General features: G+C 51.8%; 10 protein-coding genes across 25 annotated transcripts; 9 read left to right on the forward strand and 1 right to left on the reverse strand.

Annotated features, from left to right (window-relative positions):
- The first annotated feature begins 493 nt into the window (after positions 1 to 493).
- On the forward strand, positions 494 to 19855 carry TACC1 (transforming acidic coiled-coil containing protein 1). Of its 9 annotated transcripts, none has more exons than XM_015883140.3 (14): positions 496 to 805; positions 7076 to 7176; positions 10234 to 11173; positions 12318 to 12353; positions 14036 to 14096; positions 14208 to 14406; positions 15231 to 15286; positions 16383 to 16517; positions 16615 to 16691; positions 17023 to 17066; positions 17143 to 17303; positions 17442 to 17548; positions 17749 to 17869; positions 18031 to 19855. In XM_015883140.3, the coding sequence occupies exons 3-14, from the start codon at positions 10320 to 10322 to the stop codon at positions 18097 to 18099; spliced, it is 1920 nt and encodes a 639-aa protein (XP_015738626.2). In that variant the 5' UTR covers positions 496 to 805; positions 7076 to 7176; positions 10234 to 10319; the 3' UTR covers positions 18100 to 19855. The 9 variants fall into 9 exon arrangements, with proteins under 9 accessions (XP_085366659.1, XP_015738626.2, XP_085366660.1 ...); XM_015883137.2 differs by lacking the exon at positions 496 to 805 and adding an exon at positions 2008 to 2234; XM_015883139.2 differs by lacking the exon at positions 496 to 805 and adding an exon at positions 6097 to 6486.
- A 144-nt stretch (positions 19856 to 19999) lies between these two features.
- Positions 20000 to 21650, forward strand: LOC146759139 (uncharacterized). Its single transcript, XM_085510539.1, has 3 exons — positions 20000 to 20214; positions 21076 to 21189; positions 21313 to 21650. Exons 1-3 carry the CDS (start codon positions 20130 to 20132, stop codon positions 21513 to 21515), a joined length of 402 nt encoding a protein of 133 aa, XP_085366665.1. The 5' UTR covers positions 20000 to 20129; the 3' UTR covers positions 21516 to 21650.
- A 2918-nt stretch (positions 21651 to 24568) lies between these two features.
- On the forward strand, positions 24569 to 35313 carry PLEKHA2 (pleckstrin homology domain containing A2). The gene is made up of 12 exons (XM_015883169.3): positions 24569 to 24701; positions 27332 to 27495; positions 28085 to 28141; positions 28827 to 28875; positions 28961 to 29058; positions 30229 to 30375; positions 31665 to 31811; positions 31913 to 31981; positions 32090 to 32160; positions 32865 to 32928; positions 33038 to 33115; positions 33276 to 35313. Exons 2-12 carry the CDS (start codon positions 27355 to 27357, stop codon positions 33585 to 33587), a joined length of 1233 nt encoding a protein of 410 aa, XP_015738655.2. The 5' UTR covers positions 24569 to 24701; positions 27332 to 27354; the 3' UTR covers positions 33588 to 35313.
- A 2205-nt stretch (positions 35314 to 37518) lies between these two features.
- On the reverse strand, positions 37519 to 38780 carry TM2D2 (TM2 domain containing 2). Its single transcript, XM_015883171.3, has 4 exons — positions 38541 to 38780; positions 38376 to 38463; positions 38169 to 38284; positions 37519 to 38040 (listed from the first exon to the last, which is right to left on the reverse strand). The coding sequence occupies exons 1-4, from the start codon at positions 38744 to 38746 to the stop codon at positions 37827 to 37829; spliced, it is 624 nt and encodes a 207-aa protein (XP_015738657.1). The 5' UTR covers positions 38747 to 38780; the 3' UTR covers positions 37519 to 37826.
- A 221-nt stretch (positions 38781 to 39001) lies between these two features.
- On the forward strand, positions 39002 to 61772 carry ADAM9 (ADAM metallopeptidase domain 9). 2 transcript variants are annotated; one of them, XM_085510530.1, is made up of 23 exons: positions 39002 to 39472; positions 39980 to 40069; positions 47576 to 47673; positions 48655 to 48719; positions 49460 to 49538; positions 50799 to 50875; positions 51139 to 51331; positions 52037 to 52102; positions 52588 to 52659; positions 52875 to 53044; positions 53547 to 53628; positions 53912 to 54045; positions 54176 to 54347; positions 54467 to 54559; positions 54802 to 54997; positions 55458 to 55563; positions 56037 to 56220; positions 56433 to 56513; positions 56681 to 56786; positions 58098 to 58236; positions 58714 to 58816; positions 59149 to 59276; positions 59697 to 61772. In XM_085510530.1, exons 7-23 carry the CDS (start codon positions 51182 to 51184, stop codon positions 59809 to 59811), a joined length of 2097 nt encoding a protein of 698 aa, XP_085366656.1. In that variant the 5' UTR covers positions 39002 to 39472; positions 39980 to 40069; positions 47576 to 47673; positions 48655 to 48719; positions 49460 to 49538; positions 50799 to 50875; positions 51139 to 51181; the 3' UTR covers positions 59812 to 61772. The 2 variants fall into 2 exon arrangements, with proteins under 2 accessions (XP_085366656.1, XP_015738633.2); XM_015883147.3 differs by lacking the exons at positions 39002 to 39472; positions 39980 to 40069 and adding an exon at positions 42366 to 42545.
- Positions 61773 to 61845: 73 nt separating this feature from the next.
- LOC107323763 (disintegrin and metalloproteinase domain-containing protein 32-like) lies at positions 61846 to 66862 on the forward strand. 2 transcript variants are annotated; one of them, XM_085510536.1, is made up of 20 exons: positions 61846 to 61946; positions 62032 to 62096; positions 62266 to 62327; positions 62515 to 62593; positions 62674 to 62750; positions 62817 to 62973; positions 63240 to 63305; positions 63528 to 63599; positions 63693 to 63859; positions 63959 to 64040; positions 64137 to 64273; positions 64491 to 64677; positions 64903 to 64992; positions 65159 to 65357; positions 65500 to 65608; positions 65798 to 65981; positions 66124 to 66204; positions 66327 to 66444; positions 66523 to 66670; positions 66750 to 66862. In XM_085510536.1, exons 1-20 carry the CDS (start codon positions 61901 to 61903, stop codon positions 66841 to 66843), a joined length of 2220 nt encoding a protein of 739 aa, XP_085366662.1. In that variant the 5' UTR covers positions 61846 to 61900; the 3' UTR covers positions 66844 to 66862. The 2 variants fall into 2 exon arrangements, 1 of the variants encoding a protein (XP_085366662.1); XR_014932372.1 differs by lacking the exon at positions 66750 to 66862 and having other exon boundaries at positions 65159 to 65395.
- Positions 66863 to 66892: 30 nt separating this feature from the next.
- LOC146759140 (disintegrin and metalloproteinase domain-containing protein 32-like) lies at positions 66893 to 73520 on the forward strand. 3 transcript variants are annotated; one of them, XM_015883148.3, is made up of 20 exons: positions 66893 to 66992; positions 67623 to 67687; positions 67912 to 67973; positions 68203 to 68278; positions 68515 to 68591; positions 68664 to 68856; positions 68979 to 69035; positions 69177 to 69248; positions 69501 to 69667; positions 69752 to 69833; positions 69916 to 70052; positions 70731 to 70911; positions 71037 to 71126; positions 71287 to 71485; positions 71615 to 71723; positions 71853 to 72036; positions 72207 to 72287; positions 72545 to 72665; positions 72756 to 72900; positions 73373 to 73520. In XM_015883148.3, exons 1-20 carry the CDS (start codon positions 66947 to 66949, stop codon positions 73503 to 73505), a joined length of 2277 nt encoding a protein of 758 aa, XP_015738634.2. In that variant the 5' UTR covers positions 66893 to 66946; the 3' UTR covers positions 73506 to 73520. The 3 variants fall into 3 exon arrangements, 2 of the variants coding, with proteins under 2 accessions (XP_015738634.2, XP_085366657.1); XR_014932371.1 differs by lacking the exon at positions 66893 to 66992 and having other exon boundaries at positions 67263 to 67687; positions 71615 to 71746; XM_085510531.1 differs by lacking the exon at positions 66893 to 66992 and having other exon boundaries at positions 67321 to 67687.
- Positions 73373 to 78382, forward strand: LOC107323764 (disintegrin and metalloproteinase domain-containing protein 32-like). 3 transcript variants are annotated; one of them, XM_015883150.3, is made up of 18 exons: positions 73373 to 73668; positions 73760 to 73838; positions 74173 to 74249; positions 74346 to 74520; positions 74673 to 74738; positions 74962 to 75033; positions 75146 to 75312; positions 75408 to 75489; positions 75658 to 75794; positions 75880 to 76060; positions 76196 to 76285; positions 76421 to 76619; positions 76731 to 76836; positions 77097 to 77280; positions 77482 to 77562; positions 77689 to 77773; positions 77854 to 77998; positions 78128 to 78382. In XM_015883150.3, the coding sequence occupies exons 1-18, from the start codon at positions 73538 to 73540 to the stop codon at positions 78225 to 78227; spliced, it is 2157 nt and encodes a 718-aa protein (XP_015738636.2). In that variant the 5' UTR covers positions 73373 to 73537; the 3' UTR covers positions 78228 to 78382. The 3 variants fall into 3 exon arrangements, with proteins under 3 accessions (XP_015738636.2, XP_015738638.2, XP_015738637.2); XM_015883152.3 differs by having other exon boundaries at positions 73377 to 73668; positions 74138 to 74249; XM_015883151.2 differs by lacking the exon at positions 73373 to 73668 and having other exon boundaries at positions 74135 to 74249.
- Positions 78383 to 78774: 392 nt separating this feature from the next.
- IDO2 (indoleamine 2,3-dioxygenase 2) lies at positions 78775 to 84801 on the forward strand. Of its 2 annotated transcripts, XM_015883069.3 has the most exons (10): positions 78775 to 79141; positions 79881 to 79976; positions 80386 to 80505; positions 80589 to 80707; positions 80995 to 81009; positions 81515 to 81614; positions 81708 to 81825; positions 82025 to 82076; positions 83018 to 83166; positions 84167 to 84801. In XM_015883069.3, exons 1-10 carry the CDS (start codon positions 79046 to 79048, stop codon positions 84514 to 84516), a joined length of 1215 nt encoding a protein of 404 aa, XP_015738555.2. In that variant the 5' UTR covers positions 78775 to 79045; the 3' UTR covers positions 84517 to 84801. The 2 variants fall into 2 exon arrangements, with proteins under 2 accessions (XP_015738555.2, XP_085366664.1); XM_085510538.1 differs by lacking the exon at positions 79881 to 79976 and having other exon boundaries at positions 78979 to 79141.
- Positions 84802 to 98232: 13431 nt separating this feature from the next.
- Positions 98233 to 99336, forward strand: TCIM (transcriptional and immune response regulator). Its single transcript, XM_015883178.3, has one exon. It carries the CDS (start codon positions 98281 to 98283, stop codon positions 98599 to 98601), a length of 321 nt encoding a protein of 106 aa, XP_015738664.2. The 5' UTR covers positions 98233 to 98280; the 3' UTR covers positions 98602 to 99336.
- The last annotated feature ends 21768 nt before the right edge of the window (positions 99337 to 121104 follow it).

The raw sequence follows: 121104 nt of genomic DNA on the forward strand, positions 1-121104 counted from the left end.
CTGAGCAGAACTCTCCCCTCCCTTCGCTTCGCTTTTCGAGCTGAAATGGCCGCTGCAGCCCTCATTGCTGCTCCTGGCGCTCCCTCTGCAGGGAGCACGGCGACAGCGGGGCTGAATCTCGCTCCTCTCGGCAGCAGCCACGCACCGGCGTTCGGAGTGCGGTGGAAGTGGTTTCTGTGCGTGTGTGCGGAGCTCTGAGAACCGGCTTTAGGGGCTTTTTGGGACCAGACCGTAACTTGGGTCAGCTGGGGGTTGCAACGCTCTCTCCGGGGTCCATAGAACGGGGGCTGGTGGGGTTTGCCCGAGGGAGGGCAGGAGCTGACCGGGATGGGGTGCGGGATGCAGGGATCCTCTTCTACCGGAGCTCAGCAAGGACAACGCTCCCTCCCAGCCCAGCCCTGGAGCTGCAGCTCCCGTTGTCTGTAAGCAGGGAGGTTCCCTCCCCGCCAGGGGCCAGGCTGCCAAATTCCAGCCAAGAGCACATTTTTACAGCATGACAGCAGTGAGGCCCGGCGCGGGATGCGGGAGGGCTGCGGTGCCGGCAGTGCCATGGATGGTTCACCCAGCACTGCCTGTCCTGCTGCTTTCCTCTCCCTGCTCCGGGAAGACACGCCAGATATTACAAAACATCCTTTTTCCTTTTGCTCAGGGTGCGCCGAGATCCCCTGACGACGACTCCAGGCCCTCCCCGCCCCGTCCATCCCCTTCCTTCCTCTGTGCTCCTTTTCCAGGCAGCAGCTTTCCGAGGAACTCCGGGGACAGGTGGCAGAGAGTGACGGTGCTGGGACGGATCTGTGCTGGAAAGGTAGGAAAAAGAAGGGAGCTGAGGGCTGAGTGCTTGGCAGAAGGATGGAGGGAGGAGGAAGCAGGGAACGAGGTGTCCCCGGGAAGCCTTGGTGCGGAGATGGTCACAGAATGATGGTCCCCAGCAGCCCCTTGTGGCAGCACGCCCTGCTGCCCGCTCTCGTGGTGCTCCCACGTTCTCTGCATGCGCTCAGTGTTGTGGCTCTGTTTACGTTGCTAAGGAGGAGCTGTGTGAGCACCCTGGGATGCTGCGTGCCGGCGTGGGCACATCGGGCTTCGTGTTGCACGTCAAACTGGGTGATGAGTTGCTGCTGTGGGAGCCTCACTGATGCTCTCTGTGCTCTCAGACCTGAGAAAACGGCAGCAGGAGGAGGGTTTGGGCACAGAGTCCCTGCATCAGGGCTGCTGAAGTGGTGACCCACCAGTCAGGCAACTTACAGCCCAGTGCTGCAGCTCTGGGTGGGTTTGGGGCAGTGCTGTTTGGATGGAAGGCTCCATTGAAGTATTTAAACACAGCCATGTGACAGCCACAGCTTTGAGTCACCGTCCTCGGAAACCCCAATGGAATTCTGCCCTGGGGTGGCAGCGAGGGCTTGCAGTGCCTCCTTCCCAGGAACATGGAAATTTCCATGGGATTGGCCTAAAGCTGATTATTCCCATCTGCTGCCCCTCAGTCAGCAGCCAACCAACAGAGCCGAGCACACAGTGTGGGGCACATCACCCGCTACGGGGACAAGATGTGCTGTGCATCACGATGGGCCCACGGGGCCCTGGTGCCTTCCTGCAACCCAAGCACGCCAGCATCAGGCTGGTCAGGAGACTTTGTTTTCATCCAAGGAAGGTTTTCTTTATAGCTTTCTTTTTTTAGGAAGGTGAAATCTTGCAACGGTGTCAACACTTTTCTAGCTGAAAAATAGCACAACCCAAACCAGAGCACTAAGGGAAAAAAAGGAAAGGTTGAATATGTGAGTTTTTCTCAGGGCTCCGTGGGCGTTGGATGCTCAGGTTGTGGGTGCGACCTGACGGTGCTGTGCTGAGGCTGCGGGTCCAGCAGTGCTGCCCTGGGTTGTCAGCTTGGAGCGCGGCTTTGAGTGCCGAGGGTAGATCGGAAAAGCAGCTCGTGGCTGCACGGAAAGAAAAAGGAGTCAGACAGACAGGCAGGAGCCGTTCCCTCTCGGTACAAACTCGTGGGGCAGATTCCCATCGGCGCCAGGTCGGATGCCGCCGCTCCGGGTCCGCCTGCGGTGCGGTGCCGAGCAGAGCCGTGCCGTCCACTCCCCCGCGGAGGCGGGGACGCCGTCGGGGCCGGCACAGCGCAGCGGTAGCTCGGTCCGGCCCGGCCCGGTGCTGCCCCACACGACCCGGAGCTGCGGTCCCGCTATGGGGGCGGCTCAAAGCCAGAAACAGCGGGACGGCTCCGCCGAGCGCCGGTGAGTGCGGGACCGGGGGAGAGAGAGAACCAGACCGGGGCTGATCCCGGGGCTGGGGATCCCACTGCAGTGCTAAGGGGTAGAGTTTGGTTTGGAAACTGCAGAGCAGGAGGAAAGTGAGAATGGAGTGAGTGAGTGAAAAGCTTTCCTTTCCCTTCCCTCTTGTCTCCCTGCTTTCAGTGTTCCTGACAAAACAGGCTGTTTCCCGTTTGTTGTCAGCACACTGAGTTTCTCGGGCTGCAGCTCACCCCTGCATTGCATGGCATAAATCACAACGCGAGGAGCCAGGAGTGCAGTTAAGAAAACAAGGTGTGGGGTTTGGAGCTGGAAGCTGGGCTGTAACCGGGAGTGCTGTGAATTACCGACGGAGTTTGGGAGCTGGGAACAAAAGAAAAGCAGGCTGAATTGTGATCAAAAGGCAAACCGGGGAGGCTTATCTTAAAATCAGCCCGAACACTTAATGGAACACAGGAATGTTTGCTCCCACTGAGCCGCCCCGTGGTGCAGAAATAACTGCTCTCGGGAGGTTTGCTGCTGTTCTGCTCAGCTGGAAGGCTCTGGGGGACCCCTGGAGGGCCCGCAGTGCTGCAGGTGAGCGGGGAGCACCTGCCCTGCTTTGCTTTGCTCCGGAGCTGTGCTGGGCTGTATGGAGCAGGTGCCCTCTGCTGCTCCTCTGAATGTTTGCAAACATTCCTCTGTGAACAGAGGGAAAACAACTGCAACAGGGAAAAACAGGAATGTTCTGTCCTCTGCTGCTCCACAGCCCTGCCTGTTATTTCCTTGTATAGTTCTACTAAGTTAGAGGTGTTCCCAGGCAGAAAAACCCAAGGCGTTGTTCCAGGGCTGCACTGGAGCAGCGCTGGGATGCTGCAGGGCAGCTGTGCTCTGTGCATGGACAGCAATGTGGAGATGCTGCCCGGGTTTCACAATATCTCCAAGTCTGAACTAAAATCCAGCAGCCTGACAACCCCTGATAAGAGCATTCTTGCCACATAGCAGGGATATTTTTAGCAAAGGAGTGGATAGGGTGGATAGGACAAAGCCAGGAGGTGAAGGAAGGTGCTCGTGTTCATACAGCATCGGTCTGAAATCACAAGTGAAACTCGCACATTTCAGGGCTGTTTCTATTGAATTGTTTTGCATGAGCTCACGTCCACACGACTGGGATCAGTGAGATGAAGCCCTGCATATTGTTTGCAAAACGCAGGACAAGCAGCGTGCTCCTTTTCGCATCGCTCCTTTTGAAAGCAGCCATAAATGCTTGCACTCATTGGCCTGACAGCTGCGTGGTGGGGAAGGACAGCTGGAGCTGGGGGGCTGCTGGTGCTGTCAGGCTCATATGTGACAGTTGTGTCCTTCACTGCTATTTTTACACAGCTATTTTGGTGGAATGTGGAGCGATGGGAACTGTCACAGGGATGGAAACCTGGGGCTGCTGCACCCTGGTTGCTCTTCTTCCCTCCCACTGTGTTTTCCCAGGGCCCTTTCTGACTTAGGCAGATGGAGATGAAGTTCTCCTTGGCTGGTCTCCCAGCCCAGGTAGGTGAGCTGCAGATGAGAGTCATCAGCATTGATCTCTTCAGCATCACTGCACAGGTCAGAGAACATATTATGAAACAACATCCTCCCTAGCATTTGCAGGACAGTCCTTGCTGGGCTATAAAAGCTTTGGGTAGTTTTCCTCATTCCCAAAGTTGGCATTTGCACAAGGTAATGGCCTGTGCTGAGCCCAGGTGGGGTGACAGCAGTGACACGGGCTCTGTGTGCTCAGTCTGCCCTTCATTCTGCTTGGAGCTGCTGGCAGCTCTGTTTGGAGCAGGTCAGCATCCCCTGCAGAGATGCATCTGCAGGCTGCGCCCGAGCCATGGTGTGACTGATGCAGTCAGGTTATCTCCTCAGCAGATGATTTGCAGCCAGTGCTGCTGCCAGGCTGGGTTGTGCGCCAAGCTGGAAAATGCCACTGGAGGCGATTTCAGTATTGCTCATTGCAGGCAGCAGGTGGAAGCAGGCTCTGCTCGTTAGCTGCTCCCAATGAGCATTCATCTCACTGACCCCACTCCTGCTCCTTCCTCTGAGGCTGCTGGGAGTGGGGCCCGCTCTGTGTGTTGGTGCACAATGGAAGGATGCTGCTGATTTCCTCCATTGGATGTTGCTGATTTCCTCCCACATCCCCCATACAACAAGTGGGTGCAGCAGCAGCAGCATCTGTGCCATGGCTGATGCAGATCCCTGTGGCAGAGGCATCGTGCTCCCACTGCTGCTCCTCTGCCCTTTGCATTTCTGTTTGCTCCGTGGCATCCCTGCAGCTGTGAGCCGCTCTATGGCGCAGCAGTGCTGTCACTCCAGTGGAGTCTTTTGGGTCAGCAGCGATCTGTGAAGTGACTGATGGGAAGGGGAGAGGGAGGAGGAGGAGCTGAGGCTGCAGCCAGCTCTGCTGCAATGTGCTGCGTGCTGCCGTTCACAGGCTGAAGAGGCTCGTTATGTAAAATTCATCTGCAGAAATCAGCCCTGCTGCTTCAGATGGGGGGGGAAGTGGCTGCTTGTTTCTGCTCGGCACAAAAGCAGGCAGGAGGATGTTGAGGTTCTGCTGCTTCAGCCTCTTGTTTTTCTGCTGATAAGCTCTGATAAGTGCTGCAGGCCACTCTGCACAGGGCAGAGGTTTGCAGGGCTCAGTGCCCCCAGGTTGCTGTATATGGAGGACAGTGGCTGGGGATGCGGCTGCTCTGTCTCAGAGCTGCTGTGGGGTTGGCAGCACCTTTGCTTTAGCAGTTCTGCATCTCTTTGGGGAACCTTGGAAAGGTTTTGTAAAGGGGTAAGAGCTGTTCTTTGAAGCCTTGAAGAAAGGTTCCCCATGGGGTGGTTATTTGAAATGCTGCATGGTGAGGAATGAGGCCCTTGGACAGAGGCTGGTGGCATAGAGGCAGCCAGACCAGTCCATCCTGTTGCAGAGCCCACCTGGGGCACTTCTGGCACTCAGAGCTGATGATTCACAGAGGATAGAATGGAGGTCTTGGCCTGGCCCGTGAGCACTTTGGGTGGTTACAGTGGGTTGGCTGTGCATCTCTGCAATGTGCCGGGCTGGTTGTGCAGCCAGACAGTTCTGCTCTTCACCAGCTCAGCCCAGGGAGGTGCAGGGTGTGCAGCCCGGGTCACACAGCCCCGCTGTGCAGTGTCAGCACCTGTAACAGACCTGCTGCCATACCACGGCCATTCCCCGAGGCACTTTGGGTGCCGCAGCAGTAACTCTGTGCTCCTCTTTCTACCAAGGGAGTGGGAGGGAACGGGTTTGGAAGTAAGAGCCCTGCTTAGGGTGCAGCTTCCCAAGGGAGGCCCACAAGGCAGAGCTGCTTTCAGCAGGGACTGTTTGCTGTTATTCTTAAACAAGAGTTAAATAAATATATAAACAAACTCTCCGCCATAGAAGGATATACCTCCAGACAGGGCTGGCCAGCTCCGTGTTTCCTTTGGAATACAGGAGGGCAGGTGTTTCCCTCCCTTTGCCGTCCATCCCCGTGTTCCCAGCACCCTGGGTAGCGGTTCCCCCCCGCCCGACCCCCTTTGCCGATGGGAGCAGCGCTCTGGGGCCGGGGGAAATTTGGTCCCTCGGCCGGAGCCGCAGCGCTAAGGGCAGGTGCAGCTCCGGTAAAGCGGGGAACGGAGCGGTTACACGGAGCGGTTTCACGGCTCCCTGCCCTCCGCGGGGTGGGATGGGGCGGAACACCCCGAATCCCCGCATCCCGGATGCTCGCACCCCTCAGGGTGCCGGGGAAGCAGGATGGGGACACCGAGCGATGCCCACCTCCCCCCATCGCCGCAGCCACGGGCGGGTCGGGGTTGGGGTGGGAGCACGGCAGGGAACCAGCCGCTTCCTCCTTCCCCCAGTGGGGCGGGCGGCGGCGGAGCTCCGGTTCTTCCCCCCTCCAGGGCCGCTCCCTCGGTCGGCTTTGCCGGGGGGAGGGTGCGAGCCGGCGGGGCGGAGGCGGCCGCTCTCCCCGCGGCAGTAGTACGGTCCGGGGAGGGCCCCGAGCCGGGCGGCGGCGGAGATGCGGGAGGCGGCGGCGGGGGCCGGGCCGGCGCGGCCGCACTGAGCCCGGCGGGGAGCGGCGATGGCGTTCAGCGCCTGGCAGCTGCTCTCGCCGGTGCAGTGGGCCAGGTGGACGTGGTCGGCGGTGCGCGGAGGGGGCGGCCCCGACGGGGAGGATGGAGGGGTCGGGGGAGAAGCGGAGGAGGAGATCAAATCGCCGGGTTTCAGGCAAGTACACCGCGCCCCGGGGACGGGCGGCCGCGGGTGTGTGTGTGTGCATGCGGGGCTCCCGATCCCCCGCTCCCCTGCGGTCCCCAAGCTCCGCTCGCTGCCTCGCATCATCTCTGTCCGCAGCCGGCACCGCTGCTTCGGGAGCGGGTTGTGGGAGGAGGGGACGGGGCGCATGGCTGAGCCGGAGCTTCTCGAGAATGGTGTGTGCCGTGCTCCCAGCCAAGTGCCGGTGCGTGTGTCGAGGTATTGCTGTGTGTATCGAGGTGCTGGTGTGTGCATCAAGCCTTCCCAAATACACTCCAGAGCAGCCCCGAAGCCATAGGGAAGATGCCTCTGTGTTGCTGTATTCTCAGAGGTCAGTGGTGGCTGCTTGGGGTGACCCGATCAAGGCAATACTGGGGCACATGGGTGCACAGGGGATGCTCTCAATGTTGTTTTACTTGCTCTCCCTTTTCCGTTTGCTAGCGTGGCCCTGCTGGACAGGAGAGTGGCAGCCGCAGGAGCCGGTCTGGCTGGATGTGTAGGCAGCGATTCCCAGCTAGCCTTGAAAGTGGTAATTCCTCACTCTTTTCCCCCCCCTCGGCAGCTCGGACTCCGAAGGTAATTATGAGACCCCCGAAGCAGAAACACCGACCTGCTCAGCACTAAAGGAGCCCAGCGAGCTGCAGCCTGAGGCCGGGACCCGAGGTAAGGACAGAGCACACCTCTGGCTCATGGGCTTTCTGCTCCGGGTGCAGAAAAGCAGGGTGGGGTCAAGGAGAAGTCTCTTGGTTTGAATAATGCCTGCCACATTTTTTGTGGTTAATGGCCTGGATGGTTCAAATGCCAGCACTTGGGGCTGTGTGCTTTCTGCTGTTCCCTAATGTGGGTTAAACACTGAATTTACTGCATCCTGCTGGTAGGGAAGGGGTGACACTGCAGGCTTGGAGGAGTTGGCTCAGCCTCCCTTGGCTCATGTCTGTGCAGTGCAAAATTATCATTGAGCCGTGTTGTAACCGCCGATCACACCCTGCTGTGTCCCCATGCTGAGATAGGCAGCAGGGTTCTATGGCTCTGCATTTGGGAACACCGAGGATGTGCCTCGGGGTGATGGATTGATGTCCCAAGCACTCTCTGCTCTCCCAGCTGCCCCTGCTGCTGCTCTGTGGCTTGCACTGCTGGGCTTGCAGCAGCAGGCTGGAGTTGGCTGCTCAGCCGGGCTGCAGAGATGTGCCCACTCCTCCCTTGGTCCTGGGTGCATCCCCAAGGAGAGAGTCCTTTGCCTTGATGGAGAGAGCGTCTGGTTTGTGCTCCTGGTAATCTCAGCTCTCAGAGTAATCCTTCCCTTTAAGAAGGGATCGAGGCATCTTTAGTTTGGAGGATAATGTCTAAGGAGGAAAGATGAAGGCTTCCTTAGGAAATTCCCCTTGCAGGTGTCTGGGTTATTCCTGTGGAAGCTGCTGTGCGTTGCTGTGGACCTCAGGGTGCTGCTGTGCTGACTGTGTTTGTGCTGGTCCCTGTTCCATGCACAATGGCTGCAGTGCTGTGGGGCTGAGGGTGATGCTCTGCTGCAAACCCAGAGGAGACCTGCTCTGCCTTGCAGAGAAAGTCAAGTATTCAATATTCAGCTGGCCCCATCACCCTGGGGAGGGGTAGATTTGGCTTTACCCCCATTCAGGATCACTGAACAGCCCTTCTCCTGTTGCCTCATATGATGGAGGCCGCGATTCTGTCCTGAAGTTCTCTTCAGTTATCTGCCAGGAGGGGATTTTCAGCGCAAGGAAACGAGCAGAAGCAGCAAATATGGAGCAGTGTCAGTGCAAAGCAACGCTGTCAGCCTGAGCGGCTGCTCCCCTGGTGCAGGGCACGTGTTATCCGGTGTGCTGCTGCTCGTTTGCCGGTATGCTAATTCTTAACAGAAAGGATTTAAAAATAGCCCAATGTCTGCAAAAGAAAAAGCGGAAAGCCGAAAGAGGAAAGAGGCCGTTAAGCGACGTAACGCACAGCCCAGATATCCTGTGCTCAAGCGGAGGGAGGGATGCGTGACTCATCCGTGCACAAAGCGAGGGGCGATCCCAGGGCTGTGCCGGATCGCAGCGTGGGATGGAGGGGGCCGTTGGGTTTTCGCTGTTTTGCTCAGCGCTGCGGATAGAAGCGGCCAAATGTCACCGTGCACAAAGCAGCTGTAACTGCCCTCCCCGTGCATTTTTCATCCGAGAGCGTTAGATCTCCATGGTCACTGCATAGCGCTGCATAGCCAGCAGTGCCCGGTGCTGCACGCAGAGCCCTCGGTGCGAGCGCACAGAGGTTGGGAGGGCAGCGCAGTGCTCCGTGGAGCTGCTTTGCTTTGGGCTCACGGCCACAGCTCTGAGCGATGGCTGCGTCCCTCCTCTCCCCGCCCTGAGGACACCCGCAGGAATGGGGAGAGGTGGTTTTCTCCGCCGCTTGTTATTCAAGACGTGATTACTGTTAGGGCTGGAAAGCAGGATGAGCTCCGGCTGTGAGAACCTGATGGGAACGTGCAGTGCCTTTAAAAGGCGCCTTCTGCCCCCGCTTTGAAGTCTGAGCTTCTGCCCAGGGGTGTCTCGGTGAGGTTAAAACATCGGGGAGCAGCGCAGCGAGCGTGGTGCAATGTTCCTACAGGTCTGTGGGGGAGGTTTTAGGGTGGGAGGGCCTGGCAGGGCTCTCAGAGCGCTTTCTGGCTGCACTCCAAGTACATTTGTGCTGGGTTTGTGTTCACCGATGCGTTCTGTGGGGCAGCGTCCATCCGGACGGAGCTGTCTGTAGTCTCAGGGAGCGCACAGCCCCTCGTGATTCATTCCCATGGCTTTTAGCATCCCCGGAGATCAATGGTGCAAACCACCAGCCGTCAGCTGAGTCAGGGCTGCTGGCTGCATGTTCTGGACTCGCCCACATTCGCTCTCCCTTTGCTGCCAGCCCATGCCTTGCTCGGATGCCCCTGAGCTGTAGGGGTGATGCTGACTGTTCTCCTGTGCCGGCTCTGGGTGTAGCTTTCAGGATGCCCCGGTGGATAAGGAGCTTCTCCATCCCCTGACAGCAACGAAAAGATTAAACAGTAAAAGGATTTAGAGGAAGGGATTGGAGTAAATAGTGATTAAGTCATGGAGCGGGATTTGTGATTAAGGAACTCTGGCAGCAGAGCGGTGCAGGGTGGGATCTCTATGGGGATACAGGCAGCTCCCTCCCTCCCATCCCACCCCGTGCTCCCAGGCTCTGCTCTGCTCCCTCCTGCATGCACAGCTTGTGCTCTCCATCACACTGATGCACTGCAGCGACATTTTGTGAGCAGGAGCACCAACCTTGTGCAGCTGCTGTGCACAGTCAGTGTTTCACCCCCATGACAGCCGTGTGTCTCTGGTGGTGGTGGAGATGCTCTGGTTTGTGCTCTGCAGTTGGTCCTGACCATTCAATGGCATTGGCATTACAAAGCTCCCCTGGAGCTGGTGGCACTCTGGGTGGGAGCAGGCGGTGGCGAGGGGGAGGACATAAATGGAGATGTTGGTGGTATGATGTCTGCTGGCACAGTGCAGCACAGCACAGTGCCTCCCATGGGGCTCCCCTGCTTTACACCCTCTGCTTTACACACAATTCCCTGCACTGCATTCACGAGCTTTGAGTTTTAAAGTTCTTGAAGCCAGAGTTCAGCAGGGATCCTGGCAGCATGGGAGGGCACCCCCATAGAACACAGTCATGGGGCAGGGGGGAACAGGGGGCAGGCTCTGATGCGCTGCTTTCTCTTTGCAGGGCTCAGTGGCCATGGGGAGCTGCAGGAAGGGGAGCAGCGCTCCGAAGAGGAGGCTCAGCCCGAGGTCGGGGCCCCTCTATCCAACATGGGGACCCAAAGTGGCCCTGAAGACCCGGCTGTGACACAGACTTCGGCTGAAGCCCGGCCACCGGCACCCCATGTGGGCACAGCCGGGTGTGAGAGGGTCATGTCGGGAGGGGACAAGGCTGACACCGGTGTGGGGCTGACGGAGCCAGAAGGGGATGCTCCGGCACAGGAGAGCTCACCTTGTCAGCTCCAGAATGGAAAGCTGCCTTCCCAAGAGAGCAAAGGAGGGGAAAGCACAGAGCCTGCCCCCTGCGAGGAGCCCTCAGTGCCCCTGGCATCAGACCCTGAGCAGTGTAAGGCAGACAGTTCTGTCGTGGCAGAGCACTGCGTGCTGCAGAGCTGCCCACCAGCCCCCCATTGCCTCCCACTGAATGAGCACGGGGAGGACCCAGGCCCCCAGCCCCCAGGGCAGCTCCCAAAAGCTGAAGTCGATGCCCCAGAAGGTGGGGATGGAGTGGATACACGGAGAGCCTCACCAAGGAAGGCCAGCAGGATCCCAGCCAGCAAGCTGACTCCAAAGAGGCACAGGAGGCCCATAGAGAACACAGAGAAAGGACCCCAGGGCTCCCCCAGGGCCTCCCCTGCACCGTGGGACAACCCTGAGCTTGGCCCCTTTGGCAGTAACTCAGCACTGCAGCACTCGCCTGCCCTCCCCAAAGGCTCTTACCAGTTCGACCCCAATAACTTTGACTCTGTGGATCCCTTTAAACCCACCAAGACCCTCAGCAGTACCACTGACTGCTGCCCTGCAGCCGACAACAGCCTGAATGAGATCCTGGAGTCCCAGACGCTGGAGGATGAGCTGGGGAAGAGCAGAGGCTCCCCACAGAAGGCCAAATCGCGTCTGATAACGTGAGTGTGGAGCACAGCCAGCCCCTTCCTCCCATGTGTGGGGGCTTCCATGTTCCTCTGTGCCCATTGCAATGTGCCACCCCAATCCTGCTGCCCACCCAGGAGTGGATGGGATGAGCAGGGTGGGTGCACAGAGCAGTGCTCAGACACTGCTGGGACATTTGTGCACTGCTGTTGAGCTTCCCTTTGTGCAGCAGGGGAGAGGATGGAGGTTTACAGGTGGATGGCTGTTACTTCTATGGCACTGCACAGGTGGTGGGACCTTGTCCCTTCCCAAACTTATTCCAGGGCATGCGGGCATTTGTGCAGTTGTAGTTCCTGAAGTGGGCTATTTAAAACCCTCCTGTAAATGGGGATGTTTTGTAATGCCTGCTGGGGCTGCAGGCAGCATTGCCCTCCTCAGGGAGCAGGTTTAATCACAAACCTCACTATTTCCTATTACAAACCATGTCTGGGCAGTGCTGTCTCAGCCTGGATCTCAGCTCTTGAGGCTGTCAGATATGAAGCAGCTGCTGGGACAGGGCTGGCTCTGTGTGCCCTCTGTGGGTCTCTGGGCATGCAGTGGGGCAGTGGGATGACTGTGAGATGCAGGAATTGCCCAGCCACTATTGGGTCCTTCCAGCACCATTGCACTCAGTGCTGGTGGTTGGAACCAGTTGAAAGCAGAAAGAGGAAATCAGCTTAAAAGGGGCAATTTTAGAAGCACTGAGGCTGTGGCTGGTTTGACAGTAAGAAGAAACCGAGCTGTCACTCTGCAGATGGGAACAGTGGGAGAGCTGTGGTGGCTTTACAGATGGCAGACAGCACCTGGAGCGTAGAACCAAGGGCAGAGGGGGGGATCTTCCTCTTAGCAAAGAATGATGCAGACTCCTGCAGGGTCGGCTTTGCTGTGTGACCCTGGGTGGAAGCAGCTGGAAGGTCTCAGCCCTTCTGTGTTATCCCAGAAGCTGGGGCAGTGCTCGGTCTCATCCCACCTCTGCTAATAGCAAACGCAGGATCCCTTATCTGTGTGCTGCTCCCCCAGAGCCTGAGCTGTGTGACTCAGTGTGTTTCTCCAGATGAGAGCAATACTCAGGTCTTTTCACACGCTTTTCTTCTCTCCATCTGTCTGCCTTTCTTTCCTGTCTATTCTTGGGTGCCTCAGGACTACTGAACAAGTGAAATTTCTCTGTTTTCTGTTGTAAGTACTCTCTTCTTGCCTTTCTTTCCTCTTTCCCTTTGCTTCTGTTCTCTGGGTGTGTGTTGGCCCACCTGTCTCCATGGCATGGACCCCATCCCGTGCAGCTTTGCCCTGCGGGTGCTGCAGCCATGAGCTGCACTGCAGGCTGTGCCCCTGCTTGCTGCAGCAGCATGTTGACCTGCCGTGCATTCTGATGGTGTATAAGTAATGGCAGCGCTGGGAGAGCCAGGCTTCCAGCTCCTTACAGGGAGATTGCAGCCCCAAAAGGGAAGGGTGTCCTTTACTCTTCCCCATGGCAAACCCCATAGAAGCAGCTGCTGCAGAGGGGCAGGTTGGGAAGCAGCAGCTGGAGACGGTCCCTGGGCTGTCACTGTCTTGTGTGAGGGCACCCACAGCGCGCTGGGCTTATCCCTTATCTTATGTCATCTGCCCGAATGCCCTTCTTGTTCTGCTTAGTGCTGGCTGCCATATGCACGAGAGCTTGGCTCAAGCACGGACATCTGTGTCTCAGCTGCAGACTGATGGGCCTTTTTGCAGCGTGGTTTTAAGCTGTGGCTGCTTGGCTCCATCCTTTTGAGTTAGAGTTGCTGTCTTGGCACTGGGGGAGGTCAAAGGTACCGAGTAGTGTGGTAACAGCACCCCAGGAGGTCGTGCAGGGCGGAGAGCTGCAGGTTAACTGGTTGCATTTAGGTGTGCTATTAAAAAATAGAGCCAAGGGTGGACTTTATCTGAATCAGACGTGCATGGCAGCCTGCAGATGTTCCATACCACATTGCTCTGCTGGAGCATGGGTGGGTTGAAGCAGGCAGGGATGGAATTTCTCAACCCAAGGGCTGTCCTGCTGCAAATCTGCTCTGACCTCTGCATGGCTACAGCTCTGGTGTGGGGCTGGAAACGTGTCCCCATGCATCATGTCTGTGCTGGTTTTGGTGGCACAGACCTGGTGCTGCGTGCACCCTCCTCTTGGGGCTCTGTGAGCATCCCTGCTCTGCCTGCAGCTGATTCAGGACAGCAGCACCACACATTGGGTTGGGGCTGAGTCTGCAGCCCTGCCACTGGAATGAGGCATTTGGGAACGTGGGGTGAAGCCTGTGGAAGAAGCCCCAGCCATGTATCACTGCAGGAGCGACCTGAACTCAGCCTTCAGCCCTCCTCAAGGCTTTCTACTGCAACACACAGCAGTGCTGTCCTGTGAGCACAGCAGGGCTCTGCCCAGCTGCTCAGACCCACAGGGATGTGGGTGCTGCTATGTGGGTAGGGATGGGGCAGCACAGGTCTCTGTTGGGCACAGGACCACCTGCAAGGAAATCAGTGTGCACTCAGATGTGATACCATTGCACTGGACATGGAGGCCAGATGCAGCAGGGGAACCTTTCGTCACGTCCTCTCTCGCCGTCAGCACCTCGTGTGCTTTCTGTGCTCCTTCCCTCCAATAGCAATAAACATCTCAAAGACAAACCCGATCTCTCTGTAGCTGTGTGTTTTGTTTGCTTGTTCCTTCTGCTCCTTCCAGAACTCACTCTGGCCCTCCAGTACCTCACTGGTGAGTGGTTTTGCTGTGGGTGCAATGCTGGTGCTGGGGCTGCCTCCCCTCGCTTGGGCTGTCCCGCACGCACCTCTGCTGTCCCCTCCTTGGCCCTCATGAGCACCAGCTTAATGTGTCCATTTCCTTCTGTCTGCAGGAGCGGCTGCAAGGTGAAGCAGTACGAGACGCCGGCGCTGGTGCTGGATGGTTGTGCTCAGGTGGGTGGGAGCAGCAGGGGATGCTGAGCCTCCACTACCCATCCACACAGCCCAGCTCTGATCCCTGCAGCTCAGCTCTGCCCTGTTAACCTGCACACCTTGATCCCACAGGATGAGGGAACGTTGATCTCAGAAATCCCAGACGCTGCCACTCGGGATGGACGCGCCACTGATGAGGAGAAGTTGGCATCCACCTCCTGCACACAGAAAGCAGCTGGGCTGGAGAAGAAGGGAGAACCTGAGGATGACCTGGAGTACTTTGAGTGCTCCAATGTCCCCGTACCAGCGGTGAAGCCTGGCATGGAGGCAGGTAGGGAGCATCCCCACTGCCCCTGGCTGTGCTTGTGCCATGTATTGCTTGTCTACATTGCTTTCATTATGGAAAAATCAGTGTGCTCTTTATCTGGAGCATCCTGGCTTTAGAATGCCCCACAGCCCATTCCCTGCCTTGCTGAGCCCAGCATCCCAGCTCCTCTCAAAATGCATTGAGCTCAGTAATGAAAACACAAATGCAAAGTCAGGGCTGTTACTGAAAGCTTCAATCCTGCTCTGCTTTTGCTCCTGGTGCACCCTGTGCCAGCACAGCTGCCGGCACACACTGCCTGCTAATAGAGAGCTCCAGGTCACTGCTGAAGGCCACACTGCTGCTCCTGCTGTCTGTCTCCTATGTGATTATCTGCTGTGACCAATCTATTAAGAAATAATTAAAAGCCAGGCAATGTGGCACTTAATCGATAGCGAGTTATAGGTGCAAGCAGCAGAAATGGCCGCATGGAGGGCTTGCAGCTGGTCATTAATCAGCTCCCCTGAATGCTGCTCAGAGCTGCAGAGCTCTGAGAGAGCACTTTGTCTTATAGGGGAGGGATTCCATAACTGCACATCTCTGCTCCCTCAGCATCACTGATATGACAGCTGTGGGAACAAGCAGAGGCTGGGCTGCCACCAGAGGGGAGTGTTGGCTGCAGCTGCAGCTGGAATGTGGGATGTATCCTCCCCTCAAGGGCAGGAGAAGGGTAGAAAGCCTACCTAGGTTTACTCAGGCCATGCACTATACACCTACATCCCAGTGAAGCTGCATGTGCTGCCAGGGTCTCATTTTCTAGCAGCTAAAACATTTTATTTCTCTGTCTCCAGGCTTTGAGAAGGAGCTCTCCAAGCAAACGGACAAGGATGGATCTGTTGCCTTCCCTGTGAGTGATGCTTCCTTCCCCCTTTTTGCCCACAGTCACCTTGGGGTGGCTCTGCTGGGGCTGCTGCATGGTTGTGGGGCTGATGGTGATGAGTGTGTGGGTGGGGGGGGGGTCTGTGCCAGCAGAGCTGCCTCTACGCAGAGCTGACAAGCAGGTGACAACGAGATTAGCAACATCAGCAACATCAGCACCTCTGAGACAGATTTAACTGCACTAAGCCCCACAAGGACACTGGGCAAAGTGAACCTTGTGTTTGGTGCTGCTGAGGCTGCCCAAGCTGTGGGGAAGGCAGAGCTGCACCGCTGCTGTGCATGGTGCTGCAGGAGGTTGCTGAGGCTGCCTGGACCTGGGGCTGTGTCCAAAGTGGTTGCCCACAGCTCCATCATGGGTGGATCCAGGCAGGAGGAGAGGAGAGGAGAGGAGAGGAGAGGAGAGGAGAGGAGAGGAGAGGAGAGGAGAGGAGAGGAGAGGAGAGGAGAGGAGAGGAGAGGAGAGGAGAGGAGAGGAGAGGAGAGGAGAGGAGAGGAGAGGAGAGGAGAGGAGAGGAGAGGAGAGGAGAGGAGAGGAGAGGAGAGGAGAGGAGAGGAGAGGAGAGGAGAGGAGAGGAGAGGAGAGGAGAGGAGAGGAGAGGAGAGGAGAGGAGAGGAGAGGAGAGGAGAGGAGGTGCTTTTGTTTCCAAAACACTGCAGAACCAGGCTGCCTTCTCCCAGCACTTTGCTATTTATGGCCTCACAGCCCGTTTCCAAGGAGATAACTGCGAGGGGCTGCACTGCTGCAGAGACAGTGGAGGGAGGAAGAAGCTGCCTGAGCTGTGTGGTGCAGGAGTGCTTTGCTGGGGACATTCACCCACAGGACCCCCCCACCCATACCCAGCACCCACCCCCACGGTGCAGCCCTAGCTATTCTAGAGCCAAACACAGAGCAAAGCAAAGTGACGTTGGATGGGAGCACAGCTCAGCTTACAGCTGGGTCTGCCCCTGCTCTGCCTCTTCTTTGGGGTGCAGGCCCAGGGGCAGTGAGGGGGTGACCCCAAACATGGGAACCAAGGAGAAAAGATGAGCAAAAGACAACACCCAGCTGGGTGATTCCCATGCAGGGCCATCCCACGCTGTGCCTGGCAGACAAACCCCCCACAACCATCACCAGTGGCAGCAGAAGTGACAGCCCCTTGGACAGCATCTGCCTGAACGCCTCCGAGAAGGCGGCCGTGCTCACACTCATCCGGGAGGAGGTAACAGTGTGGGCTGCCCTGTCCTGCTCTGCAATGGAGGGATGGGGGTGGGCGTGATGGTGGAGCACAGCCAAGGTCTCGTTTTGCTGCTCCCCAGATAATCACAAAGGAGATCGAAGCCAATGAGTGGAAGAAGAAGTACGAGGAGAGTCGTCAGGAGGTCCTGGAGATGAGGTGGGACCCCTGCCCAGTGGGATGCTGTGCTCATGTTCCCCCTGCTTGTCTGTGGGGCCGTAATGGGATGACACAGTTCTGCTTCACTGGGGTGGGACACATCGCGAGGCATGTCTGCTTTGTGCCTGCGCTGTGTTGAGCCTGCAGTTTGTTTGTTGTGGGGATGAAATCCCATTAGCTGCGGATGGAGGGGATCTGGGAGCAGCAGCAGGGGGTGCCCAGGCTGTTGCAGCACTGGGGCCCAGGGCAGCGTGCTGGAGCAGAGCTGTGGGTGTGTGCCTGCGGGAACTGCTGCTTCCTACTCACTTTTGTTCTCTTATTTCTTTTGCAGGAAAATTGTGGCTGAGTATGAAAAGACCATTGCCCAGATGATAGGTGAGGTCCCAGTGCTGCGGGGCAGGGCAATGCTGTCTGTGCTCAGTCACCACATCCCTGTTTGTTCCCCTCACAGAGGATGAGCAGAGGACAAATATGACCTCCCAAAAGAATCTGCAGCAGCTCACCATGGAGAAGGACCAGGCGCTGGCAGACCTCAACTCTGTGGAGAGGTCCCTATCAGATCTCTTCAGGAGATATGAAAACCTGAAGGGTGTCCTGGAAGGTTTTAAGAAGGTCCTGATCCCGGTGTCCTCCCCCATCCCTGCGGCTATGGGGGCTGTTCATTGCTCCCACCCTGTCCCATGCAGATCTGTCATCAGAGAAGCACGCTGTGCTTGGTCCCAGTGCAGATGGATGTACTTTGTTTTCCAGAATGAAGAAGCCCTGAAGAAGTGTGCTCAGGACTATTTAAACCGTGTCAAGCAAGAGGAGCAGCGATACCAGGCCCTGAAGGTCCACGCGGAGGAGAAGTTGGACAAGTAAGAGCTGTGAGGTGCAGGAGGATGGGCAGCAGGTGCCTGGCCCTGAGAAATGAGCATTCACCTCCATGCAGCAGTAGCAAAACCACCTCTGATGCATTGCAGCATGCAGGAGCTGGGTTCTGCTGGAACATCATGACCCAACATCCTTACCACAGAGCTCCCACCCCATAACCATGGCCCCATCTCTCCCCATGCAGAGCCAATGAGGAGATCGCCCAGGTGCGCACCAAGGCCAAAGCAGAGAGCGCAGCTCTGCATGCAGGGCTGAGAAAGGAGCAGATGAAGGTGGAGTCCCTGGAGAGAGCCCTGCAGCAGAAGGTAACGTCCACTGCCAGCACACTGGGGATGCTCTGTGCTTCCACTTTGGTGCTGGAGCTGTTCTCTCTGTTTTGGGGTCAGAAAGTGCTTTTGAGGATCAAGGGAATGGGGTCATCAGGGGATGAGGAGGGATGTACCACAGGGTCCTTCTTCCTTTCCAGAACCAGGAGATCGAGGAGCTGACCAAGATCTGCGACGAGCTGATCGCGAAGCTGGGCAGGGCAGACTGAGCTCACCACCCCCAGCTCCACACCCGGCTGCTTTTCTCCTACCTTCGAGCACTTTGCCTTATTATTACCCCAGAGCGACCCTGCAGAAAGCACACGTGTGGCTGCTGCACCCCAGGTGTGAAGGTGGCCATCCCCATGTGCTGTCACTGTCCTCACGTGCTGCATGGCACAGCACCAAGGGCTGTTGTTTGGAGCACCAGGGAAGGAGCTCTGCTTGGAGCTCCTTTCCCCACTCAGCACGGCGAGGCACAGAGCAGCAGTCACTCTCTGGATCTTGCACTGCTCTCTCCAATCCCCCTGCAGCACTGCGTAATGAGGGAAGCAAACAAAGCTGCCCTTTACAGGGAAAGGCAGATCCAGGCAGCATTTCCATGCAGGCTGCCTGCTGCTTTTGGAGGTGGTTACTCCTTAGTGAGCCCAGCAGAAGGGCTGAGGCTCCTTCCCTCACACAGGCAGCCCTGAGGTGTCAGATAAGGGAAATAAATGCTGTTGGACTGTTTCCTACCTAGCCCAGCTAAAACCTTAGCAAACCTTTTTGCTGCTACCTTTTTTTGTAAAAGAAATTGAGCTGTTTTTCCTTCTATTTTCTAACCCCTGCGTTCCGCATGCAGTGCAGACATCTGTTAAAGCAGAGCCATACACCGGAGATATATTTTATTAGTTATCTATTAGAAAGGATTTATTATATAGACACAAAGCTTGGGCACACGCAGGGTCCCCACCCGGCTCCCACTGACCCAGCAAAGGGGCTGATGGCTGATGCTGTGCACCTGCAGTGTTGTGTTGAACGTTCACCTCTTTGCACAGCTGACAGAATAGAAAACCCCCTTTTTTCCCCCTCTTTCCTTTGCTGGGTTGTCACACTGCCAACCACAGCCTGCTGCAGCACAGCTCCCCTCACCAGCACCGTGGTGGCTGCAGCCTGGCACCACTCTCTTCCCTTCTTCTCCTATGTATTGAGCTCCACAGCAGCCCTCCCAGCCCCAGCGTGGCTGCAGGGCACTGGTGGCAGCCAGGAGCGATGCCAGCACAGCGAGATCAAATCCTTGTGATGCTTCCTGCAGCACGGAGCTGTGTGGAAGGCAGAGCTGTACCCGCAGCAGTGATGCGATGTGGCAGCATCCTCACACTGCTCTGCTCCTGCTGTCCACATGCTGCTGCCTCCACCACCCGCGTGCTGTTGCATTTCTGTGCCTCTCAGCGTGCACGTCCAGTCTGGGCAAAGATTCCTAAGGAATGATTTATTAACTATAATATGGTTATAGTTGCATATATATAAATATATACATACCAGCCATAGTTACCTATAACAGAAGGCGTATTTTAAGTTCACGTGGGCAACACTGCTGCATCCCCTGTTGCAGTTGTGGCCACCTTTCCTGCAGCAGAAATGATGTGTCCCTTTCAGCAGCAGTGTCCATGAACGCAGTGTTGCTGTGTGTGAGTTTGCCCCTAGATCTTATGTCTGCAGTGAAGTGCCAATGAGTGCCCACCCTGACTGCTCCCTGCTTCCATCCCTCCATCCTCACCCCCTCCCCCTCTTTGTGCTGACTACTACCAGGCTCACTTTGTACACCATCCATCGCTGCCATCAGCCTTGATTTTGTATGTAATTTCCCTTTTATATGTCAGGTAAATATTTGTAAGAGTTATACTCACACAAAGGAGATTATTATGATGATTACTAATATATATATATTTTTCCCCCCCCCATGTTTCATTGCCTGAGTAAAAATGGTGTTTATCACTCTTGAAAGGTTTCATGCTGTTTTTAATGGTGGTGAGGGGATAAAATGGGCCTGATTCTGCCTCATGTGTGTGGATGGGGTTGGGGCTGTGTTAGGGACCCTGGGGATGGCTCGGGGCTGTGCTGTGCCCATTGCCGTGCCCCTGGGCAGCTCCTGCCCTTGGAGCTGCGTCCCCTCCCAGCTCAGGTGGCATTAGGACGGGCTGCTAAGTGCGTTATCCTCAGCCCATAGATCCAATCGCCCAAGCAGATTACCATAAAACCTCGGGACAAAAGAGAGGCTATGTGCCACGGGCGAGCACTGCTGACAATGTCGCCCCTGAAGACCCTCCTGGCTCTGACCATCGTCACCTCCCTGGCGTTGGATGGTAAGTGACTGAGGCTGCCATGGAAGGGAACAGTCCCTGCTCCGGTGTAGGACTGAGGACAGGCAATGGGTGCGCGGTGCAGGGGCGCTGAGCTGCGGGGGGAGGCCGGGGCTGCACTCATCTCACGCTGATGTTGGGATCTTCGCACCGAGGGGATGATGAAATGCAGCCGCGTTTGTAGCGGGCAGAGCAGAGAAGTGAGAGGTACCGCTACGCACCCCGTGCTCGGTGTGAGTCCGTTCCCATCACGCGTGGGGATTTTTTCCTTTCCAAGAGAGGAGAAAGTGCCGCGAGAGGGCTCTGCTCGTCCAGCAAAGAGGGTGGACGTTTTCCTCCCGACGTTAAGCATTAATTCAACCACCTCTGTAACAACCAAGCGTTCCTCCTGATGGGGTGAGAGCGGGGCTTTTCGGAGGTGCTCCGTCTGCACGTATTCAAAGCAGCGCTGTTATTTCAGGGCTCTCATTATCACGGTGCTTTCAGATTTGCTCAGGCAGCTCCTGAGCTGAGTGGGATCTCCGCAGCTGCGCAGGGTCGGGGCTCCTCCACCTGCATAGAGCCCTTATAGGGGGGCTCTATATGTGAGCTCCTATAAGGGGGACGGGGCACTGCTGTGACACACGCATCCATCACCCCTCTGCAGTGCAGTGCCAATGGGTGCAGTTCTGTGCAGTGCAACGCACGGGGGAAGCTGCCTGCATGGCACACGCGTGCACTAAACCCCACCTGCACAGGCGCTCATTGCTCTGGCACAAAAAAGGACGGAGGCTGAAGGTTTTTCGCTGCTGTACCTGGGAGAGGGCTGCACCCACGCGGTGCACACAGCACACAGAGGGCTCAGCACTGCCTCCCCTTGTGCAGGTGCAGCACTGAAATGCCACAAATGCGTCGCATCCAACGAGAACGACTGCAACAAGCAGGGCTCGCACAGCTGCCCTCAGTACGCAGACGCCTGCTCCACCATCACTGCACCCAGTAAGTCCGTGCCAGGGCTGCAAAGCTGCCACCACATCCTACTGCAGCTCAGCTGTGTGCTGGAGGGATGTGCTCCTGCTGCACGGCAGCACCTAACCCTGTGTGTTGTGCCTTCCCTTGCAGACAGCATCATCAAGTCCTGCTCCTACAAGTCCTTCTGTGACCAGGCACGGCGCGGCTCCGGGGGGGCCACCCTGCACTGCTGCTTCAGTGATGACTGCAATGGGCCACGGGGCTCACGCAGCTCCGGGGTAGCCACGATGCCACATCTGTCCTGTCTGCTGGCTGTGGGGCTGGTGGGGACGCTGCTGCTGGGTGTGCCATGATGGGCACAGCATGGCCAGGGGGTGGCACGGCCATGGGGGTGGCTCGGCATAGCATCTCAGTGCAGTAGTGTAGGCATCGCTCAGCAGGAGCATGGCACGTAATGTTGCCCAAATAAAGGCTTCAGCTGAAAGCCACATTCCTGGCCACTGCTTTTTATTTACAGGAAAGCCATCAATCAGAGAGAGAATGGATCCGGCCAAAGCAATGGTGCTTCCTAGGGCTCTGATTTGAATGTGTGCTCATTGAAGCGTGGCTGCTGTGGGAAGGCTGCATCAGTGCAGTGCATGGCAGCCCTGGCCTCACTCCCAGCACTTTGCCATGACCCCACACCTTAGGGCTGGGCTGGGGCTGCTTACAATTCTGTCCCATAGACAGACCATAGATGTGCTGGATATCAGCTGAAATATGGTCTCCAACTTGGGGTACCCCTGGCAGCACCTGTCCCCATCCCTGTCCCCATCCTGACCCTGGGATGCAGGTTGGTGAGCCACTCTCAGGGAGATTAAACATCCCTCTGCTGACTAACCCACACTCTGGCTGTCACCACCACCTCCAAGAGATCTCGCTTTTCCTCTTTCCACCACGCTTTCACTTTGAACCCCTAATGAGTAGGTGTGTCCCACAGGTGCTGCTGTAAGGACCTGCCAGGTTGTGGCTATCAGGAGTGCTCCTTCTGCAGCCTGACCCCCCTCCAGGCTGCTGTGATGTAGGGACAGTTGCAGGTGAGACAGCTGGGAGCACAGAGAGGGCAATGAGAACCCAACTACAAGAAGTGTGTGCAGGGTGAGACAGCAAAGTGCTGACTGGGAGCACTGCTGTGTGCTGGGAGTTCCTCTCAGTGAGAGCACAAGAAAAAAAAGGGAACGGGTACTGAAACAAAAAAAAAGGGCAAGTTCAAACAGAAGAAATAATTTGCTGTATGCAGATTCAGCTGTGGAACTTAATGTTGCCAGGGTGACTGGGTGAGTTTTGCAGGGTTGGATGTTATGGAGAGCAGGAATGTTGGGTCCCATGTGGGTCAGTGCTTGCAGAAGGATGCACTCTGGCTGTGGGGTGATTGCTGGGCTGTGGCTCGCCAGGTGCTCAGTGCCTGTGGGTTCCCCTCCTTCCTACATACAAAGGGATGGGGGATGATGGGACCTCCAGGCCCTGATGCTATTGGGGGTCTCATGCAAGGTCAGGGCATTGCTTGTACCCCCAGGCAGGCTGCAGCAGTGAAAATTGTCAAGAGCTCTAAATAAAGGAAGAGCCTTGGTGTGACCAACTGCCATGTGACTGTGCCCATAGAAAACTGAGCTGCCTCAGATCCAGGCCCTGCCATGAGTCACAAGGTCGACAAGAGGTGCCCCTGTACAAAAATACCCTATGGAACAGTTTAGTCCTTGTGGAGCAGGCAGGGATGGGGGAGATGCAGTTGTTGGCAGGCAAGGATGGGGAGAAATGCCATCCCCATCCCGTGAGTAGGAATGGCAAAAGGCCATCTGGGTGTTCCAGGCTGTAACCACGGCCATGCCGACAGCAGATGTGCAGGGAGGTCACAGTTCTTTGCTCCTGATGTAATGAGTGATGCATTCGGGGCTGCAGCTCCCAGCAGGGCGGGTGGATGGACCCTCCCCATCGGGGAGCACAAGAGAAGCCCCATGTAGCAACAGGGAGGGGAGCTGTGTGGTGCACGTGATCGCTGGATGCTGGGCTTTGGAGATGGGGTGGGAAAACAGCCCTGGCAGAGCTCAGTGTGAGGATATTTGAAGAAACAGCTCCTTAAAGCACCAGGGGAGCACCACTGCCTGTGTGAGCAATGCACCCCATGCACTGCACCATGGTCGGTTTCGACATGTGGGGAGAAAGTGCTTTGGGGCCAAACATAGCTCTGGTCAGAGAAAGCAGGACTTCCTGCATGCAACCTGCCTGCAACTGGAGCCCTGATGCCCTGACCTGCAGCTCTTATGATCTGTGCATTGCAGGAGCTGGAATTCGAGCTGAGCAGCTCATCTCTGCCCAAGGCTGTGCTTAAAGTCCAGCACCTCTGGGCTCTGTGCTGCAGCCACAGGTTTCAGGCAGCACTGTGCTTTGATGCTGTTGTTTCAACCCTCTCCTGAGGCAGCCACACAGAACTGAACACGCATGGTTTAAGTAACAGCATTTGGGCAATCTTCTGTAACGTGGAGGGGGAAGGGGGGGGAACCCTTTGTTCTAAAAGTGACCCTGGCCATAGGAAATGCTTGGGGTGAGGCAATGAGTTTACTTACCAACACTTCAGAAAATAAACCCTAAAGTGTATAAGTACATGGGGAGGTGGGAATCTAATGCCTCGTACTGCATCCTCAGACTAATCTTGCCTTAGAATATGAGAATGCAACCCCTTCCCCCCACCCGACGCCCAGAACAGGGCTGGCTGTACCCTATGGACCTCCACAGACCCTCCCTTTGGTGCTGAGTTTGTGCTAATTCCTGACTCTGATGCACCCCACATCTATAGGGGAGCAGTGCTGAGCCTCTCCCCTCCGTGTATACAAAGCAGAATCTGGGTGTGCCCCCAGACTGCTGAGAAAACGTGTGAGCACTCCCAAAGTTGCCTCTCTGGGCTGACAGGACCTGGATCTAATGAGAAATAACGAGCAGCCCGGACCTGATGCAGGAGTTTGGGAAATTCACCACCTGAGATGCACGCTTTCCTCCATTCTTGTATTTACTCATAGCAGCAGCATCTTCCCATGAGAATGGGTCGGTAAAGCAGTGACGGTGTGCCGGATGATTTGGGGCTGATTGTCAAACAAGACCACGCCGTGCACCTGCCGGCTTCTCTCGCACCGAACCCCCTCGCTCCTCTGTACAGCGGCCGGGGCAGCTTCGGGAGAGCCCGGGGAGGTGGAGGCGGCTGAGTTACATCCAGCCTTTCCGTGCGCTCGGAGCCCCAGGTCCGACCCCGGGCACCGCCGCAGGTGCGGAGGAGCTGCCGTCCCCCATCTCACCCGCACCCCCGGGCGCCCGAGTCCCCGCACTCACATCCGGGGCCGGCTTTGCTAATGGGAGACGTAATTAACCCGGAAAAAAAGAGACGACGGAGCCGCGGTCACACCCCCTCCTCGCCCGGCCCTCCTCCGCGGCTCTGCACGGCTCCGCTCGGTGTGTGCGCAGCCCCAGCCCGGCCATGCGTGGGGCCGACAGCACAGCGGCGGTGCGGGGTGAGTGCGGGGCGGAGGGTCACGCTTTGTCCGCAGGGCTCCTACCCCACGAGCGGAGCGGGGGGGTCCCCGTCCTTCCTCCGCTCCCTCAGCGCTGCGTTGCGGGCTCTGCGCGGCGTGCAATCCCCTCGCAGCAGTTGGGAGCAGCGGTACCCATCGAACGGTGCCCATCGCGCTGGGCTTTGAGGCGGTGGTGCACGTCAGTGTTTGTAGCGAGGGGTGGGATGGAGGCAGCGCGGAGTTTGGGGCGCTACGGGTCGGGCTGCGCTGGGCGGAACTGGGAGCAAAAGCGCAGCGAGGATTTGCGCTCTGCTGCTGTTGGGAGTGAGTTCTCCCGACAGAGTTTTTCGGTATGGGGATGAAGTATATCCTCGTTGCTTTGTATCTGCGTATCCTCGTACCCCAGCCTGCTTGCAGCTGGTTAATTGCTTCGTTAAGGCACATGCCTGCACCTAGCAGGAGTTGCTGGGCTCTTCCTGTACTGTCTGCGCCGTGTCAGCTGCCAAAGAGGTGTTGGTAGGGCGAGAGCTCTGCTCCAGGTAGGAGGAAGTAACGCTGTCACCGCTGCGGGCGCCGCGTGGGGCCCTCGTGACATACAGCGTCCCGTGTCCCGGGTGGCACCGGGACAGCAAAGACGCGTCTGGAGCGAGGGGGGGATGCTGTGATTCAGACGCGATGGGCTGCGCTGCAGGGAGTGGTGCTGAGGGTCTGCATGCAGCCAACGCTGCAGAGTGCAGGGCTGCTGGGGGTCCCCGCAGCACAGTGACTGTGGCTGCTCATTAACACTGGCAGCAGAACAGGAGGGGGCCCAGCACAGTGCCAGTGTCTCAGGGATGCTTCCTGCAAAGGCATGAGGTCCTGGAGCCATCGGATACCATGCAGGGGGGGTTACACGTCCTCATGGATGCTGATTTTCTGCGTGGTCCTTCGTGTGTTCAGTCCCTTTTATTCTTCACCCTCCAGATTTAGTCTTGTGGCCTTCCTATAGCAAACGTGGAAAGATATTTAAGACTCTGGATTTACAAAGTGCTGTGTAAATAGTAAACGTTTAAGTGTAAAGTGAGCCTCTTCCTGAGCAGCAGAACCAGATGCCCGCAGGCTGACAGAGCCGGAGTTGCTGCTTTCATCATTTTCCTATGTAAAAGTGAAATTGGGGTGGCTGTGAGCAGGGGGTGGTGGAGGGCTGAGGGCTGGGAGCGGTGGGCTCCTAGTGAGGGCGGGGACGGCTCCTGCTTTCAAAGCCGGAATCCAGCGCTGTCCCGAAGGCACTTCGGAGCGATCGTTATCTCCTCTGCTCGATGGGTTTTGCATATCCAGGTGCAACTCGAGGTCAGCTCATGGAAGAGCTGAGCTGTTTGTATGCTCTGTTAAAGCGGGATGGCAAAGGGGTGAGGTGAGGAGCTGCAGTGTGTGGAGCTGGGTAATCATCCCCAAACCAACCCCAAAAGCCATAGGAGAGCCCAGTCCCTTCCATTCTGTAGGAGGAAATCTCTGTTTTTTTGCTTGCTGCAGAAGGTGATTAAGGAAGCTCTGTCTGATCGTTTGGGTGCTGCAGAAGTCACTTGGGAATCTGTTTCATGTGTACTCCCCGACCCCACAAAAATAAAGCCACAAAAAAGCAGTGAAGTGTGAAGCGCCCACATGCCCTTTGTGTCAGGACAGATGTGCTGGTTTGAAGCAGCCCTTCCTACTGAAGCAGCACCGTTTCCCCCAGCAGAGCTGTGATACCCATCTGTGGTGCACTGACGTGGGGCTCTGAGGCCTGAGGACAGGTTGTCACCTTTACTCCCACCTCTGCTACGCAGCTGCACCGCAGCTCTTGCACAACTCTTGCCACTCCACTGCAGCTATTGGGCTCAAAAATAGCATTTCCTCCTTTTCTGCATGAGATATTTTGTTTGTGTGGCCTCCTTCTGGCACCTGCACGAGTCACCTTCCCTCCTGCTGTCCAAACCACACCAACCCCAACCTGCGTCGTTCATCACCGTGGCCTCCACCTTCTGTCCCTCAACCATGGGGCTCTGCTGGGCTGAGCGGTGCCCACAGCTCCTGCCTGGCAGTGGGGCTTTGCTCTGCTCCATGGGGATGCTGGTGCTTATAGCACCATAGGGCACTGCCCATAGCTGTCCCTGCTGACTCTGCATTGCACAGCTCACACTTCCTGCTGGAGCTGCACATTGTTGGACATTTCCTGGGAGTGTACTCAGGCTCTCTGTAGCCCCTAGTGCTGCTTTTGGTCAGCGGGTCCCCAGGGTCCTCACGCTTCCCATTCCAGCCCCTTGCAGCTGTTCTGTTGTCCTATGGGGCAGCACTGGGCTGTGGGGCTGTCACTCAGCACAGTCCATCCCTGCTGGCTGCAGTGCCGGAGTTCTTGGAGCGGTGCAGATGGGCTGGGAAGCTTTACTTTGGTGATGCACTCACCCTGCTCTCCCTTCTCATCACAGAAGCACGCTGGATGACTTCTGTGTTTGCCTGGCAGCTTCCCCAAAGCACGAATGTGCAGAGGGAGCAGTTTCATTCTGCTCTTGCTGCGTTCAGCCGTGTGCTGTGGAGACCCAGGAGAGGCAGCAGAAGTTGGGGGCTGCATTTAGCAGCACAGCACTCACTGTTCCTGCCCATCCCTCCTGCAGGGTGATGCCAGAAGGAGCCCGGCATGCCGTACTTGGACCGACAGAACCGTATCTGCGGGTTCCTGGACATTGAGGAAAATGAGACCTGTGGCAAATTCCTGCGGCGCTACTTCATCCTGGACACTCAGGCCAACTGCCTGCTGTGGTATATGGACAACCCGCAGGTAGGGCTAAGGGCTGCTCCCCCCCCCAGATCCCCTTGAGGCTGAGCTATCCATGGGATGTGGGATGTATGGCATAACCAGGACAGCACGGTGTCACGCTTGTGCCCATTCCACTGTGGTTTAATGGGTGGGAATACTTCTGCATGAAGCACGTGGGTAGGGCTTTTCACCCCATCTATAGCTTGGGCTCATTTTGTTTTCCAAGCTTGGGGTTGAATTTTCCACTGCTGCAGCCCCTTCCAAAGCCTGGTGAGGTCTGTGGGGACGTGTTGGGCTTTGCTTGCTTGGGGTAAAGCCACATAGTGGTGCTGAGCATGGCCACATCTGGAAGCAATTCATCCCCTCCAAGTAGCCCTGGTTACTCCGCTGGGCTTTCCAAGGAAGCAGCAGAGCAGTGGGATTGTATCTGTTAGCAGCCCGGTCACCAGCAGTCCTGAACTCTGCATCTCTTTACAGTTGCATCCAAAGCAAATAAAGCAGAGTTATCATTTGCATGTGTTTGGCTGCACCCTGAGCCCACAGCAGCAATGTTGACCCTGGGTCTCCTCTGCTTTCTGCCCTCACCTCCCTTCCATTGTGTGCTTTGCAGAACCTGGCGATGGGAGCGGGTGCCGTTGGCTCTCTGCAGCTCACCTACATCTCCAAGGTAAGGCCTGGAGGGAGCACAGCTGCTCTGTGCTGCCCTGCTCTGTCCCATTGCCCTGCCTGGGCATCATTCTCTTTGTGCAGAAATGGTGCACGAAGTGACAGCCACTGTGCAGCTGGGACTGCATGATGTGAGCATGCTGTGGGCTGGGGCAGAGAGCTGGGAGGGAAGGGAGCAGATCCCTCTGTTCTGCTGAGTCATTATATATAAATTAAGCCCAGATGAAGCAATGCTGTGGGGATGAGCCTTCCAATGGAGGAAGGAGCCGCATGTCTAAATTATAGACACGGTAGTCGGAGTGGAAATTGCTGTAGGACAAAGTTTGGGCACAAAGTGTTGGGCTGAGTTTGTGCCGGGGGCTCTGAGTCCCATTTCTGTGTGTGCCAAAAAATAGGGCTTTGCTGGAGAACACATACGTGAAGCATTACGGACTGGCTGGGAAGGAGGAAGTCTGTCAGTATAATACCCCATGAGTACTGTGCTTGGAGCCCTGGGGGATGTGATTCTTATATAAATGATTCCTCCACTTCAGGGAGAAACCGCTGCTATTTTCCTTCAATTTCCTTAATTGCTGACAAGAGTGACTGCATTAGTCTGGCAGAAACCTGAACGTCCAGGACCTTGAAAGCTTCTCAGTATATCCACAGCATTGGTGCTGATCCTTTCCCTTTAATTTGCTCTGCAGGTCAGCATTGCCACCCCGAAACAGAAACCCAAAACTCCGTTCTGCTTTGGTGAGTGGGGAGATGCGGGAGTTGTGGTCGGAGCGTCCCAATACACATGGAGGGGGTTCCTGACTCTCAGCCCTTTCCCTGGCAGTGATCAATGCTCTGTCCCAGCGCTATTTCCTGCAAGCCAGCGACCAGAAGGACCTGCAGGACTGGGTGGAGGCTCTCAACCGTGCCAGCAAGATCACGGTGGGTCACAGGGCTCCTTTCTCGTGCTTCTGTGCTGTGCTGAGTTGCCATCCTTCCTGGAATGCTGTGCATTGTGCTGTTGCAGGGCCATGCAGGGCAGGCTGTGCCTGGATTCCAGGGCTTTGCCCACAGTCTCCTCTCATTTTCTGTGCTGTTCATGCAGCCGTGAAGTGATGAGCGCTGACCCAGCAGCCGGTGGTGTCTGCAGCCTGGAGCTGTGGGCGATGAGGGATGGATGTGCAGCACAAAGCACCATCTGTGCTCTGTGTGCAGCACTCCATCAGCAGCAGCCATGTGCAAGGAGCATTTGGGTGCTGTGTACCCAGGGCACCCCCGTGTCCTTCCAGCCCAGTGCAGGCTGTGCTGGGACAGGAGCAGGGGCAGCGGTTTGGGTGCTGCTCCCGGTGCCAGGCTCAGCTTCCTCTTCTGTCAGAGACTTCTGCTCTGTGTGCACCACTCGGTTCCTGTGTTTCTGCACTGTGCATGCATGTGGTGCAGAGCGCACGGCTCACGATGGTTGCTGTGATGGTGACAGAGGCAGCTGAGTTCTGTTCTGCTCTGTTCAGCACGGGGAGCTCATTCCTGCCACACCGTTGCACTGTGCCATGCAATGGAGGCTGACAGGAGCTGCAGCTGCTGCCTGATGCCTACATGCAATATCCCCATGTGTGCATTGTGAAACTGCTTCCTGCAGCTCCCCGGCACAGCTGTGCAGAGATGAGCTAGGGCAGGTGGGTGCTGGGCAAGGGGCTGCTTGCAGTGCAGGTGCAGTGTGCCCAGTGTGCTGGTGCTCAGTGCATGGCATCATGGCAGCAGAAGTGCCCATCCATGTGCTGCATCCCCACGGACTTGCTGAAGCCCGGCCTCATTAGGCAGATGAGCGCTCATCATTAAGCCTTGGCTGGAAGTAGAGCGGGGACAATTAAAGGAGCGATTGTCCCACAAATGCACTGGGCTGATCGCAGACTCCTGTGGGGTGATGCTGAATTATTCACCACCTCTCATCTGGGTGCCTCCTGTGAACCACCAGGGTTGGGGCCACACCTTCCCTAATTGGGCTGTCGGCCCCATTGATGTTTTTTAAAGGGCCGTGGCCCCATTTTGGCTGGGAGCACCAACGTGGAGGTGCCCGTGGGTCTGTGGCTATCACTCCCTTCCCTCCTCTCACAGGTCCCTAAGGGTGGTGCTGCACCCCCCACCACTGAGGTCGCAAAGCCCCCTGCGGTGCTGCAGGCACAGGACAGGAAGCCCCCGGTGGCCTACAAGACTGAAATCATAGGTGGGGTGGTGGTGCACACCCCCATCTCCATCAGCCAGGTGAGCTGTGGGTGCTGCTGCACTGCTGGGGTATCCCATGACGGTGTCCCCAAGGATGGGGTACTGGTGTGCTTCAGCTGGTGTCCAGCTGGGAAGGTGTGGGAGGAAGAGGAGCAGCCCAGGAGTGCTTGGTGTGTGCCTGCCTGGGACAGCACAAAGCTCTGGGGGAGGCTGTTCCTGGCCGTGCTGCTGGAGGCTGCTTTGCACTTTTGGTTCTGGAAAGCAGCGCTGTGCCTGCAATGCCTTCCCACTCAGGGTATATAAATAGCTGCTCTCAGCACCTCGAGCATCTCTGCTGTGTCTCACACTGAGGAGTGATGAGATGTGGCGGTGTGAGGAGGAGGGTGCCCTCTTCTCCCTGCCCACCCTGTGGCACTGCCTCCTTCCAGACCTCCACCGCTTGTGCTGGGGGGTGACAGCCACTCTTCCCACCAAGATCCCTGTATCCTCAGCCCTTTCCTGGCTTTTTTTGTCCCCTTTTTTTTTTTTTTTGCAGAGATGTTTTTAGAGGCAGTACATCAGCTGCTGGGCTATTTTCAGTGCATGCTGTCTACCCTGGGGGGAGATGGCTGCTACTCCCATTGCCACTTCCTGGGTACGCTCATGCTTTCCTGGAGCCATCCCTGCACAGTTCAGTGGCTGCATTGGGGAGCCCTGCACCCGCCTCCCCCAGCACACAGCAGCATCACCCACTCAGCTCCTGGGGTGGTGCTGCAGATGTGCCTAACGTGCACAAGGAGGTGGTTTGGTGCGCAGGGAAGTGGTTTGGGGCACGGGGAGCTGCTCAATGGGGGTTTGCACTGATCCACCAAGCACCTCATGCTGCCCGCTGCAGCCTGAGGTGGCTGAACTGCTGCTGGTCCTTGACCTGGGAAAACCAAAGCACTGTCTTGAAGGTGCTGGAAGGATCAGTGTGAACGCAGGGCGGTCGCTGGTTTAACCACATGGTGCCATATAAGGGTGGTGCGGGTGTGAGCCAGCAGTGGCTGCTATGGCAATGTGCAAACCTCAGACTGAGAGCAGGAGGAAGGGGCTGGAAGGAGTTGAGCACCAATGTTTGAGCTCAGCTATAATCTGTGCTGGGTGGGGACATCATGGTGTTCCTACCTGGGCTACAAGCATCCGGTTTCCCACAGGGGAGTAGCAGCTTGGCCATAAGAGCATGGAGTGGGACTGGAAGGTTAAGGTGTTTGTGCCTGGGAGCAGCAATGAGACCTTTGCATTCAGTGCTGTGCCCAGGGCATGCTTTGGCTTGCTCTCCCCTGTAACCATCATGCTTCTATTTGCAGAACGGTGGGGATGGAGCAGAGAGCAGCGACCTGACTGCACACCCGCTGCTGCGCCGCTCACAGAGTTACATCCCCACATCAGCCACCAAGCCGCATGCTGGACCGCCTGCCATCAAGAGTGGCTTCTGTGTGAAGCAAGGCAACGTGGTGAGTGCTGGATGGTTGGGGATGCTCTGGGTGCCTCCAGGGCACCCCTGGTGTGGAGATAGTGTGGAGCCCAACACTGAGTGTTCCCTTCTGTTTTCCAGAGGAAGAGCTGGAAGCGCCGCTACTTTGTACTAGATGAGTTCTCCATCAGTTACTACAAATGTGAGCAGGTGAGAAGCCCCTGTCCTGCCTGCAGCCAGCCATGCTGGAGCTGAGCACTTGGGACTGCTGTGTCCCGATGGGATGGTGGTCCCAATGCAGCCCATCTCATCCCGCAGGACAAAGAGCCGCTTCGTTCCATCCTACTGAAGGACATATGCAAGACCCACGAGTGCCTGGTCAAGTCTGGGTAAGGCTTCCATGGGGCCACAGTGGGGAGTGGGGGTCTGGCTGCCAGCCCCATCCCAAATCCCCTTCAAATCTTGACTTTCCCCTTTGGAAACACTCCAGCTGATGCATGGAGGCTGCATGGATCCCATCTGCAGCTCTCTGGTGTTATCCTCATATGCCAGGCATCACTCCTTGCTTTCCCTGACGCCCTGCAGACACCTTGGTTGTGTTTTGCTTTGAAGAAACCCATGTTCCATCAGTCCCCAGGTGAAGGCGGGGGTGCTGGGACGCAGGATATTGCAGCTGCTCTCCACCCCACTGATAGCCATCTGTGTGCAGGGTGTGCTCACACGGTGCTTATCTCCCAATGAGCACAGAGCTGCTCAGTGCATAGCACAGTGTGGCAGCAGAGCAGAGGTGTTCCTGAGGCATCTGGGAGCCACGCACAGGCGTATTCCCTGCACCATCACAGGTGGCTGCATAGAATCTTAGGAATCATTTGTTCAGCGGATGATGATTAAATCAAACTGGAAGAGTTACAGTGAGAAAACAAACCTTGTTAGCTGAAGTACAAGTAGAATATATTAACGTAGATTCATCCATCTCTCCTGATGAGACCAGACCATGAATGTGCCCCCATAATCTCCAGTTATAAGAGCATACATGGCCTTTTGCTACCCACCATGGCATCAGGGTACCAGTGGCCCTTTCTCACTGTTTCAGTGACCTCCTGATGCGGGATAACCTCTTTGAGATCATCACAAGCTCCAGGACCTTCTACATCCAGGTATGGGGTAGGGTGGCAGTGGGCACAGGGCTCTGCTGGAGTCATTCCTGGTGGAGCCTCCTGCATTGGAGCAGGGTGAGCTCTGGGCATCGCTCCTCCCATCCCACAGGCAGACAGCCCGGAGGACATGCACAGCTGGATCCGTGCTATCACAGGGGCAGTGCAGGCCCTGAAGACGCGCCCGAGGGTAGGTCATATCCATCTGTGTCCTGTTTGGCATATTATTGGCATGTTATCTGCCAACTTATGAGCTGCAAAGCATGCAGCCGTGGCCCTGGCTGTGGTCCCAAGGCTATTCAGGTGGCTCTTGAAGCAAAAATAAATCAACCAACATTCGCTCCCTGCAGGAGATCTCCTTCATGCGCTCCTGCTCCATGACCAAGCCTGGGTGCAGCTCGGTGCCATCACAGCCACAGGAGAGGAGAGCACCTTGCAAGGCTCCTGCCACCTCCTGGCAGCCCTGGACACCGGTGCCACACAGCAGGAGGCAGCCCGAGGTGCCCAGCAGGGATGCAGTGTTTGTGACGGCGCTGACGGAGCGCGATGGAGCTCCTGTGCCAGGTCAGCGCCTACGGCACCGCTCAGAGCCACAGCACCCCAAGGAGAAAGTGTTCCCTTTCGACCTGGATGACGACAGCATCCGGACCTCTGACGTCTGATGGTGCCTCTGCCCCACAGTCTGCCCCCCGTGTGGGTGTGTGGCATTATTTCTCCCCAAGTACCAAACATGGAAGACAGTGCAGGAAGGCTTGGAAGCACGAGAGGGGTGAGGTGGCCTTTTCCCTCTCATCTCCTTTCTGTGCCACTCAGTCTTCCCCAGCACGGAGCAGGAGCTGCGCTGCAGCCTGCAGTGTGGATGATGTTTCTTGGAGATCAGATCCATGCGTTGCCCGACTGATGGGGTACCAGCACACCCAGTGGTATCTACCTGCCTCCTTTCATACCTATAGCCATTGTTACACCCCAGCCAGGTGTGCTGCTCCTGGGGGGACAGTGGTGACCGGAGCTGAGGTGTTCTCAGGTTGTTCTGGGGTTTGTTATGCACCAAAATACCTGTCTGAGTGAAACGCTGTGAGCACAAAGCAACAAAAGCTGAGCATGTAGATGAACCCTGGGAGACTCGTCCAACCACCCCGTACTGACTCAGAATGAAAATGAGAAGAACCTTTCTTAGCAGTGTGAGCCGGTCATTTCCATAAGCAAATATCCTCCTGTGGGAGGTGTGACACACAGCACATGGAAAATGCAAGTCTTCCCCAGGGAGCGATTGTTTGATGCCTTCACCCCAACAGCACATGTGGGATGCCATGGGTGCTGCAAGCAGAGCTGGGTGCACTCAGGGGCTCTGCTTTCCTTCCCAGTGCACCATAGCAGTGCTGGAGCTGAGCTGCCCAAATGTGCATTGCATTGAAGGATCAGGGCAGCAGGAGTGGGGCTGCACTGCAATCCCAGCGGTGCTGGAGCGCTCTGCAGTTAGCAAAGTGTCCCTTTGCTTTGTGTAGTTATCTTTTTTGTTGTTGTTCTCCTTTTTCCTTCTGGTAATTATGTCTTCTTTGCTTTGCAAAGTCAGCCTAACACAGCAGTGCGTTGTCAGATGGCATTACTTTGCTTTCCCATGTTGTGATCTATGGAGAAGCAGCTGCAGGTATACTTTGTACAGTGAGAGATGGTGCATAGGCCCCCCCCAGAGACCAGGGGGCAAGAGCAGCTTTGTGCAGTGGAGAACACAATGAAAACGAGTGGAAAGCAATGCAAATAGTACTGGGAGGATGTTAATATTTGTTATTCAATCGTAGAAGCCTCGATTACGCTGTTACTTTTGGCCTTTTTCCTTTGTTTTTGCCTTCAGCCTGACCTCTGCTTGCTGGTTTGGTGTTCTGTTCCCTGGAGGTTTTGGGCTGTCACTCACAGCACTGGGGTGATGTTGGCGCTCTGACCTCATTTTGGGAACCCATTAAATGATGGCTCCTTTGTGCAAGGCTTCAAACGCAGCACCAAGCCGTGTTGCTTGGCAAAGTTTCCTCAGGCCTGGGATGGTGGAGAAGAAGCTCGTTGCACAATTAATGTTAATTATCCAGGAAGGTAACTAACTACCTGTGGCTGCAGTGCTTGTTGCAACACTCTCTCTTCTCCCATTCCCACCCTCCTCATCTCTGGGACAGCAATGATGCATTGGTGGGAGATGTGTGCAGGCTCTGGGGGGGGGGTGGGGTGTTTTTATATGGGGAGTGATGTGAGAGTGGGTTTGTTCCTTTATATGACAATGGTTCCCAGCTGTGCTCCAAGTGCTCTTAGGGCCAGGGGGTCCCTCAGCCTGCGGGTGGGTTTTGGCTGCAGATGGAACTCTCTTTTTTGCCCCTTTGTAAATAAAGAAGGAAACCCCAAGTGCTTTTCCAGGCTCTCTGTGCTGTGCTTGATAAGAGGAACGGTGGAAGGAAGTGAAGGCATTTGGGGGCAGTTTGTTGGCACACAGCAGGCACATGCACCTGATGTGTTCTCCCGATGCCTTCTCCTGATGCCTTTGCTTTCTGAACGCTGCAAAGGGAGCCCTGCAGGCAGCCCCTCCTTCAACCACCAATTCCCCCGCACTTCGGAGGCGTGGAGGGTTTCATTTTGGAGGTGCAAAGAGCTTGGTGGGACGTGGGCTGCGCTCAGACAGATGCTATCGGCAGCGTTAGACCGAGTGCCAGACAGTGCCCTGGAGGCTGTGAGACCGCAGAGCGCTGAGCTCAGGGTCAGTGGGATCCACGGGGTGAGCGTTGCCCCATAACAACCCGGTCGGGCTGTGAGAGCAGCGCTGTAAGAAGCAGCTGCTGCTTCGTGGGCGCCTCCGCTCTTTGCATGCGGCCGTGCGGCACTCAGCCACAGCAGCGCACCGGGCAGACACAGCCAGGAAGTAAATTTACTCCTTCGTTTATGGTGCCAGACAAGGAGAGAACTCCTCCACCCAAATTTGCTTTGAAATGTTTTCTATTAGCCCCGCTCACAATGGGAGTTAAAAGCAGGGAAGCTCACTTGATGTGAGAATAAAGTCAGACCTAAAGCTCGTGTAATCTAACTCCTCATGCGATGTAACTCTCTGTAGCAGCTAACAAATGTAAATCTCTGTATCTGTTTGTTATTAAGTGAAGATAATAAGTGAGCCTTTTTTTCCAAATGCTCAGAAGCCCTTTTAATTTCAGAGCAATTAAAAAAAATTAAGAGTAACTATCACATAATATTATTCAAATCCTAGAGAGGCAATTTTATGTGGGAACTGCAGAGCAAAGAAGTTCAGATCCTGGCCTGGATGTGCTGAATCCCTGCAGCCAGGGAAGCTCCATTGAATTCTGCTTTGCTGAGTACAAGGGCACAATGAAGGGTATCAGCAGTGCCCCGGGTACCCCTCACTGTACTTAATGACAGCCTCACACATAGAAGGAATGCGAGTCCCTGCTGTGAGCTGGCAGCTGCTGGGCTGAGAACACGGGGAGATGTTAATGATGATGGGCTTTTACACACAGGATTATTATATTTTTCTTTCTGGCTCACAAATTAATTTCTTTTTCCCACCACGGGCTCTCCAAGCCCTGTTGTTCCACTAGGCTGAAGAAAGTGGTAGTTTTATAATGAAGGCTCCCCCCACTTCACCCCACTGCCCTGAGACCCATTCAAAGCTGCCAAACTCAGATTACTTGTGACCTAAATGGGATATAAATCCCATTCCCCAGAGAGGAGGAGTTGTTGCAATAAACCACAAAGCAAAACTAGAACAGGCACAATTAATTCCCTGCCAGACTGAAACCTTTTGCAGTTCCACAGGAGGACAGAAGTAGAAGAAACAGACACTGCAAGCAAGTGGAAGGAGCTCAATTTGCAGAACTCCGAGAGAATGGAAAGCATACATCTGCTATATTTTATGTCAGATCTTACTGGACTTTTACACATACGGATTTTGTGTCTGGTTCTGGCTGCCTGTATTTTGCTGTAGCTTCCTTTTCCCGTTTTTATTCAACCTGGTAAGTTCTCAAACTGCATCTGGCAGAGCTTCCTCTTTTGTGTGCATGCAGTCGCTTGTGGCCTCTGCTCACTTCAGTACTGCACGCACTCTGTGCCATGGCTGAAGTCCTCAGGTTCTTTTACTTCCAAAGCAAAACAGTTGATCTATAGTTTTTCTTCATCTTCTTTCAAATGTGTTTTTAAAGTAGCTATTGGGAAAGAGTAACAGTACCTGCTGGTATAAGTTTTGCCTGTGCAGTAGCTGCTACGATCACACAAACCTCAGCTAAAAGATTCCCAAACCTATTTCTTTCATATATTGACAATATTACTTCTACATCCTGATTCTTTTTTGCTGCACTGTGGCTTTTCCAGCCTGAAAGAAACTGACATTCTTCAGAAGGAATACAGTCACTCTCTGCTAGATCTCACTCAGCTTCATGTGTAGCAAACGCATATGGGCATAAGCAAATAATTAGAACTTGTGCTTGTCACTTCCCCTCTATAACAGCTAGGTTTCAGCTGTAGATGTTCGCTAAACCACCACACAAAACCACAGGCTGAAGGCCTGCAACTCTGTCTGTAGTGTACTAATATCAAGAATAAGTGGAGTCAGCTCTTTCCAAACTTTATTCATTTGACCACGTGTGTTTGCAAAGCCTGAGTTGTCAAACTTATCAGATTGTTTAAAACAAGCAAAATATATACCCAATTTTGTGTCCAACGTATGTACAGGAGAATTAACAAGAACAATTGTTTTGCAGATTAAATTATAGCTTCGTAAATCCGTATTTGTGCAAGGCAGAAGCCCTTAAGTGGAGTTTGTTCTAATGTTTTGAAGCAAGAGGAGGAGTCCATCTCCAGTCCTGAAGCCACAGTGAACTCTGGGGATCCACTCTGGGGATCCACTCTGTTTCTGCTCAGTACACAGTGCACCAGTTGCTGCCATCGCTGGGCATCAGTCCCCCAGTGATGAGGAGGATCAGATCCACAAACCACCAGATCCCGAGCCCCCCCAGAGTCAGCAGCTTCCCCACAGCAGTGCCCGTGTGGCCGAGGCAGAAGCGATCCACTCCAAAGCAGCCCAGGAAAAACGAGTAGAGCAAAGTAGTGATGAAGTAATGACCAGTGTACCTGCAGCAGGCGGCCACGGGGTGGGTTAGAAGGGCAGCCAACCTCTGCCCCGCTGCCCCGGGGCCCTTTGAGCCCAGTCCCGGCTGTGGCTCACCCCGGATGGCCCCGACGTGCCGCAGTGCCCCTACCTGACGCAGGGCCGGCTGCCCCGCAGGAAGCTCCGCGGCTCGGCGCACTCGATGCCGTCCAATGCCCGGCACTGCACCCGCGTGTGGTCCACATCGCCGTGTGCCTGTCCGCCGAACTGGGGAGCGGGAGGGGAGCCCCGAGCTCAGCCTCAGCTCACAACCAGCCCCCGCCGCCCCCTGCCCTGCCCGGCCCGGCCCGGCCCTCACCTTCACGCAGCCGTGGCCCAGCTCCTGCTGCGCCGTCGCGTTCCCTCCGTGATCCACGGGCTCATCGCACTCCACGAACTCCTCGGGGCTGCGGGGGAGGAGGAAGCGGTGAAGGCCGCGCCGTGGGACCCTCTCTCTCCCCTCAAGGCCCGGCCCGGCGCTCACAGGTACGTGCAGAGGACGAGAGGCGCCTGCGGGTCGCTGTAGGCCCAAGTGGCAGCGGGAGGCTCGGGGCCCGGCGCTTCGGGCTCGCTGCCGTTGTGCGGGAGGCCGCGGGAGGCGCCGTGCAGCAGCAGCAGGTTACCGAGCAGCAGCACCGCCTGCCCGCACAGCAGCGCGTAGCCCAGCGGCCCGCCGCGCCGCGGCGCCATGGCGGCGCCCGCTGCTAGGAAACGCCGCTTCCGCCTACACAGCACTTCCGCATCCGGTACCGCCGTCGCGCTGCCGGCAACCAATAGGAGCTCGCGTTCTTAGCTCGGGAGGAGGGAGAACGTCGCCGGTAACCAATCGGAAGGAGGTATAGCAATGCGGAAGTGTATAAAAGGCCCGGATGTGATTGATCGCTTCCGGCGGAGCGGCAGCCAATCGGAAAAGAACAGGGGCGGGACGAGGGAGGAGCCCGCTCCTTTTAAAGCGGCCGCGGCGGCGTGAGGGTTGGGGAGGCTTCGTGTGGGGCCTGTGGGGCCTGTGGGGCCTGTGGGGCCTGTGGGGCCTGTGGGGCCTGTGGGGCCTGTGGGGCCTGTGGGGCCTGTGGGGCCTGTGGGGCCTGTGGGGCCTGTGGGGCCTGTGGGGCCTGTGGGGCCTGTGGGGCCTGTGGGGCCTGTGGGGCCTGTGGGGCCTGTGGGGCCTGTGGGGCCTGTGGGGCCTGTGGGGCCTGTGGGGCCTGTGGGGCCTGTGGGGCCTGTGGGGCCTGTGGGGCCTGTCCTTCTTGGCTTGTGGGTGTGTGCTGTGGTAGGAGTGTTCCCCAAGGTGCGTGCTGTAGCTGTTTATGAGGAGAAGCAAGGCCTGTTCCAGTTCTGCCCCCTCCCAACTCCTTGCATACCCCCACCCTCTCATTGGCAGGGCAGTGCAGGGAGCTGAAATGCCCTTTAATGAGCGTAAGCTCTGCTCTGCAACATCTAAAATATCAATGTGTTATCAATGTTATTCTCCCTATCTAATACATGGTGCTGTTGCAGCTACTGGAGGAAAAATAACTGTCTTAGCCACAGCCAAGACAGAGGCTTCCAAGTGGCTCTATCAATATGTTAAGGGTTGTGTAAGACACCTGTGAACTCATTGGGGTGTGGCTTTGGAAATGTCTCAAAGATAAATGGGGACCCATTGCTTTCAGTGTGCTTCCTGTTAATAGGAAAGCATCTGAGGCAGTCAGCTGGTGGAATCTGTATCCCAGCTCCCGGTGCTCCTTGTACAGAGAGGCTGCCATTGGGAGACCCCTTAGGCCCTTGTCTGTTATACTCAGAGCTGTAGAAATCACTCCTTAAGGGTTATCTGAATGAAATGTGGGGATAAACTGAAGAGTGCTCAGCAGTATAAAGGTAGAGAGTTGGAGATGGAGATCCTGCTATTCACCCTCTAAATGTTCTGCTCTCTTTTTCCCTCAGTTTCCTTCTGCAGAGGAATATGAAACTTGACCTCGCTCCTCAGTGCTTTGAGGTCTTTAGATTGGAAATGCCAAGCACGCTTTGAGGCAGGTATGTGCTGTTCATTAACTCCAGTTGGCAGCTGGGCAAAGCATGTAATTGGATAAGAATGTATTTGGGAAACAGAGCCATTACCAATGTTTGTAGGTGCCAGTCAGCCAGCGATCACTCAAGCAGTGTTAAGGAGTGTGCTTCCTAAGCCAGCTGGATTGTTGCTGGTGATGTCAAGGAAGTCCTGACTGCATCCAGAGTCCTTAATCTGTTTTCTATGCGGTGTTTATAAACAAATGCCACGTACATGGCATGTGGAGAGGATGTGGAAGCAGCAGGGCTGAGGTTATAGAGAGAACATGACACGTCTGACTTTGCTATTTAAAAGCACTGTTATATATTTAGCCTGTTTGGAGTCCTTGTAGCCTTCAGTCAGGCAAAGATAAATGTTTGTCCTTCAGTGAGAGAGAGAGACTGCAATGCCCAGCCCTAGCAGGAGGGTTTCTGGGAAGCTTCTGTTCTTGCAAAGAATTATGGAAATAACTGACAAATGGCACAGCTCATTTGGGGAGTTTGATCTGTGTCCTCTCCCATTCCCTTGCTCTCTGAGCACAGGACTGCAGCATCTGTTATCCAGCCCCCAAAGGCTTGGTGGGCCCACAGGTATCCATATAGACAAGACTGATTCCAGAGCTGGCAGGTTCACATTTGGCCCAAAGCGTGTGGTTAAAATCCTTTCCATCTCCTTTCTGGTTTGTTTATGCAGTTTGGGGCTTTGAGGTGTGTTTCTGTATTGCAGGGCTGGGGCAGTGGTGGTGAACAAGTCAAAGGAGATGTGTGCAGCTCTTGCTAAATGCAAGGCTGGGAATCTCATGCCCCTCAGGCAGGAACCACTTTTTCACGGTGTGATTCACGTTTGTGTGTTATTTGTACAATGCACAGTGATAGCTGTGTGATCTGTGATAAGATCATAATCCCTGGGAAGCCTTCTGTACCTCAGGTAATATATAAGCCTGGCTTATGAGCAGCATCAGGTATTACCTGACTCAGAAGTCATGCACAACTTCTGTGAGGGTTGAAGATGTACATCCTGTATCTCACATGGTGTTTTTCCTAACATCAGGCTGGAATAAAATGACCTTACCTTACAGAATTATGTTACTTATTGTGCTGGCTTTCTCTCTAGCTTTGTGCTGTGGTCCATTAGAGTAAGTAAAACTGGCTTCAGGAAACGGAGTTGTTTCCTCTGTCCTACAGGAACAGGAGGTTATCTGCTTGATAGAGGCTCCAAGGAAAGAACCCCGAGTCAGAAGTTGTTTTCCTTACAGTTGTTTTCCTTACTCTGGAAAAAAAAATGGCTTTAGATTTCTAGAATGTGAAGGGCCAAGTGGCCCCACTCCTTAACTCCTTAACAGTTGAGGCCTTAACTGTTCACTGCAGCAATAGCAGTTTAAGCCTCCTCCTGTTTCTTCATCATTAGGCCAAAGGAGGCTTGCACCAGCTGCATTCAAAAGCCACTTTTAAAGCACCATAGATAGCAGCCAGACCCGTGAGAGTGTGGGTGTGTGCGGGCATACGCTGTTTATACTACACCACACACTGTCTACTACACTGCAGCTTCTCCACAACCTGCTCAGTGACGTGACTAATTTATCACATGTTGTTTATGCTGCCTCCGCTCAGAGGAAGGCACCGTGCTCTGTGTTTTGGAGACGTGTTTAACGCATGGCTGTGCATTAAGAGGCAGGTCACAGATGTGATGCTAAGAGCGGATGGCAGTAAACTCTGACGTTGTTTTATTCTGGAGTTTATTTCCCTTACTCACCTGTATCATGTGAGATCAGTGTGTGCTCATGTGAAGCTTTATCTCCATGTGCTTCACGCTGCAATGCAGGTGATTGTTTTTTCTCTTATGAAATGGGTCAAGCTGTGCTGCTGTGGGGCAGCCCTTAGACACATTGGTGCCATCACACAGCCAGCTGAAGGCTTCGTGCTGCTGAGCTAAGCATAGAACATTTACATCTCCTGCAGATTTACTACCCAGTCATGTCACACATAAGCTGGTTTGGGGCCTAGCTGTGTCATCACCATTCCCGTTCCTAGCGGGACCCCATGCCAAAGGCCCGGAGCTCTCCATCGTGTTGTGCTTTTGTAAAGCTCCCCCACCTCTCACATCCCCCTGCCCCGATGTCCTGCAGCCTTTGGGCCGCTCCTTCCATGCACACATTGCTCCGGCCGCCTCTAAACCCTCACCCGGGGGTTTCATTGGGATCCAACCGCATCCCGAGCAGCGGGCGGTGCCCCCGGCGGCCGCCCCTTGTCCGTGGTGCTGCCGGCGGGCGGAGCGGCCCCGCCCGGGGGCGGTGCGGCGCAGGCCCCGGCCCGGCTGCATAAGCCCGGCGCTCTGCCCGCTCCGAGAGCCGAACGGGCAGCGCGGGGCCGACGTGGGGCACGATGGCGTTGGCAGCGCGGAGCTGCCTCTGCCTCCTCCTCCTGCTGCTGTTTTTAGCCGTGCCCGCGCTGCCGGGCCCCGCGGGTGAGTGCGGGACGCGGCCCTGGGGTGGAGCGGAGCGGAGCGGGCCGGGGGCGGCCTCTGCGGGCCGGGGCGATGCGCGGACCCCGCTTTTCTCCGTGCCCGGCCCCGGTGTGGCCGGGGGGTGACAGCGCTGCGGGTCCTGTCGTTATTGGGCCGTGCGGTGCGGCCCGAGGGACGGCGGGGCCTTTGTGGTGGGAAGCCTGGAGTGGGGGGCTGAGCTGGTGGGGTGTGCACGGCTGCCTGCCGTCACTTTGTGCCGCTTGGGAGGGATGCACGTTTATGCTCCAACTGTGCAGGTGAATGCTGGACCGTGAGGAATCCTGGACCCGGATGGGCAGCGTGGTCACAGCCCTCCCAGTAACACTGGGTGAGCAGGGGATACAACAGCACTGGTGCCCAGAAGGATGCTTGTGCTGTCCTGCATGGTACAGCTGTGGTGTCTGCACTGCATTTAGAGTGATGGGGAGCTGGGCTGCCCCTGCTCTTCATGCACAGGTGCAGTTGAGGGCATCAGGTCCCTCCAGGCAGCTGCTCCCTGTGCAGGATCTCAAGTGCAACATGGTGCAATGTGTTGACACCGTGCTCTGTTTATAGGCTTTTAGTGAGTTGACACTGTGCTCTCTTTATGGACTTGTAGTGAATTCAGATGGTGCTCTGCTGTGGGCTTCAAGGATGCTGATCCTGATGGTCCATGTAGATGATAGGCTGAAATATCTGTTGTGCTCTTTCTATGGAAAGAGTACCTGCAGTGTGTTAAACTCGTGCTGGTCATGAATGCATAGTTTTATTGTCAGGACTTCATAACGGAGGAAGCTTGTCTGAAGCTAATAGTGATGCTTCATGCTGAGAAATAATGCTCTGAGTGGCTCAGCTGTGCTCACTTGGCACCCTGCACGCTGTTTTAACTGGCTTGGAAGGTGGCTGTTGGCTGGCCCTGCGGCCCCAGGTGCTGCACCCATGGGTGCCTGCGTGTACCATGGGCTGCTGTTGGGTTGGTGCTTCCATCCCTGCTGGGACAGGAGGAGCTGTGGGTCAGCAGTGTTACTGGTGGTGTGTAGGCAGTGCTGCTCTGACAGCTCTATACCAGCCAGTCATCTTCAGTCTGTGACAAAGGATAATAGACCTTTGTCTCACGTCTGACCTCAGATGGGAGGGGAGAAACAAGTCACCTGCTTCAGCGCATCCGGACACCTCCAGCTTCTTGGGTTGGGATGTGAGTGCTGTGGGTGCTCCCCAATGAGGTGAGATATGAGGCACTAATGGGGTGTTGCCGGAAACTGCTAATTGAAAATTCCTGAATTAATGTAATTGGTAGAGTGACAGGTAGCTGTAAGGGGTTGCGTGTCATGCAGCTTTTCCCCTCCTCTTTGTGTCTGTGGAAGACCTCAGCCTTCGGCTCTGTAAATTCATAGAGAACCAAAGCAGCATTGCCATAGACAGCGGCTTTGCTTCTTGTTTTTGGCAGAAGGAAGCCTGAAGCATAGCTTTGTAGTTATTGCCTGTCTTGAACGTTCTCATTGCTTAAGATAAAGTAAAAAGAAGGAAGTTTATTAGCTCAACTCTACTGAGTTCTGTGATTGAATGTGTGCTGTGTGGTTTCCTTTGGAGACCAAACATTTCTGAGCAGATGCATTCCCATGAACTTCTGTGAAGGGAGCTGACATCCAGAGAGAGAGATGGAGATCTGGAGGAAGTGAGTGGGCCCTGGGAGCAGCATGGGTGGGAGGGCAGGGATCTGCTGGGCCCCCAGCCTGAGAAAAAGGGTGTCTGGGTGGGTTCTGACATTTGGCACCGTGGTGTGGCTTTGCTCTGTTCCTCTGCAAAGTGAAGTGCTGTGACAGAGGGTGTTAGTGGTGATACCAGGAAACAAGAGCAGTGGTTCTTCTGGCAGACCAAGAGTAGCTGCTGTCCTGCAGACTGATCAGTTTGGCTGTGGAGAGGGCAGAAGAAGTAGTAGGAGTCTAGACAGGAAGCACTTACAGCATCAGTATGAGGGACATGAGAGCATTCCAGCAAATATTACCACAGAAGTGCTCGATATCCTCTTTAACTTCCAGCACCCCCAGTAAAATGTGAGGAGAAGTTACGTTAATTATTCTTGTCTGGTTTAATGCTAAGCAAATATTTCATCAAGTGGGTGAATGTGCTTCTCTTGCCGTGACAGCTGGTCATCTTTTCCTACCTTCTGAACACAAGGAGACCTGCCTTCCCCAGCACATAATGGGCTGGAGTGCACCACACAAGTGATCGATGACTGAATGTCATTCTGCAAGGACATCTGTGTTCCTGATCACTCGGGTCTCTCCTGAAACTGCCTGGCAAAGTCCTTTGTGGTTCCTGATAATGGAATACAGAGAATGCTTATTGAATTTGCAGTCACATAGGATTGATGGTCCAGGTAATGTCCAGCAGTAAGGTGCAGCTTTGGAAGGACAGCTGCAAAATGCCTTTCTGAGGTGGAAGTAATTGTCTGCACATTATGAATGGGGTGCAGGAGTGTATGGGCAGGAGAGGAAATGAGCCTTAGAGTAGTAGTTTAAGCTGCCAGTGAATCAGCCTTGCTCCTCGGTGTGGGAAAAAAATAAACATGTGGAGGTAAATAAATACACAAAGTCGTCTTTCATGAAGCATAGGAAGTCTGACCAAACCTTTAAAACAGCTTCAGCCTTCCTCCTGCTCTTCCTCAGAGCAGCAGGTGGGTGTGAGCTGGGTGCATGCAGGCTCCCTGGAGTGCTGGAGTTTGGGTTTGTGCAGTGGGACTGTTCCGTGGTACCAAAGCTGGCAGATGAAACTTCTGTTTGTTTATTTTTCCTACTGATGAGGGGTGTCTATCTGATCTCCCTGTAACAGGCCTGGGAAGGAGTTACACTAATAGAAAGGTGATGAATGGGGTGAAGTGTTGGTGTAGGCGACTGTAGCTGTATTGCTGTAAGTGAGCCAGCAGGCATGTCATGGTCTGTGAAGGTGGGGATGCTGCCTAACCTCTGAATACAGATCTTACCTGTCAGGGTAAGGGCCTGATGTCTGACCTCAGTGTCTGAAGAACCCTAACATGGCTTGTTCGGAGGGTTTTCCTGCTCCCACTCACAAAGTTCTCACTGCAGGTCTGGGGCGGGGAGGGAAGGTGATTCATTTCTTCCCAGTTGCCTGGTAATTAAGGCAGTCTTTAATGAGACAAGATAAATACAGTGGTATAGTTGCTTCTTCCTTCTTGGAAATAGGATGAGATGATAAGCAATGGGCTCCCAGGTATATGGCACAAAGAGCAGTGCATGAAGGTTATTGCAAACTACCGTGCACAGGAGCCGTGCTCATTACACTACAGTAAGATTTTTCAACAGTCAAAGGGGTAAAAGCTTAAAAAGAAAAGCTTATATTGGGAGAACACAATGTGAAATCTTCAAACATACGAACCAGCTGAATATCTGGGTTTGTTTTTTGCTGTTACTTCTGCATGGAGAACAAATTGCTATGAAGTGAGTTGTCTTTGTACACAAAGGTGTGGATGGATTCTCATGGGCAGCATCCGTCCATCCATCCTGGAGGGTGGCATCTTCCTGCGGGTATTGCTGGTGAGTTTATTGCACAAGGAAGGCATTGTACCCATGTTAAGGTCTACAGCGTGGTGGTGGTGAAGTGGGGGAGGACAGAAAGCTGGAGGAGAGGTGTCAGGATGCTCTGAGAGCTGGAAGTGATTTGCCCATCCTGCTGTGCCTCTGAGAGCTGCTGTTCCCAGAAATCCCTCCCACTGCTTTGCTGGATGATTCACTCTCCCAGCTGCTGGGGGGGGGGGTGGTGAGGGTGAGGGGGGACTGGGGCCAGTGGTTCTGTCCCTGTGATAAATGCAGTGGGGCTGGAGCACTGCAGAGCAGCGCTGTGCAATGGTCTGGGGCAGGACGTGAGCTGAGATGTGTGCCTGGAAATGGAGAGCAGTGCCATACTAGAACACATGGTGTGATGGGTCATCTGGGAAGGAAGTGGCCCTTCCCTGTGTTGTGCTTAGGCCAAGGAGGTTCTGACACTGTACTTTCTGTGGCCTCTGAACGTAAGGGCTATTTTCAGGAAGTTTCTCTGATTATTTTGTATACTTCTTTCCCCTCCAGCAACCACAATAATTAATGAGAATTTTACTGCAGTATGTGTCCCGTGGTTTTCATTTCTTGAGAAGAAATCCAGCCTACACCCGTGTGACAGGATTGCTGTGTTACAGATGGTTGTACTGCAATACCTCTGCATTCTCTGAGCGATCTGCCTGCTTCTGCTTCCACAAAAATAAAACCACGACAGGCACATGACGGTGCCAAGGAGCACAGCTATTCCCTGCCCCTGGGCCCAGCAGCTCGAGCTCTCCTGATGAGCTCACTGATTCCATTGCTATGAGCTAGGAGAAGCGCTGCTGCTAATCCTGTGCCGGGCGGCCCAGGGAGCAGCTCCAGGCAGCAGCATGTTGATGGGGAAAGTGATTAGTGTGTGCAATTTGTTATTGTTTACATGCCTGTGCAGAACTTGCAGAAAGTGGTGTCTCTTTTGTTGTTGTTGTTGTTGAGTCAAGTGATCTGTCTGTTGCACATGCAAATAATTTATGAAGGAATCTGCAAAAGGCTGCTTGCTTGCATTTGTTCTGCCTCGGTGCTTTTTATGAGGTCTGTAAGTGCTCTCTAAGAACACAAGGAGCGCTGGCTCTGTCAGCAGCTTGGCGAGATGTGCAGAGCTGAGGGTGCAGCACAGAGCTCTGTGGGGCTGGCTGGGAGCTGAGCACTGCTGGAGCCCCGGGGGAGACAGGGGAGGCTGCAGGCAGGGCTGGTGTTCTGCAGCTCAGAGTCCTGGATTTGGACCCGTCCTTCTGTGTGCCCTTGAGCAAGTTATCTGTGCTGACCTGCTTTAGGTGCTCTGATTTCTGCTAATGAAAGGAGATGGAATATGAGATGGGACTTGCCCGTGGCATTTTCTCCCCTCTGCCTCATTCTTCTGGTTGTTTGTTTCTTTGGCCAGACTAAAATTGGTGGTCACAATTCTCTTTTGCCTTCTAGGTTTCCAGGAGATTTCTCAATTGTCTTCCTATGAAGTTATAATCCCACAGAAGTTAGGAAGAGAGCGGCGAGAGACCTCCAATGTCTCCTCAACACAGGTACTGGGTTACAAATGCCTTCAGTTCAGTGTCTTCTTCCTAACTAAGTCTATTAAAAATCAACCTTAAGTTCTCACAACCAAACAAATCACCCAAGTCATCTTGCAGCAAATAAGTATCCCTCCTTACAAAAGACACCCCATCTAGCATCCTCTTCCAGCTAAGTTCTGGGAGACACTTCCTTGCTGCAGAGGTTACAAGCTGCAACAAAGGATCTTTCATCTGAGTATAAAAGGCAGGTATTAGAGCTGTTAAGCACTTAATTTAGTGTTAAGCACAAGTGAAATTATTAACTTGGGAGATGCTGAGGAAGTGACTGGAAGAAGCCCTGAGCTGCCTGGTCCTGCTTTGAGCAGTGGTTGGATGCCTCAGAGGTACTTTCCAGCCTGTGTTGTTTTGCTGTAATGACAAACCAAGGGCTGCACACCTCAAGGTATTTGGATTAGGCCAACTGTTTTAGTCACAAATCTTGGCAGAATTTAATATTAAAAAAAAAATCTGAAGGTGTATTGCAGTCGTTAGTAGCATTAGTAGTGCTCTTGCCATGATATTTAATGTGGAGCTCAGGTAATTCAGCTTACCCACTTAGCAACTGGTATCCTTCCATGTTATGTGGAGCCAGCTCACTGTATTTAGTAATAAAACAATATTGTCCTTTCCAGCTGTAACTCACAGTTTATCTGTGGAAGTCTTATAAACAAGGAATGTGAAAACCACAAAACTATTTTGAAATAGCTTCATTTATGGGACTGTTCCCCAGCTACTCAAGAAATGCCAGATTCTGGAGGTAGGAACAGTTATAAAATAGGCTTCAGGCTCACCCACACATGCTTAATTCTGCTGAAGTGAAACCACCAAGATCTAACAGGGAAAGTCAGTCTACACAAGTCAGGAAGCTTCCATGTGTGGAAGTGATGTGCAGAATCCTAGCTTGCTTTGTGCTGGAAGGGACCTTTAACAGTCTTTTATCTTCACATTCAGGACGAGGTGTCATATTCTATTAAGATAGAAGGAAAAGAACACACGATCCATCTGGAAAAGAACAAGTAAGTGATGAATTTCTTGATTTTTAAACTCCATCTGTCGTGTCTAAGTAAGAAGCTGGCAGGTAGCATGCTAGTTTTGGGGCTGAGGTTCTTTATGAGAAGGGCAGTCACAACCTAAGTGTGAGAAATCTGCAGAGAAACTCAGTGAAAGTGAATCCAGTCACACAGTCTTGGCTATTGACCAGAAATGTTGAACTGAACCCTGTGATCCTTCTCAGAGAAGGAAGCAGTAGTTTGCTCAAAGGGGACCTGGAGAATCGTTGAAACGATTCTTCCTTTTCACATCTAAAAATAAACAAACTGAGCTATATTTCAAGTAAATATTTTTGCTTTCCTCTGGGTTTTGTTTGTTTCATTTTTATCTCAGTCTCAGTAGCACAAGACCAATGAGGAAGCTGATTTTATCTCCCAGGTCGTAATATCTATAATTTACAGAGAATACGTTGTCCATCTTGCTTTTAATTTTTAATGGGATACTTGCAGTAACAGCAAGTAAACATCTATCAGGCTATTTCCCTTGTAATACTGTTCCACCATCCTCATATCTGGGATTTTGCTGCAGGAATCCACAATTTCTCTGTTAGTTTTTGAGTATTTTCATTTGAAGGTTTCATCATTTAATTTTGATTTATACATTAAGGAGAGTCTTGGTTAGGATTGTCCTACTGTCCTGCTATAGCATCATGGTCAGTTCCTGGGATTCCTCTGGTATTTATTCTTCTCTGTCCTTTACCTTGCAGAGATTTGCTACCCAAAGATTTTACAGTTTATACCTATAATAAGGAGGGGAAGTTGCAATCTGAATACCCAGATGTCCAGGTAGGATTTCTTTCCTACTTGCATAGCATTGCAGTTAATCCACTGAATATGTTTGCAGCTCTCTTTTTCTGTGCAAGCAGACTGCTTGCTGCCTTTGAAAATGTGATTGCTTCTGTAGGGTAAGAATTAATAGCAGCTTGTGAGCTGCAAAAAGCATGAGAATATTTCTAATGGCTTCACTGCTCTTACAAATCAACATTGTGCCTTTGAAAGGGGAGCATTAGTCACGTGATTTGTAAGGTCTTGTGTTTGAAAACAGAGCACCTGAGCCAACTATTTCCTCCCTGTTGAAAAAATAAAATAAATAAGAGAGAAAAAGCCTTTTCTGCACAAGATCACAGAAGTCTCAGTGACCTTGAAGAGTTATTATGTGCCCTAGCATTAACTGCCAAAAGCACAGGCAATGTAATTTACCTGACCCCTATGGTAACACTTAAAAACACAGCTGCAAGAGAATATTGAATGCCTTTTCAGTGTATTATGATCTCGTTTAGTTCTCAGAGTGTCTAATGCAGAGGACAGAATTGAAGTATTGTGCCTTTCAGGGCTGATGAGGGACCTATTGTGCGACTGAGATGTTCAGGCAGCGCAGTGCTGTGGTGAGGACAGCAGATGTTGGCCTTCTCCTTGTTAGCAGGAGGCTGCAGACAAGCCAGATGCTCTCCCAATGGTTTTTATTGAAGTCTGAATGATAATTTGGCTCAAGTCTGCAGGGAGGGGCTGGCCTGAGAATATTTGAGGTGGGGTGAAGGGCAGCAGTTCAGAGCAGGATAGCTTAATGTCAGGCTAAGAAATCCAGTTGCTAGATAATGCTTCTGAGCCCTGCTTGTCAGTGTTACAGCAGGGTCAGCTCTGAGTCCAGCTTCAGGTAGAATGAGTCAGTGAGGGGGATTTCTAGTTCAAATCTAATCGGTCCTATCAAGTTGTGAGGAGTAGATGTTATACAGAGCAGGATTCAGACTGAATCCCTGTCTCCCTGTATGCCTGACCTCTTGGTTAACTTCTCGTGTAGAAGTTCTGTTAGTGAAGTAGCTTAGATGCGTGCTAGAGGAGGAAATGCTGTTACATTTTGCTAGAGCCATGGGAAGGTTAAAAGCTGCAGACAGATACAGGATGTCTGGTGTCTTTAACTACAAACATATGCACTTGAGTTGCAACTACTGCTGGTCAGTGGCAGACAGCAGTTATGTGATCAGAGATCACTGGATGTACAGATATGTATGGAACATGTGTGTAATGTGCCTTTGTTTTCCTGTGTAGGATCACTGCCATTACCAGGGATATGTGGAGGGGATCCCGGACTCTGTTGTTGCTGTCAGCACTTGCTCGGGGCTCAGGTAGCAAACTTACCCTTTGTTGTAGCTGTCACGTGGGTCTCACAGCTCACTGAACATGAAACAAAATTCTTGCTGTTTTTAACTACTGTTCAACCAGATGGGAATTACTGACAGGGACCAACTGTGATAGCTTATGCTTTTGTGTGGTTTTACTGCAGTGTCTTTAGTTATCAAAGAATAACTGTTGTTTTGTTTTACTGTAAAAACCTGCATAACTATCCTGTGTCTAATGCAAGAATTCTCTGCACACTAACGTGTCTTAGGGGTTTGGTGACAATAGGGAATGTCACCTATGGGATTGAGCCCATGGATTCATCCTCTGGCTCTGAACACATCCTGTATTCATTGGATAATGTGAAGAAGGAGCCCTCAATGTGTGGAGTAACCACCGAAGGCCATGAAGAGGGGGAACATACAGGAGAAAATCACCATCCTAGTATGACTCAGCTGCTACGAGTAAGTGCACCACTGTGTTCTCCAGTCCCCTATAATGGATTTCATGAATGTTCAGCTAAGAATATGGCAGCAGCTTATCAGATTTCTTAGGGGCTTAACACATACCTAAAGGTTTCTGATCCACTGGGTTTTCAGTGCTGCTGGAAAGCTCTATTGCCTCAACAACGTGGTTGCAATTTCTGCTTCTGCACACAGCAGTGAGAGGTCAGTGGCCAATGAGATTTCTCATTGGCAGAGCATTTGAGGGCTTTTAAGGGCAGGAACATTGGAGCTTCATTGGAGAAGCTCGTTACCAAAGTATGACATCAGAAGCCAGCAGCATATTGTGTTGTTTATTCCATTCTCCTAATAATCAGAAGAACAGATTGATGTGAAGATCTCCATTGTTGTTTAAAGGCTGGCCTTTAATGTCACAGGAAAAGCAGGACTATAGAAACATTCAAAAACAAACCGAAAGGCGGCTGGCGTTTGGTTGACGCTGGAAGTCCTTGTATAGCTCAGTTTTAGAATAAAATGCTCATAGGGAAATTGTCATTGCTTTGCACTACTCTTCTTGGTTTTGGCTTGTTTAGATCTTGGCAGTATGCTTTGGGTGTGTCCCTTAAGCCACTTGTTGTATCAAGTGAAATATGACAGTATATTTTTTTTGTTGCTGTTTACACCTGAATTAGTAAACATGAAATTGCCTAAAACTTCTTTCCACAGAATAAAAGAGCCATCCTACATCAAACAAGATATGTGGAGCTATTCATAGTTGTGGATAAAGAAAAGGTATGGCTCGGATTGTGGGTTGCTTTCTCTTCCTTCTCCCCAGGAGATGAGTTGAAAAGCTGCCAGTCTCCGTTACTTCCAAATGGATTGTTGAAAGACAGCCACGCTTTAGCCAAGATTATGCAAATGTATTACACTAGCCTGTAACTGAACAAACATGTCCTATATGGTACGCCTCTGGAAAACAAAAAGCTGTCAGACGTGGAGAGGTTCTATCAGCAAAGAGTTTAGTAATGGATGGAAAACATATGGCAAAAGCTTCCTCTCGTGTTTTCTTTTGGATTATTGAGCAGCTGAGTAATAGCAATGAAGATGCTGTTTTCCTGATGAGTGTCTTCCAGGCAGGGATTCAACCTCATGTATTCTAAGCAGAACATTCAGAGCCTGGCAAGAATGACTTCAGTTACAAGTCTGCAAATTCTTGATTCATTTTGCTAAGCCTTGTCTTTATCTGCTTTTCATGACTGAGTTTCTTTGTCTTGCAGTTTGAAGACTTTGGGAAAAGTGAAACAGAAGTAAGGGAACATATGGTGCAATTAGCAAACTATCTTGACAGTGTAAGTTATAAATACACTATCACTCCCATTTAATTCTCAGTGTGACTTTTCAATCATTGATCCTTTTGCTAATCAAAATCACTGGGAAAATGCATCCTGATTATTTGAATTGTTTAATAAATTAGTAAGTTTTCACAGTAAGATGCATAACACAAAACCACTTGTCCTTCTTTGAAGCTCTTCAGAAATATTTCTCCTTATTTTTAATTCCCCAGATGTACATAATGTTGAACATCCACGTCGTGCTGGTTGGCCTCGAGATTTGGAAGTATGAGAACATCATTAGCACAGATGGAGGTGCTGGTGATGTGCTGGCAAACTTTGTGCAGTGGCGAGAGAAGAACCTTGTTTTGCGCCGGAGGCACGACAGTGCCCAGTTTGTTCTGTGAGTTGAGGTTCCTTCCCTTTGATTTTAAGAAGCTTATTCTATTCCTGTCTGCTTAGCCTTGCCTCAGTGTCAGGAATGGCTGCTCACTTTCAGCACAGAATCCAGTGCAATCTGCCGTGTTTTACATAAAAACCTTCCATGCCAATTTAAGCATTATAAGAAGGTATCTCTGGTCTATGAATTCAGCACTTTTTCAGGCAGATGCATTCCTAAATAATTAGTTTTCTTGGCCCACACTTCCTACAATGTTATGTTTTGTATTGTGGACAGCTTGTAATCAGATAATCCTTTGTAAGGATTGTACACTGCTCAGACTTGTAATGTTGGGCTTTTTCACATGAAAAGAGTTTAAGCCTCGTGCTGAGCATTGCATCTGAGTGGAGCAAAAGCTGTTTCTGCATTTGCTATCTAGAAACAAACAACAGGGTGTGAGCTCTGATACATGACATTGTGTGTCTGTGTGGTTGGAATGATTCTGTTTTTCTCTTAATGACCGTAGGAAGAAGGGGTTTGGTGGAACAGCTGGAATGGCCTATGTTGGAACAGTGTGCTCCAAGAGCCACGCAGGAGGCATTAATGTGGTGAGATATCTTTAATAATACTGTGAGTATGAACAAGATTTAAAGAAAGAAGAAGTGCCTTCCTGGAAGAGCAGAATCTTTAATATAAAACACAGCTGGAGTGGCACTCGTGAGGAGGTGACAGGATTTCCCTGCTGACGTTTTAAACACCCCTGCTGTACATTAATGTAACAGAGTAACAGAATCATCTTTTTGGCATTTAAGTGAACAGTTATTTTTGGCATTTAGAAAGAATTCTCAGTATAGACTGCCCACTATTTTTCTCTGTTTTGCTCTTGTGCAGTTTGGAAAAATCAGTATCCAGATGTTTGCTTCAATTATGGCTCATGAGCTGGGACATAACCTGGGGATGAACCATGATGATGAAAGGGTCTGTCATTGCGGAGCAAGCAGTTGCATTATGAGCTCTGGAGCATCGTAAGTAACTGAGGACACAGGAAGCTTTTCCTTTTGTATGTGCTTAGTAGTGGGATAGCAAGCATTGTGCTTGTTCTATAACCTGAGGGATTGATTTGATGTAGAAATCTTCTCATGTTCTCTGTTACAGAGGATCAAGGAACTTCAGCAGCTGCAGTGCAGAAGACTTTGAGAAGCTGACCCTCAACAAAGGGGGAAGCTGCCTGCTTAATGTTCCCAGGCCTGATGAAACCTATAGCATCCCTTACTGTGGAAACAAGCTGGTGGACATGGGGGAGGAATGTGACTGTGGGTCACCAAAGGTTTGCAGTTTGCCATGTTTTACAAACGCTGACTGAGTCTCCTTGCATGCTCACTGAGGAGCAATCTCCGTGTAGATGCAGGTGTGATTTCCTGACCTTCATAGAACTTCTGCTTTCAGGAATGTGAAAGTGATCCTTGCTGTGAACCAGGTACATGTCGGCTCCGATCCTCTGCTGAATGTGCTTATGGAGACTGCTGTAAGAACTGTCGGGTAAGACTGAAACTTATTATTTGGGAGTGCACTTCACTGGTTTAGGAAAGGAAAGTGTTGGCCTTGTCAGTGCATATGTGGGAGCAGCAGCTCTTACTGTGCTGGGGAGCATCATCCAGCACCCACAGAGGGCAGCAGGTCCAAGCCTTTCTTGTTGAGGGCACACTGTGGGCTGGGAGCACTGCTCTCTGCTTTGAGGTTTGTATTTTCTGATACAGTTTCTCCCTCAACTGCCTCTTTAGATTCTTCCTGGTGGAACTGAGTGTCGCGAGAGTAACAACGAGTGTGACCTTCCAGAGTACTGCAATGGCACATCCCAGTTCTGCCAACCTGACTTCACTGTTCAGAATGGCCACCCCTGCCACAATGAGGAAGCATACTGCTACAACGGCGTCTGCCAGTACTACGATGCACAGTGCCAGGATATATTTGGCTCAAGTGAGGAAGAACACAGTGTTACTGTTTTCCTAGCAGATGTAGTTAAAAGAAAACACTAAGGTTATTTAAAATATGCAGTTGTTTTCCTGTAACAACACAAAGAATTTGGAGCAGTGGTATTTATGGCTTTGCCTTTGCATGTCTTTTGTTACAATTAACACTGTGCCGGTGATTCAAGTAGTAGTTTTCTTGCACTGAGCATTACAATTGGGCTTCTGGCTTATAGGGATTGTGGAAATAACATCCAGTCTATTGTACCACTTGATAAGTGACTCTTTTTTTTACTTGGAACTTTGTAGTGCTGGCATTTTCACTCTTTATCATTTTGATCAAGCTCATGAGCTATCTGTTTTGCATGGAAAATTGTTAAACATAGGATAATTGGGCTGGAGAACGGAAATGTGATGATGTGAGATGTTTCTGTCTCCGTTTAACCTGGTTCCTCTGCTGTTGTTTTCAGAAGCCAAAGCTGCCCCCAACATTTGTTTTGTTCGAGTGAATTCCAAGGGTGACAGATTTGGCAACTGTGGTTACCATGGCCATGACTACAAGAAATGTTCCAGCTGGTGAGTTGAACCTGATGCATTGGAAAGTCCCTAACGGTGTGACTGACAATTTGATTTGGATGCCATAGTATTAAGTTGGGGTTTTGTAGCAGAATCAGTGGGAGAGTGGCATTGTGCTTTAATCTAACCTTAGTGGCAGTGCTTACATCATTCGGAAACCACTATGAGATAGCTTAGAAAAGACCTGTTTTACTCTAAATTCTGATGCTGTTAGTGTGTGACACAAAGCCTCCACACTTCTGCATTTGTGGGTTTTGTTTTAGGTTGTCTGGGCTCAACTCTTGCCTGTAATATTTGAAATGAGTTTGAATGTTCAGACAGTTCTTCTGTAACTGAGTTTGAAGCTGTTGCCTCAGGGTATTCTTGCCTTAAATTTGGGGCTATGGCAGGGAGAATTTGTACTACGTTTCCCATCACTGATCACCTCTTCACATACAGGAAAAAGCATCAGAATTTGTATGTTGATGTTGTAGGAATGCCATGTGTGGGAAGCTGCAATGTGAAAACGTGGAAACTATGCCTGTCTTTGGAATTAAGCCTGCCATTATCCAGACTCCCAGTGATGGCACCACTTGTTGGGGTGTAGATTTCCAGCTGGGCTCTGATGTCCCTGATCCAGGAATGGTGAATGAAGGCACCAAATGTGATAATGGAAAGGTAATTAACAAGACAAAAGTGATTTTTGTAGAAGAGCTGTGTTCCTGTGGAGCTGAGGTTTAACATGGAGGGGTATGTGACTTGTCTTGGGGTCAGTGAGAGCAGAGCAGCAGCAGAACCATCAGTGTGGGAACAGTGAGCAGGTAGAAGAAGGGCTATTTTGGTTACAAAGTCATCTCATTTGGTTAACATGCATCTCTTAACTCCCCTAGGTCTGCAGGCACTTCCAGTGTGTGAGTGCTTCTGTTCTGAACTATGACTGTGATGTTGAAAAGCAGTGTCATGGACATGGGGTAAGTGATAACCCACTTGGAATGAACGCTGAGTCTCTAAGCTTTTATGTAACAAAACCTATTTCTGTATGACATATTCCCCTGACATCTTTGTTAAAAGTTATGAGTGCCACATTTTGTTCTGTTCTCGTGTTCTTTTAACTTTTGTGTGTGTTGTTTACATGTAGGTGTGCAACAACAACCGGAACTGTCACTGTGAGCCAGGCTGGGCCCCTCCTTTCTGCAATACTAAAGGCTATGGAGGGAGTATTGACAGTGGACCTCCCTATAATGGCAAGTAATACAAAGGCAGCTCTGGGGCTGTGGGTCTGTATTGCTAGGAGCGGTGCTGGGCTGAGAGCAGAGTGCCTATTGCTTTGAAGCAGCTCAGTTCTGGTGGCTGAGGTGCTGGTGGTTGGCTCTTCACCAGGTTTCACCTGCTAGCAATCCTAGCCAGGGTTTTGAGCTTGAGGTGTTGCACTTCTTTCTTCTGGGATGCTGGAGATCTTTAGAGAAACTGGCCTGTTTTAACTTTCTTCAGGTAATTTCTGCCACTTTGGACCAAGATCATATTGGGCTTCTTTGTATCTAAGCTGATCATTGAAGTCCTTTCTAATCTTAGATCCAAACAAAACATGAAATTTGGCTGAGGATACAGGTTCAAATTCATGGATGTCAACAGGCATCTCTGTAAGGATGGACTCCTAGCAGTGGTGGCAGAGATGGGTACTACCCTGTTCTGATATCTGCATGTGCACCTGCAGCACTGTCAGCTGGCCAACATGTCGACATGCATTGCTCTAGCCCAAGTCACTATTTTATTAATGTTTATTGTTTGAGTGCAGACAGCATGCTTCGTTTGGTAGTAAATACAAGTGTAGCCCCTGCCCCAAACATCTTACGGTATAGAAGACAGATACACCATAAAGAAACGGGGAGAGACAGAGGTTTGTGACACTGCATCATTATGCAGGCTTTTGGTTTGCTTTTTTTTGGTGGAGGGAAGAGATGGGGTGGGGGAGGAAATCTTGTCTTTGCTTCATGGAATTTTTTCCCCTCCTGAGAAATAGGTGCTAGGCCAGTGTTTGACACAGCAAGATGCTGTATCTGTGCACATAGACGATACATGTGTGGGTTTACATGGGGAGAGTGGTGCCTGGGGCAGCACAATTCATGCAGGGAGAACAAAGTGAAAGGCTGTGACACTTTTCTCACTGATAGTTTGAAGACGAAAGAGGAACCTTTACGTTGGAGAAGACTTCTGCAATGAGTTTGTGGAATATATAAAGAAGGGGCTGATGTCGTCTCTTAGAGGAATAGGGTGGCAGAATGAACCTGAAGACCCTTTTTCATGAGGTGGTGTGGATTTCGAGGGAAGCTAGATATTGTGTTAATGCAGTAACAGAGGGGAGAGTCCCACTATAGTGGGATGATCAGACTAGATAATTGTGCCAACATCTTGCAGTCTTAATAGATTCTTTAGATATTTCTGCCACAGAGAATGGAAGCTTGTGATAGAACCAATCCTAATAGATGCTACAACAAGATATTCAATATTCAATATACTCAATACTTTCTTTCTCTCCATCCTTTTGTCCCTAACAGACAAAGACAACTCATTGAGAAATGGGCTGCTGGTATTTTTTTTCCTGGTCCTACCGCTCCTTATAGCTGCTGCTTTGGCATTTGCAAGGAGAGACCGACTGAAACGATGGTTCAGAAGGTTAATGTCACGTTGTCATTCGTAAGTATGGTCTCCTCTTCACCTTCTCTTCTGCCCTTTTGAAGTAGTCCTTAGACATTTCTTTACATAAGCCATTGCCAAAGTATGGAGATATATTCCATTCCCAAGCTGTCAAGCAAAGACAGCTGCACCAAATGATGCATGTCAATTGCTCTGGGCAATGGCAGAAAAAATAGATCAATTTATTATAGTGGGAGCAGAAAACTTTATTGTTACCTTTATGTTTGTTGTCATGTCTTTGGTGATGGGTTTTATGTTTTTTTGGGTGCAGAGGCAAAAATAAAGCTGTCATAGCCCTAAACAGGAAAAGGATTATGTTGTTTCTTAGACATGTGGCAAAAACCATCCTCCTGACGTTTGGTATTTGCTGGGGTGTTCTAAATCCATCTTGCATGTAAGAAGCACTTGGATTCGTAGCCTACTTGTTCGTCCTGTCAAGGTTATGTGCTCACCTAGGTAACATCTCTTGGGTTTCAGGTCACTTCACTCACCACCTCCTAGAACAGAAGCAGAGCCAAGAGATTTCCCTCACAGAGGTGTTCCACATGGCATGCCTTACCCTTCCAGAGGTGTACCCATGGTAGGAATTACTTGCTCTATCTGTTTCTATTTGTATCTAAAGTAACTGATGAGTACAGTTTACGTTGTTACTGTACTAATAGAGGCCTCAAAGCTATTTTTTCACTCCTGAGAATCAGGCTTACTCTTTGTTAAGAGGGAAATAGAAGCAATATTTCCTAAATGGGTTCAAAAGCTCCTCAGTATTTTTTCTACTGATGTGCTTAGAAGGAAATAACAACTGTCATTTCCAGGTCTGTTTGCAGGTGATCTCAAATATCACCTCAATAATGGAACAAATTTAATTCTCTTAAGTGCAAATCTGTGTGTGTTCTTGTTGTGTTTTATCCATAGGCCATGGAGCCAAATACCTATCCTGTGCCATCCTACCCCATTAACCAGCATCATCAGCAGGCGTACCACCAGTCCTACTATCCATCTCCGCAGTACCAGGCCATGCAGCCACAGAAGCTGCCTGCAAGGTTAGTATGAGTTACTGCAAGTAAAGGAACCAATTGTTGTGATGTATATGGCTTGTTGTTGCCTTTATCTTTGTAAGTATTGGGATATTTCATCAAATATTATGAGCAGAACTGACCTTTTAGTGAAAGGAGTTTCTCCTTTGATTCAAGGCTTGGAATAAAAGCACATTTGTCCTTAGGATTTGTTTTATGCTATAGTGGGCCCTGAGGGCAGCAGAATTTGACCATGGGGTGTTGGAAGTGAGCCTGAGTGGCAGCTGAGCGTTCTGCAAGGGGAGAATCTGTGACAGTGGGTTTGGTCTGTGCTAGTGCAAAGCAAGAGGAAGAGAGGGCTGCTTTGCTGTGTGCATTTTGGGTAGTGTCGGTGCATTTTAGATGATGTCATGTGGACTCATGGCAACTTGTCTGTCTTTACCATAGGCCGCCTCCTCCCCAGCAGAAATCTGTACCTCAGGGACCTCCTCCATCACAGCAGAAATCTGTACCTCAGGGACATTACTTTCCTTCTCGACCAGCACCTTTGCCCCCCAAATAGCTTTTGACTTCTTTGGGACCTTCACATGAGCTGACCTGTTCACTGAAGCAAAGCTGAAATTGCATTTGTCCTTCTTGCATCGAGTGGCCCATGGTAATCCCGGAAAGCCTTCCTTCTGCTGCCATGGAGAAGGCAAAAGAGATGTTGAAACGAGGAATGTAAACCTTCAAACAAATACCTCTACCAAAGCTACAGGAACAGAAAACATCAAACCTGTTGTTAGATCTGAGTGTTGTGGCTCTGTTACACTGCAGCAGGGCTGCACAGCTGGAAGTGCAGCAGTCTGCAGTTGAATAACCCTTCTAAGTACAGCGCTCAGGACTTGCTTTAAGTTTCCCCATTTCTGCAATGAGCCCTAAAAATGAAGTTATTTGTTGTCTTTCTAAACGTACGGTGAAGAGTTAAAGTAGTCCATACCATGTTCAAACCAAGGAAATCTGGCTAGTTAATTTAAACTTAGTTTGCATGGACTGGAACCCATTACCCATTTACACGTAAATGGCACAAGTGGAATCAAGGTATCAGTGTACTCTATCAGAGAAAGATGAATATATTCTAAACATGTTTATGCATGTACATATGTTTATTGATGTGTAATAATGCACTTAAATTCTTAATTTCATGCTGACTGACACTAAGCTACGTGAACATTAATTTAATGATCTTAAATTAGTTATCGTGAGTTGCTAAGTGAGAATCTTGTACTAACTTCCACTAATGCCATAAAGGTGTAAGGAAAACAAAGGTACGAGAAGACGTGGCCATTTTCTGGTTAAAACAAATGGAGTTTTTAGCTCTAGGTTTTAATTCGGACCTAAAGACTCTGAAGAAATCCTTGCAGAACACTGAGAAGCAAATAATGTGAATCTGCTGAGACCAGCTGAGCTTCTCAGAGCACTTTAAGCAGGAGCCTGTTGCCTAATGCAGTGTTGCCACCTGATCTTCAACCTTTGCTAGTGTCAGTCAGGATGCTTACATAGGCTTATTGCAGCAGGTCAGGCTGCCATCGGTTTCTGTGCCACTGCTAAACCAGGTTTAATCCAGCTCCCAAAAGGAGTGCTCAGCACTTGGTGTCACGGCTGTGCTGTGGGTAGAAACTGATGCTGGAGACAAATAGTCTCTTGCACAGACTTATTAAAGTGGGGAGAACGACCCTGGAAGGTGTGCTTGGCTTTTTCACTTTGTGCTGGCCACTGAGTACAAACTTGCTCTGCAAAGATCCCCCCATAGTATTGCCAAAAAAAACCCTTATCTTCTGTATATACATATATAAATATATAGAGAGAGTTTGCATTTGCAGTAATAAAATACTTGAACTCCTGTGGTTTCCCATAAACATAGACTAAGATTTACAACACTAATAAACTCCAGATGTCAGCTAGGCTATCACCATTGTCCATGGGGGTCTTCTGTCCATCCCAAGATGTTCCCTGTTCCTATTGTGTCCCACTCGGGTCAAGCTCTGCCATTTCTTGGCTCTGCTTTGTGTTTGCCAATGCGGGTTCCAGAGGGGGGAACTCACATCACAAAGTAACCCAGGATGTCCTTAATTGTACTTAAAGCTGTACGTGTGAACTAAAACTATGCTGAAAACGGTGCCTTCTAATAAGTTTTTTATACTTCATTGTGCATGTTAGCAATATTTACAGGGTGGTGGTGTAGGGCAACGAACGTGCAGTTTTTAGATGTGATTCTATGGAAAAGAAACAGCTCCAGTTTTAGATGTGTTGAATATTGCAGATGACTACTGATTTCCTTTTATAAAGCATACATTATCCCTACCCCTATTCAGCTGGGGGAGTGTTCCCACTTACAGTGCTGCCCTGGGAGCAGCAGCCTCCATTCCCATGCGCTTCCAGGCCACAGTGTGTGTGTTTGTAGCACTCAGGTGTGATGGATGGGCTGTTCCCCACCCCTTTGTAAGAGCAGTGAGCAATAAACACGCTGGTTTTGTACAAACACCCTCTTGTCCTCTGCTGCTTTCTCAGGGCTGTGTGTGGACCAGCTCCATGGGGCTGTTGCTATGGGGCTGTTCTGTTGGGGTTGTTACTGGTGGAGCTCTGCTGCTGGTTGTTAAGCAGGCAGCAACATGGGGCTGTGCTTTGTGCTGGGGGCTGCACTGCTGGCTGTGCTGTGTGAGTCACCCAATGCACCTGCAGAGCCCTGGGGCCCTATGGGGGCTGCTGGCTGTGTGATGCTCTTCTGCTTCTCCCTCCTCAGGTCCACGAGCATTGGCACAAATCACAACCCCGCTGCAGCTGCCCCCAAATGAGACAGGACTGTCGGTACTCACAGTGTTCCTTTCCTACCTGTGCATGGGTGGGTGGGCACAGTGGTTGTGGGTGGGTGATGGTGGGTGTGGGGCTCTGCTTACCCCTCAAGGAGTGTCTTTGCTCTCTGATCCAGCTGTTCTGCCCATAATTCTCCCTTTTCTCTGCTTTCCTGCACTCCAAGGATACCCTGTCCTACGTCCTTGCAGTGGAGGGGAAGCCATACACCATCCACCTCAAGAAGCAGTGAGTTGGACCTGCCCTGCTGTTCTGGCACGGGGCAATTCCCACCTGCAGGCACCGAAGCTGTTGCCCCACTGGGATGGAAGGGGTGGGGGGTGCTTGTGGCTGTGGCCCCAATGGCAGCAGTTTGGGATCTGGAGGGAGTGTGGGATAATGCTTCAGTGTTAGACTTAACGCTCTTCTTCTGCAGTCTCTTTATACCTGATGATTTTAGGATTTACATGTCAGATGAGACAGGATCCTCAGTGTCTGATTCAAGCTATATCAAGGTAAGTTTGGGTTACTATTATTTGGTGACCTGCATTTGAGACTCCCCAGTGCAGAAGGGGTTCCCTCTGCTTTGCCATAGGGCGACTGCTACTACCACGGCTCCATCGAGGGCGTCCCTGGTTCAGCAGTGACACTCAGCATCTGTGCAGGGCTCAGGTATGGGCACAGCCCTGCTCGGGTAAGGGGTACCGGGCACTGCCAATGGCACCTTGTTCTCTGCAGGGGTCTGCTGCAGTTCCACAATGTCAGCTATGGGATCGAGCCGCTGGGCTCCTCACCCACATTTGAGCACTTAGTGTATCGGATGAACAGTGAGAATGCAGCAGGGTCCCTGTTCACTCAGAACCACTCCAGAGCAGCAGGATGGGGGCTGCAGGAGGTGAGTGTGGGGCTCTGCCTTTTGGGGCTGTGCCTTTTGGGGCTGTGCCTTTTGGGACTCTGCCTGGGCAGCCCAGATGGGCAGTGATGGCAATGTCTTACAATGAGCTGTCATACGGTCATTATGTTCCTGCCTCATCTAACAAATGAGGAGCTGCTGAGCTGGAGCAGCTCTGTACATGATTGATATCTACGTAGCACAGCAGAGCTCAGGGACACAGTTCCTAGGTTGCAGGAATACAGAGCATCCAGCTGTTCTCTTTTCAGCCACCATTGGTTGCAGTACAGTTGCCCAAGTACATTGAGGTGCATGTAGTTCTGGACAAGGCTCTGGTAAGTCAGCAGCATCCATTTTCTCTTTGTGTTTGCTTGATTGTGCTATTTCTAACTTCCACTAATTCATGGGGTTGTATTTGTGCTGTGGGTTCTGCAGGAAGAGTAAGATGGATGTTGGTAGCACACATTAATGTGATGGATACAGGGAACATTTTAATGCCGTTTGTGCTGTCACAAAGCCATGCCTTGCCCACTTTCATGCCCTGTGTTGTTTTTCAGTACAACTATTTGGGCTCAGATCAACGTGCTGTGACACAGAAGATGGTCCAGGTTTTCAATCTGGTGAACAAGGTAAGTTTAACAGAGGTGCAGCTTCTCAGGCTGACACAAAGGTTTAACTGCTCCAAAACCGAGGTGTGAGCAGCTGCTTCTGCTGTATTTTAGATCTTTAAACCCCTAAATATGACCGTGGTGCTGTCCTCCCTGGAGCTCTGGGTGCAGCAGAACAAAATTCCAACAGATGGAGCAGCAGATGAGCTTTTGCAGCAATTCCTGCAGTGGAAGCAGTTGCACCTGGCTCTGCAGCCACACGACGTGGCCTGTCTGTTTGTGTAAGACCAAAGCACTGCAATAACTGGAGACATGCAAAACTCAGCCCCCAGCTACAGGGCAACATGGGGAGGGCTGTGCAAAGAGCTGCTGTGTTCCAGGTACCAGGACCAGGCTGACTTTGCAATTGCAACCTCTCCGAGCACGCTGTGCCGCAATGATGCATCTGGAGCTGTGGCTGTGGTATGGGGCTGTGGTATGGGGATGTGTTATGGGGATGTGGTGAGTGGGGGGATATGGCCAGGCTGTGCTACAGCCAACATCACTGCTCTCCTGCAGCTACAGCCTGCTGTAACACTGGAGTCGTTCTCCGTCCTCCTGGCGCAGCTGGTTGGGCGCAGTCTGGGGATGGGATTCGATGACAACCGGGGCTGCCACTGCCCCACACACACCTGTGTCATGGAGTCGGCAGCACTGTGAGTGCCTGGGGGTCTCTGGGTTACAGATACCCCCAGCAGAGGGCTCTGCTGCAGGTGTGCTGGTGGTGGTGCAGGGATGCCTGCTTGGGAAGGAAGGATAAATACAGGTTTGCTATTGCAAAGCAAAACTTCACTTCTGAAAGTAAGAAATTCCCCAATGCTGCCCAATCCCCAGCAGTGGCGGTGCCGGCACAAGGCTCGTCCTTTCTTTCAGACACATCAGTGGGACAAAGGCCTTCAGCAGCTGCAGCACAGCAGACCTGGAGCAGTTCGTGCGGCGTAACGCAGGGCGCTGCCTCCTGCACAGCCCCCCATTGCGGGGGTCCTCCCCGCACAGTACACCCCACTGCGGTAACGGCGTGGTGGAGCGCGGCGAGCAGTGCGACTGCGGCAGCGCCGAGGTGGGCAATGCAGCATCTCCATACAGAGCGGTGTGTTTGGGGCTGTGAGAACGGCAGTGTGGGGCTGCAATCGGATCCTGGCATCGGTCTGATGGCAGCTTTGTGCGCTCTGGGTGCAGCAGATTTGCATTGTGGGGGTGAAAAGGGGAGAACATCCAATGCTGAGAAGTTCTGGGGAGGGGGGGGGAAATAAGGTGGTATAATGAGGTTCAGCTGTGTCCCCAGGCATGCTCAAAGGATACATGCTGTGCTAGAGGATGTGTGCTTAAGCCAGGAGCGCAGTGTTCCTCTGGGTCGTGTTGTAAAACATGTCAGGTAAGGCTCTGATGGAGACAAACTGCTGCTGTGCAGTTGAGGTGGTTCCTGGGCTGGGCATTTCCAGCTCAGCTCCCTAAAAGTCTGGAGGGGAGTTTCTGGGGGAGGCTGCTGGGGGTGCTCAGTGTTCTGAAGCCATGGGCTGCACTTTGTGTTCCCCCCCCAGTTCAAAGCTCCCAACACTCTGTGCCGTCCCGCTGCTGACACACAGTGTGATCTGCCCGAGTTCTGCAGCGGCTCCTCTGCCTCCTGCCCCGCTGATGTCTACGTGCAGGACGGGCACAGCTGTGAGCACAACACTGGCTACTGCTATCATGGGCACTGCCAGTCTGCTGATCTGCAGTGCCAGCAGCTCTACGGGAGAGGTAGAAGCACCTGGCACAGCACTGGGGACAGTGGGATGGTGGGTGGTGGCAGCAACGAGGATCTGTGTTCTGCTGTGTGCAGACTGAGGAATTAGGAAGCTGTTGGAGACTGTTATAACCAACATTACTGGCCAACATGCAGGTTCTAGGAGCGCTTCTGTGGCGTGCTACGAGGAACTGAACAGCCAGAGGGACAGATTTGGGCACTGCGGGTACCACCCACGGCGCATCTACAAGGCCTGTTCATGGAGGTAGGCAGCCAGGGAAGGGTTGGCTTTAACTCGGGCTGTGCAGAGCAGGCAAGCATCAATACTGCAGCTGTGTTAAGCAATGAACACGGTGGTGTGTGTTCTCCTTGCCCCTCTCCACGCTGCGTGGCTGAATGATGCTGAGGCCTCACCATGCAGTGAATGTCCATCCTAATCAGGCTGATGTTACAGGAACCTTCGCTGTGGCAAACTGATCTGCTCGTACCCGTCCAGCTACCCGCTGGAGACAGAGACTGCTGCAGTTGTTTATGCCCGGGTGCGTGAGCAGCTGTGTGTATCCCTGGATTTCCTGAATGCACCAATAACGCAGGATCCTCTGCTGGTCCCACCAGGCACAAAATGCGGCTCCGGGATGGTAGGGAAACATTTTATGTAAGAAATAAGCCCTAAACACAAAGAAGGCTTCGGAAATACCTGCTCCTTTGCAGCAGTGGTATATTTCATACTGATAAATGCTGTAAATATTCACTACCATTCCTGGCGCTGTGATGTTCCAGCTGTGCATAAACAGCACGTGCTTCCCCCGCTCCGTGCTGGGCTCCGACTGCAGCAGTGAAACCCATTGCCACGGACACGGAGTGAGTGGGGGGCTGCGATTTGTCGGGTGGATTCTCTGCCCGCAGCGCACATCGGGGGGCGGCTCCGGGCGGAGCTGAGCCTGACCTGAAGGCCTTCAGCCCCCCGTATTATCCCCCTTTAGGTTTGCAATAACCGCCAACACTGCCACTGCAACCCGGGATGGAGACCGCCCGACTGCCTGCAGCGCGGATCGCGCCTCGGGGGCAGCATAGACAGCGGCGTGCAGCTCCCGCAGCGCAGTGAGTGCGGGGCGGGGTGGGCGCTGCGGAGCTGCCCTTCGCCCCCCGCCCGGTTCCAGCCGCTCTCTCTTGTCTCAGTGTCCCCCCAGCGTCGGACGGAGCGGAACGGGGCACAGAATATTGCGCTGTTGGCCTCCTGCGTGCTGCTGCCCGCCGTGCCTTTGGTTGTGCTGCTGCTGCTGCTGCGCCGGGAGCTGCGGATCCGTCGGCTCCGGAGAGGAAAGCGGTGAGGGTGATGCGGTGCGGGGCGGAGCGGAGCCGCTCCGTGAGCTCACATCCACCGCTCCATCCATCTCCTCCCGCAGCATCGCCGAGGAGCGCAGCGAGAAAGCGGAGGAGGAGCAACAGGAGGAGGATGAAGCCGAGGGGAAGGCGGCGGAGCGCGGAGGGAGCGAATAAAGCGTTGGGAGCACCGCGAGGCAGCGCCTCTGTGCTGGGGATGAGGAGGGGAGGGGGCACGGAGGGGCCGTTACGGTGGGACCGTTATCGGGGGGCTCGCAGTATGGGGCTGCTGCTGGCGCTGCTCCTGGAGATGCTGGTTACGCTGCGTGAGTCCGGCCCTGAGCTGTACTGGGATGGGAGGGTGGGGGTCCCGGTTTGGATCCCACCCGCCGGCTGCTCAATGGGCAGCGGGGTGAGGATTTGGGGCTCTGGAAGGGGGAGCCCCTTGGAAAGGCCCCGTGCTGGTTGGGTTCTCTCTGAGCTCTGCTATAAGGGGCTGAGCTGCTCGGGTAGATCAGTGAGCACGAGTTGTGCTGCTGTGCCCAATGTGGGGAGTTCGGTGCCGTCGGTTCGGGGACAGTAACATTACAGAACCATGACAATCAGGCAGCGTGGGGCAGCTCTGCTCTCCTCCTGAAGCAGATGTTTGTGTACAACAAACTGTGTGAGTGTGGGCTCTGTGAGCCCTGCTGTGCTCTATAGGAGGTTGGGTTGGATGAGCTGACCTGGAGCCTCCCCTCGTGCTCCCATTGCTTAGCGTTCCTATTGCTGGGCTCAGGTCCAGCAGTGGTACATGGACTCTGGTTTAAACTTCACAAGAGGCTTCAAGGCAGAGGCTGAAGGTCTGCAGGCACAACCCATGCAAAGCTCCTTTCATGCTGTGCATGGACCCAATTGCGGCTCACAGATGCTCCCAGGAGGTGCTGTTCATCACCAAATGCACTTTGTTTCTTTAGATTCACAAGTGCCTCTGCACATCACGATTCCTCAGAAGGTACCTTCAAACACAACTGGAGACACGGTACTGAAGTGATCAAATCATTCTGTGTGTGTGTGAGTGGAGGTACCAGTGCAGGGATGCAGTGTGCAGCCCTTACAGTGTGAGTGGTGATGGTGCAGCTCTGGGAAGTGATGCTGAGCTGTGTGCAGTGGGTTTGGCAGCATCTTCTGAGCTCCTGTACCTTCTCTCTGTGTTTTGTTTCCTGACCCTAATTCTCATTTGCTCTGCTTTTCTGCACGTTCAAGGACACGCTGTCCTACATCCTTGAAGTGGAAGGGCGGCCGTACACCATTCACCTCAAGCAGCAGTGAGTTCATTCCATCCTGTTTTGGTCATTCCATTCTGCTGCCACCATCCCATGGCTGTGCTGGGGGTGCTCATGCCTGCAACTCAAATGGAAGCAGTTTGGGGTCTGCAGGGTCTGTGGGCTCCATCTGTGTGCAGTGTGGCTGTAGCAGTTGGTTTGAGCTGGGGAAATCCCAGACAAGCTTTTCTTTGGATGTTCTCAGAGAGCTTTTGCTGCATTTCTGTTCCAGATTCTTTTTATCCGCCAACTTCAGCATTTACACATACAATGAGACAAAGTTGCGCTCTGATTCACCCTCTATCAAGGTAATCTCAGTTAGCTTCTCTCTGCTGGCAGTTTGCAGGGTGGCCTTCCTGCCCAGTGCTCTCAGAGGTGTCTCTCGTTATTACAGGAGAGCAGTTTCTCTTCTTCCTCCACCTTTTTGCATCCTAAACCAGGCAGGAGGTGCTGGGCTGGAACAAAGAGCTGTCAATGCAAATACACAACAGCCATTGTTGGGAAGGTTTGGGAATTACTGAGGGTTCCCTTTGCTTTGCTATAGGCTGATTGCTACTACCATGGCTACATCGAGGGCGTTCCTGGCTCAGCAGTGACCCTCAGCACTTGCACAGGGCTCAGGTATGGGGCACAGTGCTGCTGTGCTCAGTGCTGCCCAGCGCTGCCCACAGACTGACCCTGTGCCTTCCACAGGGGCCTGCTGCAGTTCCACAATGCCAGCTATGGGATCGAGCCGCTGGGCTCCTCACCCACCTTCCAGCATGTGGTTTATCCCGTGGGCAGTGGGGTTGAAGTTGGGGCTCTGCTCCCACACAGCCACCTCGAGGGCAGCAGGGATGCACTGGCAGCTGACAGCAGCTCTGACACAGCACAACCAGCTCCAAAAGTGAGTGCTATCACAGGCTGACCCAGCACCAGCATCCCTGGGTCTGTCAGAGGTCAGCACTCATTGCATCTCAATTACGTGGGTAGATTAATTAACAACAATGATCTTTTTTTCTCGTCCAGCTAATGTCAAGGCACCACAGACAGGTGTTGCTCCACGTCATTCTGGATAGGAACATGGTAAGGCTTGTGCAGCCAACTCCAGGCTCTGGTTGCCCTCTGCAGAGCTTTGCTGTGGTCTCACATTGCTCTGCACCCACCCCATGGCCATCAGCCCATCACGGGTTGCTCTGATAGCCACAGTGCATCCCTGTGTTTCAGTACAAGCACCTGGGGGACAACCAACACATTGTGTCACAGAGAGTGGTTCACCTCATCGGCTTCGTTGACAGAGTGAGTTTCCCCTGTGCTTTGTGAGCTGCAGCGGCAGTTCTGCTGTTTGGGTTCAGCCACACAGCTCAGTGCTGCTCCGGTTTGTGTCATGTTTGCTTTCAACCTTTGCCTTCTCAATCCGTGCTGTGCTGGAATTACTCGGTGCCGTATTGTCCTATAAGCAAATGTTCCACTGAGGGGCGGTGGTGCTCCGTGCGCAGAACAGGCTCATTCCTGCACGACAAGAGTCCATCTCTCTCATTGCTCTTCCAGATGTTCAATTCCATAAACGTGACCGTGACATTGTCCTCCATGGACATCTGGAGGTCCACAAACAAAATTAAGACCACAGGAGCTGGAGAAACGGTGCTGCTGAACTTCTTGGATTGGAAGAAGAGCAGCACTCTGCTGCGTCCCTATGAAGTGCCCTATCTGCTAATGTAAGAAAGCCACCACCAAAGAGCAGTGATTTGCTGAACCTTTGTGCTTTGGAACATTGGGTGTTGCACAGAATTGTGTTCCAGGTACCGGGACCAGGCTGACTTTGTGGGCGCAACCGCTCCGGGCGAGCTGTGCCGCAGTGATGCAACCGGCGCTGTGGCCATGGTATGGGCTGTGTTATGGGGATGTGGTGAGTGGGGGGATGTGGCCAGGCTGTGCCACAGCCAACAGCACTGCTCTCCTGCAGCTGCAACACTCCGTGACCCTGGAGTCATTCTCTGTCCTCCTGGCACAGCTAATGGGGCGCAGTCTGGGGATGAGATTTGATGACAACCGGGACTGCCACTGCCCCACATACACCTGTGTCATGGAGTCAGCAGCACTGTGAGTGCCTGGGGGTCCCTGGGTTACAGGGTTCTGCTGCAGATGTGATGGTGGTGGTGCAGGGATACCTGCTTGGGAAGGATAAAGCCTTCCTTGGGCCCCTCACTGCAAGAAAGACATGGAGGCCCTGAAGTGTGTTCAAAGCTTTTGAGGGGTCTGGAGCACAGGGCTTATGAGGAGCAGCTGAGGGAGCTGGGATTGTTCAGTCGGGAGAAAAGGAGGTTCAGGGGAGACCTTATTGCTCTCTATAACTACCTGAAGGGATGCTGTTGTGAGCTGGGGGTCAGCCTCTTCTCTCATGTAACTGGTGATAGGACCAGAAAGAATGGCTTCAAGCTGCACCAAGGGAGGTTCAGGCTGGATGTTAGGAAATACTGCTGCTCTGAAAGAGTGGTCAGGCAGAGGAATGGGCTGCCCAGGGAGGTGGTGGAGTCACTGATGCTGGAGATGTTCAAGGAACATTTGGACGCTGTGTTGAGGGACGTGGTTTAGTGAGAACTATTGGTGATGGGTGGGTGGTTGGACTGGATGATCTTGTAGGTCTTTTCCAACCTTGGTGATTCTGTGTGTGAAAGCAATACCTTTTCTTTCCAAAATCAAGGTGTTCCTGAATGCTGCTCAGTGCCACAGCAGTGGCGGTAATGGCACACAACTGCTGAGGTCCACCTTTTCTTTCAGGCACAGGAGTGGGGCAAAGACCTTCAGCAGCTGCAGTGCTGCAGACCTGGAGCAGTTCCTGCAGCAAAACCCAAACTGCCCCTTCCTCAGGGCCCTGTGGGTGCACCCCAACCCCAAAGTTGCCATCTGCGGTAATGGGGTGGTGGAGCACAGCGAGCAGTGTGACTGTGGCGGTGATGTGGTGAGTGGGGTGTTGGAGGCTGCAGAGCTGGGATCCCTGCCCTGCTCCCTGCCCTAAAGCAGGATGGGGCCAGGAATCCTCCTGCAGTGGGGAGCAGGCAGCAAAAGTTGGTAGTGTGCTTGCAGGTGTGTGCCAAGGATGCTTGCTGCACTAGGCAGTGCAAGCTGAAGCCAGGCTCCATGTGTTCCTTGGGACTGTGCTGTGAGAAGTGTCAGGTGAGATGTGTGTGTCCCTGCTGGGAGGTAAGGAAAGCATCACACTGAACATGGCAGAGTTAAATGCCGGATGGGAGCTCAGCCCCACACCTGAGGGGTGGCTGGGATCGGTGTGTGGTGCCCACGGAGCTGCAGTGAGCACTTTGTGTTCCCCCCCCAGTTCAAAGCTCCCAACACTCTGTGCCGTCCCGCTGCTGACACACAGTGTGATCTGCCCGAGTTCTGCAACGGCTCCTCTGCCTCCTGCCCCACTGATGTCTACGTGCAGGACGGGCACAGCTGTGAGCACGACACTGGCTACTGCTATCATGGGCGCTGCCAGTCTGCTGAGCTGCAGTGCCGGCGGATCTACGGGAGAGGTAGAAGCACTTGGCGCATTGCTTTTGGGGTCAGGGCAAGGGAATGGGTCCCTGTAATCATAAGAACTGACATATACCAAAAGCAGCACATCTGTGTGACCCTCTGTTCTATTGCTTCCAAACTTCCAGGTGCAAAAAATGCCCCTTTGGCGTGTTATGAAGAAATCAACAGCCATCAGGACAGGTTTGGGCACTGCAGTAATCACCAGCTGAATGGATACCAGCCCTGCTCCTGGCTGTAGGTGTAACCCAGCATCTTTGGTTGGTGCTTCCCTTTACTTCCGAAGCAACACGTAAACCCTGCTGTGCTGTAGCTGTGTTCTGCACGCTGACTTTCCTTCCTTTGCTGTACTATTGAATTCTTTAGGAACCTGGGCTGTGGAAAGCTCGTCTGCACGTACCCAAACCGAGTTCCCTTCACCAGATTCAAGGGTTCCATCATTTATGCTCAAGTGCAAGAACATCTCTGCGTGTCTTTTGATGGAATGTACTCACCCTCTGAGGAAGATCCTCTCCTGGTTAAGGATGGAACGAAATGTGGTGATGGAAAGGTGAGAAATGTTTCCCAAGTGTGGAAATGATGCATCATTATCACAAGTGTAACAGCTTTGGAAATGGCTGCTATTTTGCAGCGTATTTTAGAGGTGGTCTCTGTCTTCCTTGATGAAGGAAGATAGAAATGTGCCCAGCAGGGTTTTTTTTCTTCCTATTCTACTTGCAGGTTTGTATGAATGGCACGTGCCAGCCACACTCCATTCTGAACTATGACTGCAATGTGCAGAAGAAATGCAGTGGGCACGGGGTAAGTGACAGCAGTGCTGCTGGGCAGGTGGTGCTGTGCTGCTCAGTGCTGAAGAGGTTATTTCCAGGTGTTGAGACTTGGCCAAACCTGGAGGTCCTCATCCTCCAGAATCACCATTCAGCAGTGTGGGAGAAACTGAGACTTCTTAGTGTTCTAAGAGCAAAATCAAATGGGATGAGGGAACGTGGAGTATTTGCTCATCTAGATGAGCAGAAAACTGGAAGCAGAGAGTTTTCTATCCACTCTGGCATTTGCAGGTGTGCAATAACAAGAAGAACTGCCACTGCCACCCAGGCTGGAGCCCACCCTACTGCAGGGTAAAGGGATCTGCGGTGGGTGGCAGCACTGACAGCGGGCAGTGGCGGCGGGACATCAACAGTGAGTGCACACAGCAGAGCCCCGAGCAGCCCCAGGGCTCTCAGCGTTGCCTGGCGCTGACCTGGGGCTGCGGTGTGGTTCTGTCCCCAGGCCTTGCCCCAGAGAATACAATAAAAAATGTGCTGCTGCTGAGCTTCTGCCTCCTCATCCCCATCCTCATCTGCATCATCATCCTGATCATGAAGTGGAACCAGCTGATGCGGCGCTGTGCCGGGAGTGAGGCGGCATCTTATGCGTGAGTTAACATTGAGTGGTTCCTGAAGGGGGTGAGAGGTGGGCAGGGATCAGTGATAGCTCCTGGAAAACTGCTGAGATCCAGAGGACATAATCCATGACACCCCTCTGGCTGTTTGTATAAAAGGCCAGCAGGAAAATGCTGGTTCTTGGGGAAACTATAGAAGAGGAAAAGTAAGATGCAGGAGGAGCTGCAGGTATCACAACTGGAAAGCAACGCATCTGTCCTGCTGTGGAGGAGAAGAGTGAGAGAGACAACATGAGAGAGCAGGGCCAGGACATGGCAAGCATCTCTGATGCTCCTCGGGGCGTTACCATGTGCTCCATGATAGTGTCCCCAACCAAAAGCAATGGGACACCACATTTTGGGAATAGAGATGTGACGGGCTCCTGTCCGGCTGGGGAGGGGGGGGGGTGAGAGCAGGGACCGGGCTGTGCTCAGCCCCGCACTGAGCCCCGCTTTGTCCCCGCAGCTCCACAGAATACGATACCAGCAGCTTCAGGAGCAACTTGAGCGTCTGTAGCAGACAGAGCAGCGGTTCGGGGATGGAGCCGGAGCCGGAGCGACGCTCGAGGCAGAGCGCGGGTGAATTGCGCGAGCAATAAAGACGTTGAAGCAACCGGCGGCCGTTGGGGCGATGCGGGCGGCTCTGGGGCTGGCGGTGCTGCTTGCGGTGCTGCGGGGAGGAGCGGCCCAGGGGCGGCCCCGCGCCCGAACCGTCACCATCCCCATCGCGGGCCGACCCCACACCGTGCGGCTGCGGCAGCAGTAAGTGGGGGCGGCGGCGGCGAGAGGGGGCGGCTCCGACGGGGAGCGGAGCGGAGCGGAACAGCGGAGGGTCCGTTTGTTCTGTGCGCAGAGTGTTTCTGCCTGAGAAGCTCCGGATTTACACCGACGGCAGCGGCGGGGACACGCAGTACGAACTCGCGCGTCTGGAGGTAACGCTGCGCCCGACGGCTCCGGGTAGGGCTGGAGGGGACGCCCGGAGCGGCAGAGGTGCAGCTTCTCTTCTGCAAGGACACTCCTTGCGGCTCTTGCTCTCCTTGGGATGCTGTTCCATCCCCCGATGCGCTGCGGCCGCTCTGGGGGCGGTGAGGAACAGAGGGGAGGGGAGGACACCAAAAGCCGTCGGTTCGGTGCTCGGTTTATTCTACGGGGATGGGATGGGGCCACAGGCGGTAGCGCTCAGCTCTGGTGCCCGGTGCTGCCCTGCTCCCTGCTGCTCTCCACACAGCAGGCACCGCGCTGATGGTGCGGCTTCACTGCTTCCAGCGCGACTGCTTCTACGTGGGCTACGTGGAGGGTTTCCCAGAGTCACTCGTGGCACTCAGCACCTGCTCCGGGCTCAGGTGAGCTGCTCGCCCTGCTGTGACAGCAGGAGAACAGGCACGGGATCCGGCGGTGCTGCAGCAGAGCCATTCCTGCCCTGTGCTTTCACCCTGCAGTGGGGTCCTGAAGTTCGCCAACGCCAGCTATGGGATCAGGCCGCTGGAGGCTGCGGCTGGGTATCAGCACCTCGTTTATCAGATGGAGGGGGAGAACGTGGACACGCAGCTGCTGGAAGGAAGCAGCTCCTTGGCCTGGGCTGCAGAGGTGTCCCTGCAGCCGTGGGATGGAGCAGTGAGTACAGCTTGGGCTGCAGTGGTGCCACAGACCTGGAAGATCTCCAGCTCTGCAGCTGGATGTTGTTTGTTCAGTACCTCAAATGCTGACCCTCTTCATGTGTCTATGGGGATTTTTGTTGCTGTTTAATTTGTTCTGTTTCTCTCAAGGTGATGGAAGCTGTTCCCAGGTCCCGTTGGCATCTGGAGATGCACGTCATCCTGGACAAAGCTCTGGTAAGTCTTCATCTTCTCCATCATAAATTGTTTTTCCTAGGAAAAACCTTCACGGAACATCAGGGCTTGGAAGGCCTCATGAGGTGGGAAGCAGCTCCCTTGGGTGTGGAAAATGACATGCAATAGCAGGGACTGCAGCAGAAGAGCTGCCCAGGGTGTGGGCAATGCATGGTGCAGTCCCTGCATGGGACACTCGTGTGCTCTGCAATCTGTCATCTTTCAGTACGACCACCTGGGAGCAGACAAACACGTGGTGACCACAAAGATGGTGCAGCTTTTCAGCTACGTGAACAGCGTGAGTGCTTTCAGTTGGGTGGGGGAAAGTGCTGCATTGGGATGGAAAAGGCCCTGAACCAAAAGTGAGTGGGGAGCTAAGGGGTCCCGACCAGCTCTCTGCCTCTTCCCAGATCTTCACTCGCCTCAACCTGACCGTAGTGCTGAGTTCTCTGGAGCTCTGGACAGAAATGAACAAGATCCCGACCACAGGAGGTGCAGAAGAATTACTACAGAGATTTCTGCAGTGGAAAAACACACATCATAGACGGCAGCTGAAGGACGTAACATTCCTGTTTGTGTAAGGAGGGGGTGGCTGGAGTGGGAATGGCAGGAATAGGGGTGTCAGTGTGGTGCAGAGCAGCACATGTAGGGCTCATTCTGTGCTGTCCTCAGCTACAGGGATCAGTCCCATCCCATAGGAGCATCCTCTGCAAGGAAGCTGTGTCCCAAGGACCATGCTGGAGCAGTGGCTTTGGTATGGAGCTGTCTGTCCATGTGGGTAGCTCTGTGCCTGGGTGCAGCATTGGGCTGTGCCCACCTGGAGGGCAAGGGCTGCTGGCAGCAGGGATTGCTCTGCTGGGTGCTGAGCTGTGGTGTGGGGGGGTAGGGCTGGCAGCACCCCACAGCTGCAGTGCCCTCTCAGTACCCACATGGCACAACGCTGGAGGTGTTCTCGTTGGCTGTGGCTCAGCTGTTGGGACTCAGCCTGGGGATGGACTATGATGACCCTGGGAGCTGTGGCTGTGCAGGAGCCACCTGCATCATGCAGAGCAATGCAGTGTAAGTGCAGTGCAAGGCTCCTGTCCTTCTGCTGATGGGAAGAGCCATGGAGCCCCAGCACACAGACCTCACCCTCTGCTTACAGGCACTCAGCTGGCACCAAAGCCTTCAGCAACTGCAGCATAAGAGACTTTGAGCGTTTTCTCACCTCTGGAGAAGGGCACTGCTTCCTGAACAGGCCGTCTGCGGATGTGTCCTACAAAAGTCCTGTGTGTGGCAACAAACTGGTGGAGATGGGAGAGGCCTGTGACTGTGGGTTACCAGAGGTGGGTGGTGAGCCCTGGTGGGAGCCCAGGGCTGTGCCTGAGGAAGAGCCATGCCAGGAACCCTTGGAGCTGTGTTCCTGTTTCCCTATGGGAGCAGCATGAGCTCTCCTGACTGTCCGTGCTCATTGCTTCCAGGAGTGCCGGGATGATCCGTGCTGCACTGAGGGCTGCAAATTAAGAACGGGTGTGCAGTGCCTGTCAGGACCATGCTGCTACAGGTGCAGGGTGAGCCGTGCTGCAGTGGTGTTGCATTGCTTGTTTGCAAGACCCATGTGCAGAGAGCATCATAACAGGACTCTGTGCTGCTGTTTGTGAGTGTGTGCTGTGCAAAGCTCCTCTCGTTCTGTCTTTTTCCACCAGTTTAGGAAAAAAGGCACCTTGTGCAGATCTCGCTCTAATAATGAATGCGAGCTGGAGGAATATTGCAATGGCACCTCTGGGGAGTGTACACCCAACCTGTGGGTCATGGACGGGCATCCCTGCAAGCAGAACACTGCCTACTGCTATAAGGGGAAGTGCCTGTCTCCTGACATTCAGTGCCAGGAGATCTTTGGCAAAGGTGAGGCAGCTTAATGCTGGGGGAGACAAGAATCAAAAGCACGTGGAGCCAGTGGTGATGCACAGCAGCGAGGCTTTCTGACAGTCCCTAAGTGATGGTGTGTGTTTGCAGATGCCAAAAACGCACCCTGGGCTTGCTATGAGGAAGTCAATGGCCAAAGGGACAGAATGGGGCACTGTGGCTCTGATAAGAGTGGTTACCACAGCTGTGCCTGGAGGTGAGGGCTGTGGAAGGTAGGCTACCTACCTACCCAAACCCAAACCCAAACCCAAACCCTAACCCTAACCCTAACCCTAACCCTAACCCTAACCCTAACCCTAACCCTAACCCTAACCCTAACCCTAGCCCTAACCTATTTAGGATAGGTAGGTAGGTAGCCATTCTCCTATGGCTGTGCTCAGCCCTCCCATGTCAGACATGGAGAGGAGTGGAAGGGTGAGGGTGGTTTGCAAAGCACTGTGCTCTCCATGCCTGCAGTGATCTCCGCTGTGGGAAGCTGGTCTGTGAGTACCCAGGCACTGTGCCCTTCACCAAGGAGAGGGCTGCGGTGGTTTACGTGCGGGTGAAGAACGTGGTGTGTGTCACACTGGACTACATGCAGCCTCTCACGGAGAAGGACCCCATGCTGGTGAGGGATGGCAGCGCTTGTGATGACCATAAGGTGAGCAGTGCTGGGGTGAAAAGGAGGAGCTGCTGGAAGCATTTCTGCAGCAGCGGAGCCCCAGGGGCAGTGGCTTTTCTATTGGTTGTATCCCAAACAAGTTGACCTTGATACGTGGACAGTATGAATGCCACTGAATGGAGTGAAGCAGGAGGTAGGTGTTGGTGTCCATCGTGTGCTGACTGTGTGTCTGTGCTTTAGGTCTGCTTGAAACAGAAGTGTGTGCCTGCTTCGGTCTTGAACTACAGTTGTGACGTAATGGAAAAATGCCACAATCACGGTGTAAGTGACAGTGCTACATGCCCTTGGTTCTGAGATCACTGCAACTCTCCCAGGTTGCAGCTCGCAAAAGTGAGGATGCGTTCATGGTCAGCTGATAGAAATCATTTCTCTTCCTCTGTCATGCAGGTGTGTAACAACAGAGGGAGCTGCCATTGTGACCTTGGCTGGAAGGCCCCGTTTTGCCAGGAGAAAGTAGAGGGAGAGAGTGGTGGTGAGCAGGGAGGGCTGTGAGTGCAGGGGGGGCTGCTCCAGGGTGCTGCTGTTCCCCTCTGAAGGAGTCATCCCTTGCAGCCATCTGGAAGAAGAGCTCACTGAAGACATCGGAGATTCTCATCTGGTGTCTCAGTGTGCCCCTCTACATTGGGTTCGTCTTCGTGGTAATAAACATAAACGAGCTGAGGCAGTGTCTGTCCAGAGAGAAGCCACAAGAAGAGGAGTGAGCCTGCAACCCTCCATGGGGTGTGGGTGGCAGGAGAGGCAGAGCTCATCCTTGCCATCCACATAGGGAGGGGAAGGCAGTGCTGTTTGGCACTTACAGGAACCCCCTTCTGTTCCCATGCTGTAGGTCTGAGGAAAGCACTGATGAGGAAAAGATCTCTGATGAGGAAAAGATCACAGATGAGGAAAAGATCGCTGATGAGGAAAAGATCACAGTGGATGCATAGCAGCAGAGCTGGAAAGGCCTTTAAAGGATATTGCCAAATTCATGGGTGTTTGCAGCAGCATGGAGCCCTGGTCTGGAGGCTGGAGGGACATTGAAAGGCTGTGTCCTTTGTATTGTGTCCTTGTTTGTGCTGTTCAATAAAAGTTATTTCTGGTGCCTGAGGTCTGTCATCCCTGCAGGGCAGGGCTGGGAGCAGGGCAGGGTGTAGGTGCTCCCTCCATGTATTACTTCTGCTCTCATCCCCCCCACCCCACCTGGAGCTGTTGCCATGGGGAGATCATGCCATTCACTAATGCACATTTAATCCATCATTACAGCCTTGTGCTTTGACAGTGGGAATTTAATGACAGCTCAACTTGTGTTCAGCCATTAACAAGTTAGCTGGAAATGAAGATTAATCTTCAACTGACATGAAATGTGACTCTGGGAGCTTTGCTCCCTGCCATGCAGCACTTACTGCATGGCAGCAGCTTCAGCTGTGCCTCCCCTTCATTTACCTTGGCTGCACTGAGGCTGTTATGAGCACTTAAATCAGCAAACCTAGAGCTGAGGACTCGGTGCACACACCATTCTCACAGGGACAGCACTGTGGGGAAGACAATATTGGGGTGCCATGCTTGAGCTTATCCCCATGTCCCCATACTGAGGGCACAGCTCGCAGCCCCCACCCCAAACCCGCTGCAGGGGCTGGAGCTCAGCGTTTGCTTATCAGCAACCTTTAGTCATGTTTGCTCAGCCCCTCCAGCCACAGGCACCCCCCAGGACAAGGTTCGGGGCTGGGACACGGTGCTGGCTCAGCACAGAGCAGGGCAGCACAGGATGGAGGCTGGGGACGAGGAGGAGAGCCCACAGCCCACTGCAATGGGCCGCTTCCAGCTCTCCGAGGAGTACGGCTTCCTTCTGCCCAACCCTCTGGTAGGACACGGCCGTGCGTGCTAAAGAGAGTGGCAGATATTGGGGTTGGTGAGCGTTGTGCTGGTTGGGTTGCCTCTTAGCAGTGCTTTACAGTAGTTGATAGAACAACGAGGAATGCATGCGAGGCTTTGGCTTCGGCAGATTCATAGGACAAATGATTATGCTGGCTGCAGCAAATGGCACAGGGGAGAGGAGCAGGAGCTTTGCAATACAGATAGTGGCTGTGGATTTACAGTGTTCTCCACGAGGACGAGGAGGGAATTTAGATGGCAGATCTCCCATCCTACAAGCTGTGCCATTTGTCACTGGGCGCATTTTACAGTGGGAGCTCTCAGGGACGGGCAGACAGTTGTTTATCGGCCATTAGTTCACAATCACACAGGCTGCTATTACAAGTGGAGGAACCAGACACGAGCCATTAGTTGCAATTTGAGGGCTGGAAGGGTGCTCCTGTCCCTTGCCACAGAACCTTCTCCCATGCAGCAGAGCACTGCCCTGTGCACACCCAGCACTGCCACTGTGCTCCCTTTCCCTGACCTGCAGCTACTTTGCACTGCAGCCAGTATGAAGCAGCTGTGTCCAGGTGTAGACTTGCAATAACCAAAGTCTTTGCCCAGGGCTGTGCTTATCTCCCAGCCCTGAGTAGGATCAAGCACCCAGCCTCAGAATGGATCTGTGTATATCTAGCTGGTCCCCAGCGTGTAATGTGCTGACACCCTCCCTCCTGCCATCTCCCCAGACAGAGCTGCCACCTTCCTACAGCCCTTGGATGGACATTGCCCATGAGCTGCCCCAGCTGATCGCCAGCCACCAGCTCCGTGCACGCATCCACCAGGTACATGTCACTGCATCTGGCTTTGGAGTGCTCTCACACTTCAATCTGACACAGCTGGGACTGCAAAGGTCAATGCAAAGCTAAGCCAATAATGCTCTGACTGGGTCAGGTTTGCACCAGTCACTTCTGGGCCTGCAAAGCAAAGCCTTAACTTGGCACAGAGCTAAATCATTGCACAACTGCTGAGGTACCTCATGGTGCAGGGCAGTGAGCTCCCAAGGGTTACCAGGACTCATCACATGCAACCCAACCAGTTCCATCCATGGCAAACCCTGAAGGGATGGGAAGGAAAGAACGGATAATCCATAGGGAGAGCACAGGGCTGGGATGCAAAAGGCAAGGTGCCAGGAGGGCCCTGCTGGGCTGAGAGCATGCAGGTCACATGTGCTCATGAGGGTCTCTCTGTCAGATGCCACAGCTGAACACTCAACAGCTCCAAGGACGTGAGGAGCTGCACCTGGCCCACCTGGTGCTCAGCTTCCTCACCATGGGCTACGTCTGGCAGGAGGGCGAGAAAGGCACCGTGAAGGTAACATCAGCTCCTGCTCTGGGGGGTCACAGCCATCCTGCAGGGCTGATGCCAAAGCCCTGTGCTGTGCTCTGTGCCCCCAGATGCTGCCCCGTAACCTGGCCGTTCCCTTCTGGGAGGTGTCACAGGCCCTGGGGTTGCCCCCCATCCTCACCCATGCAGATTTCGTCTTGGCCAACTGGAGGAGGAAGAATCCCAGCGGGTAACCAGGCGAGCGCGGCTCCTGTCCAGCACAGAGCTCCCACCCCATCCAGAGCCATTTGAAGCCACCACAGCCTGGGGCTGACCCATGGCTTAGGGCCAGGGAAGGGTTCTGCCCCATGGCACACATGTGGGAGCTATTGGCCAAGGGCAGGAACCTCCCTATGGTGCACAACCTCCCTATGGTGCACCACAGCCCATTGCTAGAACAGTTTATAACATCACTTTATCTCTCTGCTTCTCCCCCTTTTCATGTGCATTTGCTGTCGATGTTCAAAATGCCTCCAGGCCTCTGGAAATTGAGTAAGTATTTAAGATGCTTATTTATTCTCTAACAGCGTTAGTTTTGTTTGAATTGGCGTAGTGCTCCCACACTGCTGGGTTAAACCTCTCTCTCCCAGTACACGACAGAAACAGTTCAGTCCTTGGTGCACAGACATACCACTGTAATAGCAGCAAAGCACCATGGCAGAACAGCTGCTGCTCCAGCCTTTGCAGGGCAGTGTTGCCAGGGAAGGGTTTAGATCCCTGTAGAGGCAGAGCAGAGCACATCCTTGCTTACCTGTGCTTGAGGAGTGGGACATTTTGCACCTGGAAGGTTTTTCCCCAAGGACTGAGCTATGCTCTGACCCAGCACTGGGGCAGGCAGCTGCATGCTGAGTCCTGTGTGCAGATCCTCCAAACCACTCGCTTGTTTATGGGATGCAGCAGTGCAAGTTGCTGCAGCAGAGCTCAGCCTCTGAGCACAGTGGTGTCAGGGCTGGGGACACGCAGGGACACAGGGAAACAACTGCTGGCCACCCTGCAGGAACCTGGAGCCTATTATATCATTGCCTGGGGGAGAGAGCCTGCGTGGATTCATCCTCGTCACACTCCTGGTGGAGAAGGCAGCTGTGCCTGGCATCAAGGTATGGTGCTACAAGACCCACAGCCGCCTGACCCCACAGGTATCCAAGACACATCTCAGCCCATCACTTCATGCTCTTCTCCACTCCTTGCAGGCCACCATTCAGGCTATTCATGCCCTCCAGCACCATGATGATGAGCTCCTGCACCGAGCCCTGCAGGGGCTGTCAGCAGCCATTGGAGCCATGGACAAGGCCCTGCAGCAGATGCATGGTACTAGGAATGGGAGCACGGTAACAGCAGCCTGCACACTCAGGGCTCATGAGAAGCATAGTGTGAATGCACTGTGCCTGGCCCTTACAGTACCGCAGCAAGCCCTGCTCTGATGGCAGAGTGGGGTCCCATTGGAAGTATTGTTGCAGGCAGCATCACCTGCAATTTCCCCACAGTAACTGGTCTAATTTCCACCTAGATTACGTGGATCCAGCAGTATTTTACACCGTGATCAGGATCTTCCTCTCAGGGTAAGCAGGGAGTATTTCCCTTCACCCACATTACCTGGTCAGGGCAGCAGAGCTCAGCACTGTGCTGTCCCTCAGCTCCCTGCAGGGCTGCCAGCACCACAATCTGCTTTGCTTTTGGCCTTCTCAGAAGCTTTCTATTTTTATTTCTGCTCGGCATATCTCAGCATTCCTAAGTCAAAAGGCTCCATGCATCCTGATGATGTTTCTTTTCTTTCTTTATCCGAGCTGACCTTGTCTTGATGGTCATCAGCCTGGAAAAACATGGCTTTGAATTCCCTTCTGCTTATAAGAACTTCCCACTAGTAAAGGTTACTATAAATACATCCCCGGGAGAACTAAAAATATTAAGGCATTCAATAATGAATCTATTTTCTCTGCAATTTGAGCAAAAATCTGCTCCTGCAGTCAAACAGCTCCAGCAGCCAACACTGAAAGCTCCATGAAACGGTGCATTCTTCAGAAGGTCAGGAGATATTTTTGTGCCAGGCACATTACGGCTCTGAAATTATAACTCCTCTTTCTATTTGTAGGAGAGCATTTATCCATTTTTGCACAAGCTGGGTGACATGGCTGTGAGTTAATGGTGTACGGGGGTGGGGGGGAGGCACAGCCCAGTTCTCAGCCTTGCTGTGGATGAGCATCTTTCAAGAGAGGGAGGAAATCACATTCTGGGCTTGTTCTCTGTTGAAATAAAGGCAGTGGATGAGGATGCAGCCCCAGGGCTCATAGCAACACACACCATGATGGTTCTCTCCCCACATCATGACCTTGCAGTGCACCTTGATGTGCTGTTTATTCCCAAATTTATCTTGCATTTGAGGACAGCTTTCAGGGCACAGTGATGCATGGCTGGGGGCAGGAGGGCAGCACTCCATCTACCAGCCCAAGGTCACTCCCTGCAGCCCAGCACCAGCCGTGCTGACCTGCCCTTGTCTGTTCAGCTGGCGGGACAACGCAGCCATGCCCCACGGGCTGCTTTATGAGGGCATCTCCGAGCAGCCCATGGCGTTCTCAGGAGGCAGCGCAGCACAGAGCTCCGTGCTCCACACCTTTGATGAGCTCCTGGGGATTCAACACAGCCAGGAGAGCAGTAAGTCCAACACTTCTCCCTTTTATCCCATCAGACCCTGCACAGAACCAACCCACTGCATTGCCCATAGCGCTGTGCCCATTGCGCCTACAGCAGGTACAGCAGCCCACCTCACCCTCCAAAATCCTTCTGTTGCCTCTGGCTGTCCGCAGTACATTACATGAGGAAGTCCATAAACCAGGCTCTGGCACACTTCTGTGCTGCTATAAATTCCCAGAGGAACAGACTTTGTTTTTTGCATGTCAGCTCTTTGCTGAGGTTATATATGGGTACAGAGCTGAGGAGCGGAGCACGCCAGCACCCTGCCAGTAACTGAGTTCATCCATTCACATCACTCTGCCCAAGACAGAAAATGTTTATCAGAAATTAGCAAAGCCAGCCTAATAGCAAATAATATATAAATGCCGAGAGCAAAGGCTAAAACCTGCCTTTTAGGGTTAAAGCCAACACTAATGAAGCGCTGACCTAATATGGGTTTGCTTCTCAATTAATTTAATGCACTTGGGAAGAGCTGAGGAGAGGAGGCTGTGCAGGGAGACCTTGCTGGTACTGAACAGCAGAACTCAGTGCCAGGGCTGGATGGGAACAGCCAGCAGGAGACTGGTTTGGGGGTTTTAGGGTACCCCACAGACCCTGCAGCATGGCATTGATTTGGGGCTCAGCCCCTGCTTGCTCCTGTGCTCAGGGACCCAAAGGGAGAAACCTTTTCCATAAGGCACTCAGGAGAGGGAAGAGGGGGCAAGAGCAGTGCCAGCAAATGCCAACTGGGAACTGCTTGGAGAGCATTTGCATTGGATTGTGGACCAGGACCTATCCTTCCGCATCTCCTCTTCCACTGGATTTACATCACACCAACTCCTTCATGTTCTCCAGTGGTTTAGCATTAACTTTTCTTTCCAAGAGTGTAGGCAGGCCTTCCAAGGGCAAACCAATCTAATATTTCCACCTAAAGAAATGCCACCTTCTCATTTCTCCCAATGTCTCTGTTGATGTTCTGCAGCTGCGTTCCTGCACAGGATGAGGGACTACATGCCCCCTCCCCACCGTGCCTTCATCAGAGACATCAGCCTGGCCCCCTCCCTGCGGCAGCACATCCTCAGCTCTGCAGACCTGCGGCTCCACGAGGCGTTTAACCACTGCATCACAGCACTGGCTGACTTCAGGTCCCACCACATCGCTATCGTCACCAAGTACATCACTGTGGCGAAGTCCAAGGCAGGGCAGGAGGAGGCTGGTTCCATTGGCAAGCCACCAGCTGCGTTGGAGGCCAAGGGGACTGGAGGGTCCCACATCTTTGTCTTCCTGAAGAGCGTCAGGGACAGCACCAGAGAGGGGCTGATCAGTGCCTGATGCCTGGCATGGTGCTTGCTGCACCTGCCTGCTTGTGCAGGTCTCAGCTCATCCTTCTGGCCCCACAGCATCCCTGCCTGCCCTCCAGGGTTTCATTATTCCCTGCTGCATTGAATACAAGCCTGCCCGAGGGAGGAGAGCGCTGCCATCCATCACCCCAAAGCACACAAGGAGCACCATCCCAAGGCATCAGCAGGCTTGTGCCACCCGATGGCCTCTGAGACACTGGGACCAGGGCTCTGCTGCAGGAATAGCACAGCCTAATAAAGCTGCAGCTCCTAGGAATGAACCGTGCTGCTGGGCTCTTTACAGGGGCAGTTCCAAGGTGCTCATCTGCCCTAGAACTCCCCAGAAATCCAAGCATGCTCTCTCCCGGCTGAGAGCCCGCTGTCATCACGAGGTGGCAGCAGAAAGCTGCTTTTTATCCCTGTGCTATGCAGCTGCCTGGGTGCGAGCTGCCAACAGCATCACCGGTAGCCCAGGAAAGGTGGGGGGTGGGAAGAAAGCAGATAAAACAAAACATTAGTTTGCACTTTGGGAGTGCTGATTGCACGAGCAGATTGCAGGACAGCACTTCCCACGGTAACCTAAAGCTTTTGACACCCAGACCTGGCATCTGTTGGGCACAGACCCTCCTGCCTGCACAGCAGTGGAGCACAGCATTGCAGTACTGGGACAAGGCACCATTCTGAACCCAGCACCCACAGGTCCCACATCCTGCAGCTGCAGGTCACCAGGAGTGAGATACAGTGATTCCTATGGCCCTTTCCAATCCAGGATACTCCATGGATCTCTAGTGCCTGGGCTGGAAACAGCAAGCTGTCAAGTCTACAAACAGGGCTCTGATTGCCTTGCATTTCATTATTACTTCTGTGTCAGGCAGTTTTGCTTACTGCAATGCCTGCTTCCAGGCTGAGTAATAGGCAGGGATCCTAAACAGACATTGCAGCCACAGCCGGACCACAATTACTCACAGGGTGTCTGCTGGCAGGCACTGACTGCCTTGTCACTGCAATGCTCCAACCACCCAGAGCCAGCTGAGATGGGGAGAGCAGAATGGGCCCCCTGGGGCTGCAGCCCTGTATGTCTGCAAGGCTTCTTAGCTACATTCTTCACCCCTTCCCCAACCCAGGCTATGGGATGAGGACACAGAGCCACCTCAGTGCCAAGATGGCTGGGAAAGCTTTTCCTACAATGCCTGCTGTTCAACTGTCCTGGTTTCATTAAGTACCCCCAGATTCCCCAGCATCCCAGGGAAAATCAGGCCATGCACATCCATGTTTTGTCTGCCTGGTTCTGCTGGCACAGCCACCACAGACAGATTTCACACCCAATCAGTGTCTCAGTGCAAAAATAGCGCTGGCAATGCCACTTCTCCTGCACTATCAGAAGAAAGTCAAGGTCCTTGGAAATGAGGTTTCAGTCCCATAAGGGCAACAAAAAGCTCAGCACATGGTAGCTTGAATTGTTAAAGCTCCTTGCTAAATTTTATTTGGTGCCCTCTTTTGAAAGGCGGTCTTAAAACTGGGGCTTAGGAGAAAATATCTTCAGTAAACAACCTATAGGAGTATGGCAGTGCCTCTAAATCTTTATCTGGCAGCCCTCATTCCACTCCATCTTCATTCCTGAATAGCTGCAGCATATTTTATACAGGAGATATTTCATTCTGATGATTGTCTTGGGCTATTACATTTCAGACCATTTCAGGCAAACAGCAAACTAGAGGGGGGGAAAAAGTCACTCTAAATGCAAAATATAGTGAGGGCTCTCACAGTGAAATGGGCCAGGGGGGGCAGAGGGGACATGGGACCCCCACTGCATGACCCACGGCTCTGCCAATACTGCTTGGGGATGAGAAAAGGTAGAGGCAACTCATAGCTTTCTCAGGTGAACCGAGGAAGGGCCCATTTAACACTATAATACGATGGAAAGCAAAGCAGTAACAGCAGAGTGACAAAGCCTTCAGCTGCAGTAGATGAGGACAACCCCAAATGCAGCAGCCATGGGTGAAGAACTGAGCTGCTTACCTTCAGAAGGCTACAGGCAGGCCAGGATCTCCAGTGAGAAACCCCCACCTCCACTGCCAGCCTTTGAATGAAGGCTGCCAAGGGGTGGCTCCTTGCTCCAGCCCTTCTGGTCACTCAGGTACATTGCTTACACTTGAGCTCCTCTGAGTTGGCCTTGCCTTCCCACCAGGTGCTCCGTCACTGACTTAGCATTGCCACTCCAGCACTCACCTGCAGTTTATGTGTGAGAGCAGCACAGTGACAATGCTGGCACTGATCACATCTGCTCTGTACAGTGGGTGCGTGTGGATCCTGCAATGCTCAGCCTTTCCTCCTTGCTCCTGGCAGCTGGGACGGCTGCCGTGCCAAAGCTTTGATTCCTCTCTGTTTCCAAACCGTTGCTGTCTACTATTGATCACAAGGCACAGACATCTGAGGCCTCAGGTGCATTACTACGGGAAACAGGCTGCATTTCAATAATTCAGTGGGCTCTGTGCCTAAAGACGTCGCAATGCATTTGAAAGCAGCGCAGCACTTCACACTGTTGTACAAGAGCATAGGAAATGTGGGTGAGAGAAGCACGGTGCACTGGCACAGGATGTTGCTGTTTGTTGGGCTGCACTCAGCTTCATGCCAGCTCCTGTATCCCCCCATGGCTCGGGGAGTTCCTGCCGGGCAGCTGATGCAAGCCCAGCATAGGAGCTTGCCATAGAGCTTGGCCACAATCACTGCAGTGGCTTCACACCCAAATGAGTGCTGCCCACACAGCAATCTGCCTTATCAGTACAAACAGAGGTGCTGCACGTAATTCCATTGTGAGTCTGCAGCACAGGAGCCACCCAGCACCATGGTTCAGCACAACACAGCACAACATGGCATAGTAACACAGCACAGCTTGGCACAGCACAGCATGGCATGGCACAGGATGGCATAGCAGCATGGCACAGCACAGGATGGTGCAGCATGGGATGGCAAAGCACAGCACAGAATAGCAGCACAGCATAACATAGTTCAGCACAGCATGGCACAGTATAATATGGCACAGAACAGCATGGCACAGCACAGCACAGCTCCAGGTGTTTCCCAGCTTTCATAAAACATGTGAAAGAGCCCCTGTGCTCCCTACCCTTCAGTAGCCACAACCAGCCCGGCTCCATGGCACATAGAGCCCAGGGTTGTGTCTCTTGCTGCAGCTTTTGTCCCTGTGAACATTTGAAATCGAACAAGAATATAAACATTTGGATTCCAGACACTTCTCAGCCCTCGCCTTATTTATCATACTTGGCTCTGCTCCTGGAGTCAGGGCCAGAAGAGGCTCCGAACATTTTGAGTTATTTAATATGCTGCACGTAGATCAATCTTGCTCTCCCCTCCAGCCACAGGTTTCCCTTTGTGGTTTGCTGCACAGTTATTATGTCCATCAATATCTAAGTAATTAAAACCCACCATTACACAGGTCCTGGCTGTCTTATGAGCTATAAAACATTTCATGGTCAACTTTCCTTAAGTGCCCAGGAGGTCTGTAGCACCATCGCAGATTCCCTTGGCTGCTGCTATTATTCTGAAGGTCCCATGTACAACTGCTCTGCTGGAAAAGCAGTGAGTCCATCCACCTCCTGCTGCTGCCCCTGCACCACAGTCACCCTGTGATTTGTGCCAGAGGGGACAAACTGAGAGACACGTTAGGGTTAGGGTTTAGGGTTAGGGTTAGGGTTAGGGTTAGGATTAGGGTTTAGGGTTAGGGTTAGGGTTAGGGTTAAGGTTAGGGTTTATATGTAGGGTTTGAGTTTGGGTTCGGGGAGGGTTAGGGTTTGGGCTAGGGTTAGGGTTAGGGTTAAGGTTATGGTTAGGGTTAGGGTTGGGTTAGGGTTAGGGTTAAGGCTATGGTTATGGTTAGGGTTAGGGTTAAGATTAGGGTTAGGGTTAGGGTTTGGGTTTGGGTAGGGTTAGGGTTCAGGCTAGGGTTAGGGTTAGGGTTATGGTTAGGGTTAGGGTTAGGGTTAAGGTTATGGTTAGGGTTAGGGTTATGGTTAGGGTTACGGTTAGGGTTATGTTTAGGGTTAGGCTTAGGGTAACAGTTAGGGTTACGGTCAGGATTAGGTTAGTGTAGGGTTAGGATCAGGGTTAGGGTTAGGGTTAGGGTTAGGGTTAGGGTTAGGGTTAGGGTTAGGGTTAGGGTTAGGGTTAGTATCCGGGACAGGGTTAGGGTTAGGGTTAGGGTTAGGGTTAGGGTTAGGGTTAGTGTTAAGGTTAGGGTTTATGCTTAGGGTTTGGGTTTGGGTAGGGTTAGGGTTCGGGCTAGCGTTAGGTTAGGGTTAGGGTTAGGTTTAAGTTTAGGATTAGGTTAGGGTTAGAGTTAAGGTTATGGTTAGGGTTAGGGTTTCGGTTATGGTAGTGTTTGGGTCTTTCTCCTGCATGGTTCAGCTTCTTGTTTTATAGCATTTTACCAGTAACCACCAAGTTTGCTTTGAATTTTCCACCTTGGATGACCAGAAGGGCATGGGATATAACTGCCATAACCTCCTTGGCACCGTTGCTCACCTTAGACATGATGCTGTGCCTGGTGCATGCCCTGGGCACTGCGTCCGTCAGAGCACCTGGCCTGGTTGGTGTGCACAGGGCTTTATCTCTGCCTGAGGGATTGCTCACCTTGGCAAGAGTGACTGCAGTCCAGATATGATGAAAGGACATGACTCAAGCCAAAAAGTGCTAATTACAGCTCAGACGGAGGAGGAGACAGGAACTGCCACATTATGCCTAATAAGGGAGAGGAATAAGGAACAGATTGAAGAGCCATCACTGCAGAGATGATGAACAGGGGCTGTCCCCGTGGAATGGCTGGGCTGGGAATGCCCAGCGCGCATTGTCTCTCGTGCATTGCTTCCACCATTTATGCACCCTTGGAGTACCTGCCACACCATGCTCTATCTCATACACTCCTTGCCTTGAGTCCTTGCCAATGTCTTCCTGGCCCTGTCACCAAACCCCAGAGCAGCCAATGTGGGAGGTTGTTCCTGTGTTCTCATGGACTCTGTGCTGGGAACCAGAAGCAGTGCAAAGTGAGCAGCCAGCTGGAGGCTGCCCAGAGGGCCCTGAGGGAAAGGGTTTGTTTCAAGCCCAAAGGATTGGAGCAGCGTTTACAAAACTTTTGCACCATTAAAACCGTTCATAAATAGAAAGAACCAGCAACTAAAACATTAGCATTTGAATAAAAATAACTTTGCAAAGCAGCTGGAGCCAAAGCCAGGTCTTGGCAAAGGTCTCCAACCTCCTTCTAGGATTGAGAGTGCAGTAACTACACACAGCCCTGCGGAGCATAGGAACACCCGGGGTGTGCAGGGACAGTGTACACCCCAGGATGGGGACACAGTGTGTGCTGTCCCTTAATGGAGCCAGGAGCACACAGCCACCTGTATCCTCACCACAGGCACTGAGCAGGGATATGCTTTGATTGCAGCATTGCAATATCAGGGCTGTCACCTTCTGTATTTACTCAGAGCAGCGCACAGCGGGTTCCTTCTTTATGATGAGGAGCTGGGGTAATTTGAATAGTAAATACTATGAAGAAAGTAGATTACTATGAAATACAGATTTTTCCGATAAATAAATCATGGCTGTATTTGCATATATAATACTAAAAGGAGGCATCTGGGACCGCTGCTGCTAGTTGCAGTGCTGCCTGACATGGTGATTAGCAATAACCCAACGTCTCTCTCCTCCAGCTCCCCTGTGGCTCCACTAGGTTTCATGTTAGAGATGGTGGGGTGCTGCTGCTTGGGCAAAGCCCTTTTTGTGCATCTCCTCATGGAGGACGTTCCACCACAAGCAATGGCTGGGAATGGCACTGCCCACGCTTGGCTGTGCCGTGCCATTTCAGCCCATGATGGGTGCAGGATGGGCAGTGCTGGGTGCAGTTCTCTGAGCACATGCAATTCCTCTCCCAGCTTTACCACCTCAGCGTTCTGCCAATGCTCTCCGACTGTTTGCAGTTCGTCATGCAGCCCTGGTTGCTACACTGGGATAAACAGCAGCAAAATAGCGACAGCCACATCTCCAGCAGAGCAATGCTGCAATGTGAGCCGCAGCATGCCTTCCATCAGCAGTGTCAAATGGATTTCTTAAATAAAAAGAAAAAAGGGGGGGAAAAAAAAAAAGGAATGGCTCTGCTATTACTGCATTCAGAGGCTGCCTCATGCTGGGCTCTGCTGCTAAATCTGTTCTGTGTTTACTGTCTGCAGGAACAGTAGGAAGCCTTCCGAAAAGGCACCGGGGTTCCTCCGTTTTTCAGCAATCAATCATGCTTTGCTTGAGCCATTTTTATCCTAACAGAAACGGAAAATATTTTCCTGGTGTAATTTCTACTGATCAAAGAATTTTCCTCAACAGAGAGAAGCCCCAGGGCCCCGAGAGGAGAAAACCACAGAGGAAACTATTTCCCTAACGAGGAGCAGGGGGAATGGGTTGCATGGAGGGGGTGAGCCAGGACACAAGTCTTGCAAGGCCGGCAGCAGGCAGCAAGGATGGCAGTTCTTTTCCCAATTAGTTTGCTGAACAAGAGCCTTGGTGTGTGCCTGCATGCAGCAAAGCACAGTGCCTGGGGGTATCAGCACCTCGCTGCATGCAGATGGTGCTGGCAGATGCAGGAGCAGCTCTGCTATTGGGGACCAAACCCCGTGCTAAAGGACAGCCACCAGATTTTGTTTGCTTTCTCCATCAGCTTTCCCTAAACAGCTTCAGTAAACTCTCCTCATTGCGGCCAGAACTGACTCAGCTTGCAGCACGAAAGGGGTTTTTATGGATGGGCTCACCAGTCTCGGTAACCCTGCGACACAATCAGTGTTTACTGATGAAGGATTTTTTTAGCTTCCATTTGGGATTGGCGTCAGAGTGGCGCATGGAGCTCCTGGATCATCCCTGCAGCCCCCACATTCCTGGGACAGAGCAGTATGGGGACATCCAGGACTGCTCCCACTGCCACGTGCCTGTGCTCACTCAGGGTGCCCTGCAGATGTGACACCCCCAGCAATGTTATGCTTTCACCTTTCCCTGCCTGCTGTGGGAGCAGAGCCCGTTTGGCCATGTCCGTATCCACGCACGCGGCATCATCCTTGTCCCTTTTTCTCCCCTCTGACATGGAGCTGAAATAAACTTGCAGCGCTAAAGCTGTTCTTTTGTGTTTGAACTGTGTGCATAAATAAACCAATGCAGACAGATGAAAATATCCATAAAGCAGATCTGACATTTGACAAGGATTCAAGGGCAGAGCTCTAGAACAAAGACAAGGCTTCCTTGTAAACAAGGCATCAGTCACTTAGATTACAGTAATTAGGCAAAGCGACTGCTGGGAAACTTCTCGAAAGCATCACTGCAAAAGCAAAACGCATCAGGGGCAGCACTGGGTGAGCAGCAGCATGGCAGGACCTGCATTCCTGCCCCACTCCGCCCTGCAGACTTCAGCCCAGTGCTGGGAGCTGCTGCCTCACCTCGTCCCAGGGATGGGCTTTACAGCTCTGTTATTGCTCCTCTGAGCTGACGTGTGATAGGAATCAATGTTGGCACAGCATAGTGACCTGGCCTGACCCCAGCCATGGGGCTGCTCTCCTTGGGGCAGCACAGAGCCATCGTGGGGGTCTCACTTTGGTACCCCCTGGATGGGAACACCCCAGACCAGCAACCAGCACCTGGCATCTGTGCTATGACCACACGCTGCTGGTGTCACAGCCAAGGCACGGCACGGCAGGTTTGGGCTGTGGGGTGGCCCAGGAATAGATCTTACATGGGGGTGCAGAAATTGCTTTTCATTGGCTACACAGTGAAGGCTGTTGGGCCACAAGAGAGGGTGACAGAGAGGCAAACACCATCTGTTTTCTCCGAGGAACTCTTTTATTACTGAAGGAATGAAACGCAAGACTGATGACACCACAATTTCAAGCTGATCTCCCACACAATTTACATTCCCACTGATTTCCTGATAAATCCCCACAGCGTAATGCTGGGTGTTTTCCCAGCTCTGATGAGTTCCCTTCACTCAGCTCAGTGTTCCCCAACCCTGCCAGCACATTACACCCAAACACTTGCAGCTGTTCACAAAACAACAGCCATGGGAGGATCTGGCATTGCCTGGTGCTGGGTGGCACTGCTGCAAGATAAGGAGCAGAAACCGGTCCTTGCAGGGCTCTGCTATCAGCCATGCCCTTGGGTGAGGAGCTCAGCCCTAGGGGTGATGGGTGGCACTAAGGCCCCAGCAGCAGCACAGAGACACACAGCCCCACTGCAGGACAGCCCAAAGGCAGCTTCAGAGTGGGGGGCACTGCAGACCCTCCCCTCCTTCCCCCCACCCCGTCCAAGCAGGATTTCCTCCAGCCCGTCCCCGCACAGCAGACAATGTGTTGTCTGACAGCCGCCGCCGTCGCCCTGCTGCAGCTGTCGGGAGCTCCAGGAAAATCAAACAGGAAACTCAGCAGAGAAAGAGAAGTTATTTCATGCCTGGAAGTCTGAACTTTCATGCTCAGCCTGAGTGGCGCGGGAGGAAGATGTTGAAGTCAGCACGTTGAGCTCTGCCCCACTGTCCTGGAAATAGGGCACTATGCAGGGCCCCCACCCACCACTGCCCATGGTAGAGCTGCTTATTGCAGCTGTACAACACTGCACCTATACAACAGCTGGAGTGCCACCATATAGCATGACCCTGCTGGGGCAGATGCCAGCCATAGCCATAGCCATAGCCATAACCACAGCCATAGCCATAGCCATAGCTATAGCCATAACCATAGCCATAGCCATAACCACAGCCATAGCCATAACCACAGCCATAGCCATAGCCATAGCCATAGCCATAGCCATAGCCATAGTCATAACCCCCCAATTCCCAGCAGCCCCAGATCCAACAGAGCCTTTTTCACCAGAAATCAGTGCTGAACTCGAGGCTTCTCTGGAAGCATGAAGGATTTGAGAGTTGCCAGAAGTTTCTGTTCTATTTCTTCACAGGCATGATTTACTTACTGTAAGTGGCTATTCATTATGTCCTGCGCTGCATTATTAACTCAGTGATCATACATTTAGCAGGGAATTTATGAGAAATGGGGAGACATTCATTATCAGGAATACCACGGACTTTACTCTTATATGGTCTCCCTCCAGCAGCAGCCGAGCAGTGCTCTCAGCTTGACATGGCTGCACACTGCATGCAGTGCCATCACCTCCCAGGGGTCACTTCCCTCCCAGCACTGTTCCCTGGAGCTGTAGAGAAAGCAAAGTATTAACCAGACTTGGTGCACATTTTAGACCTGACCATGTCTTTCAGCTGCTGAGAAATGTTGGCTTTTTTCCCATATTTTAGGCAGTTTTGTGAGCTGGAGCTGAGCTGAGAACTCTTCCTTTACTTCCCAGCAATGGAGCTGCATGCAGCACAGCTGCAATTAGAACAAACATTGCAATTAGAGCACACACTGTGCTGCACGGCGCAGCCTGAGAGCACAACACACGCACTGCAAATACACGTGGTCAAGTGGATTCCCTGCTTTTATAAACAAGCAGCACAGGACTGCACCAAGGTTGGGGGACAAAGGTTCCCAGATACTCTGCTAAAGAAACAACAACAAACAAGTCAATAAAAGATAAAGGGGGGAAAAAAAACAAAGCCAATAACAAAGCAGAGCACTGTGCATGCACATCGCTGGGCAGAGGCTGCTGGCAGCTGGGCCAGGAGCTGCCACATGTGTGCCTGAAGCTCTGAACATGATGAACCGGTCCCTCCCTCACCTCCCACCACCCACAGCACTTTGGGTGCATCTCCAGATGCGTCTCCCAGCCAAGAGCAGACAAGTTACAAGAGGTTGGTATCGCTCCTAAGAAGGGCAGAGCTCCTCACAGACAGCAGGCTGTGGCTCAGGGCACACCATTGCAGGGGGAGGATGGGAGAAAAGAGCTGCCCCCAGCTTGTGACCACTGTCAGAATCTCAGTTTTCCTCTGAATGACTGAAGATGATTCTTTGGAACCCTCACACCATGCTGCAATGCACCTCCCCATTCCAGCACAGAGCAGGAGAAGGGAGCTTTGCTTTGCAGTGTGAGCTGTGCATGCTCTGCAAAAAGCTAAATACAAAGCCCATACGTGTTTCAAGCAATAATTTCCCTTCTCTCCCCCCTCTTTAGAGCCTTCTATTTCTGAATATTTAAGATAGAACTTTGCCAAACAAAGATTAGAGTCAGTCCTTGTTTCTTTATGAGGAAAGTAACATGGTTTAACAGCTCACTGCCTTTCTAAAGGCAGCTGGTCTTGAAAGGCAGAAAACTCCATTCTCCAGGGTAAGTTGGCTGGTTCCAATATTTTCCCCGGAATTTATTACAGCTGAATTCCTTATGGCCAATGAATCTGATAACAATTGGTGCCACCAAGCACTGATTGTGCCCCCGCCCCCCTGATTGAGCTGTCTCAGGTCTGCTTCCTTATTCCATCCTTACTGCCAGAACCAACAGCTGAGCTCAGTGCCATCCTGCTCTGATGTCTGCTGCCCTCCCACAGCCCTCAGGAGGTGTGTGAGCAGCTCAGCCCAGATTCAACTCATTCCTGCAGGAGTTTGGACAGCAGAGTCCTCCTGGAGGACCTGAAGCCTTCCTGGAAATCTCTCTAAGGGAATAATGCTTTATTGCTTCTTGGAGGCTATGACTTCTCCAGCACCAACAGTCTCTGGGACTGCTGCATCTGGCAACATGGAGGCGATGTCACAAGCCATGCAGGCTCAGGCAGGCTGGTGAAAGGAAAGCTATGCAAAACATGCTTTCACAAGATGCAATTCATCCCAATTGCCTTGTTTGGAGTGATTTTGGACTGTTGCACAAAGGCAGACCGGGTTCTCTGCAAGGGTTTTGAGGGGCAAAAGACAGTGGCAGTTCCCAACTGCAGAGCTGCAATCCAGCACTATAGAGCTGCATTGGGAACAGCAATGGGCTGCCCTGCACTGCTGCAATGGAGCAGTGAGGTCCTGCCGTTGTCCTACTCCTGCCATAGTCAGTGCTTAGGCACTGGGGTTGGTGTAACCCACTGCACATCAGCTCCCACATCTTGAAGGCCACAACCTGGGTTGGGACAGCCATAGGATCAGAAGGCAGGGAGCATTGCTGGCTGCTACAGGAGAACCCCAAAATCCTGCTGGCAGCCCCATAGCAGGATCATCTGAGAGCATCACGTCCTGAAAAGCAGAGCACAATTAGGGCTGTGGCTAAACTGTTCTGCAGAGACAGAAAAGTGGGTTGGAATTAATCCTCCCATTAATGTGTGAAACAGAGCGTTTACATTCATGAAGCAATTATACAATAATAGCAGGAGAGCTACGATAGGAATCACATCGTGTCTGAAGTTTCACTCCAACCCAATACATGAATAATTCCTCCTAGGCATTGCTGTGAAAGCAATATTAAAAGTAGGAAAAAGCCACCAGATGAGGCATGCTTCATCTCTCAATTAGAGTTGAACACAACTAAATTTATGCAAAGTGGGAAGAGAAGCTCGAAGAGGCAAAGGCATTTGTTACTGCTCAATGCGAGATGAGCTCACAAAACACATTCTTCATCCTGGCAGCTTTCTGATGTCTCACTCCTGAAGCGTCAGTTTTATTCTTGGTTTCCATGGCAGATACTTTTCTGAGCTTCTGCCTGCCATAAATATTGCTGATTTATTCTATCAGCCGTATCTCTGCAGATACCTGCAGCGTGATTCCACCTGCAGTTGCTCTGCTTTTCAACCAGCCTTGCAAAAGGAGCACTTATTCTCTGCTGCTACACAATCATTGCTGGTGCTGACTTTGTCCTTTGCAAGTGTGCAGTGTCCAATGAAGCACATTTAGCAGCTTGGTCAGACACTTTACAGGCAGATTTCCCCCTCACAACACTAGGCAGCAGTTGTCCTGTCTGCTGTTTCCCCCATGTATTTCACTTTAGCAACCAGTGATAAAATATGCAGTTCTTCATGGGCCAACCACATCACAAGGACCTATTTTGAGGGTGGATTTACCCCCTGCATGTTGAGCAAACACTGCTTGGTGCGTACTTCTCTCTAACTCAACAAGGCTACAATGCAGTACGAGGCTTTTCAGCTCTTCTTGCAGGAGGAGAACTGGGAGGTTTTGCAGAGGTAGCTTTTCAGACACTGAACCATAATAGCAAATCCAAAAGAAACTCCATGCAGGATTCCGTGCAGTGCAGTGAAGCAGAACGGGAGGAAGAGCCCCAGCACGTGCAGCATGCAGGAGAGCCCCATAGGAACAGCCCAGGCCAGCAGGATGCAGAGCCAGGGTGTGCCTCTCTTAGCTGTGATCCTGAAGGCACAGATAGGAAAGCTGTCAAACGTTTGTGTACAACCCACTCCCTCTCCTAAAGATAAAAAGCCAAAGAGCCCCGCCAGAAGGAAGTGCACCGGTTCAGTTATTGTCTCAGTGCACGGGGCTGGGGACTGCCCATTGTTTTGCATTGTCCAGCAAGCAGCACAGCCCACAGTCGTTCTTATTTTCCATTCTTTGCCCACACAAAAGCCCAGCATGGAGACTTGGTGTCCTCCTCTTGGGCTCCAGAGGTGGTTGGTTGCAGGATGGGGTCCTGCAGGGCCATGCATGGACACATTACTCAGCTCCGCAGCAGTAGTTTTGGAGAAGGCAACAGGAGTGATGTGCAATCAGATAGCGTCAGCACTCTGCTCCTGCTGCAGCCACTGGGCACCCCCAGAGCTCTGTAATAAGGGAACCCGTGGGGGTGGATGATCACACCAGCAAGGGGACACAGGCAGGTGGTGGTGTCCTGGTGATGAGCAATAGGGGTCATTTTATTACTGGTAAACAAGCAACTGATTTTTCTAAACAGTGCCTCTGCAGCTTCCGGCCTGTGCTGAGCTGGTAAGCAAAATATACTCTCCTCAGCCTCGAGTTACCTTTGTACCCACAGCCATGCTCTGACTGTCAGAGCCACATCCTCAGCATGAGGGAGCTGGAAGCCTGGGGCTGGGGTGCACAGGTGGGGTGCTTTTGGGGTAATTACACTTTTAATTAGCACTGCTGAGCTGAGCATTAGAGCAAAAGGTGCTCGAGGCGGGAGCAGAGCAACCAAGCGCTCAGAGCTTTTGCTGCAGCTCAGTGCTCGGGGTGGGGCAGATGTTTCACCTGCAGCCCTGATGCACATGGCTGAGGGTGGAAATGTAGAAGACACTATGGAGCAGCCCCTTTGGTAAAGCAGTTGCCATGGTAGAAAGTTCAGCTTTGCGAGCACTAAGCAGGACCTGTGCCACCTGGGAAGCAGCAGAAGCATCCCCTGCATAAACCTGAGCAGGTTTCACTGCTTTGTTGTGCTCCTGTCTGACACCAGCACACACCTGCAGGCACAGGCTCACAGCTAACACCCCTCAATGGCATCGCAGCAGTTCTCACCTGGAGTCTGGCACAGCTGTATGAGCACAAGGAGAGGCCACAGAGCAGCCCCAATGCACAGCGGTGCTGGGGGTCGTGCAAAGCCCATTCTACACTGGGGCAAAGAAACCACCCCCATCATAACAACACAGCAAACCGTTCCACTTGGTTGCATGACAGAAGCAAGTTGGCAACTTAAATGTTAAACTTGCCTGCGACTGATCAGCGTTGACATCAGCGTGACCTCACCGCTGTAACTTGAGCTCTCCGCTTTCCCTCCGGCTGCCTTTAAAAAGCCCAGCAGAGCACGGAAACCTGCACAGATCTCTCCAGCAGAAGGAGAATCCGCGGAGCAGCAGCGGTAGATGAAAGCAAAGAGAAGGAACACGTCCTCAGCCATGTCCACGTCGCTGAGAGTGAGCCCGTCGGTGCACGGCTACCGCTTCGACACCGCGCTGCGCAAGAAAGCCGTGGCCAACATCTTTGAGAGAGTCGATGAGGAGTCGTTGCAAAAGCTCTTCAAGCACTCCGGGGACAAAAAGGCAGAGGAGAGAGCCAAGATCATCCTCGACACCGACCAGGACGTGGAGGAGAAAGCGAGAGCGCTAATGGCTCTGAAACAGAGGAGGAAAGACAAACTCCTCCAGTTCCTGAAATTCCCCAAATACTCCATCAAAGTGCACTGAGCTGGAGGGAGCAGCCATGGAGGAGAACGTTTTGGGACGAGGCTGCCACAGGCAGCACACTCCATGCTGGGCGCTGCTGGGATGCTCATGTGCCCGGTGCTGCCGGCAGGATGCTGCGTGCCCGGTGCTGCAGGTGGGATAGGACGCTGCCGTGCCCAGTGCTGCATGCCCGGTGCCCAGTGATGGTGCCTGGTGGGAGAGAACCACCTCACCCCATCCCACAGCACCGCAGCAGCGAGATGAGCCAACTGCACCCATTTGCTTCGCCTGCCTGAACTCTTACCTGAAGTTTGAAACTTTCCAAGCCTCGCTGTTGTCTGCAGAACAGAGAGACCAGACATTGATCAGCTCCTGATCATCCCTCATTCTGCATTTGTTGAAATGCATCTAAGTGCATCGTGTGACTGCAACACATTCAGCCTTCAGGGAATGCACTGCCCTATGGACACTGTGACTGTGCCTTTTCTTTCTGTGCATGCATTAAGAACTGTTTGCACAAAAGCAATAATAATGACAAATTTCCCTGAATTTACTGTGAATTGCCTTAATATTTTTGTTCACTTCCCATTAACATGAATATTTAAACACCGTAATTGCAGTTCATATTTGTATTGATTACATTCGATATTAGACAACTACTTCATGGTATTATTTTATGGCAACGTTGTCATGATTTTGACTATAATTTATTTCATATGGCAACCTGAAATTTAATAAATTATAATGTAAATATAATTTCTCGTCTGAAATGCTCACTTCTCCAGGAGGAGGGGGGATATCCTCTCTTCACTATTCCTACTGGTTCTGTTTTATAGCAGTCTGCCTACACCTCTCCATAATGACCCAGGATCCCATGCTGAGCTCCATTGCCAGCCAGCAGCCCCCCCTGCTTCCTCCACTCCCCAGCACAGCAGCACCAGAGCTGCACCCTCTGGCATTCCCAGGGAGAGCAAATTTCACTGCAATGCAAATCCCATAATAAAAGAGAATGGGGTTTTCTTGTTTGGTTTTGCCATAGAAGAACAAGAAAAGCCAGGCTATAAAATGAACAGTGAGTGGGACAGATCTCAGCTCTCATTATTCCTGCAAAGAAGAGTTAGAGCTTAGGTCTCAACCAGACAAAAAAGCCCAAAGCAAATAGAGGAGGGCTATGAGCACTGCAGTAGCAGAATCAGTCTTCCCAGAGGTTATTCAGTACCATCATGATAAAGTATGTAGAAAACATTTATAAATAATAGTCTTGGCTATTTTTAAACATGCCCTCCAGTAACCTCGTCCAGAAAATAAATGTTCCCATGGCTCTGTTTAGAGCAACAAAGTGAAAACATTTTCAAAGAGCCGATTCAGGGGGGTTTTATCCTGCAGTTCAAACTGCAAATTGCCCATAGGACAGGGCAGAGAAGACATAATCCCTTACATTACTTAAACAAAAGGATAACTGTGATTATCTATGGTGTGCTGCAGCAGATGCAGCTGTTCCCCTGCAGCACCTCATCATCACATCTAGAAGCTGAGTGCCCCGAGCGCAGCCCTGGCTCAGGAAAATCTGCTTCAAAGTGAGGTTTGCGCAATGGGCAATCACTCCTTTCCTGCTTTGCTCAGTCCTGGTGTGCTGCCCACTGACCCACGCTGCATCCTCACAAAAACCACTGCAACAAAACAAAGGGTTTCAGAGTGGCTGCTTCCAAAAAAGGCAAATCCGGGCAGTCCAGCTATGAGCTCACAGCCACCCCCGGGCTCTGTGATGCAGCTTTTCCTCCTGCTCCAAGAGGTTTTCCCATCACAGCCATTTCTCATACAACAAATACTTTACAGAGAAGCTCAGCGGGGTGATGCACTGACAAAGCCTTCAGATAAGGGGGTGCGGTGGGTGCCCACCACCCGCACAGATCTACATAGTGCTGACAGCCCTATGTCAGCAGCACAGCATCCCCAGCTCCTGCTGCAGACGCTCTCATTGCCAGCACTGCGCTGCCCCATTCCCTGCTGCCAAGTGGCATCTGAAGGAAGTTCTGATCATAGTAGACTGGAAGAAGTGCCAATGAAAGCAGCTGCATGCCTGCTATTGCCCACGCACTCCTGCTCTTAGGCACTTGCAGTGTGTGATCGATAAACCCAGTCCCTTTTGTCTCACTGCATTTACATTATTGGCTCGGGTGACTTCCCTGATAAATAAAACCAGCCTACCAAAAAGTCACATTTATTTGATTTTGCAGTTTAGAAAGGGTGGTTTTCCTCAGCCTCAGCTCATGAAGCACAAACCTGCCAAAACAGCAGCGCATCTTCCAGCGTGCTGAGTCCAAACTGCAACTCATTGTTACGAAACAGCTGACAACGAGTTGGAGCAGAAATGCCCAAACACTGCAGGCACTTCTCCCTCCAGCTGCTGAGTGGGGCTGCCCTGCTCAGGGCTGTGCTGAGCACAGCGGATGCCCACACCAAAGCAATGTGGTTTGCTCCATGATCTCAGCACAGTGCAGGGCACCCACATTGGGTTGGGCCCTTCCTGAGCGCTGCTGTTGCAGACTCAGTGTCTGTCCAAACATGTGCGCTGCCTTCATGGGACAGCTCAGGAACACTCCTGCCAGACACAGAGCCCATTGTCACCCCACGCAACAAAAAGAGGAAGAAGCCTGTTCAAGGTATTTCCTCCCTCCAGGAGCCGGGCGTTTCCATTAATTCTTCTCTAAGAGTCAGACTGGCTGTACTGGGTGTCCCCCTGTCGCAGCATCCTGAGGAACATGCGTCCCAATAGCTAAATTTATCTGGCTTATCCAGTGCTGTGCCATGGGAGAAGGGGCAAGGGGACACCCCCCAGCCTTTGCCACCCAGCAGGGCCTCTATGGCCAGCAATGGGCAGAGAAGCAGGGGGGAAATAAGCAGAAGCCCTTAGCACCCGATCAAGGTGATGAAAGAATGAGCAGTTCATTGCACACTGGAAGGGAATAGCAAAGGGAGTTCAGCTCCAGTGTCACAATCGCTGACCCCATCTGACACCACTGCCCACCTCACCATCATCCACTAAAACTGCTCCTGCTAATGGGAAAACAAGGCTGGAAGAAGAAAGTCCAACTCTATAGGTCCACTATCTTTGGAAAGAAGTGGGATGTTCCCTGATGTCCCAACAGTGGGGACAGTGACCTTCTATCAAACATACATTGCAGGAGCAGAGTCCGACGGGTGCGGGGCCATGGCTGTGTGCAGAGACAGGACAGGGTGCTCCAGCACAGCGCAATGCCAGGCAGCCGTCCCTCCTGTTGAGCAATGGGTGAGTTAAACATTGACTGCTGAGCTGAGCTCCAAGTCTGCGTTATCCACACGTACATAAGCAAACGGGTGATTCAGCAGCCTGGGTGCACCCAGAGGGATCGGCGCCCGTGGGCGAGAAGCTGAGCACAAAGCACCCATTGGGAAGGCAGGGCCAGCACACGGCATCCCACACCCAAAGCCAGCTCAGCACCAGGCAAAGCACACCTCAGCCATGGCTGCAGCGGGGCATCTCTGCTAGGAAACACATTAAGTGCAGCTGAAGGGATGTAATGTGGTGAAGCTTATGGGTAGGATAGCGTACTTCTTACAGCAAAGGGCTGGCTGGGGATTTTAGAGCACAGATGCTTCACAAGCAGCAAAATGATACTACAGTGCCATTTTGGAATGATAGATGGAGGCTGTTTAGGAGAAGAAAAGCCTCCAAAGGACCGCAGCCAACAGAGGATGGCACTGTTGCCATCTATCTCTGCTAAAAATTAAAAGGTAAACTATGATCAGAATCTTAATATAGGGGATGTCTTTCTGAGACATCACCTTTCCAAAGCAAAGGTGCTTTTATGCCTCAAGGAAGTAGACAAGCTGGCATACAAATGCTGTACAGAACACACGGTGCTTTCCCAGCCCGCCTGGTTTCTGCTCTGGCATTGTAATGTCTATACCAAGGGACCAAGCACTGAATATATGAACTTGAACTGACTTGCATAATCCAAAGGAAAGAAAAAAACCTGCCAATGTAACACGCTGGTGCACATTCCCCAGCTGGGCCTCTATTCAGAGTTCTCCTGCCATCCCAAATGGTAAATAAGTTCAGACCTTGAATGCACTCTGCAGAAAGCACTGCCAAGCGTGCACTGCTTTTACCCAGTCCCATCAATAAGGATCTTCCCAAAGCGTTGTCCATTCTAGCTGCAATAGGAAGCATGCAGAAATGCTTTACGATGTTAGAGAGATTTATCAAAAGCCAAGAGCATATTTCCCCAGCTAACAGGCCAGGACATAAAATAGCTTTTTAATGCTTTGTGTTTGCTTTATCTACCTCATGAAATTAATTATCTGTGGATTAGATTTAAAAAGTGACCTACACCTCCCCCCACCATCCGCAGGCATTCCAACCACGTGCAGAGAACATTCTGCTTGCTGTAGCATCCCACTGTCTTTTAGGGCACTTTTTTCTGTTTTATTTAATATGGAAAATAGAGTTATACAAAGCAGACTGGTGAAAATAAGGTCTGAAGTCTGCTTGGAGAGCAATCTGGAAGCTCACCAATGATTTACACCTGGAGAAGCTGTGTTTGCTGCAAGGCATGCAACTGGGAGGATGTACACTGAGCAGAGTGGGGCTGCAGCTCCAGCTCATGGCTGCACTGCACTGCAGGGATGCACGGGGATGAGCAGAGAGGCCAAGATGTACAGGAACGCACTGGGATGCTGGGAGCAGCTCCTCCAAACAAAGCCATCAACACTTAATCTTCCTGCACTCTCATGCACAGACCACAAAGCTTCTGCAATGAGGTTTGAGCCTTAGTATCAGGACATGCATGTTCACCATGTGAGTACATGGCCCAATATGAAGGATTGCTTAAGCTATTTCTTCTCTCTGAAGAAAACTCCTCAGCCCCAAGAGCACAGCACTGTCCCTCCTCAAATCCCTCATTGCAATGGCACGAAGAAACGGAGCCACATTCAAAGCTCTGCAAACCTGCACAGCCTCTCTCGAGTTCAGAGCCTGCATGCACACCGCTGCATTGCAGATAAACCCTCCTTGCTCCTGCCAGGACGTTCCTTCCCCTGCTTCCTGCATTGCCCCCTCTGTTTTGCTGCACCCACAGCACCTCTGCACAGCTGACAGGAGGTCTAGAGCTCTGCCATAAGTAAATAAATTAGGTATAATTTGCTATTTAATTGTAAGAACCACCGTGATGCACATTATGGCTTCTCAGGTGAACGCTCAGTAATTGAGCTCAATGAGGTGCCCGTGAATCCTCAGAACTTGGAGTGCTCCCCTTTATCTCAGAGTCCCCTCAGCTGTTTGTTTTGCTCTCTGTTGCACCACCACTCTCAGCAGCCCTTGTGCAATCTGCACGTTGGAGCCCTTCTTCAGAAACAGCTCAAACAGGCCCTCAGACCGATTGCTCAAAGTGCCATCCTGTGGGAACCGCGTTTGCAACACCAGCTCTTCCTACACAGCTGCAGATAAAGGACCCGATACTGCCAGTAAAATAACACCCACTAATCTGGGGAGGGGATTTAAGTCCACACTTGTTTCTCAGGACCTAACCCAGAGGGGTTCAGTCTGACTGCTCCCAGGTTGGCATGCAGGGGTTGCTCTGAAGGATGGGGAGCGATGGGAGCCCATTGCGGGGTGACGGAGCTTTGACTCACCAAAGCAGAGTCATCCTCAGCTGTATGAAACATCCCTGAGCCTGCACCAGCCTGGCCTGACCCTTAACCAGGCAAAATCCCCCCCAAACTCATGTTAAACAGCAGCTGAGCACCGAGTGCTTCAGAGCACAGCAGCAATTGCCCATTTTCAAACCACTTACACTTTGCACGAGCTCCTTTAAACCCACATCTGTGTGCTCCCCCTACCAGGGCATCCCCAAACCCTCTCCCAGCACTGCTGCACAGCAGAGCACACAGCAGCCACTCAAACAAGACCAGGTTTTCTATTTCAATTGCTTTTCCAGCCTCTGTAAACACACAACAAAACAGCCAGTAATGCAAACCTTTCCCCCTCCACAAGAAACTTAAAGCTGAGAATACTGTTTGCATACGAATAGTGCATTAAGGCTGAGGTCCCTGTCCCTGCAGTAACTGTGGTCATGGAGAGGTCCGAGGAATAGCCTGTAAATCACTGTCTTCCCAGCTCTTCCAGCCTTCCTAGCACAGAGTTCCAGCTCTGCTGCATACTTGGTGACCTTCTGACCTTCCTCTGATACTCAAAAACTGATTTGGGGGAAGAAATCTGGGTTTGAAAGCTAATTTCCATCTGCCTCTTCTGGAAGCCGCACTCTTAGAGCAGCCCACGCAGCCTGCTGAGGAAGTGCTGGAAACCTCTCCTGGTTTGTGGTTAGAAATGAAGTCACCTTGGGACAAGCAAAAAAAAAACCAACCCTTTGCAATGAGTTTTCAGAGCACTTGTAGGGGAGTTTGCATACTTTAATAAGAGCTCAACCTGAGATGCTGTGCTGCTTGCAAGCAGCGAGACTGTGCCAGTCCTCACAGCTTGCTGCAGTTTGTGCTGCTCCACATTGCCTGGTGGCATGAGGCAAAAGGGCTGCAATTGGCACAAAGAGAGCCAAGTGTTTTCAGTTCGTTTAAGAATCAATTAATTTCTTCCTCTCCTGGGCCTGCCTGACAGCATTACTGCGCTCAGCATCTCATGTCAGCACTGTGAAATTTCAGCAACAGCCTCAAACGCAGCAGCAGAAACTGGAGCGTGGGGCCAGAAAGCAATCAGCTGCTTTTGGCAATGCGTTTTGGAAGCGAGTCCTGTGTAAAGCAGCCCACACACACACATACCGAGTGCTCTGGGCAGGTATCAAAAGATCCCACCCCCCCCCTTTCTTCCTTTGAAGCAGTTTTGTTCTCTACCAAACGCAGCAGTCTTGGCGAGCTGGGAAAGCACTTTTACCGCCCTCCTGTGGTTGCAACACGGATCGAGCTGTAATAAAATCAGCTTCAAATTGGATGTGAGAAATTCGCATTTCTGGCCTCGGTTTTGCTCTGGCCCGGCTGGAGCTCCCAGCCTCTAAATGAGGGGTTCCATACACCACCATGCTGAGAGCCGCACTCATCATTTGGCTTTGCGTTGCCATAGCAGAAGTTGTGCTTGAATAGAAACAAACAGTGATTTCCAGCCCTGCAAGAAGAGTTTTTCCAGGCCTCCCTGGTGCAAACAGCAGCCCCCAGCATTGGCAGCTCCTCGTGCTCAGACCACACGCACCCAGGTCACTGCTCCTCCTGGCCTTGCACAGCTCACGCACACCACAGGGTTTGCAGGGGAAGGGGATTTGGGACAAATGCATCACTGTAGTGATTCACCCACTTCCATGGTGTGTTCTGGGTTTCCCAGCTGTGCTATGGCAACAGCCAGAACAACACATTTTTGTGCGGTGTTTCATGCCGTGACCTTTTGCCAAAGTGGAATTGCTAAGAAACCACACAGAGCATCCCCTCACCCAGCAATGCACAAAGCTAAGGGCACCTTAAGAAACAGCAAACAGCTGCTTCGGTGCAGGGCAGCCATAGAGTTGTGCTGCCAAACCCATCTGTGTGCAAAACAGCAGATTTTAACCAAAACCAAATTCATTTGGGTTGAGAAAGTTTTGGTCAAATCTCTGGGGCTCATTTCTTGGCCATAGAATAGACAACCTGCCACCATAAGGATTGTGGTACAGCTTAGACTAACTCTGCTTCTGCTCTTGGCTGGCTTTGAGCAGAATCCCATTCAGCAAAGGGAAACCAAACACGCACAAAGCAAACTGCATCATTCAGCTGATCTCTGAATTCTTTGCTCTGAGTAGGACTATGCAGAGGTGACATTGTTGAGTAAGAACTGAGCCCTCTGAGTTTTGCAGAGCAGCTCTGTAGGCATCAGGAGTGGGATACCAGGCAGAAGGAGCTGCTTCATGGCTGCTCAGCTTGTGTTTGTTACCTTTAATGCCAGCAGGGAGCTTATAATCACCCAGGAGCAAAGAAGTCTATTTGTTCTCATGCTAGATTTACTTTTTCCACTTCCAGAAACAACTTCTACCAAAACAGTGCAAAAACTGGAAAGCATCTGAACTAACACAGCACTTGGTGAGATCCTAAAGCCTGCAGTGCTCATCTCAACATTCAGCAGAGCTGAGGACACCCAGCACTGTCCCATTGCCTGGGGGGTGGAAGAGCTCAGCCAAGGGGTTGCCCTGGGTCACCATGCTGTGCTGCAATGGTACCCAGCACCCAACAGCATTTGGCACTACATCAGTGTGCACATTTACACACCATAAACACGCTCCATTAGCCAGCACAGGCCAAGAATTGGCAGCTTCACAGCCGGCGCTGCTGGAAGCAGCAAGGATTATGCAACAGCTCTCCAAGAACACAAGGGTTTTATGGGCATTGTGAGTTGCAAGGGAATTGTGCTGCATCAACACAATCCTGCATGGATTTGGGATTAAAAGCGAGCTCAATTCACTTAAAGGGACATGTCAAAGCCTCCCTTAATTGTGATAAATCCCTCTCTTTCATTTAAGAAGGTGACATTTCATGGTAAATAAACCCAAGAAATTGGCTGGAACAAGGAAGAGCTTCCTGTTTTGTGATTCCCTACGATGAACAAAGCACAGCATGAAGGCAGCAGGCTGCATGCCTGGCTCTAAGCATTTCTATGGTCTTCACTGATCCATCCCAAGAAGCAAACCAGGGGCCAACCACCCCTCCAAGCAGAGGGACCAAAGCAATCTCTGCTGCTCTGGGAACTGAGCAGGCACTTACCTTAGAGCTGCTCCTCCTGCAGTGGGGACAAACTCTTCCTCATTTACCAAACCCAGCACATTCCCACACAGAGGAAAACACTCTACCCCAATTATTCCCTGCCATTTGTCTGACATTTTCATTATCCCTGATGCAGCACCCATCAAATACCATCTCGTACCAAAAGCCATTTCTTGTCAAATTAAGTTGAAAGAAAAGAGCAGGAAACTAAAAGCTCCACATCTAATCCTACCACCTGGAAAATCAGAAGAGAAATATAATTTTGTAGTCTTTCAAATTAAATCAGATTCCGGGCTCTCTACTGATGAGTTAATCCAATGCTGCATGGAATGGCTCCACTCAGCCATGACCAGCCTGAGACACATTCAGTTCACAGCAAGGCAGTTCCAGCTCACAGCCACTGCTTTTATTTCTTGTTCTCAAGCTATTTCTTTTAATTTTATAATTTGCCTCAGCTGCTCCCAGTTAAGAAGCCATCAGCAGGAGGTGGCTGTTAATTGCAGAGCTGTGTGCTCCATGAGCCTTGCAGTGGGCTCAGCTGGTGCTCCCAGCCCTGGGACAGCGCTGTACACAACCCTGGATCCATGGTGGGACTGGAGCAGGGCTGGCTCAGATTTACTAGTAGGAAATGCTTATTATTTTCTATTTTAACATTATTTTTCAAGAGTTGCCCCTTGCGACAAGTGTCCATTGGGCTCCTTACTGGAATATTATGAGAATTTATGGCTGCTAGAAAGAGGAACTCAAAATTTATCAAGCACTGGGCTTTCAAATGCTGCCTAAAGTTGGAGCAATTTGATGTCTGTGCCATTCCTTGTGCTGCAGGGCAGAGCCTGGGGGGACAGCTTGCACTGCAGGGCTGTGACACACAGAACAGAGCTTTTCTCCCAGCATTGCATGGGTTTCTCACTCAGGCATGAGCACACACAGGGCACACTGACAGCCCCATTATTTCTATGGGGCTCCCTGGGTGGCTGTGCTGTGAAATTGCTCTCGGGCTGCTGCTCCCTGGTGCTGTTCCTTCTGTGAGCAGCAGCTCCCACCTCTATTTGATGTTTTATGTAGGATTGACCTGCACACACTTCTGTGTCGCTTTATCCTCCTTTAAATGTATGAAGTATAACCAGAAGTCTCTCTCATGCTTTATTTTATTCTAATTTTTTCCCCCCTTTAGAAGTCTAGAATGTCACATCTGATCTCCCCTGGTTCTCCTGCAGCTCTTTGGGGAAATCTGATAGCAGCTGTTTCAGAAGCAGAAAAATAATTGGAAGTGCCACTGTGCTGAATGGTTACCACTGCCTCCTGTCCCCAAAATACACATTCTGAACTGAGAGCTCTCCTGTCTGTGAAATGGGGTGGGCACCGTGTCCTGCAGACAGCAATGCAGGGCTGCAAAGGTATTATTGAGAGAGCAGAAATGAAGGATTTCTTTGGTTATTTGAAGGGGAAGCATGAATGAACTGGTTCGCTCTGAGCTTTTCTGGTACCAAGAGAAATAATCCCAGCGCAATATGGTGTTTTGGTTTGGTTTCTATTTTGTTTTCTTAATTTACAATGTGTTTTAGCATCTACGCAAAATATCCCTCAGGCTGCCAATGGCAACAGGACACAGAGCGGCGATCTTATGTAAGAGAAGTTGTTTCCATGCCCCATATACCCAAAGCCCTCTGCACAGAGGGGGTAAAGCCCTTCAGGATGGGTGCCGACCATCACAGCTGTACCCACACCATGGGAAGCAAGGTGCTGGGAGCAGCCTGACCCAATGGATAATGACAGGAGGAGAAGGGAGGGCTGAGCACTGTGCCTTGACCTGAGTCTGAGCCTTTCTTCATGTGCAGGGAAAACAGTTTGCTCTGCAGCCCCTCCTACAATCACAGAGGCTGCTGGAGAATGGGATGAAGAATTCTTCATCTCCTCTGGGCAGGCAGTGATGGATCATCATTGGGGCTATGGAATTTCCCCAGCCCTGGTGCAAAATCAATCTCCTGGCAGCGTTTCGCCGGCCATACAGAGGGCTGTTTGGAAACTGCTGGGTCCTCTGATATGTGGCTCTACCTGCAATCATCTGGGCCGCAGCGTTTTAATTTGTTTCCTTTAAAGAGACCCAGGGGTGCCATCAAGAGATAGTTTTCAAGATTCAAAGGAGACGGCGGAATTTGATCTCCTTCCATGGCCTTCTATGTAATTACTGGAGCGAACGAGGCAGGCAATACAGATGCAGAGGCTCAGAGAGGTGAAAAGGAGTTATTCAGAGCCAGCAGACAGAAACACACCTGCGAGGTTTGGTGCAGGAGTGCTGGCACTGCTGAGCAGACAGCAGAGCCAGGGCTGATCGCAGCAGTTTCGCACATCCCCATGGTTGGAAGCATCTTCCTTGGGAGCTGAAAGGAGCACATTGCTGCCTTCCACCTGCAGCAAGCACAGCCCAAGGCTCAGCTCTGTTCATGTCCACATTTCATTTCCCCCTCTCCTTGCAGGGCTTTGCGAGGTGTTTCTTTGTGCTGTATAGTTACAGAAGTTATGCAGCTGTGGACACTTGCAATACTCCAAAGCAGTTCATCTCTCTCCTGTTTTAATTGTACCTTACTTCAGGGTGTGACCTTCAGCTAAAAACCATTGCAGGCTCTTGGCAACACCAACCGTCTGACTGTACAGCTCTGCACTTTAACAGCCTCAGCCCTCCTCAGCACCATCATTTTCAGAGTATTTCTTATGTGCCATCTAATTTTAGTGCCATCCTATTTCATTTGCTACCTTAGCTTAATCATTTTTTAACACTCCTTCAGTTTGCTTTTCTATCTCTTTTCATCATCATCTGTTCCTGAGATTTTATTTTTCCAATAAACTGCGTAATTTAATGGCCTTAATCCCAAGTCTCCAATTTAGAGCAGGGATGCGGAGCTGTGAAAGGAATCCCAATTTCAATCTGTCACTCAAATGTAATTTAATCCATCTCTTTACATCTAAAACTGCTTCTTCAGATGAAAAGCATGGCTGGGGCTCTGTTTACCCTTCAGACACTCAGCTTTACAGCCTCCTAGTGCTTGCTTTCTTACACATGGGCTGTTAGAAACAGGAAACCATCACTATTCAGGTCTAGAGGCAAGCACATGGGTGTTTAAAGGACACTCAAATGCCATTTTGGAGTGTTTCTTTGCATTTGTTTCAGCATTTGGGCACTCTGAGGGCAGCCAGAGCTCAGTACTGGGAACACTGCTGTGTTATCCCCTCTCTCAGCTCCTTCTCACCCTTCCAGCTGTGCTCAGCCCTGGGCCATGTGCTTTGCCTGCAGCCCAACCTGCAGTGAGCAGCATGCAAGCAGCTGCAGCAGTTCCTTAATTACCCTTCTGCTGAAGGCCCATCCGAGGAGCGGGATCAGGCAGCAGCAGGAAATGTTCAACAAGGCTTCTCTGCGCAAGGAGTGCGCCTCTGCAATCAATCTGTGTGAGACTAAGCTGTTAATTACCAAGCAGGCATGTGCTGCACCTCTCAGCCCAGCAGCTGCCAACACAGGAAGGCTTTTAGGCAGATTTGGCACCTTGGCTTTGGGTTTGTTGTGACGTATTAAAGGGAAACCTCCTGTCTTCTTCCACTGATGGGTGGGAAGAAGGCTCAGTGAGGAGAGAACCTCTTCCCCCCAAAGCACTGAGCGCTGAACAACCACACTGCACCCATGAGCTGAGCTGTGTAACTGAGATGTCACACATCATACATAATGAAATATATTTCATCAAACTTTTAGCAGCAGCTGGATGCTCAGCGAGGGCTGCTTGCTGCCTTCAGAGCTGGCAGCTGAACAGCATAAGGCACAGCACAAAGGCAAAAGCACAGGGCATGCCTCCAAGTGCCCCACAGCTTTGGTGCCATGGACTCCAAGAACACACGGTGGATGTTTGGTTCTTCCCCTTTGCTCCACCTTGAAATACAACCATAAATCTCAGGTCTGCATTCAAGCCTCCTGCAGTAACATCTCCATAAATATCCCCTAAATAGCCCCACCCTCAAATGCACAGCTAATAACAGCACTTGTTATGGTTATTAGACAAGTGAAATGTCCCCGGACTGAGCAATTACCTTCAAAGATCTGCTCAGAACTGGCTGGGAGTGGAAATCAGTTTTTCTACCCCAGGTACAAATCCATAATAAGGATTTATTTCGGAAGCGGTGGGAATGAGGTAATCGTTCTCCTACTTCAAGTGAGAGAGGAAGTGAAAAAAGAAAGAAAGCAAGTGATGTAAGTTTGTACCAAAGCACCTGGAAAAGCAAATGATTTGCAGGAGGAAGGGGCAGGAGAGAAGAAATTGTATTATCCATGAATATAAACTGTCACCCTCTCTCTGTTCGCCAACAAAGGCACAGCACGTTTGTAGGAGAGCCCTATGGAAGTAGTGCAGACTTGGATAACGGCAGGCATTTATAAGGAAAATATTGAGCAAAATGCCCTTTTGGTCTCCTGGGATTTCTGCTCTGTTTGCTGATCAGCTCTGCCTGCTCCCAAACCCCCTGGCAGCTCCGTGGTGGGCAGGAGGGGAATTTGTTGATGCTACAGAAAATGAAGTCCTGCACAGCAGTCAATAGAGAATAATGGATATCAATTACACAGCTGGAACTGCTGACTTGATCAAATTGTATCCGTCTTTACTCTGGGAGTCTTTTTAATAAACCCATGGAGAGAAGTGTCATATCTTTTACAGCACTATGTTCCCCTGTTTTATTTTCTATGAAGAACAACTGGCAGTTTTACAAAGCGCTCCTTGGAGTCTCTATGAAGGTATCAGAGCTGATGGAAGATGGACATGAGCGATTCATTCTCTAATGCAGGAACCAGTTCACCATCATGTGAGCAAATTACTGCTGGAAAGCAGAAGGATTCCCTCCCTCCTGTTCCAGCCCTGCTCACAGCACCCTGCAGGTGATTCATGGGGAGCCTTGCAGCAAGGTGCTGAGCAACCCAAGTACTTGAAAGCAAATCACCCACTGAGGAATAGCTTTGGGTTTGCTGCAGTCTGAAAGCAGCGTTGTGCCATAGCTATGTGAGCAGCTGCCCAGAGCAGAGGTAAAACAACACAGCCATCCAAAGCAGAACAGGAGCTGCATCCAACAGGGAAAATGAATTCACCCTCTATGTCACTCGCGGACTTCCATCTGCATTTTTATTTAATCCAGTCCCCATCTCGAGCACAGGAGTCTGGAATGCAACCTTCTTGCATGGCATCTTCCCTCTGGTAAATCTAATTAAATAGCTATTAAAATGTGTGTTAGCTTGATGTTATCAAGGTGACCTGGAGCTCCTGCTAAATGTTAATAACAGCATTCCCCGCTCACTGGCATTCAGCAGGCTGTGCCATTTCTACTGATGTTGCCTTCGGATGAGTGCGGTTATTAAAGCTCTTTGTGTACCAGAGACTCCCAAATAAATGTGTATCTCATTCCGTGGCAGCTGAAGTGCTCCATGTGCCCTTCACCCTCCCAGCAATGATGAGGTTCTGCTGATGGGTCCCCAGCCATCCCCTGGACTGACCTCCTTGCTCCCCACCAGCAGCAGACGTTCTTCTCATCCTCCCTTTTCAGGACCACATTCATGTTTGTAAAACTCCATAAACCCACCTCCACATCCAGAGCAAGATCTGCTAATGACCAACAATGAAATACCTTTCTGCAAGCAGGCAGTTTACCCTGCAAAGGTTAATGATCACACAATTCTAATGATCGGAGGGAGAGCTGAGAGCGATGCCTGTCCAGGGCTGCAGTTTTCTATTGTGCACTCCAAGAAGTATCATCATGTCGAAGAAAATAAAACAAAGTCAGAGATCTGCATCTTAAAAACGCCTTCCTCTGGTGGTTGCCTTACGGTTGACTCTACAAGTTCATCCCTTCAGCTGCAGTTCAAAATAGGAAACATCCCACCATGCTGCAAAATAGCTGAACAGGTGGGAAATGTCTCACCTCCCCCCTGCACATTTCAGCAGAGAGGATTTGGGCATTTGGGCGATGTGACTGCATGCAAACCCATCCTGTCAACAATGAGCAAAGACAAGACTCATTTACAGTCATCTCCAGCCACATCATGGCATCAAACATTGGGCTCAGGGGATATGACAGCTTCTAAAGCACAGCAGGACGGGGGTCCCCACCTCAGCTCCTGCAGATCTGGGGGTTCCATCTGCTGTGCTGATGCCTTCCTGCAGGGGCAATGCCTTCCTTCCATGGTGGCAATTACGTTTTAGTTTTATGGCTTCCTGAAGGAACGGAGACCGCTTTGCATGATTATGCAAACAATCACCCGTGCTAACAGCTGAAAAGACAAACAAATAACCGAGATCAATGTTGAAGGATGGAGTGTAGCACTAATGAACTGGGCTGAATTCCAGGGCTGTAATGGTGAGTGCCACACAACCATTCCTGCAAGGAAACCCATGCATAGCTGTGCTTTGCAGGACAGCCATACAAGTGAGAACAGAGGAGTGATGAACCTTAATTGGGTGCAGTGATAAAGAAATTAAATAACACTAAAAGAGGAAGAAAAGAGGAAGGCTGTAACAACAGAGAGCTGCTGCTCCGCTGGCTTTGGCACCTCTCATAGAGGGAAATGCCTCTTCCAGTGCTCTTTTCACATTTCCTTTTGCATTTATCCAAAATAGGTTTGCTGTGAACGCTTTTAGAGTGGTCAGATGTTAAACTGTGCTCAGCACAGAAAATGATCAATGCACTCAAACAAAGGACAGTGTGTGCCAATTAGACAATAATGCTGCAATCATGGCTGCAGTCCGTGCGTGCCATTCTGATGCAGTTTGTTGAATGCCCTTCCCCATGGCAGTGCTCCTCAGCTGCTGCTGGAGGATTAAGTGGCGTTATCTGTGTCAGAGCAGAAGTTGTGGACAAGGAGAAATCCCAGGGCTCACTTTTGGCCTTTTGAGACTCGCTTTTATCAGGAGCACCATGTGTCCATTGCACTGCAATTGTGTTTTCACACACACTTACTGAGTTTACACTTCAATCCTAAGCGCAAAATTCATTTCACTTCTAAAGCATGCCTCTGTTTTAATCCTGCTATTGAGATATATCTCTGCCCAGCATGGAAGGTGCAGTAAAACTAATTAAATAACACCCCCAACTCTCAGCACTCCCATTTATTACTATTATAGCAATACTTTAAGCTGCAAGAAGCTGCTCTTGAAGACTCACAGCAAAGGGTGCACAGCTCATTTAGCACATGATGACTGCTTGTGCAGGGGCTGCAGGAAGAGAACAGGCACCCATGGGTGCAGACCTGGGCAGCACAGCCACCAATACCCATATGTGCAGGGGAGCAATGAGGAGAAAGGAAGGAGAAGAGGGTAGATGTGGAGCTTTGCTGTTGGAAGGGACACATGTGAGCTTAACAATCAATTCTATGTGGGAATCCACTGAATTTCATAGGGGTAATGAATTAAATGAAGTGGAAAGCGTAGTGTGAACTGGAGATTTGCTGTAGTGACTAATGTAATTAACCTCCATTGAAATAATTAAGCCTTCCAATTTGTGCCACAAGACCAGCACAACCAAAGGGCAGGTGGCAGCTGACAGCAAGCAGAAGACACGGGAGAGGGTTCATCCTATCTGAAGGTACCCATTCCTTCCCATCCCACTCTGTGCCCAGAGGCCTCAGGTCTCTCTCTGTGCTTCTGCTCATAGAAGCAGAGAATCCCCATGTACAAACCCAAAGCACAGATGGGCTCCAAATGTGCTGCTCCTCAGCAGGACTTTACTTACAGCTGTGCCACCACAGCAATAAACCACACAGGTTTAAAAGAAAAGACAGCACAGCTCATTCCTCTCAGGCCTGACCTGTTTGCTCGTAAACTGATGCGCTCTCCTTCCCTCAGTAAAGCATTGCTTTATGCTGGCCTGCAAAGTGGGCTTCTGTTGTCTCTGGTTATTAATTTACTTTTATTGGCTGCAGTGCCTTTCCCTGTTTTTATTGCTCAATAGCTCACAGTAGCAGAATGACTGTTCTTTTAGGTTATCCATAAAGAGTGACTTTCCCAAACAGGCACCAAGGAGAGGCAAAAGCCACTGCAGCTCCACGCACACACAGCCCTGCACCCATCACTGCTCAGTGCATAAGCACAAGGTTGAGATTGATTCCTTCTCTGTTCTAACATATGCTCCCAAGTGCTTTCATTGTCACAGCACCGCTCTCTTTGCTAAGGAGTATTTTACCTCCACAGCAATTAGTTTGAATACTGCTATTAGATTGACTGTGCAGATCCAACGGCATCACATAAAGTAATGCAGGTGGGAGCTGCATGGTTGGGAGTTTGGCCACCGAGCCAACACTCCTCACCCTGCCTATGTCTCCAGGCTGAGCACAGCTCCCATCCTGCCCATGTTCTGCAGCTCTCTATCTTCCATGTATTTATTTCAGTTCGTTTCCCACTCTGCTCTGCAGCCCTGTGATAAGGCATCATCCCGTCCTTACAGTCTGGATTTTATTGCTTCTCCTTTCCCCACGTGGACTTAATTGCCACCTTTTTCAAAGAGAATCTTCTTGCTGATGGCTTTGTCCTACTTTTCTTTAATAAATATCACTTATTTGTTAATCACAACACGGGAAGGGCTCCAGGGCTGGGAGATATTATTGGTGTGAATGTGGCAGCAAAGGGGTTGGAAAAGCAAGCAGCAAACTGCAGATTTCAGGACAGTAAAATACAGCTCAGCCAAAAGAGAAGTTTATAACCAAGATGCGTAGCACTGAGGAGGTTATTTGCATTTAACCTGGACAGGAACATATAACAGAATTTACTACAACAGTTCTCCTGAGATGCAGCATGCAGAGCAGCACTTTATCTTTGCCTTTGCCAAACTTGGCTGCTACGACAGATGCAGCAGCCTGGCTGATTAGGGTCATTAGCATTCATAGATACTAAGTGGCAAATTAGCATATTCTCAGGGGGGGTGGGGATAGGATGGATGGTCCATCCCAAGGACTGCCAGCACTTGCAAGCAAATGCAAGGGAGCAGTTCTGCTGTGTAATTCCTTTGCTATGGATCACACAGCCATCATTTTCCTGTGCTTTGTTAACAATGAGTATTCACACAACTCATTTCTGCGAGGAAAAAGGAGAACATTATTGATGCTTTGTTTCACCTCACACATGTCAGGTATATTCTGAATGCAAACTTGAATGAGTGGATGCCACCCAGGCACCTCAAGCAGTATTTCACTGCAGACAAAGCACAGGTGCTGCCATACTTTGAGTAATTTTGCAGCATTAAATCTATCAATTGCATACAAATAACAGAGCAGGAGGGATGGATACCCAACCACAATTAGCAGCGACCCATTCTCAGCTCTGAGGTTGGGATCCATCTGCCCCATACAGACCATTCCTGGCCATTATGATCTTCCTGGTGCTACACATGTTAGGGCAATACGTACAAACCTTTATGGTTTTATTTCAGGTCTAATGCAGCACAAGGAATGAGATTTGCTTCCAACTTTAGAAGTCTCTTCTGACAGAGCACTTTACTCTATAAGAACAGAAACCATCCCAGGAAGCTGCTCTGGTCTTCCTACACAAACTTAAGTTTTTTTCCTCCCTAAGCTGTATTCTTGTAACGAGTTTGGTATATGGGGGTATCCCTTTCAAACACTGTTATTTTGAGTTTATTTCTGTTAGCCCTATGGGGAAATAAGAAGATGGAGAGGCAATCCACTTAACAGGCAGTGACAACAGTTGAGAGCAATCTTTAGATCTTAGTAAGTCATTAATTAAGAACTGCAATGGCTGCAGGAGCAGGAGGGCCTGGCACCTGCAGAATGGACAGGGAAATTCATTAACAACTTAATATCTTTCCCGCAGCCTGCAGACAGGTGGCATTTTAGAAGCACAGTATTATTAATCTATTTAAGTATTCTTTAAATGTGGCAGATTTTAAGTAAAAAGGGACATCTGATAAGCACGAGAAAACCTTGCAAAATATATTTTAGGAAGATAAAGCCATACACTGGGAATCAATAACACCTCAAATTAAGATTGCTATTCTGGGTGACTGTATGGCAGTTGTTTCAGGCTGTCTTTGCTTTTACCATGTTCTTTGCTTTTACCATGTTCTTTGCTGCTTAGCTAGCCAAATTGTGCCTTAAACATGTATTTGGTGGGTTGATAAATGACACAGTTCATTATTTCCTGCAGCACTGCCTTTTACCTGCACTGCCATTCTGCAGACAGAGCAGTGCTGCTGTAGCACAGATCTCACGCACGTACATGGAGACCTACAGAGCACTCCCCCAGGGAAAGAAGGTCAGGTGAGGGCTGCCCACCCATCCTCAGCAGCACTTAAACGGTGGTTTGAAAGGCCTCGAGATATTAAGGCTATAAAAGCTCTTGAAAATTGCTCTCATTAAACCTTTTCGTAACCCAGAGGAATTAGAAGATGACAGTGTTAATGCAAGGAGCAACATTAAGCTCCAAGCAGCCTCTATAGCCTCCCTAGTACTCAACCAATGGACAGACCCACCAGCCCCTTCTCACGCTGCAGGAAACCTTCCCATTGGATTTTGTGCATCCTGGTAGGCAAGAGTTGGATGCAGTAACTCCAAAGTACTTCTTCCAGCACTCACTGAGCTTTTATTCCTCACTATTTAAATGTGCCCTACCCTTTCACACTCTTCTCACAGGCACACATGATTTCAGTTGAAGGCAGCCATGCTTTTCTCACCTTCTGCAGTGACAAACTGCCAGACTGAGTCATAACGGGAGAGTACACGGTGCCTTGGATAAATCACTGATGCATGCAGACACCCTCACAGAACCATTCTGGTGTGGTTGCTCAGAGGTTACAGAGCCTGAGATGAGATCAGCAGCACTGACACGCGGCCCATTTGTTACATGGGAGAAATGGAACATTTGGTGTAAATCCAGGAGGTGGAGTGCAGTTAACGGATGAGCTCAGCCTGCAGAAGAGCCCTCTGGGCGAGGCAGCGTATTGATTTCAACGTGATGAGGAAATGAAGAAGGATGATATGCTTCATATCACTGATCCTATCTGTTAGCAATAGCAGCGGGTCGCTCCATCCTCCCTGCTGCCCTCTGCTACCAGGGAGTGAGGTCTGCATGGAAAAGGGCAAGCAGCCCTGGAGGGGTTTATTCTAAAGGACAACCAGCCTACATAGCTCCATGAATGCAGTCAGGGCTGGAGCCCTGCATGACACACCTTTGCTTCCCCCAAATAAGGGACACAAATATATTCAATCTATTTCCTTCCAGTCCTCTGCAATTTGTTCTGCTCACGAGAACCAACATTTGGAATCATAACAGACCGCAGATCAAATTGCAGACTGCAGGTGATTTTTTTTTCCATATACAAGTTACAGTCCATGCGCTGCAGCTTAATTGCATTTGCCCTCCAGCCTTTCAATTAAAAATAAAACAGAAAACAGCACTTAAAGGATGGAAGGGAGAACGAGAACAAATTCTCCTAAGGAGAAAAATGCTACATTTGGAGGGGAAGAACAATTACTGCCAACGATATAATGAAGAGGGAAGGAGAATCCTTTTGCTTTTGTACCCAGGGGCCAAAAGGGGTTTTCCAAACGAGGCCACACCATAACTGGAGGCAGAGAAAATAACTGCAGAGCTTGTGGGTCTGTATCACTGTTCCTGAAATGCTGAGACCCGGCAGTGCTTTGGCCACTGACTTCAGGAGCAAAGAAGAAATGAAGCAGCAGCCAAAGGAAGCCTTTGTTTGTTGCACCTCTGCCCTGGGCAGCTTTACAAGCCAGGAGAGGAGATGTCAGCAGGGAAAGGCATTGACTCAGGGCTCTTTGCTCCTCCGCTGTCTGATGGAGGTTTGCCCACACTGCTTCTTAAGACAAACTGACTGTGTTTCCATTCATGACATGGAACATTCATTAAACCACACACATTTCCTTCACCCCTGGCCTCCTACCAGCAGGGCAGATGCACTGCCAGCACCCAGCCGGCATTTGTTTCTGACCACTTATCTGTAAAGGAGACACCGGGCTGGGCAAGAGCAGAAGAAAAGGGAGCAGCTTTCTGCACTGCAAGATGAACGTGTTTGGTAGTTCAGGGGGATGGGGAACATTAGTTATAACGGATGGTGGAGGCACAAAGCAAAGCTGCAGAACCTCACTGTGCTTTGTGAACAGGACTGAGACAGATCTGTAAATTCCAATGCCTAGAAACCAGAAAGCATTACTAGGGATTTCCTATGGCCCAGCATAACTGAAATCAGAAGGAAACTCTCAGCTTGTTCCTCTAATCAGATCCATATTCTAATTCCACACAGCATTGGAGCTACATATCTACAAGCAGGGGTGGGGAAAGGCCAAAAGCAAAAGCCCCTGTTACTGCATAGCAGCAAGCAGTACGTGTTAGCAAACAGCTCCATCTCCAAAGCAAAACAAACGAGGTAATTTAGCAACTATTAAAGACACCTCAGCAAAGCACTTCTAATTGCAGAGGAGAGGCCTGAAGGAGAAACAAACACAGAAAAAGCAGCTGCGAGGAAGATACATTAAAATTCTTATGTTTGCCACTTAAGATGCTTTTTCCATACTAAAGATGCACCTCCAGACACGTTGCACTGGGATGCAGCACTGGACCTTCTCAGCTAATGGTGTCACCAGCACAGCTTGGGCTGCTGCAGGAGCTCCCAGAGCAGAATAGGAGTGAGAAGCAGAGCCAGGTCTTCTGCCTCCCCTTGCAATAGGGCTGACCAATTACATAATTAATCTTTAATTAACTTATAGTGCTGTCAAGCTGCACCCTCCTAACCGCACCCCAGTGACCATCTGAGGTTCTGCAGTCATTTACTGATGGTGGAGAACAACAAATTAATGAATGCTCCACACAGGAATTTCTATAGCGTTTGTTCATAGTAGCTCCAGCATCAGCCCAGCAGAACTGCTGGTGCCTCTAAGTGCCTGGAAGACAATCTGTTGTGCAGCTCAGGGGAGATAAGGCAGTTAATGAGCGTTTCTCCTCACAGCCACAGGCACTGCAGCAGTCTCCAGTGAGCCCCAGGCCTTCCTCCTGGGTAATGGGAGCAGAAACTGATGTTACAGAACTGCTGCTTAAAATACTTCTGGCAGAGATTTGAGCTGATTGGGATCGTAAGCGCTATTGCAACTATTATAGCAATGCTGAACATGCAAAATAAGCCTCACATTTCTAAAGCAAAAGCTTCTGGAGCCACTCACATACAGCAGTGAGGAGGGTCACAGCCAGCAGAGCAGATCAGGAGATCTTTGCTTCTGGTCCAGGGTTTACTCCTTGGCAACTCCATCACTCCACAGCATTGGTACAGAGCTCAACACATCCCTGCTGCACCACCTGAGCACTCAGAGCTGCCTCCTTCCAAACAGCTCAGAGCTCCCAGACCCCACTGAAAGCACAGCCCTACAAGCTACAGCAGCACAGGATGATCCAGGCTGTGCCAATCCAGGGTTGCTCCAATCATCAACCCATCGCTACCACATTCATTAAACCACATCACTCAGTACCACCAATAAACTTGAGCAAACATTGCTAAGAAACTCCCAGCTGTGAGCAAAACAGCTGGAGCATGAGGTGCTCATAGATATTAGAACAATAAGAAAAGCAACTACTTACCAGACCTCCCCTGCAGAGATCCATACTAACACCCCAAGCAGCAGCTGCAAGGTGTTGCTGTTAATGAGCCCAGTGCAGCAGGGACCTGCACTCATAGGTGCAATGATGCTTCATCAGGGCAAGGCCAAGCAGT

The sequence above is a fragment of the Coturnix japonica genome, chromosome 10 (genome assembly GCF_054131305.1).
Source record: "Coturnix japonica strain WE chromosome 10, WE-NBRP24, whole genome shotgun sequence".
Taxonomy (NCBI): domain Eukaryota; kingdom Metazoa; phylum Chordata; class Aves; order Galliformes; family Phasianidae; genus Coturnix; species Coturnix japonica.

Coding starts and splice junctions, on each gene's coding strand:
- TACC1 (XM_015883137.2), top strand. CDS start 2,023: ATGCCGCCGCTCCGGGTCCGCCTGCGGTGCGGTGCCGAGCAGAGCCGT. Junction 14,097..14,207: donor TGCTGGATGGTTGTGCTCAG/GTGGGTGGGAGC, acceptor TTGATCCCACAG/GATGAGGGAACGTTGATCTC. Junction 16,692..17,022: donor CAGGAGGTCCTGGAGATGAG/GTGGGACCCCTG, acceptor TTTCTTTTGCAG/GAAAATTGTGGCTGAGTATG.
- LOC146759139 (XM_085510539.1), top strand. CDS start 20,130: ATGTGCCACGGGCGAGCACTGCTGACAATGTCGCCCCTGAAGACCCTC. Junction 20,215..21,075: donor CACCTCCCTGGCGTTGGATG/GTAAGTGACTGA, acceptor CCCCTTGTGCAG/GTGCAGCACTGAAATGCCAC. Junction 21,190..21,312: donor CTCCACCATCACTGCACCCA/GTAAGTCCGTGC, acceptor CTTCCCTTGCAG/ACAGCATCATCAAGTCCTGC.
- PLEKHA2 (XM_015883169.3), top strand. CDS start 27,355: ATGCCGTACTTGGACCGACAGAACCGTATCTGCGGGTTCCTGGACATT. Junction 31,982..32,089: donor GTTACTACAAATGTGAGCAG/GTGAGAAGCCCC, acceptor CTCATCCCGCAG/GACAAAGAGCCGCTTCGTTC. Junction 32,929..33,037: donor CCAGGACCTTCTACATCCAG/GTATGGGGTAGG, acceptor CCCATCCCACAG/GCAGACAGCCCGGAGGACAT.
- TM2D2 (XM_015883171.3), bottom strand. CDS start 38,746: ATGGCGCCGCGGCGCGGCGGGCCGCTGGGCTACGCGCTGCTGTGCGGG. Junction 38,285..38,375: donor TGGGCCACGGCTGCGTGAAG/GTGAGGGCCGGG, acceptor CCCGCTCCCCAG/TTCGGCGGACAGGCACACGG. Junction 38,041..38,168: donor GGCAGCCGGCCCTGCGTCAG/GTAGGGGCACTG, acceptor CGCCTGCTGCAG/GTACACTGGTCATTACTTCA.
- ADAM9 (XM_015883147.3), top strand. CDS start 42,464: ATGGCGTTGGCAGCGCGGAGCTGCCTCTGCCTCCTCCTCCTGCTGCTG. Junction 49,539..50,798: donor CTGAATACCCAGATGTCCAG/GTAGGATTTCTT, acceptor TTTCCTGTGTAG/GATCACTGCCATTACCAGGG. Junction 56,221..56,432: donor CCAAATGTGATAATGGAAAG/GTAATTAACAAG, acceptor TAACTCCCCTAG/GTCTGCAGGCACTTCCAGTG.
- LOC107323763 (XM_085510536.1), top strand. CDS start 61,901: ATGGGGCTGTGCTTTGTGCTGGGGGCTGCACTGCTGGCTGTGCTGT. Junction 63,306..63,527: donor TAGTTCTGGACAAGGCTCTG/GTAAGTCAGCAG, acceptor GTTGTTTTTCAG/TACAACTATTTGGGCTCAGA. Junction 65,982..66,123: donor CAAAATGCGGCTCCGGGATG/GTAGGGAAACAT, acceptor GTGATGTTCCAG/CTGTGCATAAACAGCACGTG.
- LOC146759140 (XM_085510531.1), top strand. CDS start 67,460: ATGGACTCTGGTTTAAACTTCACAAGAGGCTTCAAGGCAGAGGCTGAA. Junction 69,668..69,751: donor GAAGTGCCCTATCTGCTAAT/GTAAGAAAGCCA, acceptor ATTGTGTTCCAG/GTACCGGGACCAGGCTGACT. Junction 71,486..71,614: donor CCGGCGGATCTACGGGAGAG/GTAGAAGCACTT, acceptor CCAAACTTCCAG/GTGCAAAAAATGCCCCTTTG.
- LOC107323764 (XM_015883150.3), top strand. CDS start 73,538: ATGCGGGCGGCTCTGGGGCTGGCGGTGCTGCTTGCGGTGCTGCGGGGA. Junction 73,669..73,759: donor ACCGTGCGGCTGCGGCAGCA/GTAAGTGGGGGC, acceptor TTCTGTGCGCAG/AGTGTTTCTGCCTGAGAAGC. Junction 75,313..75,407: donor GACGTAACATTCCTGTTTGT/GTAAGGAGGGGG, acceptor TGCTGTCCTCAG/CTACAGGGATCAGTCCCATC.
- IDO2 (XM_015883069.3), top strand. CDS start 79,046: ATGGAGGCTGGGGACGAGGAGGAGAGCCCACAGCCCACTGCAATGGGC. Junction 79,142..79,880: donor TCCTTCTGCCCAACCCTCTG/GTAGGACACGGC, acceptor CCATCTCCCCAG/ACAGAGCTGCCACCTTCCTA. Junction 80,506..80,588: donor GCGAGAAAGGCACCGTGAAG/GTAACATCAGCT, acceptor CTGTGCCCCCAG/ATGCTGCCCCGTAACCTGGC.
- TCIM (XM_015883178.3), top strand. CDS start 98,281: ATGAAAGCAAAGAGAAGGAACACGTCCTCAGCCATGTCCACGTCGCTG.